Source organism: Equus caballus, chromosome 10, assembly GCF_041296265.1.
Source record: "Equus caballus isolate H_3958 breed thoroughbred chromosome 10, TB-T2T, whole genome shotgun sequence".
NCBI classification, from domain to species: domain Eukaryota; kingdom Metazoa; phylum Chordata; class Mammalia; order Perissodactyla; family Equidae; genus Equus; species Equus caballus.
In genome coordinates, this window is record NC_091693.1 from 29,142,711 (window position 1) to 29,282,507 (window position 139,797).

A 139,797-nucleotide genomic window follows, 5' to 3' on the forward strand; every position below is an offset into this window, starting at 1 on the left:
GAGCTGGAAGGCACAACGTGCAGGCCTCTTTCCAAAGAGCGAGTTGGACCCCAAAGCATCTTGCTTCCAGCTCTTTGGGAAGCTGGGAAACAACTCGCTCTGCACAGTGCTCTTACAGCCTACCGGGAACATCTCTTACAAAGGGCTGTGAACGCAGTTTCTTGGCAGGCCTGATCTGGCTGAAGTAGAACTTCTGCTCTGCGTGTGCTACATTGCCCTAGAGAAGAAAGGCCCAACGTGCAGGCTTCTTTCCAAAGGGCGAGTTGGGCCCCAAAGCATCTTGCTTCCAGCTCTTTGGGCAGCTAAGAAACAACTCCCTCTGCACAGTGCTCTTACAGCCTACTGGGAACATCTCTTACAAAGGCCTGTGAAACGCAGTTTCTTTGCAGGCCTGATCTGGCTTAAGCAGAACTTCTGCTCTGCGTGTGCTACATTGCCCTAGAGGTGAAAGGCCCAACGTGCAGGCTTCTTTCCAAAGGGCGAGTTGGGCCGCATAGCATCTTGCATCCAGCTCTTTGGGAAGCTAAGAAACAACTCGCTCTGCACAGTGCTCTTACAGCCTACCGGGAACATCTCTTACAAAGGCCTGTGAAACGCAGTTTCTTTGCAGGCCTGATCTGGCTGAAGTAGAACTTCTGCTCTGCCTGTGCTACATTGCCCTAGAGAAGAAAGGCACAATGTGCAGGCTTCTTTCCAAAGGGCGTGTTGGCCCCAAAGCATCTTGCTTCCAGCTCTTTGCGAAGCTAAGAAACAACTCGCTCTGCAGAGTGCTCTTACAGCCTACTGGGAACATGTCTTACAAGGGCCTGTGAAACGCAGTTTCTTTGCAGGTCTGATCTGGCTGAAGTAGAACTTCTGCTCTGCGTGTGTTACATTGCCCTAGAGCTGAAATGCAAAACGTGCAGGCTTCTTTCCAACGGGCGAGTTGGGCCCCAAAGCATCTTGCTTCCAGCTCTTTGGGAAGCTAAGAAACAACTCGCTCTGCACAGTGCTCTTACAGCCTACTGGGAACATCTCTTACAAAGGCCTGTGAAACGCAGTTTCTTTGAAGGCCCGATCTGGCTGAAGTTGAACTTCTGCTCTGCGTGTGCTACATTGCCCTAGAGCTGGAAGGCACAACGTGCAGGCTTCTTTCCTAAGGGCGAGTTGGTCCCCAAAGCATCTTGCTTCCAGCTCTTTGGGAAGCTAAGAAACAACTCGCTCTGCACAGTGCTCTTACAGCCTACCGGGAACATATCTTACAAAGGCCTGTGAAACGCAGTTACTTTTCATGCCTGATGTGGCTGAAGCAGAACTTCTGCTCTGCGTGTGCTACATTGCCCTAGAGCTGAAAGGCACAACGTGCAGGCTTCTTTCCAAAGGGCGAGTTGGGCCCCAAAGCATCTTGCTTCCAGCTCTTTGGGAAGCTAAGAAACAACTCGCTCTGCACAGTGCTCCTACAGCCCACCGGGAACATCTCTTACAAAGCCCTGTGAACCGCAGTTTCTTTGCAGGCCTGATCTGGCTAAAGTAGAACTTCTGCTCTGCGTGTGCTACATTGCCCTAGAGGTGAAAGGCCCAATGTGCAGGCTTCTTTCCTAAGGGCGAGTTGGCCCCAAAGCATCTTGCTTCCAGCTCTTTGAGAAGCTAAGAAACAACTCGCTCTGCACAGTGCTCTTACAGCCTACGGGGAACATCTCTTACAAGGGCCTGTGAAACGCAGTTTCTTTGCAGGCCAGATCTGGCTGAAGTAGAACTTCTGCTCTGCGTGTGCTACATTGCCCTAGAGCTGGAAGGCACAACGTGCAGGCTTCTTTCCAAAGAGCGAGTTGGACCCCAAAGCATCTTGCTTCCAGCTCTTTGGGAAGCTGGGAAACAACTCGCTCTGCACAGTGCTCTTACAGCCTACCGGGAACATCTCTTACAAAGGGCTGTGAACGCAGTTTCTTGGCAGGCCTGATCTGGCTGAAGTAGAACTTCTGCTCTGCGTGTGCTACATTGCCCTGGAGCTGAAAGGCACAACGTGCAGGCTTTTCTACAAAGGGCGAGTTGGGCCCCAAAGCATCTTGCTTCCAGCTCTTTGGGAAGCTAAGAAACAACTCGCTCTGCACAGTGCTCTTACAGCCTACCGGGAACATCTCTTACAAAGGCCTGTGAAACGCAGTTTCTTTGCAGGCCTGATCTGGCTGAAGTAGAACTTCTGCTCTGCGTGTGCTACATTGCCCTAGAGCTGAAAGGCCCAACGTGCAGGCTTCTTTCCAAAGGGCGAGTTGGTCCCCAAAGCATCTTGCTTCCAGCTCTTTGGTAAGCTAAGAAACAACTCGCTCTGCACAGTTCTCTTACAGCCTACCGGGAACATCTCTTACAAAGGCCTGTGAAATGCATTTTCTTTGCAGGCCTGATGTTGCTGAAGTAGAACTTCTGCTCTGGGTGTGCTACATTGCCCTAGAGCTGAAAGGCAAAACATGCAGGCTTCTTTCCAAAGGGCGAGTTGGGCCCCAAAGCATCTTGCTTCCAGCTCTTTGGGATGCTAAGAAACAACTCGCTCTGCACAGTGCTCTAACAGCCTACCGGGAACATCTCTTACAAAGGCCTGTGAAACGCAGTTTCTTTGCAGGCCTGATCTGGCTTAAGTAGAACTTATGCTCTGGGTGTGCTCCATTGCCATAGAGCTGAAAGGGACAACGTGCAGACTTCTTTCTAAAGGGTGAGTTGGGCCCCAAAGCATCTTGCTTCCAGCTCTTTGGGAAGCTAAGAAACAACTCGCTCTGCACAGTGCTCTTACAGCCTACCGGGAACATCTCTTACAAGGGCCTGTGAAACGCAGTTTCTTTGCAGGCCTGATCTGGCTGAAGTACAACTTCTGCTCTGCGTGTGTTACATTGCCCTAGAGCTGAAATGCAAAACGTGCAGGCTTCTTTCCAAAGGGCGAGTTGGGCCCCAAAGCATCTTGCTTCCAGCTCTTTGGGAAGCTAAGAAACAACTCGCTCTCCACAGTGCTCGTACAGCCTACCGGGAACATCTCTTACAAAGGCCTGTGAAACGCAGTTTCTTTGCAGGCCTGATCTGGCTGAAGTAGAACTTCTGCTCTGCCTGTGCTACATTGCCCTAGAGAAGAAAGGCACAATGTGCAGGCTTCTTTCCAAAGGGCGTGTTGGCCCCAAAGCATCTTGCTTCCAGCTCTTTGCGAAGCTAAGAAACAACTCGCTCTGCAGAGTGCTCTTACAGCCTACTGGGAACATGTCTTACAAGGGCCTGTGAAACGCAGTTTCTTTGCAGGTCTGATCTGGCTGAAGTAGAACTTCTGCTCTGCGTGTGTTACATTGCCCTAGAGCTGAAATGCAAAACGTGCAGGCTTCTTTCCAACGGGCGAGTTGGGCCCCAAAGCATCTTGCTTCCAGCTCTTTGGGAAGCTAAGAAACAACTCGCTCTGCACAGTGCTCTTACAGCCTACTGGGAACATCTCTTACAAAGGCCTGTGAAACGCAGTTTCTTTGCAGGCCCGATCTGGCTGAAGTTGAACTTCTGCTCTGCGTGTGCTACATTGCCCTAGAGCTGGAAGGCACAACGTGCAGGCTTCTTTCCTAAGGGCGAGTTGGTCCCCAAAGCATCTTGCTTCCAGCTCTTTGGGAAGCTAAGAAACAACTCGCTCTGCACAGTGCTCTTACAGCCTAACGGGAACATATCTTACAAAGGCCTGTGAAACGCAGTTACTTTTCATGCCTGATGTGGCTGAAGCAGAACTTCTGCTCTGCGTGTGCTACATTGCCCTAGAGCTGAAAGGCACAACGTGCAGGCTTCTTTCCAAAGGGCGAGTTGGGCCCCAAAGCATCTTGCTTCCAGCTCTTTGGGAAGCTAAGAAACAACTCGCTCTGCACAGTGCTCCTACAGCCCACCGGGAACATCTCTTACAAAGCCCTGTGAACCGCAGTTTCTTTGCAGGCCTGATCTGGCTAAAGTAGAACTTCTGCTCTGCGTGTGCTACATTGCCCTAGAGGTGAAAGGCCCAATGTGCAGGCTTCTTTCCTAAGGGCGAGTTGGCCCCAAAGCATCTTGCTTCCAGCTCTTTGAGAAGCTAAGAAACAACTCGCTCTGCACAGTGCTCTTACAGCCTACGGGGAACATCTCTTACAAGGGCCTGTGAAACGCAGTTTCTTTGCAGGCCAGATCTGGCTGAAGTAGAACTTCTGCTCTGCGTGTGCTACATTGCCCTAGAGCTGGAAGGCACAACGTGCAGGCTTCTTTCCAAAGAGCGAGTTGGACCCCAAAGCATCTTGCTTCCAGCTCTTTGGGAAGCTGGGAAACAACTCGCTCTGCACAGTGCTCTTACAGCCTACCGGGAACATCTCTTACAAAGGGCTGTGAACGCAGTTTCTTGGCAGGCCTGATCTGGCTGAAGTAGAACTTCTGCTCTGCGTGTGCTACATTGCCCTGGAGCTGAAAGGCACAACGTGCAGGCTTTTCTACAAAGGGCGAGTTGGGCCCCAAAGCATCTTGCTTCCAGCTCTTTGGGAAGCTAAGAAACAACTCGCTCTGCACAGTGCTCTTACAGCCTACCGGGAACATCTCTTACAAAGGCCTGTGAAACGCAGTTTCTTTGCAGGCCTGATCTGGCTGAAGTAGAACTTCTGCTCTGCGTGTGCTACATTGCCCTAGAGCTGAAAGGCCCAACGTGCAGGCTTCTTTCCAAAGGGCGAGTTGGTCCCCAAAGCATCTTGCTTCCAGCTCTTTGGTAAGCTAAGAAACAACTCTCTCTGCACAGTTCTCTTACAGCCTACCGGGAACATCTCTTACAAAGGCCTGTGAAATGCATTTTCTTTGCAGGCCTGATGTTGCTGAAGTAGAACTTCTGCTCTGGGTGTGCTACATTGCCCTAGAGCTGAAAGGCAAAACATGCAGGCTTCTTTCCAAAGGGCGAGTTGGGCCCCAAAGCATCTTGCTTCCAGCTCTTTGGGATGCTAAGAAACAACTCGCTCTGCACAGTGCTCTAACAGCCTACCGGGAACATCTCTTACAAAGGCCTGTGAAACGCAGTTTCTTTGCAGGCCTGATCTGGCTTAAGTAGAACTTATGCTCTGGGTGTGCTCCATTGCCATAGAGCTGAAAGGGACAACGTGCAGACTTCTTTCTAAAGGGTGAGTTGGGCCCCAAAGCATCTTGCTTCCAGCTCTTTGGGAAGCTAAGAAACAACTCGCTCTGCACAGTGCTCTTACAGCCTACCGGGAACATCTCTTACAAGGGCCTGTGAAACGCAGTTTCTTTGCAGGCCTGATCTGGCTGAAGTACAACTTCTGCTCTGCGTGTGTTACATTGCCCTAGAGCTGAAATGCAAAACGTGCAGGCTTCTTTCCAAAGGGCGAGTTGGGCCCCAAAGCATCTTGCTTCCAGCTCTTTGGGAAGCTAAGAAACAACTCGCTCTCCACAGTGCTCGTACAGCCTACCGGGAACATCTCTTACAAAGGCCTGTGAAACGCAGTTTCTTTGCAGGCCCGATCTGGCTGAAGTTGAACTTCTGCTCTGCGTGTCCTACATTGCCCTAGAGCTGGAAGGCACAACGTGCAGGCTTCTTTCCAAAGGGCGAGTTGGTCCCCAAAGCATCTTGCTTCCATCTCTTTGGGAAGCTAAGAAACAACTCGCTATGCACAGTGCTCTTACAGCCTACCGGGAACATCTCTTACAAAGGCCGGCGAAACGCAGTTTCTTTGCAGGCCTGATCTGGCTGAAGTAGAACTTCTGCTCTGCGTGTGCTACATTGCCCTAGAGCTGGAAGGGACAACGTGCAGGCTTCTATCCAGAGGGCGAGTTGGGCCCCAAAGCATCTTGCTTCCAGCTCTTTGGGAAGCTAAGAAACAACTCGCTCTGCACAGTGCTCTTACAGCCTACCGGGAACATATCTTACAAAGGGCTGTGAACGCAGTTTCTTTGCAGGCCTGATGTGGCTGAAGTAGAACTTCTGCTCTGCGTGTGCTACATTGCCCTAGAGAAGAAAGGCCCAACGTGCAGGCTTCTTTCCAAAGGGCGAGTTGGGCCCCAAAGCATCTTGCTTCCAGCTCTTTGGGAAGCTAAGAAACAACTCCCTCTGCACAGTGCTCTTACAGCCTACTGGGAACATCTCTTACAAAGGCCTGTGAAACGCAGTTTCTTTGCAGGCCTGATCTGGCTGAAGCAGAACTTCTGCTCTGCGTGTGCTACATTGCCCTAGAGGTGAAAGGCCCAACGTGCAGGCTTCTTTCCAAAGGGCGAGTTGGGCCCCAAAGCATCTTGCTTCCGGCTCTTTGGGAAGCTGGGAAACAACTCGCTCTGCACAGTGCTCCTACAGCCTACTGGGAACATCTCTTACAAAGGCATGTGAAACGCACTTTCTTTGCAGGCCTGATCTCGCTGAAGTAGAACTTCTGCTCTGGGTGTGCTACATTGCCCTAGAGCTGAAAGGCACAACGTGCTGGCTTCTTTCCAAAGGGTGAGTTGGGCCCCAAAGCTTCTTGCTTCCAGCTCTTTGGGAAGCTAAGAAACAACTCCCTCTGCACAGTGCTCTTACAGCCTACCGGGAACATCTCTTACAAAGGCCTGTGAAACGCATTTTCTTTGCAGGCCTGATGTTGCTGAAGTAGAACTTCTGCTCAGGGTGTGCTACATTGCCCTAGAGCTGAAAGGAACAACGTGCAGGCTTCTTTCCAAAGGGCGAGTTGGGCCCCAAAGCATCTTGCTTCCAGGTCTTTGGGAAGCTAAGAAACAACTGGCTCTGCACCGTGCTCTTACAGCCTACCAAGAACATATCTTGCAAAGGCCTGTGAAACGCAGTTTATTTGCAGGCCTGATCTGGCTGAAGTAGAACTTCTGCTCTGCGTGTGTTACATTGCCCTAGAGCTGAAATGCAAAACGTGCAGGCTTCTTTCGAAAGGGCGAGTTGGGCCCCAAAGCATCTTGCTTCCAGCTCTTTGGGAAGCTAAGAAACAACTCGCTCTGCACAGTGCTCTTAAAGCCTACCGGGAACATCTCTTACAAAGGCCTGTGAAACGCAGCTTCTTTGCAGGCCTGATCTGGCTGAAGTAGAACCTCTGCTCTGGGTGTGCTACATTGCCCTAGAGCTAAAAGGCACAACGTGCAGGCTTCTTTCCAAAGGGCGAGTTGGGCCCTAAAGCATCTTGCTTCAAGCTCATTGGGAAGCTAAGAAACAACTCGCTCTGCACAGTGCTCTTACAGCCTACCGGGAACATCTCTTACAAAGGCCTGTGAAACGCATTTTCTTTGCAGGCCTGATGTTGCTGAAGTAGAACTTCTGCTCTGGGTGTGCTACATTGCCCTAGTGCTGAAAGGCACAACGTGCAGGCTTCTTTCCAAAGGGTGAGTTGGGCCGCAAAGCATCTTGCTTCCAGCTCTTTGGGAAGCTAAGAAACAACTCGCTCTGCACAGTTCTCTTACAGCCTACCGGGAACATCTCTTACAAAGGCCTGTGAAACGCAGTTTCTTTGCAGGCCTGACGTGGCTGAAGTAGAACTTCTGCTCTGGGTTTGCTACATTGCCCTAGAGCTGAAAGGCCCAACGTGCAGGCTTCTTTCCAAAGGATGAGTTGGACCCCAAAGCATCTTGCTTCCAGCTCTTTGGGAAGCTAAGAAACAACTCGCTCTGCACAGTGCTCTTACAGCCTACCGGGAACATCTCTTGCAAAGGCCTGTGAAACGCAGTTTCTTTGCAGTCCTGATCTGGCTGAAGAAGAACTTCTGCTCTGCGTGTGCTACATTGCCCTAGAGCTGAAAGGCACAACGTGCAGGCTTCTTTCCAAAGGGCGAGTTGGGCCCCAAAGCATCTTGCTTCCAGCTCTTTGGGAAGCTAAGAAACAACTCGCTCTGCACAGTGCTCCTACAGCCTACCGGGAACATCTCTTACAAGGGCCTGTGAAACGCAGTTTCTTTGCAGGCCTGATCTGGCTGAAGTACAACTTCTGTTCTGCGTGTGTTACATTGCCCTAGAGCTGAAATGCAAAACGTGCAGGCTTCTTTCCAAAGGGCGAGTTGGGCCCCAAAGCATCTTGCTTCCAGCTCTTTGGGAAGCTAAGAAACAACTCGCTCTGCACAGTGCTCTTACAGCCTACCGGGAACATATCTTACAAAGGCCTGTGAAACGCAGTTTCTTTGCAGGCCTGATGTGGCTGAAGTAGAACTTCTGCTCTGCGTGTGCTACATTGCCCTAGAGCTGAAAGGCACATCGTGCAGGCTTCTTTCCAAAGGGCGAGTTGGGCCACAAAGCATCTTGCTTCCAGCTCTTTGGGAAGCTAAGAAATAACTCGCTCTGCACAGTGCTCTAACAGCCTACCGGGAACATCTCTTACAAAGGCCTGTGAAACGCAGTTTCTTTGCAGGCCTGATCTGGCTGAAGTAGAACTTCTGCTCTGCGTGTGCTACATTGCCCTAGAGCTGGAAGGCACAACGTGCAGGCCTCTTTCCAAAGAGCGAGTTGGACCCCAAAGCATCTTGCTTCCAGCTCTTTGGGAAGCTGGGAAACAACTCGCTCTGCACAGTGCTCTTACATCCTACCGGGAACATCTCTTACAAAGGGCTGTGAACCGCAGTTTCTTTGCAGGCCTGATCTGGCTGAAGCAGAACTTCTGCTCTGCGTGTGCTACATTGCCCTAGAGGTGAAAGGCCCAACGTGCAGGCTTCTTTCCAAAGGGCGAGTTGGGCCGCATAGCATCTTGCATCCAGCTCTTTGGGAAGCTAAGAAACAACTCGATCTGCACAGTGCTCTTACAGCCTACCGGGAACATCTCTTACAAAGGCCTGTGAAACGCAGTTTCTTTGCAGGCCTGATCTGGCTGACGTAGAACTTCTGCTCTGGGTGTGCTACATTGCCCTGGAGCTGAAAGGCACAACGTGCAGGCTTCTCTACAAAGGGCGAGTTGGGCCCCAAAGCATCTTGCTTCCAGCTCTTTGGGAAGCTAAGAAACAACTCGCTCTGCACAGTGCTCTTACAGCCTACCGGGAACATTTCTTACAAAGGCCTGTGAAGTGCAGTTTCTTTGCAGGCCTGATGTTGCTGAAGTAGAACTTCAGCTCTGAGTGTACTACATTGCCCTAGAGCTGAAAGGCACAACGTGCAGGCTTCTTTCCAAATGGCGAGTTGGGCCCCAAAGCATCTTGCTTCCAGCTCTTTGGGAAGCTAAGAAACAAATCGCTCTGCACAGTGCTCTTACAGCCTACCGAGAACATCTCTTACAAAGGCCGGCGAAACGCAGTTTCTTTGCAGGCCTGATCTGGCTGAAGTAGAACTTCTGCTCTGGGTGTGCTCCATTGCCATAGAGCTGAAAGGGACAACGTGCAGACTTCTTTCTAAAGGGCGAGTTGGGCCCCAAAGCATCTTGCTTCCAGCTCTTTGGGAAGCTAAGAAACAACTCGCTCTGCACAGTGCTCTTACAGCCTACCGGGAACATCTCTTACAAGGGCCTGTGAAATGCAGTTTCTTTGCAGGCCTGATGTGGCTGAAGTAGAACTTCTGCTCTGCGTGTGCTACATTGCCCTAGAGCTGAAAGGCACAACGTGCAGGCTTCTTTCCAAAGGGCGAGTTGGGCCCCAAAGCATCTTGCTTCCGGCTCTTTGGGAAGCTAAGAAACAACTCGCTCTGCACAGTGCTCCTACAGCCTACTGGGAACATCTCTTACAAAGGCATGTGAAACGCACTTTCTTTGCAGGCCTGATCTCGCTGAAGTAGAACTTCTGCTCTGGGTGTGCTACATTGCCCTAGAGCTGAAAGGCACAACGTGCAGGCTTCTTTCCAAAGGGTGAGTTGGGCCCCAAAGCTTCTTGCTTCCAGCTGTTTGGGAAGCTAAGAAACAACTCCCTCTGCACAGTGCTCTTACAGCCTACCGGGAACATCTCTTACAAAGGCCTGTGAAACGCATTTTCTTTGCAGGCCTGATGTTGCTGAAGTAGAACTTCTGCTCTGGGTGTGCTACATTGCCCTAGTGCTGAAAGGCACAACGTGCAGGCTTCTTTCCAAAGGGTGAGTTGGGCCGCAAAGCATCTTGCTTCCAGCTCTTTGGGAAGCTAAGAAACAACTCGCTCTGCACAGTTCTCTTACAGCCTACCGGGAACATCTCTTACAAAGGCCTGTGAAACGCAGTTTCTTTGCAGGCCTGACGTGGCTGAAGTAGAACTTCTGCTCTGGGTTTGCTACATTGCCCTAGAGCTGAAAGGCCCAACGTGCAGGCTTCTTTCCAAAGGATGAGTTGGACCCCAAAGCATCTTGCTTCCAGCTCTTTGGGAAGCTAAGAAACAACTCGCTCTGCACAGTGCTCTTACAGCCTACCGGGAACATCTCTTGCAAAGGCCTGTGAAACGCAGTTTCTTTGCAGTCCTGATCTGGCTGAAGAAGAACTTCTGCTCTGCGTGTGCTACATTGCCCTAGAGCTGAAAGGCACAACGTGCAGGCTTCTTTCCAAAGGGCGAGTTGGGCCCCAAAGCATCTTGCTTCCAGCTCTTTGGGAAGCTAAGAAACAACTCGCTCTGCACAGTGCTCCTACAGCCTACCGGGAACATCTCTTACAAGGGCCTGTGAAACGCAGTTTCTTTGCAGGCCTGATCTGGCTGAAGTACAACTTCTGTTCTGCGTGTGTTACATTGCCCTAGAGCTGAAATGCAAAACGTGCAGGCTTCTTTCCAAAGGGCGAGTTGGGCCCCAAAGCATCTTGCTTCCAGCTCTTTGGGAAGCTAAGAAACAACTCGCTCTGCACAGTGCTCTTACAGCCTACCGGGAACATATCTTACAAAGGCCTGTGAAACGCAGTTTCTTTGCAGGCCTGATGTGGCTGAAGTAGAACTTCTGCTCTGCGTGTGCTACATTGCCCTAGAGCTGAAAGGCACATCGTGCAGGCTTCTTTCCAAAGGGCGAGTTGGGCCACAAAGCATCTTGCTTCCAGCTCTTTGGGAAGCTAAGAAATAACTCGCTCTGCACAGTGCTCTAACAGCCTACCGGGAACATCTCTTACAAAGGCCTGTGAAACGCAGTTTCTTTGCAGGCCTGATCTGGCTGAAGTAGAACTTCTGCTCTGCGTGTGCTACATTGCCCTAGAGCTGGAAGGCACAACGTGCAGGCCTCTTTCCAAAGAGCGAGTTGGACCCCAAAGCATCTTGCTTCCAGCTCTTTGGGAAGCTGGGAAACAACTCGCTCTGCACAGTGCTCTTACATCCTACCGGGAACATCTCTTACAAAGGGCTGTGAACCGCAGTTTCTTTGCAGGCCTGATCTGGCTGAAGCAGAACTTCTGCTCTGCGTGTGCTACATTGCCCTAGAGGTGAAAGGCCCAACGTGCAGGCTTCTTTCCAAAGGGCGAGTTGGGCCGCATAGCATCTTGCATCCAGCTCTTTGGGAAGCTAAGAAACAACTCGATCTGCACAGTGCTCTTACAGCCTACCGGGAACATCTCTTACAAAGGCCTGTGAAACGCAGTTTCTTTGCAGGCCTGATCTGGCTGACGTAGAACTTCTGCTCTGGGTGTGCTACATTGCCCTGGAGCTGAAAGGCACAACGTGCAGGCTTCTCTACAAAGGGCGAGTTGGGCCCCAAAGCATCTTGCTTCCAGCTCTTTGGGAAGCTAAGAAACAACTCGCTCTGCACAGTGCTCTTACAGCCTACCGGGAACATTTCTTACAAAGGCCTGTGAAGTGCAGTTTCTTTGCAGGCCTGATGTTGCTGAAGTAGAACTTCAGCTCTGAGTGTACTACATTGCCCTAGAGCTGAAAGGCACAACGTGCAGGCTTCTTTCCAAATGGCGAGTTGGGCCCCAAACCATCTTGCTTCCAGCTCTTTGGGAAGCTAAGAAACAAATCGCTCTGCACAGTGCTCTTACAGCCTACCGAGAACATCTCTTACAAAGGCCGGCGAAACGCAGTTTCTTTGCAGGCCTGATCTGGCTGAAGTAGAACTTCTGCTCTGGGTGTGTTCCATTGCCATAGAGCTGAAAGGGACAACGTGCAGACTTCTTTCTAAAGGGCGAGTTGGGCCCCAAAGCATCTTGCTTCCAGCTCTTTGGGAAGCTAAGAAACAACTCGCTCTGCACAGTGCTCTTACAGCCTACCGGGAACATCTCTTACAAGGGCCTGTGAAATGCAGTTTCTTTGCAGGCCTGATGTGGCTGAAGTAGAACTTCTGCTCTGCGTGTGCTACATTGCCCTAGAGCTGAAAGGCACAACGTGCAGGCTTCTTTCCAAAGGGCGAGTTGGGCCCCAAAGCATCTTGCTTCCGGCTCTTTGGGAAGCTAAGAAACAACTCGCTCTGCACAGTGCTCCTACAGCCTACTGGGAACATCTCTTACAAAGGCATGTGAAACGCACTTTCTTTGCAGGCCTGATCTCGCTGAAGTAGAACTTCTGCTCTGGGTGTGCTACATTGCCCTAGAGCTGAAAGGCACAACGTGCAGGCTTCTTTCCAAAGGGTGAGTTGGGCCCCAAAGCTTCTTGCTTCCAGCTGTTTGGGAAGCTAAGAAACAACTCCCTCTGCACAGTGCTCTTACAGCCTACCGGGAACATCTCTTACAAGGGCCTGTGAAATGCAGTTTCTTTGCAGGCCTGATGTGGCTGAAGTAGAACTTCTGCTCTGCGTGTGCTACATTGCCCTAGAGCTGAAAGGCACAACGTGCAGGCTTCTTTCCAAAGGGCGAGTTGGGCCCCAAAGCATCTTGCTTCCGGCTCTTTGGGAAGCTAAGAAACAACTCGCTCTGCACAGTGCTCCTACAGCCTACTGGGAACATCTCTTACAAAGGCATGTGAAACGCACTTTCTTTGCAGGCCTGATCTCGCTGAAGTAGAACTTCTGCTCTGGGTGTGCTACATTGCCCTAGAGCTGAAAGGCACAACGTGCAGGCTTCTTTCCAAAGGGTGAGTTGGGCCCCAAAGCTTCTTGCTTCCAGCTGTTTGGGAAGCTAAGAAACAACTCCCTCTGCACAGTGCTCTTACAGCCTACCGGGAACATCTCTTACAAAGGCCTGTGAAACGCATTTTCTTTGCAGGCCTGATGTTGCTGAAGTAGAACTTCTGCTCAGGGTGTGCTACATTGCCCTAGAGCTGAAAGGAACAACGTGCAGGCTTCTTTCCAAAGGATGAGTTGGACCCCAAAGCATCTTGCTTCCAGCTCTTTGGGAAGCTAAGAAACAACTCGCTCTGCACAGTGCTCTTACAGCCTACCGGGAACATCTCTTGCAAAGGCCTGTGAAACGCAGTTTCTTTGCAGTCCTGATCTGGCTGAAGAAGAACTTCTGCTCTGCGTGTGCTACATTGCCCTAGAGCTGAAAGGCACAACGTGCAGGCTTCTTTCCAAAGGGCGAGTTGGGCCCCAAAGCATCTTGCTTCCAGCTCTTTGGCAAGCTAAGAAACAACTCGCTCTGCACAGTGCTCCTACAGCCTACCGGGAACATCTCTTACAAGGGCCTGTGAAACGCAGTTTCTTTGCAGGCCTGATCTGGCTGAAGTACAACTTCTGTTCTGCGTGTGTTACATTGCCCTAGAGCTGAAATGCAAAACGTGCAGGCTTCTTTCCAAAGGGCGAGTTGGGCCCCAAAGCATCTTGCTTCCAGCTCTTTGGGAAGCTAAGAAACAACTCGCTCTGCACAGTGCTCTTACAGCCTACCGGGAACATATCTTACAAAGGCCTGTGAAACGCAGTTTCTTTGCAGGCCTGATGTGGCTGAAGTAGAACTTCTGCTCTGCGTGTGCTACATTGCCCTAGAGCTGAAAGGCACATCGTGCAGGCTTCTTTCCAAAGGGCGAGTTGGGCCACAAAGCATCTTGCTTCCAGCTCTTTGGGAAGCTAAGAAATAACTCGCTCTGCACAGTGCTCTAACAGCCTACCGGGAACATCTCTTACAAAGGCCTGTGAAACGCAGTTTCTTTGCAGGCCTGATCTGGCTGAAGTAGAACTTCTGCTCTGCGTGTGCTACATTGCCCTAGAGCTGGAAGGCACAACGTGCAGGCCTCTTTCCAAAGAGCGAGTTGGACCCCAAAGCATCTTGCTTCCAGCTCTTTGGGAAGCTGGGAAACAACTCGCTCTGCACAGTGCTCTTACATCCTACCGGGAACATCTCTTACAAAGGGCTGTGAACCGCAGTTTCTTTGCAGGCCTGATCTGGCTGAAGCAGAACTTCTGCTCTGCGTGTGCTACATTGCCCTAGAGGTGAAAGGCCCAACGTGCAGGCTTCTTTCCAAAGGGCGAGTTGGGCCGCATAGCATCTTGCATCCAGCTCTTTGGGAAGCTAAGAAACAACTCGATCTGCACAGTGCTCTTACAGCCTACCGGGAACATCTCTTACAAAGGCCTGTGAAACGCAGTTTCTTTGCAGGCCTGATCTGGCTGACGTAGAACTTCTGCTCTGGGTGTGCTACATTGCCCTGGAGCTGAAAGGCACAACGTGCAGGCTTCTCTACAAAGGGCGAGTTGGGCCCCAAAGCATCTTGCTTCCAGCTCTTTGGGAAGCTAAGAAACAACTCGCTCTGCACAGTGCTCTTACAGCCTACCGGGAACATTTCTTACAAAGGCCTGTGAAGTGCAGTTTCTTTGCAGGCCTGATGTTGCTGAAGTAGAACTTCAGCTCTGAGTGTACTACATTGCCCTAGAGCTGAAAGGCACAACGTGCAGGCTTCTTTCCAAATGGCGAGTTGGGCCCCAAAGCATCTTGCTTCCAGCTCTTTGGGAAGCTAAGAAACAAATCGCTCTGCACAGTGCTCTTACAGCCTACCGAGAACATCTCTTACAAAGGCCGGCGAAACGCAGTTTCTTTGCAGGCCTGATCTGGCTGAAGTAGAACTTCTGCTCTGGGTGTGCTCCATTGCCATAGAGCTGAAAGGGACAACGTGCAGACTTCTTTCTAAAGGGCGAGTTGGGCCCCAAAGCATCTTGCTTCCAGCTCTTTGGGAAGCTAAGAAACAACTCGCTCTGCACAGTGCTCTTACAGCCTACCGGGAACATCTCTTACAAGGGCCTGTGAAATGCAGTTTCTTTGCAGGCCTGATGTGGCTGAAGTAGAACTTCTGCTCTGCGTGTGCTACATTGCCCTAGAGCTGAAAGGCACAACGTGCAGGCTTCTTTCCAAAGGGCGAGTTGGGCCCCAAAGCATCTTGCTTCCGGCTCTTTGGGAAGCTAAGAAACAACTCGCTCTGCACAGTGCTCCTACAGCCTACTGGGAACATCTCTTACAAAGGCATGTGAAACGCACTTTCTTTGCAGGCCTGATCTCGCTGAAGTAGAACTTCTGCTCTGGGTGTGCTACATTGCCCTAGAGCTGAAAGGCACAACGTGCAGGCTTCTTTCCAAAGGGTGAGTTGGGCCCCAAAGCTTCTTGCTTCCAGCTGTTTGGGAAGCTAAGAAACAACTCCCTCTGCACAGTGCTCTTACAGCCTACCGGGAACATCTCTTACAAAGGCCTGTGAAACGCATTTTCTTTGCAGGCCTGATGTTGCTGAAGTAGAACTTCTGCTCAGGGTGTGCTACATTGCCCTAGAGCTGAAAGGAACAACGTGCAGGCTTCTTTCCAAAGGGCGAGTTGGGCCCCAAAGCATCTTGCTTCCAGGTCTTTGGGAAGCTAAGAAACAACTCGCTCTGCACAGTGCTCTTACAGCCTACCAAGAACATATCTTGCAAAGGTCTGTGAAACGCAGTTTATTTGCAGGCCTGATCTGGCTGAAGTAGAACTTCTGCTCTGCGTGTGTTACATTGCCCTAGAGCTGAAATGCAAAACGTGCAGGCTTCTTTCCAAAGGGCGAGTTGGGCCCCAAAGCATCTTGCTTCCAGCTCTTTGGGAAGCTAAGAAACAACTCGCTCTGCACAGTGCTCTTACAGCCTACCGGGAACATCTCTTACAAAGGCCTGTGAAACGCAGCTTCTTTGCTGGCCTGATCTGGCTGAAGTAGAACCTCTGCTCTGGGTGTGCTACATTGCCCTAGAGCTAAAAGGCACAACGTGCAGGCTTCTTTCCAAAGGGCGACTTGGGCCCTAAAGCATCTTGCTTCCAGCTCGTTGGGAAGCTAAGAAACAACTCGCTCTGCACAGTGCTCATACAGCCTACCGGGAACATCTCTTACAAAGGCCTGTGCAACACATTTTCTTTGCAGGCCTGATGTTGCTGAAGTAGAACTTCTGCTCTGGGTGTGCTACATTGCCCTAGTGCTGAAAGGCACAACGTGCAGGCTTCTTTCCAAAGGGTGAGTTGGGCCGCAAAGCATCTTGCTTCCAGCTCTTTGGGAAGCTAAGAAACAACTCGCTCTGCACAGTTCTCTTACAGCCTACCGGGAACATCTCTTACAAAGGCCTGTGAAACGCAGTTTCTTTGCAGGCCTGACGTGGCTGAAGTAGAACTTCTGCTCTGGGTTTGCTACATTGCCCTAGAGGTGAAAGGCCCAACGTGCAGGCTTCTTTCCAAAGGGCGAGTTGGGCCGCATAGCATCTTGCATCCAGCTCTTTGGGAAGCTAAGAAACAACTCGCTCTGCACAGTGCTCTTACAGCCTACCGGGAACATCTCTTACAAAGGCCTGTGAAACGCAGTTTCTTTGCAGGCCTGATCTGGCTGAAGTAGAACTTCTGCTCTGCCTGTGCTACATTGCCCTAGAGAAGAAAGGCACAATGTGCAGGCTTCTTTCCAAAGGGCGTGTTGGCCCCAAAGCATCTTGCTTCCAGCTCTTTGCGAAGCTAAGAAACAACTCGCTCTGCAGAGTGCTCTTACAGCCTACCAGGAACATCTCTTACAAAGGCCTGTGCAACGCAGTTTCTTTGAAGGCATGACCTAGCTGAAGTAGAACTTCTGCTCTGGGTGTGCTACATTGCCCTAGAGCTGAAAGGCACAACGTGCAGGCTTCTTTCCAAAGGGCGAGTTGGGCCCCAAAGCATCTTGCTTCCAGCTCTTTGGGAAGCTAAGAAACAACTCGCTCTGCACAGTGCTCCTACAGCCTACTGGGAACATCTCTTACAAAGGCCTGTGAAACGCAGTTTCTTTGCAGGCCTGATCTGGCTGAAGTAGAACTTCTTCTCTGGGTTTGCTACATTGCCCTAGAGCTGAAAGGCACAACGTGCAGGCTTCTTTCCAAAGGGCGAGTTGGGCCCCAATCATCTTGCTTCCAGCTCTTTGGGAAGCTAAGAAACAACTCGCTCAGCACAGTGCTCTTACAGCCTAGCGGGAACATCTCTTACAAGGGCCTGTGAAACGCAGTTTCTTTGCAGGCCTGATGTGGCTGAAGTAGAAGTTCTGCTCTGGGTGTGCTGCATTGCCCTAGAGCTGAAAGGCCCAACGTGCAGGCTTCTTTCCAAAGGGCGAGTTGGGCCCCAAAGCATCTTGCTTCCAGGTCTTTGGGAAGCGAACAAACAACTCGCTCTGCACAGTGCTCTTACAGGATACCGGGAACAACTCTTACAAAGGCCTGTGAACCGCAGTTTCTTTGCAGGCCTGATCTGGCTGAAGTAGAACTTCTGCTCTGCGTGTGCTACATTGCCCTAGAGCTGAAAGGTACAAGGTGCAGGCTTCTTTCCAAAGGGCGAGTTGGGCCCCAAAGCATCTTGCTTCCAGCTCTTTGGGAAGCTAAGAAATAACTCGCTCTGCACAGTGCTCTAACAGCCTACCGGGAACATCTCTTACAAAGGCCTGTGAAACGCAGTTTCTTTGCAGGCCTGATCTGGCTGAAGTAGAACTTCTGCTCTGCGTGTGCTACATTGCCCTAGAGCTGGAAGGCACAACGTGCAGGCCTCTTTCCAAAGAGCGAGTTGGACCCCAAAGCATCTTGCTTCCAGCTCTTTGGGAAGCTGGGAAACAACTCGCTCTGCACAGTGCTCTTACAGCCTACCGGGAACATCTCATACAAAGGGCTGTGAACGCAGTTTCTTTGCAGGCCTGATCTGGCTGAAGTAGAACTTCTGCTCTGCGTGTGCTACATTGCCCTAGAGAAGAAAGGCCCAACGTGCAGGCTTCTTTCCAAAGGGCGAGTTGGGCCCCAAAGCATCTTGCTTCCAGCTCTTTGGGAAGCTAAGAAACAACTCCCTCTGCACAGTGCTCTTACAGCCTACTGGGAACATCTCTTACAAAGGCCTGTGAAACGCAGTTTCTTTGCAGGCCTGATCTGGCTTAAGCAGAACTTCTGCTCTGCGTGTGCTACATTGCCCTAGAGGTGAAAGGCCCAACGTGCAGGCTTCTTTCCAAAGGGCGAGTTGGGCCGCATAGCATCTTGCATCCAGCTCTTTGGGAAGCTAAGAAACAACTCGCTCTGCACAGTGCTCTTACAGCCTACCGGGAACATCTCTTACAAAGGCCTGTGAAACGCAGTTTCTTTGCAGGCCTGATCTGGCTGAAGTAGAACTTCTGCTCTGCCTGTGCTACATTGCCCTAGAGAAGAAAGGCACAATGTGCAGGCTTCTTTCCAAAGGGCGTGTTGGCCCCAAAGCATCTTGCTTCCAGCTCTTTGCGAAGCTAAGAAACAACTCGCTCTGCAGAGTGCTCTTACAGCCTACTGGGAACATGTCTTACAAGGGCCTGTGAAACGCAGTTTCTTTGCAGGTCTGATCTGGCTGAAGTAGAACTTCTGCTCTGCGTGTGTTACATTGCCCTAGAGCTGAAATGCAAAACGTGCAGGCTTCTTTCCAACGGGCGAGTTGGGCCCCAAAGCATCTTGCTTCCAGCTCTTTGGGAAGCTAAGAAACAACTCGCTCTGCACAGTGCTCTTACAGCCTACTGGGAACATCTCTTACAAAGGCCTGTGAAACGCAGTTTCTTTGCAGGCCCGATCTGGCTGAAGTTGAACTTCTGCTCTGCGTGTGCTACATTGCCCTAGAGCTGGAAGGCACAACGTGCAGGCTTCTTTCCTAAGGGCGAGTTGGTCCCCAAAGCATCTTGCTTCCAGCTCTTTGGAAAGCTAAGAAACAACTCGCTCTGCACAGTGCTCTTACAGCCTACCGGGAACATATCTTACAAAGGCCTGTGAAACGCAGTTACTTTTCATGCCTGATGTGGCTGAAGCAGAACTTCTGCTCTGCGTGTGCTACATTGCCCTAGAGCTGAAAGGCACAACGTGCAGGCTTCTTTCCAAAGGGCGAGTTGGGCCCCAAAGCATCTTGCTTCCAGCTCTTTGGGAAGCTAAGAAACAACTCGCTCTGCACAGTGCTCCTACAGCCCACCGGGAACATCTCTTACAAAGCCCTGTGAACCGCAGTTTCTTTGCAGGCCTGATCTGGCTAAAGTAGAACTTCTGCTCTGCGTGTGCTACATTGCCCTAGAGGTGAAAGGCCCAATGTGCAGGCTTCTTTCCTAAGGGCGAGTTGGCCCCAAAGCATCTTGCTTCCAGCTCTTTGAGAAGCTAAGAAACAACTCGCTCTGCACAGTGCTCTTACAGCCTACGGGGAACATCTCTTACAAGGGCCTGTGAAACGCAGTTTCTTTGCAGGCCAGATCTGGCTGAAGTAGAACTTCTGCTCTGCGTGTGCTACATTGCCCTAGAGCTGGAAGGCACAACGTGCAGGCTTCTTTCCAAAGAGCGAGTTGGACCCCAAAGCATCTTGCTTCCAGCTCTTTGGGAAGCTGGGAAACAACTCGCTCTGCACAGTGCTCTTACAGCCTACCGGGAACATCTCTTACAAAGGGCTGTGAACGCAGTTTCTTGGCAGGCCTGATCTGGCTGAAGTAGAACTTCTGCTCTGCGTGTGCTACATTGCCCTGGAGCTGAAAGGCACAACGTGCAGGCTTTTCTACAAAGGGCGAGTTGGGCCCCAAAGCATCTTGCTTCCAGCTCTTTGGGAAGCTAAGAAACAACTCGCTCTGCACAGTGCTCTTACAGCCTACCGGGAACATCTCTTACAAAGGCCTGTGAAACGCAGTTTCTTTGCAGGCCTGATCTGGCTGAAGTAGAACTTCTGCTCTGCGTGTGCTACATTGCCCTAGAGCTGAAAGGCCCAACGTGCAGGCTTCTTTCCAAAGGGCGAGTTGGTCCCCAAAGCATCTTGCTTCCAGCTCTTTGGTAAGCTAAGAAACAACTCGCTCTGCACAGTTCTCTTACAGCCTACCGGGAACATCTCTTACAAAGGCCTGTGAAATGCATTTTCTTTGCAGGCCTGATGTTGCTGAAGTAGAACTTCTGCTCTGGGTGTGCTACATTGCCCTAGAGCTGAAAGGCAAAACATGCAGGCTTCTTTCCAAAGGGCGAGTTGGGCCCCAAAGCATCTTGCTTCCAGCTCTTTGGGATGCTAAGAAACAACTCGCTCTGCACAGTGCTCTAACAGCCTACCGGGAACATCTCTTACAAAGGCCTGTGAAACGCAGTTTCTTTGCAGGCCTGATCTGGCTTAAGTAGAACTTATGCTCTGGGTGTGCTCCATTGCCATAGAGCTGAAAGGGACAACGTGCAGACTTCTTTCTAAAGGGTGAGTTGGGCCCCAAAGCATCTTGCTTCCAGCTCTTTGGGAAGCTAAGAAACAACTCGCTCTGCACAGTGCTCTTACAGCCTACCGGGAACATCTCTTACAAGGGCCTGTGAAACGCAGTTTCTTTGCAGGCCTGATCTGGCTGAAGTACAACTTCTGCTCTGCGTGTGTTACATTGCCCTAGAGCTGAAATGCAAAACGTGCAGGCTTCTTTCCAAAGGGCGAGTTGGGCCCCAAAGCATCTTGCTTCCAGCTCTTTGGGAAGCTAAGAAACAACTCGCTCTCCACAGTGCTCGTACAGCCTACCGGGAACATCTCTTACAAAGGCCTGTGAAACGCAGTTTCTTTGCAGGCCCGATCTGGCTGAAGTTGAACTTCTGCTCTGCGTGTCCTACATTGCCCTAGAGCTGGAAGGCACAACGTGCAGGCTTCTTTCCAAAGGGCGAGTTGGTCCCCAAAGCATCTTGCTTCCATCTCTTTGGGAAGCTAAGAAACAACTCGCTATGCACAGTGCTCTTACAGCCTACCGGGAACATCTCTTACAAAGGCCGGCGAAACGCAGTTTCTTTGCAGGCCTGATCTGGCTGAAGTAGAACTTCTGCTCTGCGTGTGCTACATTGCCCTAGAGCTGGAAGGGACAACGTGCAGGCTTCTATCCAGAGGGCGAGTTGGGCCCCAAAGCATCTTGCTTCCAGCTCTTTGGGAAGCTAAGAAACAACTCGCTCTGCACAGTGCTCTTACAGCCTACCGGGAACATATCTTACAAAGGGCTGTGAACGCAGTTTCTTTGCAGGCCTGATGTGGCTGAAGTAGAACTTCTGCTCTGCGTGTGCTACATTGCCCTAGAGAAGAAAGGCCCAACGTGCAGGCTTCTTTCCAAAGGGCGAGTTGGGCCCCAAAGCATCTTGCTTCCAGCTCTTTGGGAAGCTAAGAAACAACTCCCTCTGCACAGTGCTCTTACAGCCTACTGGGAACATCTCTTACAAAGGCCTGTGAAACGCAGTTTCTTTGCAGGCCTGATCTGGCTGAAGCAGAACTTCTGCTCTGCGTGTGCTACATTGCCCTAGAGGTGAAAGGCCCAACGTGCAGGCTTCTTTCCAAAGGGCGAGTTGGGCCCCAAAGCATCTTGCTTCCGGCTCTTTGGGAAGCTGGGAAACAACTCGCTCTGCACAGTGCTCCTACAGCCTACTGGGAACATCTCTTACAAAGGCATGTGAAACGCACTTTCTTTGCAGGCCTGATCTCGCTGAAGTAGAACTTCTGCTCTGGGTGTGCTACATTGCCCTAGAGCTGAAAGGCACAACGTGCAGGCTTCTTTCCAAAGGGTGAGTTGGGCCCCAAAGCTTCTTGCTTCCAGCTCTTTGGGAAGCTAAGAAACAACTCCCTCTGCACAGTGCTCTTACAGCCTACCGGGAACATCTCTTACAAAGGCCTGTGAAACGCATTTTCTTTGCAGGCCTGATGTTGCTGAAGTAGAACTTCTGCTCAGGGTGTGCTACATTGCCCTAGAGCTGAAAGGAACAACGTGCAGGCTTCTTTCCAAAGGGCGAGTTGGGCCCCAAAGCATCTTGCTTCCAGGTCTTTGGGAAGCTAAGAAACAACTGGCTCTGCACCGTGCTCTTACAGCCTACCAAGAACATATCTTGCAAAGGCCTGTGAAACGCAGTTTATTTGCAGGCCTGATCTGGCTGAAGTAGAACTTCTGCTCTGCGTGTGTTACATTGCCCTAGAGCTGAAATGCAAAACGTGCAGGCTTCTTTCGAAAGGGCGAGTTGGGCCCCAAAGCATCTTGCTTCCAGCTCTTTGGGAAGCTAAGAAACAACTCGCTCTGCACAGTGCTCTTAAAGCCTACCGGGAACATCTCTTACAAAGGCCTGTGAAACGCAGCTTCTTTGCAGGCCTGATCTGGCTGAAGTAGAACCTCTGCTCTGGGTGTGCTACATTGCCCTAGAGCTAAAAGGCACAACGTGCAGGCTTCTTTCCAAAGGGCGAGTTGGGCCCTAAAGCATCTTGCTTCAAGCTCTTTGGGAAGCTAAGAAACAACTCGCTCTGCACAGTGCTCTTACAGCCTACCGGGAACATCTCTTACAAAGGCCTGTGAAACGCATTTTCTTTGCAGGCCTGATGTTGCTGAAGTAGAACTTCTGCTCTGGGTGTGCTACATTGCCCTAGTGCTGAAAGGCACAACGTGCAGGCTTCTTTCCAAAGGGTGAGTTGGGCCGCAAAGCATCTTGCTTCCAGCTCTTTGGGAAGCTAAGAAACAACTCGCTCTGCACAGTTCTCTTACAGCCTACCGGGAACATCTCTTACAAAGGCCTGTGAAACGCAGTTTCTTTGCAGGCCTGACGTGGCTGAAGTAGAACTTCTGCTCTGGGTTTGCTACATTGCCCTAGAGCTGAAAGGCCCAACGTGCAGGCTTCTTTCCAAAGGATGAGTTGGACCCCAAAGCATCTTGCTTCCAGCTCTTTGGGAAGCTAAGAAACAACTCGCTCTGCACAGTGCTCTTACAGCCTACCGGGAACATCTCTTGCAAAGGCCTGTGAAACGCAGTTTCTTTGCAGTCCTGATCTGGCTGAAGAAGAACTTCTGCTCTGCGTGTGCTACATTGCCCTAGAGCTGAAAGGCACAACGTGCAGGCTTCTTTCCAAAGGGCGAGTTGGGCCCCAAAGCATCTTGCTTCCAGCTCTTTGGGAAGCTAAGAAACAACTCGCTCTGCACAGTGCTCCTACAGCCTACCGGGAACATCTCTTACAAGGGCCTGTGAAACGCAGTTTCTTTGCAGGCCTGATCTGGCTGAAGTACAACTTCTGTTCTGCGTGTGTTACATTGCCCTAGAGCTGAAATGCAAAACGTGCAGGCTTCTTTCCAAAGGGCGAGTTGGGCCCCAAAGCATCTTGCTTCCAGCTCTTTGGGAAGCTAAGAAACAACTCGCTCTGCACAGTGCTCTTACAGCCTACCGGGAACATATCTTACAAAGGCCTGTGAAACGCAGTTTCTTTGCAGGCCTGATGTGGCTGAAGTAGAACTTCTGCTCTGCGTGTGCTACATTGCCCTAGAGCTGAAAGGCACATCGTGCAGGCTTCTTTCCAAAGGGCGAGTTGGGCCACAAAGCATCTTGCTTCCAGCTCTTTGGGAAGCTAAGAAATAACTCGCTCTGCACAGTGCTCTAACAGCCTACCGGGAACATCTCTTACAAAGGCCTGTGAAACGCAGTTTCTTTGCAGGCCTGATCTGGCTGAAGTAGAACTTCTGCTCTGCGTGTGCTACATTGCCCTAGAGCTGGAAGGCACAACGTGCAGGCCTCTTTCCAAAGAGCGAGTTGGACCCCAAAGCATCTTGCTTCCAGCTCTTTGGGAAGCTGGGAAACAACTCGCTCTGCACAGTGCTCTTACATCCTACCGGGAACATCTCTTACAAAGGGCTGTGAACCGCAGTTTCTTTGCAGGCCTGATCTGGCTGAAGCAGAACTTCTGCTCTGCGTGTGCTACATTGCCCTAGAGGTGAAAGGCCCAACGTGCAGGCTTCTTTCCAAAGGGCGAGTTGGGCCGCATAGCATCTTGCATCCAGCTCTTTGGGAAGCTAAGAAACAACTCGATCTGCACAGTGCTCTTACAGCCTACCGGGAACATCTCTTACAAAGGCCTGTGAAACGCAGTTTCTTTGCAGGCCTGATCTGGCTGACGTAGAACTTCTGCTCTGGGTGTGCTACATTGCCCTGGAGCTGAAAGGCACAACGTGCAGGCTTCTCTACAAAGGGCGAGTTGGGCCCCAAAGCATCTTGCTTCCAGCTCTTTGGGAAGCTAAGAAACAACTCGCTCTGCACAGTGCTCTTACAGCCTACCGGGAACATTTCTTACAAAGGCCTGTGAAGTGCAGTTTCTTTGCAGGCCTGATGTTGCTGAAGTAGAACTTCAGCTCTGAGTGTACTACATTGCCCTAGAGCTGAAAGGCACAACGTGCAGGCTTCTTTCCAAATGGCGAGTTGGGCCCCAAAGCATCTTGCTTCCAGCTCTTTGGGAATCTAAGAAACAAATCGCTCTGCACAGTGCTCTTACAGCCTACCGAGAACATCTCTTACAAAGGCCGGCGAAACGCAGTTTCTTTGCAGGCCTGATCTGGCTGAAGTAGAACTTCTGCTCTGGGTGTGCTCCATTGCCATAGAGCTGAAAGGGACAACGTGCAGACTTCTTTCTAAAGGGCGAGTTGGGCCCCAAAGCATCTTGCTTCCAGCTCTTTGGGAAGCTAAGAAACAACTCGCTCTGCACAGTGCTCTTACAGCCTACCGGGAACATCTCTTACAAGGGCCTGTGAAATGCAGTTTCTTTGCAGGCCTGATGTGGCTGAAGTAGAACTTCTGCTCTGCGTGTGCTACATTGCCCTAGAGCTGAAAGGCACAACGTGCAGGCTTCTTTCCAAAGGGCGAGTTGGGCCCCAAAGCATCTTGCTTCCGGCTCTTTGGGAAGCTAAGAAACAACTCGCTCTGCACAGTGCTCCTACAGCCTACTGGGAACATCTCTTACAAAGGCATGTGAAACGCACTTTCTTTGCAGGCCTGATCTCGCTGAAGTAGAACTTCTGCTCTGGGTGTGCTACATTGCCCTAGAGCTGAAAGGCACAACGTGCAGGCTTCTTTCCAAAGGGTGAGTTGGGCCCCAAAGCTTCTTGCTTCCAGCTGTTTGGGAAGCTAAGAAACAACTCCCTCTGCACAGTGCTCTTACAGCCTACCGGGAACATCTCTTACAAAGGCCTGTGAAACGCATTTTCTTTGCAGGCCTGATGTTGCTGAAGTAGAACTTCTGCTCAGGGTGTGCTACATTGCCCTAGAGCTGAAAGGAACAACGTGCAGGCTTCTTTCCAAAGGGCGAGTTGGGCCCCAAAGCATCTTGCTTCCAGGTCTTTGGGAAGCTAAGAAACAACTCGCTCTGCACAGTGCTCTTACAGCCTACCAAGAACATATCTTGCAAAGGTCTGTGAAACGCAGTTTATTTGCAGGCCTGATCTGGATGAAGTAGAACTTCTGCTCTGCGTGTGTTACATTGCCCTAGAGCTGAAATGCAAAACGTGCAGGCTTCTTTCCAAAGGGCGAGTTGGGCCCCAAAGCATCTTGCTTCCAGCTCTTTGGGAAGCTAAGAAACAACTCGCTCTGCACAGTGCTCTTACAGCCTACCGGGAACATCTCTTACAAAGGCCTGTGAAACGCAGCTTCTTTGCAGGCCTGATCTGGCTGAAGTAGAACCTCTGCTCTGGGTGTGCTACATTGCCCTAGAGCTAAAAGGCACAACGTGCAGGCTTCTTTCCAAAGGGCGACTTGGGCCCTAAAGCATCTTGCTTCCAGCTCGTTGGGAAGCTAAGAAACAACTCGCTCTGCACAGTGCTCATACAGCCTACCGGGAACATCTCTTACAAAGGCCTGTGCAACACATTTTCTTTGCAGGCCTGATGTTGCTGAAGTAGAACTTCTGCTCTGGGTGTGCTACATTGCCCTAGTGCTGAAAGGCACAACGTGCAGGCTTCTTTCCAAAGGGTGAGTTGGGCCGCAAAGCATCTTGCTTCCAGCTCTTTGGGAAGCTAAGAAACAACTCGCTCTGCACAGTTCTCTTACAGCCTACCGGGAACATCTCTTACAAAGGCCTGTGAAACGCAGTTTCTTTGCAGGCCTGACGTGGCTGAAGTAGAACTTCTGCTCTGGGTTTGCTACATTGCCCTAGAGCTGAAAGGCCCAACGTGCAGGCTTCTTTCCAAAGGATGAGTTGGACCCCAAAGCATCTTGCTTCCAGCTCTTTGGGAAGCTAAGAAACAACTCGCTCTGCACAGTGCTCTTACAGCCTACCGGGAACATCTCTTGCAAAGGCCTGTGAAACGCAGTTTCTTTGCAGGCCTGATCTGGCTGAAGAAGAACTTCTGCTCTGCGTGTGCTACATTGCCCTAGAGCTGAAAGGCACAACGTGCAGGCTTCTTTCCAAAGGGCGAGTTGGGCCCCAAAGCATCTTGCTTCCAGCTCTTTGGGAAGCTAAGAAACAACTCGCTCTGCACAGTGCTCTTACGGCCTACCGGGAGCATCTCTTACAAAGGCCTGTGAAACGCAGTTTCTTTGCAGGCCTCATCTGGCTGAAGTAGAACTTCTGCTCTGCGTGTGTTACATTGCCCTAGAGCTGAAATGCAAAACGTGCAGGCTTCTTTCCAAAGGGCGAGTTGGGCCCCAAAGCATCTTGCTTCCAGCTCTTTGGGAAGCTAAGAAACAACTCGCTCTGCACAGTGCTCTTACAGCCTACCGGGAACATCTCTTACAAAGGCCTGTGAAACGCAGCTTCTTTGCAGGCCTGATCTGGCTGAAGTAGAACTTCTGCTCTGGGTGAGCTCCATTGCCCTAGAGCTGAAAGGCACAACGTACAGGCTTCTTTGGAAAGGGCGAGTTGGGCCCCAAAGCATCTTGCTTCCAGCTCTTTGGTACGCTAAGAAACAACTCGCTCTGCACAGTTCTCTTACAGCCTACCGGGAACATCTCTTACAAAGGCCTGTGAAATGCATTTTCTTTGCAGGCCTGATGTTGCCGAAGTAGAACTTCTGCTCTGGGTGTGCTACATTGCCCTAGAGCTGAAAGGCAAAACATGAAGGCTTCTTTCCAAAGGGCGAGTTGGGCCCCAAAGCATCTTGCTTCCAGCTCTTTGGGAAGCTAAGAAACAACTCGCTCTGCACAGTGCTCTTACAGCCTACCGGGAACATCTCTTACAAAGGCCGGCGAAACGCAGTTTCTTTGCAGGCCTGATCTGGCTGAAGTAGAACTTCTGCTCTGCGTGTGCTCCATTGCCATAGAGCTGAAAGGGACAACGTGCAGACTTCTTTCCAAAGGGTGAGTTGGGCCCAAAGCATCTTGCTTCCAGCTCTTTGGGAAGCTAAGAAACAACTCGCTCTGCACAGTGCTCTTACAGCCTACCGGGAACATCTCTTACAAGGGCCTGTGAAACGCAGTTTCTTTGCAGGCCTGATCTGGCTGAAGTAGAACTTCTGCTCTGCGTGTGTTACATTGCCCTAGAGCTGAAATGCAAAAGGTGCAGGCTTCTTTCCAAAGGGCGAGTTGGGCCCCAAAGCATCTTGCTTCCAGCTCTTTGGGAAGCTAAGAAACAACTCGCTCTGCACAGTGCTCTTACAGCCTACCGGGAACATATCTTACAAAGGCCTGTGAAACGCAGTTTCTTTGCAGGCCTGATCTGGCTAAAGTAGAACTTCTGCTCTGCGTGTGCTACATTGCCCTAGAGAAGAAAGGTACAACGTGCAGGCTTCTTTCCAAAGGGCGAGTTGGGCCGCAAAGCATCTTGCTTCCAGCTCTTTGGGAAGCTAAGAAACAACTCGCTCTGCACAGTGCTCCTACAGCCTACTGGGAACATCTCTTACAAAGGCCTGTGAAATGCACTTTCTTTGCAGGCCTGATCTGGCTGAAGTAGAACTTCTGCTCTGGGTGTGCTACATTGCCCTAGAGGTGAAAGGCCCAACGTGCAGGCTTCTTTCCAAAGGGCGAGTTGGGCCCCAAAGCAACTTGCTTCCAGCTCTTTGGGAAGCTAAGAAACAACTCCCTCTGCACAGTGCTCTTACATCCTACTGGGAACATCTCTTACAAAGGCCTGTGAAACGCAGTTTCTTTGCAGGCCTGATCTGGCTGAAGCAGAACTTCTAATCTGCGTGTGCTACATTGCCCTAGAGGTTAAAGGCCCAACGTGCAGGCTTCTTTCCAAAGGGCGAGTTGGGCCGCATAGCATCTTGCATCCAGCTCTTTGGGAAGCTAAGAAACAACTCGCTCTGCACAGTGCTCTTACAGCCTACCGGGAACATCTCTTACAAAGGCCTGTGAAACGCAGTTTCTTTGCAGGCCTGATCTGGCTGAAGTAGAACTTCTGCTCTGGGTGTGCTACATTGCCCTGGAGCTGAAAGGCACAACGTGCAGGCTTCTCTACAAAGGGCGAGTTGGGCCCCAAAGCATCTTGCTTCCAGCTCTTTGGGAAGCTAAGAAACAACTCGCTCTGCACAGTGCTATTACAGCCTACCGGGAGCATTTCTTACAAAGGCCTGTGAAATGCAGTTTCTTTGCAGGCCTGATGTTGCTGAAGTAGAACTTCAGCTCTGGGTGTGCTACATTGCCCTAGAGCTGAAAGGCACAACGTGCAGGCTTCTTTCCAAAGGGCGACTTGGGCCCCAAATCATCTTGCTTCCAGCTCTTTGGGAAGCTAAGAAACAAATCGCTCTGCACAGTGCTCTTACAGCCTACCGGGAACATCTCTTACAAAGGCCGGCGAAACGCAGTTTCTTTGCAGGCCTGATCTGGCTGAAGTAGAACTTCTGCTCTGGGTGTGCTCCATTGCCATAGAGCTGAAAGGGACAACGTGCAGACTTCTTTCTAAAGGGCGAGTTGGGCCCCAAAGCATCTTGCTTCCAGCTCTTTGGGAAGCTAAGAAACAACTCGCTCTGCACAGTGCTCTTACAGCCTACCGGGAACATCTCTTACAAGGGCCTGTGAAACGCAGTTTCTTTGCAGGCCTGATGTGGCTGAAGTAGAACTTCTGCTCTGCGTGTGCTACATTGCCCTAGAGCTGAAAGGCACAACGTGCAGGCTTCTTTCCAAAGGGCGAGTTGGGCCCCAAAGCATCTTGCTTCCGGCTCTTTGGGAAGCTAAGAAACAACTCGCTCTGCACAGTGCTCCTACAGCCTACTGGGAACATCTCTTACAAAGGCATGTGAAACGCACTTTCTTTGCAGGCCTGATCTCGCTGAAGTAGAACTTCTGCTCTGGGTGTGCTACATTGCCCTAGAGCTGAAAGGCACAACGTGCAGGCTTCTTTCCAAAGGGTGAGTTGGGCCCCAAAGCTTCTTGCTTCCAGCTCTTTGGGAAGCTAAGAAACAACTCCCTCTGCACAGTGCTCTTACAGCCTACCGGGAACATCTCTTACAAAGGCCTGTGAAACGCATTTTCTTTGCAGGCCTGATGTTGCTGAAGTAGAACTTCTGCTCAGGGTGTGCTACATTGCCCTAGAGCTGAAAGGAACAACGTGCAGGCTTCTTTCCAAAGGGCGAGTTGGGCCCCAAAGCATCTTGCTTCCAGGTCTTTGGGAAGCTAAGAAACAACTCGCTCTGCACAGTGCTCTTACAGCCTACCAAGAACATATCTTGCAAAGGCCTGTGAAACGCAGTTTATTTGCAGGCCTGATCTGGCTGAAGTAGAACTTCTGCTCTGCGTGTGTTACATTGCCCTAGAGCTGAAATGCAAAACGTGCAGGCTTCTTTCCAAAGGGCGAGTTGGGCCCCAAAGCATCTTGCTTCCAGCTCTTTGGGAAGCTAAGAAACAACTCGCTCTGCACAGTGCTCTTACAGCCTACCGGGAACATCTCTTACAAAGGCCTGTGAAACGCAGCTTCTTTGCAGGCCTGATCTGGCTGAAGTAGAACCTCTGCTCTGGGTGTGCTACATTGCCCTAGAGCTAAAAGGCACAACGTGCAGGCTTCTTTCCAAAGGGCGACTTGGGCCCTAAAGCATCTTGCTTCCTGCTCGTTGGGAAGCTAAGAAACAACTCGCTCTGCACAGTGCTCATACAGCCTACCGGGAACATCTCTTACAAAGGCCTGTGCAACACATTTTCTTTGCAGGCCTGATGTTGCTGAAGTAGAACTTCTGCTCTGGGTGTGCTGCATTGCCCTAGTGCTGAAAGGCACAACGTGCAGGCTTCTTTCCAAAGGGTGAGTTGGGCCGCAAAGCATCTTGCTTCCAGCTCTTTGGGAAGCTAAGAAACAACTCGCTCTGCACAGTTCTCTTACAGCCTACCGGGAACATCTCTTACAAAGGCCTGTGAAACGCAGTTTCTTTGCAGGCCTGACGTGGCTGAAGTAGAACTTCTGCTCTGGGTTTGCTACATTGCCCTAGAGCTGAAAGGCCCAACGTGCAGGCTTCTTTCCAAAGGATGAGTTGGACCCCAAAGCATCTTGCTTCCAGCTCTTTGGGAAGCTAAGAAACAACTCGCTCTGCACAGTGCTCTTACAGCCTACCGGGAACATCTCTTGCAAAGGCCTGTGAAACGCAGTTTCTTTGCAGGCCTGATCTGGCTGAAGAAGAACTTCTGCTCTGCGTGTGCTACATTGCCCTAGAGCTGAAAGGCACAACGTGCAGGCTTCTTTCCAAAGGGCGAGTTGGGCCCCAAAGCATCTTGCTTCCAGCTCTTTGGGAAGCTAAGAAACAACTCGCTCTGCACAGTGCTCTTACGGCCTACCGGGAGCATCTCTTACCAAGGCCTGTGAAACGCAGTTTCTTTGCAGGCCTCATCTGGCTGAAGTAGAACTTCTGCTCTGCGTGTGTTACACTGCCCTAGAGCTGAAATGCAAAACGTGCAGGCTTCTTTCCAAAGGGCGAGTTGGTCCCCAAAGCATCTTGCTTCCAGCTCTTTGGGAAGCTAAGAAACAAATCGCTCTGCACAGTGCTCTTACAGCCTACCGGGAACATCTCTTACAAAGGCCGGCGAAACGCAGTTTCTTTGCAGGCCTGATCTGGCTGAAGTAGAACTTCTGCTCTGGGTGTGCTCCATTGCCATAGAGCTGAAAGGGACAACGTGCAGACTTCTTTCTAAAGGGCGAGTTGGGCCCCAAAGCATCTTGCTTCCAGCTCTTTGGGAAGCTAAGAAACAACTCGCTCTGCACAGTGCTCTTACAGCCTACCGGGAACATCTCTTACAAGGGCCTGTGAAACGCAGTTTCTTTGCAGGCCTGATGTGGCTGAAGTAGAACTTCTGCTCTGCGTGTGCTACATTGCCCTAGAGCTGAAAGGCACAACGTGCAGGCTTCTTTCCAAAGGGCGAGTTGGGCCCCAAAGCATCTTGCTTCCAGCTCTTTGGGAAGCTAAGAAACAACTCGCTCTGCACAGTGCTCCTACAGCCTACTGGGAACATCTCTTACAAAGGCATGTGAAACGCACTTTCTTTGCAGGCCTGATCTGGCTGAAGTAGAACTTCTGCTCTGGGTGTGCTACATTGCCCTAGAGCTGAAAGGCACAACGTACAGGCTTCTTTGCAAAGGGCGAGTTGGGCCCCAAAGCATCTTGCTTCCAGCTCTTTGGGAAGCTAAGAAACAACTCGCTCTGCACAGTGCTCTTACACCCTACCGGGAACATCTCTTACAAAGGCCTGTGAAACGCAGTTTCTTTGCAGGCCTCATCTGGATGAAGTAGAAAATGTGCTCTGCGTGTGCTACATTACCCTAGAGCTGAAAGGCACAACGTGCAGGCTTCTTTCCAAAGGGCGAGTTGGGCCCCAAAGCATCTTGCTTCCAGCTCTTTGGGAAGCTAAGAAACTACTCGCTCTGCACAGTGCTCTTGCAGCCTACCGGGAACATCTCTTACAAAGCCCTGTGAAACGCAGTTTCTTTGCAGGCCTGATCTGGCTAAAGTAGAACTTCTGCTCTGCGTGTGCTACATTGCCCTAGAGAAGAAAGGCACAACGTGCAGGCTTCTTTCCAAAGGGCGAGTTGGCCCCAAAGCATCTTGCTTCCAGCTCTTTGGGAAGCTAAGAAACAACTCGCTCTGCACAGTGCTCTTACAGCCTACTGGGAACATCTCTTACAAAGGCCTGTGAAACGCAGTTTCTTTGCAGGCCAGATCTGGCTGAAGTAGAACTTCTGCTCTGGGTGTGCTACATTGCCCTAGAGCTGAAAGGCACAACGTGCAGGCTTCTTTCCAAAGGGCGAGTTGGGCCCCAAAGCATCTTGCTTCCAGCTCTTTGGGAATCTAAGAAACAACTCGCTCTGTACAGTGCTCTTACAGCCTACTGGGAACATGTCTTACAAGGGCCTGTGAAACGCAGTTTCTTTGCAGGTCTGATCTGGCTGAAGTAGAACTTCTGCTCTGGGTGTGTTACATTGCCCTAGAGCTGAAATGCAAAAAGTGCAGGCTTCTTTCCTAAGGGCGAGTTGGTCCCCAAAGCATCTTGCTTCCATCTCTTTGGGAAGCTAAGAAACAACTCGCTCTGCACAGTGCTCATACAGCCTACCGGGAACATCTCTTACAAAGGCCTGTGAAACGCAGTTTCTTTGCAGGCCTGATCTGGCTGAAGTAGAACTTCTGCTCTGCGTGTGCTACATTGCCCTAGAGCTGGAAGGCACAACGTGCAGGCTTCTATCCAGAGGGCGAGTTGGGCCCCAAAGCATCTTGCTTCCAGCTCTTTGGGAAGCTAAGAAACAACTCGCTCTGCACAGTGCTCTTACAGCCTACCGGGAACATATCTTACAAAGGCCTGTGAAACGCAGTTACTTTGCAGGCCTGATGTGGCTGAAGCAGAACTTCTGCTCTGCGTGTGCTACATTGCCCTAGAGCTGAAAGGCACAACGTGCAGGCTTCTTTCCAAAGGGCGAGTTGGGCCCCAAAGCATCTTGCTTCCAGCTCTTTGGGAAGCTAAGAAACAACTCGCTCTGCACAGTGCTCCTACAGCCTACCGGGAACATCTCTTACAAAGCCCTGTGAACCGCAGTTTCTTTGCAGGCCTGATCTGGCTAAAGTAGAACTTCTGCTCTGCGTGTGCTACATTGCCCTAGAGAAGAAAGGCACAACGTGCAGGCTTCTTTCCAAAGGGCGAGTTGGCCCCAAAGCATCTTGCTTCCAGCTCTTTGGGAAGCTAAGAAACAACTCGCTCTGCACAGTGCTCTTACAGCCTACGGGGAACATCTCTTACAAGGGCCTGTGAAACGCAGTTTCTTTGCAGGCCTGATCTGGCTGAAGTAGAACTTCTGCTCTGCGTGTGCTACATTGCCCTAGAGCTGGAAGGCACAACGTGCAGGCTTCTATCCAAAGGGCGACTTGGGCCCCAAAGCATCTTGCTTCCAGCTCTTTGGGAAGCTAAGAAACAACTCGCTCTGCACAGTGCTCTTACAGCCTACCGGGAACATATCTTACAAAGGCCTGTGAAACGCAGTTTCTTGGCAGGCCTGATGTGCCTGAAGTAGAACTTCTGCTCTGGGTGTGCTACATTGCCCTAGAGGTGAAAGGCCCAACGTGCAGGCTTCTTTCCAAAGGGCCAGTTGGGCCCCAAGGCATCTTGCTTCCAGGTCTTTGGGAAGCTAACAAACAACTCGCTCTGCACAGTGCTCTTACAGCCTACCGGGAACATCTCTTACAAAGGGCTGTGAACGCAGTTTCTTGGCAGGCCTGATCTGGCTGAAGTAGAACTTCTGCTCTGCGTGTGCTACATTGCCCTGGAGCTGAAAGGCACAACGTGCAGGCTTTTCTACAAAGGGCGAGTTGGGCCCCAAAGCATCTTGCTTCCAGCTCTTTGGGAAGCTAAGAAACAACTCGCTCTGCACAGTGCTCTTACAGCCTACCGGGAACATCTCTTACAAAGGCCGGCGAAACGCAGTTTCTTTGCAGGCCTGATCTGGCTGAAGTAGAACTTCTGCTCTGCGTGTGCTACATTGCCCTAGAGCTGGAAGGCACAACGTGCAGGCTTCTATCCAGAGGGCGAGTTGGGCCCCAAAGCATCTTGCTTCCAGCTCTTTGGGAAGCTAAGAAACAACTCGCTCTGCACAGTGCTCTTACAGCCTACCGGGAACATCTCTTACAAAGGCCTGTGAAACGCAGTTTCTTTGCAGGCCTGATGTGGCTGAAGTAGAACTTCTGCTCTGCGTGTGCTACATTGCCCTAGAGCTGAAAGGCACATCGTGCAGGCTTCTTTCCAAAGGGCGAGTGGGGCCCCAAAGCATGTTGCTTCCAGCTCTTTGGGAAGCTAAGAAACAACTCGCTCTGCACAGTGCTCCTACAGCCTACTGGGAACATCTCTTACAAAGGCCTGTGAAACGCACTTTCTTTGCAGTCCTGTTCTGGCTGAAGTAGAACTTCTGCTCTGGGTGTGCTACATTGCCCTAGAGGTTAAAGGCCCAACGTGCAGGCTTCTTTCCAAAGGGCGAGTTGGGCCCCAAAGCATCTTGCTTCCAGCTCTTGGGAAGCTAAGAAACAACTCCCTCTGCACATTGCTCTTACAGCCTACTGGGAACATCTCTTACAAAGGCCTGTGAAACGCAGTTTCTTTGCAGGCCTGATCTGGCTGAAGCAGAACTTCTGCTCTGCGTGTGCTACATTGCCCTAGAGGTGAAAGGCCCAACGTGCAGGCTTCTTTCCAAAGGGCGAGTTGGGCCGCATAGCATCTTGCATCCAGCTATTTGGGAAGCTAAGAAACAACTCGCTCTGCACAGTGCTCTTACAGCCTACCGGGGACATATCTTGCAAAGGCCTGTGGAACGAAGTTTCTTTGCAGGCCTGATCTGGCTGAAGTAGAACTTCTGCTCTGCGTGTGTTACATTGCCCTAGAGCTGAAATGCAAAACGTGCAGGCTTCTTTCCAAAGGGCGAGTTGGGCCCCAAAGCATCTTGCTTCCAGGTCTTTGGGAAGCTAAGAAACAACTCGCTCTCCACAGTGCTCTTACAGCCTACCGGGAACATATCTTACAAAGGCCTGTGAAACGCAGTTTCTTTGCAGGCCTGATCTGGCTGAAGTAGAACTTCTGCTCTGCGTGTGCTACATTGCCCTAGAGCTGGAAGGCACAACGTGCAGGCTTCTATCCAGAGGGCGAGTTGGGCCCCAAAGCATCTTGCTTCCAGCTCTTTGGGAAGCTAAGAAACAACTCGCTCTGCACAGTGCTCTTACAGCCTACCGGGAACATCTCTTACAAAGGCCTGTGAAACGCAGTTTCTTTGCAGGCCTGATCTGGCTGAAGTAGAACTTCTGCTCTGCGTGTGCTACATTGCCCTAGAGCTGAAAGGCACAACGTGCAGGCTTCTATCCAGAGGGCGAGTTGGGCCCCAAAGCATCTTGCTTCCAGCTCTTTGGGAAGCTAAGAAACAACTCGCTCTGCACAGTGCTCTTACAGCCTACCGGGAACATCTCTTACAAAGGCCTGTGAAACGCAGTTTCTTTGCAGGCCTGATGTGGCTGAAGTAGAACTTCTGCTCTGCGTGTGCTACATTGCCCTAGAACTGAAAGGCCCAACGTGCAGGCTTCTTTCCAAAGGACGAGTTGGACCCCAAAGCATCTTGGTTCCAGCTATTTGGGAAGCTAAGAAACAACTCGCTCTGCACAGTGCTCTTACAGCCTATCGGGGACATCTCTTGCAAAGGCCTGTGAAACGCAGTTTCTTTGCAGGCCTGATCTGGCTGAAGTAGAACTTCTGCTCTGCGTGTGCTACATTGCCCTAGAGCTGAAAGGCACAACGTGCAGGCTTCTTTCCAAAGGGCGAGTTGGGCCCCAAAGCATCTTGCTTCCAGCTCTTTGGGAAGCTAAGAAACAACTCGCTCTGCACAGTGCTCTTACGGCCTACCGGGAGCATCTCTTACAAAGGCCTGTGAAACGCAGTTTCTTTGCAGGCCTGATCTGGCTGAAGTAGAACTTCTGCTCCGGGTGAGCTACATTGCCCTAGAGCTGAAAGGCACAACGTGCAGGCTTCTTTCCAAAGGGCGAGTTGGGCCCCAAACCATATTGCTTCCAGCTCTTTGGGAAGCTAAGAAACAACTCGCTCTGCACAGTGCTCCTACAGCCTACTGGGAACATCTCTTACAAAGGCCTGTGAAACGCAGTTTCTTTGCAGGCCTGATGTGGCTGAAGTAGAACTTCTGCTCTGGGTGTGCTACATTGCCCCAGAGCTGAAAGGCCCAACGTGCAGGCTTCTTTCCAAAGGGCGAGTTGGGCCCCAAAGCATCTTGCTTCCAGGTCTTTGGGAAGCTAACAAACAACTCGCTCTGCACAGTGCTCTTAAAGCCTACCGGGAACATCTCTTACAAAGGCCTGTGAAACGCAGCTTCTTTGCAGGCCTGATCTGGCTGAAGTAGAACCTCTGCTCTGGGTGTGCTACATTGCCCTAGAGCTAAAAGGCACAACGTGCAGGCTTCTTTCCAAAGGGCGAGTTGGGCCCTAAAGCATCTTGCTTCAAGCTCTTTGGGAAGCTAAGAAACAACTCGCTCTGCACAGTGCTCTTACAGCCTACCGGGAACATCTCTTACAAAGGCCTGTGAAACGCATTTTCTTTGCAGGCCTGATGTTGCTGAAGTAGAACTTCTGCTCTGGGTGTGCTACATTGCCCTAGTGCTGAAAGGCACAACGTGCAGGCTTCTTTCCAAAGGGTGAGTTGGGCCGCAAAGCATCTTGCTTCCAGCTCTTTGGGAAGCTAAGAAACAACTCGCTCTGCACAGTTCTCTTAAAGCCTACCGGGAACATCTCTTACAAAGGCCTGTGAAACGCAGTTTCTTTGCAGGCCTGACGTGGCTGAAGTAGAACTTCTGCTCTGGGTTTGCTACATTGCCCTAGAGCTGAAAGGCCCAACGTGCAGGCTTCTTTCCAAAGGATGAGTTGGACCCCAAAGCATCTTGCTTCCAGCTCTTTGGGAAGCTAAGAAACAACTCGCTCTGCACAGTGCTCTTACAGCCTACCGGGAACATCTCTTGCAAAGGCCTGTGAAACGCAGTTTCTTTGCAGTCCTGATCTGGCTGAAGAAGAACTTCTGCTCTGCGTGTGCTACATTGCCCTAGAGCTGAAAGGCACAACGTGCAGGCTTCTTTCCAAAGGGCGAGTTGGGCCCCAAAGCATCTTGCTTCCAGCTCTTTGGGAAGCTAAGAAACAACTCGCTCTGCACAGTGCTCCTACAGCCTACCGGGAACATCTCTTACAAGGGCCTGTGAAACGCAGTTTCTTTGCAGGCCTGATCTGGCTGAAGTACAACTTCTGTTCTGCGTGTGTTACATTGCCCTAGAGCTGAAATGCAAAACGTGCAGGCTTCTTTCCAAAGGGCGAGTTGGGCCCCAAAGCATCTTGCTTCCAGCTCTTTGGGAAGCTAAGAAACAACTCGCTCTGCACAGTGCTCTTACAGCCTACCGGGAACATATCTTACAAAGGCCTGTGAAACGCAGTTTCTTTGCAGGCCTGATGTGGCTGAAGTAGAACTTCTGCTCTGCGTGTGCTACATTGCCCTAGAGCTGAAAGGCACATCGTGCAGGCTTCTTTCCAAAGGGCGAGTTGGGCCACAAAGCATCTTGCTTCCAGCTCTTTGGGAAGCTAAGAAATAACTCGCTCTGCACAGTGCTCTAACAGCCTACCGGGAACATCTCTTACAAAGGCCTGTGAAACGCAGTTTCTTTGCAGGCCTGATCTGGCTGAAGTAGAACTTCTGCTCTGCGTGTGCTACATTGCCCTAGAGCTGGAAGGCACAACGTGCAGGCCTCTTTCCAAAGAGCGAGTTGGACCCCAAAGCATCTTGCTTCCAGCTCTTTGGGAAGCTGGGAAACAACTCGCTCTGCACAGTGCTCTTACATCCTACCGGGAACATCTCTTACAAAGGGCTGTGAACCGCAGTTTCTTTGCAGGCCTGATCTGGCTGAAGCAGAACTTCTGCTCTGCGTGTGCTACATTGCCCTAGAGGTGAAAGGCCCAACGTGCAGGCTTCTTTCCAAAGGGCGAGTTGGGCCGCATAGCATCTTGCATCCAGCTCTTTGGGAAGCTAAGAAACAACTCGATCTGCACAGTGCTCTTACAGCCTACCGGGAACATCTCTTACAAAGGCCTGTGAAACGCAGTTTCTTTGCAGGCCTGATCTGGCTGACGTAGAACTTCTGCTCTGGGTGTGCTACATTGCCCTGGAGCTGAAAGGCACAACGTGCAGGCTTCTCTACAAAGGGCGAGTTGGGCCCCAAAGCATCTTGCTTCCAGCTCTTTGGGAAGCTAAGAAACAACTCGCTCTGCACAGTGCTCTTACAGCCTACCGGGAACATTTCTTACAAAGGCCTGTGAAGTGCAGTTTCTTTGCAGGCCTGATGTTGCTGAAGTAGAACTTCAGCTCTGAGTGTACTACATTGCCCTAGAGCTGAAAGGCACAACGTGCAGGCTTCTTTCCAAATGGCGAGTTGGGCCCCAAAGCATCTTGCTTCCAGCTCTTTGGGAAGCTAAGAAACAAATCGCTCTGCACAGTGCTCTTACAGCCTACCGAGAACATCTCTTACAAAGGCCGGCGAAACGCAGTTTCTTTGCAGGCCTGATCTGGCTGAAGTAGAACTTCTGCTCTGGGTGTGCTCCATTGCCATAGAGCTGAAAGGGACAACGTGCAGACTTCTTTCTAAAGGGCGAGTTGGGCCCCAAAGCATCTTGCTTCCAGCTCTTTGGGAAGCTAAGAAACAACTCGCTCTGCACAGTGCTCTTACAGCCTACTGGGAACATCTCTTACAAGGGCCTGTGAAATGCAGTTTCTTTGCAGGCCTGATCTGGCTGAAGTAGAACTTCTGCTCTGGGTGTGCTACATTGCCCTAGAGCTGAAAGGCACAACGTGCAGGCTTCTTTCCAAAGGGCGAGTTGGGCCCCAAAGCATCTTGCTTCCAGCTCTTTGGGAATCTAAGAAACAACTCGCTCTGTACAGTGCTCTTACAGCCTACTGGGAACATGTCTTACAAGGGCCTGTGAAACGCAGTTTCTTTGCAGGTCTGATCTGGCTGAAGTAGAACTTCTGCTCTGGGTGTGTTACATTGCCCTAGAGCTGAAATGCAAAACGTGCAGGCTTCTTTCCTAAGGGCGAGTTGGTCCCCAAAGCATCTTGCTTCCATCTCTTTGGGAAGCTAAGAAACAACTCGCTCTGCACAGTGCTCATACAGCCTACCGGGAACATCTCTTACAAAGGCCTGTGAAACGCAGTTTCTTTGCAGGCCTGATCTGGCTGAAGTAGAACTTCTGCTCTGCGTGTGCTACATTGCCCTAGAGCTGGAAGGCACAACGTGCAGGCTTCTATCCAGAGGGCGAGTTGGGCCCCAAAGCATCTTGCTTCCAGCTCTTTGGGAAGCTAAGAAACAACTCGCTCTGCACAGTGCTCTTACAGCCTACCGGGAACATATCTTACAAAGGCCTGTGAAACGCAGTTACTTTGCAGGCCTGATGTGGCTGAAGCAGAACTTCTGCTCTGCGTGTGCTACATTGCCCTAGAGCTGAAAGGCACAACGTGCAGGCTTCTTTCCAAAGGGCGAGTTGGGCCCCAAAGCATCTTGCTTCCAGCTCTTTGGGAAGCTAAGAAACAACTCGCTCTGCACAGTGCTCCTACAGCCTACCGGGAACATCTCTTACAAAGCCCTGTGAACCGCAGTTTCTTTGCAGGCCTGATCTGGCTAAAGTAGAACTTCTGCTCTGCGTGTGCTACATTGCCCTAGAGAAGAAAGGCACAACGTGCAGGCTTCTTTCCAAAGGGCGAGTTGGCCCCAAAGCATCTTGCTTCCAGCTCTTTGGGAAGCTAAGAAACAACTCGCTCTGCACAGTGCTCTTACAGCCTACGGGGAACATCTCTTACAAGGGCCTGTGAAACGCAGTTTCTTTGCAGGCCTGATCTGGCTGAAGTAGAACTTCTGCTCTGCGTGTGCTACATTGCCCTAGAGCTGGAAGGCACAACGTGCAGGCTTCTATCCAAAGGGCGACTTGGGCCCCAAAGCATCTTGCTTCCAGCTCTTTGGGAAGCTAAGAAACAACTCGCTCTGCACAGTGCTCTTACAGCCTACCGGGAACATATCTTACAAAGGCCTGTGAAACGCAGTTTCTTGGCAGGCCTGATGTGCCTGAAGTAGAACTTCTGCTCTGGGTGTGCTACATTGCCCTAGAGGTGAAAGGCCCAACGTGCAGGCTTCTTTCCAAAGGGCGAGTTGGGCCCCAAGGCATCTTGCTTCCAGGTCTTTGGGAAGCTAACAAACAACTCGCTCTGCTCAGTGCTCTTACAGCCTACCGGGAACATCTCTTACAAAGGGCTGTGAACGCAGTTTCTTGGCAGGCCTGATCTGGCTGAAGTAGAACTTCTGCTCTGCGTGTGCTACATTGCCCTGGAGCTGAAAGGCACAACGTGCAGGCTTTTCTACAAAGGGCGAGTTGGGCCCCAAAGCATCTTGCTTCCAGCTCTTTGGGAAGCTAAGAAACAACTCGCTCTGCACAGTGCTCTTACAGCCTACCGGGAACATCTCTTACAAAGGCCGGCGAAACGCAGTTTCTTTGCAGGCCTGATCTGGCTGAAGTAGAACTTCTGCTCTGCGTGTGCTACATTGCCCTAGAGCTGGAAGGCACAACGTGCAGGCTTCTATCCAGAGGGCGAGTTGGGCCCCAAAGCATCTTGCTTCCAGCTCTTTGGGAAGCTAAGAAACAACTCGCTCTGCACAGTGCTCTTACAGCCTACCGGGAACATCTCTTACAAAGGCCTGTGAAACGCAGTTTCTTTGCAGGCCTGATGTGGCTGAAGTAGAACTTCTGCTCTGCGTGTGCTACATTGCCCTAGAGCTGAAAGGCACATCGTGCAGGCTTCTTTCCAAAGGGCGAGTGGGGCCCCAAAGCATGTTGCTTCCAGCTCTTTGGGAAGCTAAGAAACAACTCGCTCTGCACAGTGCTCCTACAGCCTACTGGGAACATCTCTTACAAAGGCCTGTGAAACGCACTTTCTTTGCAGTCCTGTTCTGGCTGAAGTAGAACTTCTGCTCTGGGTGTGCTACATTGCCCTAGAGGTTAAAGGCCCAACGTGCAGGCTTCTTTCCAAAGGGCGAGTTGGGCCCCAAAGCATCTTGCTTCCAGCTCTTGGGAAGCTAAGAAACAACTCCCTCTGCACATTGCTCTTACAGCCTACTGGGAACATCTCTTACAAAGGCCTGTGAAACGCAGTTTCTTTGCAGGCCTGATCTGGCTGAAGCAGAACTTCTGCTCTGCGTGTGCTACATTGCCCTAGAGGTGAAAGGCCCAACGTGCAGGCTTCTTTCCAAAGGGCGAGTTGGGCCGCATAGCATCTTGCATCCAGCTATTTGGGAAGCTAAGAAACAACTCGCTCTGCACAGTGCTCTTACAGCCTACCGGGGACATATCTTGCAAAGGCTTGTGGAACGAAGTTTCTTTGCAGGCCTGATCTGGCTGAAGTAGAACTTCTGCTCTGCGTGTGTTACATTGCCCTAGAGCTGAAATGCAAAACGTGCAGGCTTCTTTCCAAAGGGCGAGTTGGGCCCCAAAGCATCTTGCTTCCAGGTCTTTGGGAAGCTAAGAAACAACTCGCTCTCCACAGTGCTCTTACAGCCTACCGGGAACATATCTTACAAAGGCCTGTGAAACGCAGTTTCTTTGCAGGCCTGATCTGGCTGAAGTAGAACTTCTGCTCTGCGTGTGCTACATTGCCCTAGAGCTGGAAGGCACAACGTGCAGGCTTCTATCCAGAGGGCGAGTTGGGCCCCAAAGCATCTTGCTTCCAGCTCTTTGGGAAGCTAAGAAACAACTCGCTCTGCACAGTGCTCTTACAGCCTACCGGGAACATCTCTTACAAAGGCCTGTGAAACGCAGTTTCTTTGCAGGCCTGATCTGGCTGAAGTAGAACTTCTGCTCTGCGTGTGCTACATTGCCCTAGAGCTGAAAGGCACAACGTGCAGGCTTCTATCCAGAGGGCGAGTTGGGCCCCAAAGCATCTTGCTTCCAGCTCTTTGGGAAGCTAAGAAACAACTCGCTCTGCACAGTGCTCTTACAGCCTACCGGGAACATCTCTTACAAAGGCCTGTGAAACGCAGTTTCTTTGCAGGCCTGATGTGGCTGAAGTAGAACTTCTGCTCTGCGTGTGCTAAATTGCCCTAGAACTGAAAGGCCCAACGTGCAGGCTTCTTTCCAAAGGACGAGTTGGACCCCAAAGCATCTTGGTTCCAGCTATTTGGGAAGCTAAGAAACAACTCGCTCTGCACAGTGCTCTTACAGCCTATCGGGGACATCTCTTGCAAAGGCCTGTGAAACGCAGTTTCTTTGCAGGCCTGATCTGGCTGAAGTAGAACTTCTGCTCTGCGTGTGCTACATTGCCCTAGAGCTGAAAGGCACAACGTGCAGGCTTCTTTCCAAAGGGCGAGTTGGGCCCCAAAGCATCTTGCTTCCAGCTCTTTGGGAAGCTAAGAAACAACTCGCTCTGCACAGTGCTCTTACGGCCTACCGGGAGCATCTCTTACAAAGGCCTGTGAAACGCAGTTTCTTTGCAGGCCTGATCTGGCTGAAGTAGAACTTCTGCTCCGGGTGAGCTACATTGCCCTAGAGCTGAAAGGCACAACGTGCAGGCTTCTTTCCAAAGGGCGAGTTGGGCCCCAAACCATATTGCTTCCAGCTCTTTGGGAAGCTAAGAAACAACTCGCTCTGCACAGTGCTCCTACAGCCTACTGGGAACATCTCTTACAAAGGCCTGTGAAACGCAGTTTCTTTGCAGGCCTGATGTGGCTGAAGTAGAACTTCTGCTCTGGGTGTGCTACATTGCCCCAGAGCTGAAAGGCCCAACGTGCAGGCTTCTTTCCAAAGGGCGAGTTGGGCCCCAAAGCATCTTGCTTCCAGGTCTTTGGGAAGCTAACAAACAACTCGCTCTGCACAGTGCTCTTAAAGCCTACCGGGAACATCTCTTACAAAGGCCTGTGAAACGCAGCTTCTTTGCAGGCCTGATCTGGCTGAAGTAGAACCTCTGCTCTGGGTGTGCTACATTGCCCTAGAGCTAAAAGGCACAACGTGCAGGCTTCTTTCCAAAGGGCGAGTTGGGCCCTAAAGCATCTTGCTTCAAGCTCTTTGGGAAGCTAAGAAACAACTCGCTCTGCACAGTGCTCTTACAGCCTACCGGGAACATCTCTTACAAAGGCCTGTGAAACGCATTTTCTTTGCAGGCCTGATGTTGCTGAAGTAGAACTTCTGCTCTGGGTGTGCTACATTGCCCTAGTGCTGAAAGGCACAACGTGCAGGCTTCTTTCCAAAGGGTGAGTTGGGCCGCAAAGCATCTTGCTTCCAGCTCTTTGGGAAGCTAAGAAACAACTCGCTCTGCACAGTTCTCTTAAAGCCTACCGGGAACATCTCTTACAAAGGCCTGTGAAACGCAGTTTCTTTGCAGGCCTGACGTGGCTGAAGTAGAACTTCTGCTCTGGGTTTGCTACATTGCCCTAGAGCTGAAAGGCCCAACGTGCAGGCTTCTTTCCAAAGGATGAGTTGGACCCCAAAGCATCTTGCTTCCAGCTCTTTGGGAAGCTAAGAAACAACTCGCTCTGCACAGTGCTCTTACAGCCTACCGGGAACATCTCTTGCAAAGGCCTGTGAAACGCAGTTTCTTTGCAGTCCTGATCTGGCTGAAGAAGAACTTCTGCTCTGCGTGTGCTACATTGCCCTAGAGCTGAAAGGCACAACGTGCAGGCTTCTTTCCAAAGGGCGAGTTGGGCCCCAAAGCATCTTGCTTCCAGCTCTTTGGGAAGCTAAGAAACAACTCGCTCTGCACAGTGCTCCTACAGCCTACCGGGAACATCTCTTACAAGGGCCTGTGAAACGCAGTTTCTTTGCAGGCCTGATCTGGCTGAAGTACAACTTCTGTTCTGCGTGTGTTACATTGCCCTAGAGCTGAAATGCAAAACGTGCAGGCTTCTTTCCAAAGGGCGAGTTGGGCCCCAAAGCATCTTGCTTCCAGCTCTTTGGGAAGCTAAGAAACAACTCGCTCTGCACAGTGCTCTTACAGCCTACCGGGAACATATCTTACAAAGGCCTGTGAAACGCAGTTTCTTTGCAGGCCTGATGTGGCTGAAGTAGAACTTCTGCTCTGCGTGTGCTACATTGCCCTAGAGCTGAAAGGCACATCGTGCAGGCTTCTTTCCAAAGGGCGAGTTGGGCCACAAAGCATCTTGCTTCCAGCTCTTTGGGAAGCTAAGAAATAACTCGCTCTGCACAGTGCTCTAACAGCCTACCGGGAACATCTCTTACAAAGGCCTGTGAAACGCAGTTTCTTTGCAGGCCTGATCTGGCTGAAGTAGAACTTCTGCTCTGCGTGTGCTACATTGCCCTAGAGCTGGAAGGCACAACGTGCAGGCCTCTTTCCAAAGAGCGAGTTGGACCCCAAAGCATCTTGCTTCCAGCTCTTTGGGAAGCTGGGAAACAACTCGCTCTGCACACTGCTCTTACATCCTACCGGGAACATCTCTTACAAAGGGCTGTGAACCGCAGTTTCTTTGCAGGCCTGATCTGGCTGAAGCAGAACTTCTGCTCTGCGTGTGCTACATTGCCCTAGAGGTGAAAGGCCCAACGTGCAGGCTTCTTTCCAAAGGGCGAGTTGGGCCGCATAGCATCTTGCATCCAGCTCTTTGGGAAGCTAAGAAACAACTCGATCTGCACAGTGCTCTTACAGCCTACCGGGAACATCTCTTACAAAGGCCTGTGAAACGCAGTTTCTTTGCAGGCCTGATCTGGCTGACGTAGAACTTCTGCTGTGGGTGTGCTACATTGCCCTGGAGCTGAAAGGCACAACGTGCAGGCTTCTCTACAAAGGGCGAGTTGGGCCCCAAAGCATCTTGCTTCCAGCTCTTTGGGAAGCTAAGAAACAACTCGCTCTGCACAGTGCTCTTACAGCCTACCGGGAGCATTTCTTACAAAGGCCTGTGAAATGCAGTTTCTTTGCAGGCCTGATGTTGCTGAAGTAGAACTTCAGCTCTGGGTGTGCTACATTGCCCTAGAGCTGAAAGGCACAACGTGCAGGCTTCTTTCCAAAGGGCGACTTGGGCCCCAAATCATCTTGCTTCCAGCTCTTTGGGAAGCTAAGAAACAAATCGCTCTGCACAGTGCTCTTACAGCCTACCGGGAACATCTCTTACAAAGGCCGGCGAAACGCAGTTTCTTTGCAGGCCTGATCTGGCTGAAGTAGAACTTCTGCTCTGGGTGTGCTCCATTGCCATAGAGCTGAAAGGGACAACGTGCAGACTTCTTTCTAAAGGGCGAGTTGGGCCCCAAAGCATCTTGCTTCCAGCTCTTTGGGAAGCTAAGAAACAACTCGCTCTGCACAGTGCTCTTACAGCCTACCGGGAACATCTCTTACAAGGGCCTGTGAAACGCAGTTTCTTTGCAGGCCTGATGTGGCTGAAGTAGAACTTCTGCTCTGCGTGTGCTACATTGCCCTAGAGCTGAAAGGCACAACGTGCAGGCTTCTTTCCAAAGGGCGAGTTTGGCCCCAAAGCATCTTGCTTCCAGCTCTTTGGGAAGCTAAGAAACAACTCGCTCTGCACAGTGCTCCTACAGCCTACTGGGAACATCTCTTACAAAGGCATGTGAAACGCACTTTCTTTGCAGGCCTGATCTGGCTGAAGTAGAACTTCTGCTCTGGGTGTGCTACATTGCCCTAGAGCTGAAAGGCACAACGTACAGGCTTCTTTGCAAAGGGCGAGTTGGGCCCCAAAGCATCTTGCTTCCAGCTCTTTGGGAAGCTAAGAAACAACTCGCTCTGCACAGTGCTCTTACACCCTACCGGGAACATCTCTTACAAAGGCCTGTGAAACGCAGTTTCTTTGCAGGCCTCATCTGGATGAAGTAGAAAATGTGCTCTGCGTGTGCTACATTACCCTAGAGCTGAAAGGCACAACGTGCAGGCTTCTTTCCAAAGGGCGAGTTGGGCCCCAAAGCATCTTGCTTCCAGCTCTTTGGGAAGCTAAGAAACTACTCGCTCTGCACAGTGCTCTTGCAGCCTACCGGGAACATCTCTTACAAAGCCCTGTGAAACGCAGTTTCTTTGCAGGCCTGATCTGGCTAAAGTAGAACTTCTGCTCTGCGTGTGCTACATTGCCCTAGAGAAGAAAGGCACAACGTGCAGGCTTCTTTCCAAAGGGCGAGTTGGCCCCAAAGCATCTTGCTTCCAGCTCTTTGGGAAGCTAAGAAACAACTCGCTCTGCACAGTGCTCTTACAGCCTACTGGGAACATCTCTTACAAAGGCCTGTGAAACGCAGTTTCTTTGCAGGCCAGATCTGGCTGAAGTAGAACTTCTGCTCTGGGTGTGCTACATTGCCCTAGAGCTGAAAGGCACAACGTGCAGGCTTCTTTCCAAAGGGCGAGTTGGGCCCCAAAGCATCTTGCTTCCAGCTCTTTGGGAATCTAAGAAACAACTCGCTCTGTACAGTGCTCTTACAGCCTACTGGGAACATGTCTTACAAGGGCCTGTGAAACGCAGTTTCTTTGCAGGTCTGATCTGGCTGAAGTAGAACTTCTGCTCTGGGTGTGTTACATTGCCCTAGAGCTGAAATGCAAAACGTGCAGGCTTCTTTCCTAAGGGCGAGTTGGTCCCCAAAGCATCTTGCTTCCATCTCTTTGGGAAGCTAAGAAACAACTCGCTCTGCACAGTGCTCATACAGCCTACCGGGAACATCTCTTACAAAGGCCTGTGAAACGCAGTTTCTTTGCAGGCCTGATCTGGCTGAAGTAGAACTTCTGCTCTGCGTGTGCTACATTGCCCTAGAGCTGGAAGGCACAACGTGCAGGCTTCTATCCAGAGGGCGAGTTGGGCCCCAAAGCATCTTGCTTCCAGCTCTTTGGGAAGCTAAGAAACAACTCGCTCTGCACAGTGCTCTTACAGCCTACCGGGAACATATCTTACAAAGGCCTGTGAAACGCAGTTTCTTTGCAGGCCTGATGTGGCTGAAGCAGAACTTCTGCTCTGCGTGTGCTACATTGCCCTAGAGCTGAAAGGCACAACGTGCAGGCTTCTTTCCAAAGGGCGAGTTGGGCCCCAAAGCATCTTGCTTCCAGCTCTTTGGGAAGCTAAGAAACAACTCGCTCTGCACAGTGCTCCTACAGCCTACCGGGAACATCTCTTACAAAGCCCTGTGAACCGCAGTTTCTTTGCAGGCCTGATCTGGCTAAAGTAGAACTTCTGCTCTGCGTGTGCTACATTGCCCTAGAGAAGAAAGGCACAACGTGCAGGCTTCTTTCCAAAGGGCGAGTTGGCCCCAAAGCATCTTGCTTCCAGCTCTTTGGGAAGCTAAGAAACAACTCGCTCTGCACAGTGCTCTTACAGCCTACGGGGAACATCTCTTACAAGGGCCTGTGAAACGCAGTTTCTTTGCAGGCCTGATCTGGCTGAAGTAGAACTTCTGCTCTGCGTGTGCTACATTGCCCTAGAGCTGGAAGGCACAACGTGCAGGCTTCTATCCAAAGGGCGACTTGGGCCCCAAAGCATCTTGCTTCCAGCTCTTTGGGAAGCTAAGAAACAACTCGCTCTGCACAGTGCTCTTACAGCCTACCGGGAACATATCTTACAAAGGCCTGTGAAACGCAGTTTCTTGGCAGGCCTGATGTGCCTGAAGTAGAACTTCTGCTCTGGGTGTGCTACACTGCCCTAGAGGTGAAAGGCCCAACGTGCAGGCTTCTTTCCAAAGGGCGAGTTGGGCCCCAAGGCATCTTGCTTCCAGGTCTTTGGGAAGCTAACAAACAACTCGCTCTGCACAGTGCTCTTACAGCCTACCGGGAACATCTCTTACAAAGGGCTGTGAACGCAGTTTCTTGGCAGGCCTGATCTGGCTGAAGTAGAACTTCTGCTCTGCGTGTGCTACATTGCCCTGGAGCTGAAAGGCACAACGTGCAGGCTTTTCTACAAAGGGCGAGTTGGGCCCCAAAGCATCTTGCTTCCAGCTCTTTGGGAAGCTAAGAAACAACTCGCTCTGCACAGTGCTCTTACAGCCTACCGGGAACATCTCTTACAAAGGCCGGCGAAACGCAGTTTCTTTGCAGGCCTGATCTGGCTGAAGTAGAACTTCTGCTCTGCGTGTGCTACATTGCCCTAGAGCTGGAAGGCACAACGTGCAGGCTTCTATCCAGAGGGCGAGTTGGGCCCCAAAGCATCTTGCTTCCAGCTCTTTGGGAAGCTAAGAAACAACTCGCTCTGCACAGTGCTCTTACAGCCTACCGGGAACATCTCTTACAAAGGCCTGTGAAACGCAGTTTCTTTGCAGGCCTGATGTGGCTGAAGTAGAACTTCTGCTCTGCGTGTGCTACATTGCCCTAGAGCTGAAAGGCACATCGTGCAGGCTTCTTTCCAAAGGGCGAGTGGGGCCCCAAGCATGTTGCTTCCAGCTCTTTGGGAAGCTAAGAAACAACTCGCTCTGCACAGTGCTCCTACAGCCTACTGGGAACATCTCTTACAAAGGCCTGTGAAACGCACTTTCTTTGCAGTCCTGTTCTGGCTGAAGTAGAACTTCTGCTCTGGGTGTGCTACATTGCCCTAGAGGTTAAAGGCCCAACGTGCAGGCTTCTTTCCAAAGGGCGAGTTGGGCCCCAAAGCATCTTGCTTCCAGCTCTTGGGAAGCTAAGAAACAACTCCCTCTGCACATTGCTCTTACAGCCTACTGGGAACATCTCTTACAAAGGCCTGTGAAACGCTGTTTCTTTGCAGGCCTGATCTGGCTGAAGCAGAACTTCTGCTCTGCGTGTGCTACATTGCCCTAGAGGTGAAAGGCCCAAAGTGCAGGCTTCTTTCCAAAGGGCGAGTTGGGCCGCATAGCATCTTGCATCCAGCTATTTGGGAAGCTAAGAAACAACTCGCTCTGCACAGTGCTCTTACAGCCTACCGGGGACATATCTTGCAAAGGCCTGTGGAACGAAGTTTCTTTGCAGGCCTGATCTGGCTGAAGTAGAACTTCTGCTCTGCGTGTGTTACATTGCCCTAGAGCTGAAATGCAAAACGTGCAGGCTTCTTTCCAAAGGGCGAGTTGGGCCCCAAAGCATCTTGCTTCCAGGTCTTTGGGAAGCTAAGAAACAACTCGCTCTCCACAGTGCTCTTACAGCCTACCGGGAACATATCTTACAAAGGCCTGTGAAACGCAGTTTCTTTGCAGGCCTGATCTGGCTGAAGTAGAACTTCTGCTCTGCGTGTGCTACATTGCCCTAGAGCTGGAAGGCACAACGTGCAGGCTTCTATCCAGAGGGCGAGTTGGGCCCCAAAGCATCTTGCTTCCAGCTCTTTGGGAAGCTAAGAAACAACTCGCTCTGCACAGTGCTCTTACAGCCTACCGGGAACATCTCTTACAAAGGCCTGTGAAACGCAGTTTCTTTGCAGGCCTGATCTGGCTGAAGTAGAACTTCTGCTCTGCGTGTGCTACATTGCCCTAGAGCTGAAAGGCACAACGTGCAGGCTTCTATCCAGAGGGCGAGTTGGGCCCCAAAGCATCTTGCTTCCAGCTCTTTGGGAAGCTAAGAAACAACTCGCTCTGCACAGTGCTCTTACAGCCTACCGGGAACATCTCTTACAAAGGCCTGTGAAACGCAGTTTCTTTGCAGGCCTGATGTGGCTGAAGTAGAACTTCTGCTCTGCGTGTGCTACATTGCCCTAGAGCTGAAAGGCCCAACGTGCAGGCTTCTTTCCAAAGGACGAGTTGGACCCCAAAGCATCTTGGTTCCAGCTCTTTGGGAAGCTAAGAAACAACTCGCTCTGCACAGTGCTCTTACAGCCTATCGGGGACATCTCTTGCAAAGGCCTGTGAAACGCAGTTTCTTTGCAGGCCTGATCTGGCTGAAGTAGAACTTCTGCTCTGCGTGTGCTACATTGCCCTAGAGCTGAAAGGCACAACGTGCAGGCTTCTTTCCAAAGGGCGAGTTGGGCCCCAAAGCATCTTGCTTCCAGCTCTTTGGGAAGCTAAGAAACAACTCGCTCTGCACAGTGCTCTTACGGCCTACCGGGAGCATCTCTTACAAAGGCCTGTGAAACGCAGTTTCTTTGCAGGCCTGATCTGGCTGAAGTAGAACTTCTGCTCCGGGTGAGCTACATTGCCCTAGAGCTGAAAGGCACAACGTGCAGGCTTCTTTCCAAAGGGCGAGTTGGGCCCCAAACCATATTGCTTCCAGCTCTTTGGGAAGCTAAGAAACAACTCGCTCTGCACAGTGCTCCTACAGCCTACTGGGAACATCTCTTACAAAGGCCTGTGAAACGCAGTTTCTTTGCAGGCCTGATGTGGCTGAAGTAGAACTTCTGCTCTGGGTGTGCTACATTGCCCCAGAGCTGAAAGGCCCAACGTGCAGGCTTCTTTCCAAAGGGCGAGTTGGGCCCCAAAGCATCTTGCTTCCAGGTCTTTGGGAAGCTAACAAACAACTCGCTCTGCACAGTGCTCTTACAGGATACCGGGAACAACTCTTTCAAAAGCCTGTGAACCGCAGTTTCTTTGCAGGCCTGATCTGGCGGAAGTAGAACTTCTGCTCTGCGTGTGCTACATTGTCCTAGAGCTGAAAGGCACAACGTGCAGGCTTCTTTCCAAAGGGCGAGTTGGGCCCCAAAGCATCTTGCTTCCAGCTCTTTGGGAAGCTAAGAAACAACTCGCTCTGCACAGTGCTCCTACAGACTACTGGGAACATCTCTTACAAAGGCCTGTGAAACGCATATTCTTTGCAGGCCTGATGTTGCTGAAGTAGAACTTCTGCTCTGGGTGTGCTACATTGCCCTAGAGCTGGAAGGCACAACGTGCAGGCTTCTTTCCAAAGAGCGAGTTGGACCCCAAAGCATCTTGCTTCCAGCTCTTTGGGAAGCTGGGAAACAACTCGCTCTGCAGAGTGCTCTTACAGCCTACCGGGAACATCTCTTACAAAGGGCTGTGAACGCAGTTTCTTGGCAGGCCTGATCTGGCTGAAGTAGAACTTCTGCTCTGCGTGTGCTGCATTGCCCTAGAGGTGAAAGGCCCAACGTGCAGGCTTCTTTCCAAAGGGCGAGTTGGGCTCCAAAGCATCTTGCTTCCAGCTCTTTGGGAAGCTAAGAAACAACTCGCTCTGCACAGTGCTCTTACAGCCTACCGGGAACATCTCTTACAAAGGCCTGTGAAACGCAGTTTCTTTGCAGGCCTGATCTGGCTGAAGTAGAACTTCTGCTCTGCGTGTGCTACATTGCCCTAGAGCTGGAAGGCACAACGTGCTGGCTTCTATCCAGAGGGCGAGTTGGGCCCCAAAGCATCTTGCTTCCAGCTCTTTGGGAAGCTAAGAAACAACTCGCTCTGCACAGTGCTCTTACAGCCTACCGGGAACATATCTTACAAAGGCCTGTGAAACGCAGTTTCTTTGCAGGCCTGATGTGGCTGAAGTAGAACTTCTGCTCTGCGTGTGCTACATTGCCCTAGAGCTGAAAGGCACAACGTGCAGGCTTCTTTCCAAAGTGCGAGTTGGGCCCCAAAGCATCTTGCTTCCAGCTCTTTGGGAAGCTAAGAAACAACTCGCTCTGCACAGTGCTCCTACAGCCTACCGGGAACATCTCTTACAAAGGCCTGTGAAACGCAGTTTCTTTGCAGGCCTGATCTGGCTGAAGTAGAACTTCTGCTCTGGGTTTGCTACATTGCCCTAGAGCTGAAAGGCACAACGTGCAGGCTTCTTTCCAAAGGGCGAGTTGGGCCCCAAAGCATCTTGCTTCCAGCTCTTTGGGAAGCTAAGAAACAACTCGCTCTGCACAGTGCTCCTACAGACTACTGGGAACATCTCTTACAAAAGGCCTGTGAAACGCACTTTCTTTGCAGGCCTGATCTGGCTGAAGTAGAACTTCTGCTCTGGGTGTGCTACATTGCCCTAGAGCTGAAAGGCACAACGTGCAGGCTTCTTTCCAAAGGGTGAGTTGGGCCCCAAAGCATCTTTCTTCCAGCTCTTTGGGAAGCTAAGAAACAACTCGCTCTGCACAGTGCTCTTACAGCCTACTGGGAACATATCTTACAAAGGTCTGTGAAACGCAGTTTCTTGGCAGGCCTGAAGTGGCTGAAGTAGAACTTCTGCTCTGGGTGTGCTACATTGCCCTAGAGCTGAAAGGCCCAACGTGCAGGCTTCTTTCCAAAGGGCGAGTTGGGCCCCAAGGCATCTTGCTTCCAGGTCTTTGGGAAGCGAACAAACAACTCGCTCTGCACAGTGCTCTTACAGGATACCGGGAACAACTCTTACAAAGGCCTGTGAACCGCAGTTTCTTTGCAGGCCTGATCTGGCTGAAGTAGAACTTCTGCTCTGCGTGTGCTACATTGCCCTAGAGGTGAAAGGCCCAACGTGCAGGCTTCTTTCCAAAGGGCGAGTTGGGCCCCAAAGCATCTTGCTTCCAGCTCTTTGGGAAGCTAAGAAACAACTCGCTCTGCACAGTGCTCTTACGGCCTACCGGGAGCATCTCTTACAAAGGCCTGTGAAACGCAGTTTCTTTGCAGGCCTGATCTGGCTGAAGTAGAACTTCTGCTCCGGGTGAGCTACATTGCCCTAGAGCTGAAAGGCACAACGTGCAGGCTTCTTTCCAAAGGGCGAGTTGGGCCCCAAACCATATTGCTTCCAGCTCTTTGGGAAGCTAAGAAACAACTCGCTATGCACAGTGCTCCTACAGCCTACTGGGAACATCTCTTACAAAGGCCTGTGAAACGCAGTTTCTTTGCAGGCCTGATGTGGCTGAAGTAGAACTTCTGCTCTGGGTGTGCTACATTGCCCCAGAGCTGAAAGGCCCAACGTGCAGGCTTCTTTCCAAAGGGCGAGTTGGGCCCCAAAGCATCTTGCTTCCAGGTCTTTGGGAAGCTAACAAACAACTCGCTCTGCACAGTGCTCTTACAGGATACCGGGAACAACTCTTTCAAAGGCCTGTGAACCGCAGTTTCTTTGCAGGCCTGATCTGGCGGAAGTAGAACTTCTGCTCTGCGTGTGCTACATTGTCCTAGAGCTGAAAGGTACAAGGTGCAGGCTTCTTTCCAAAGGGCGAGTTGGGCCCCAAAGCATCTTGCTTCCAGCTCTTTGGGTAGCTAAGAAATAACTCGCTCTGCACAGTGCTCTAACAGCCTACCAGGAACATCTCTTACAAAGGCCTGTGAAACGCAGTTTCTTTGCAGGCCAGATCTGGCTGAAGTAGAACTTCGGCTCTGCGTGTGCTACATTGCCCTAGAGCTGGAAGGCACAACGTGCAGGCTTCTTTCCAAAGAGCGAGTTGGACCCCAAAGCATCTTGCTTCCAGCTCTTTGGGAAGCTGGGAAACAACTCGCTCTGCAGAGTGCTCTTACAGCCTACCGGGAACATCTCTTACAAAGGGCTGTGAACGCAGTTTCTTGGCAGGCCTGATCTGGCTGAAGTAGAACTTCTGCTCTGCGTGTGCTGCATTGCCCTAGAGGTGAAAGGCCCAACGTGCAGGCTTCTTTCCAAAGGGCGAGTTGGGCTCCAAAGCATCTTGCTTCCAGCTCTTTGGGAAGCTAAGAAACAACTCGCTCTGCACAGTGCTCTTACAGCCTACTGGGAACATCTCTTACAAAGGCCTGTGAAACGCAGTTTCTTTGCAGGCCTGATCTGGCTGAAGCAGAACTTCAGCTCTGCGTGTGCTACATTGCCCTAGAGGTGAAAGGCCCAACGTGCAGGCTTCTTTCCAAAGGGCGAGTTGGGCCGCATAGCATCTTGCTTCCAGCTCTTTGGGAAGCTAAGAAACAACTCGCTCTACACAGTTCTCTTACAGCCTACTGGGAACATCTCTTACAAAGGCCTGTGAAACGCATATTCTTTGCAGGCCTGATGTTGCTGAAGTAGAACTTCTGCTCTGGGTGTGCTACATTGCCCTAGAGCTGAAAGGCACAACATGCAGGCTTCTTTCCAAAGGGCGAGTTGGGCCCCACTGCATCTTGCTTCCAGCTCTTTGGGAAGCTAAGAAACAACTCGCTCTGCACAGTGCTCTTACAGCCTACCGGGAACATCTCTTACAAAGGCTTGTGAAACGCAGTTTCTTTGCAGGCCTGATCTGGCTGAAGTAGAACTTCTGCTCTGCGTGTGTTACATTGCCGTAGAGCTGAAAGGCACAACGTGCAGGCTTCTTTCAAAAGGGCGAGTTGGGCCCGAAAGCATCTTGCTTCCAGCTCTTTGGGAAGCTAAGAAACAACTCGCTCTGCACAGTGCTCTTACAGCCTACCGGGAACATCTCTTACAAAGGCCTGTGAAACGCAGTTTCTTTGCAGGCCTTATCTGGCTGAAGTAGAACTTCTGCTCTGCGTGTGCTACATTGCCCTAGAGCTGGAAGGCACAACGTGCTGGCTTCTATCCAGAGGGCGAGTTGGGCCCCAAAGCATCTTGCTTCCAGCTCTTTGGGAAGCTAAGAAACAACTCGCTCTGCACAGTGCTCTTACACCCTACCGGGAACATATCTTACAAAGGCCTGTGAAACGCAGTTTCTTTGCAGGCCTGATGTGGCTGAAGTAGAACTTCTGCTCTGCGTGTGCTACATTGCCCTAGAGCTGAAAGGCACAACGTGCAGGCTTCTTTCCAAAGTGCGAGTTGGGCCCCAAAGCATCTTGCTTCCAGCTCTTTGGGAAGCTAAGAAACAAATCGCTCTGCACAGTGCTCCTACAGCCTACCGGGAACATCTCTTACAAAGGCCTGTGAAATGCAGTTTCTTTGCAGGCCTGATCTGGCTGAAGTAGAACTTCTGCTCTGGGTTTGCTACATTGCCCTAGAGCTGAAAGGCACAACGTGCAGGCTTCTTTCCAAAGGGCGAGTTGGGCCCCAAAGCATCTTGCTTCCAGCTCTTTGGGAAGCTAAGAAACAACTCGCTCTGCACAGTGCTCTTACAGCCTACTGGGAACATATCTTACAAAGGCCTGTGAAACGCAGTTTCTTGGCAGGCCTGAAGTGGCTGAAGTAGAACTTCTGCTCTGGGTGTGCTACATTGCCCTAGAGCTGAAAGGCCCAACGTGCAGGCTTCTTTCCAAAGGGCGAGTTGGGCCCCAAGGCATCTTGCTTCCAGGTCTTTGGGAAGCGAACAAACAACTCGCTCTGCACAGTGCTCTTACAGGATACCGGGAACAACTCTTACAAAGGCCTGTGAAACGCAGTTTCTTTGCAGGCCTGATCTGGCTGAAGTAGAACTTCTGCTCTGCGTGTGCTACATTGCCCTAGAGGTGAAAGGCCCAACGTGCAGGCTTCTTTCCAAAGGGCGAGTTGGGCCGCATAGCATCTTGCTTCCAGCTCTTTGGGAGGCTAAGAAACAACTCGCTCTGAACAGTGCTCTTACAGCCTACCGGGAACATCTCTTACAAAGGCCTGTGAAACGCAGTTTCTTTGCAGGCCTGATCTGGCTGCAGTAGAACTTCTGCTCTGGGTGTGCTACATTGCCCTGGAGCTGAAAGGCACAACGTGCAGGCTTTTCTACAAACGGCGAGTTGGTCCCCAAAGCATCTTGCTTCCAGCTCTTTGGGAAGCTAAGAAACAACTCGCTCTGCACAGTGCTCTTACAGCCTACCGGGAACATCTCTTACAAAGGCCTGTGAAACGCAGTTTCTTTGCAGGCCTGATCTGGCTGAAGTAGAACTTCTGCTCTGCGTGTGCTACATTGCCCTAGAGCTGAAAGGCACAACGTGCAGGCTTCTTTCCAAAGGGCGAGTTGGGCCCCAAAGCATCTTGCTTCCAGCTCTTTGGGAAGCTAAGAAACAACTCGCTCTGCACAGTGCTCTTACAGCCTACTGGGAACATCTCTTACAAAGGCCTGTGAAATGCATTTTCTTTGCAGGCCTGATGTTGCTGAAGTAGAACTTCTGCTCTGGGTGTGCTACATTGCCCTAGAGCTGAAAGGCAAAACATGCAGGCTTCTATCCAGAGGGCGAGATGGGCCCCAAAGCATCTTGCTTCCAGCTCTTTGGGAAGCTGGGAAAGAGCTCGCTCTGCACAGTGCTCTTACAGCCTACCGGGAACATCTCTTACAAAGGCCTGTGAAACGCAGTTTCTTTGCAGGCCTGATCTGGCAGAAGTAGAACTTCTGCTCTGCGTGTGTTACATTGCCCTAGAGCTGAAAGGCAAAACGTGCAGGCTTCTTTCCAAAGGGCGAGTTGGGCCCCAAAGCATCTTACTTCCAGCTGTTTGGGAAGCTAAGAAACAACTCGCTCTGCACAGTGCTCTTGCAGCCTACCGGAAACATCTCTTACAAAGGCCGGCGAAACGCAGTTTCTTTGCAGGCCTGATCTGGCTGAAGTAAAACTTCTGCTCTGCGTGTGCTGCATTGCCCTAGAGGTGAAAGGCCCAACGTGCAGGCTTCTTTGCAATGGGCGAGTTGGGCCCCAAAGCATCTTGCTTCCAGCTCTTTGGGAAGCTAAGAAACAACTCGCTCTGCACAGTGCTCTTACAGCCTACTGGGAACATCTCTTACAAAGGCCTGTGAAACGCACTTTCTTTGCAGGCCTGATCTGGCTGAAGCAGAACTTCAGCTCTGCGTGTGCTACATTGCCCTATAGGTGAAAGGCCCAACGTGCAGGCTTCTTTCCAAAGGGCGAGTTGGGCCGCATAGCATCTTCCTTCCAGCTCTTTGGGAAGCTAAGAAACAACTCGCTCTGCACAGTTCTCTTACAGCCTACCGGGAACATGTCTTACAAAGGCCTGTGAAACGCAGTTTCTTTGCAGGCCTGATGTGGTGAAGTAGAACTTCTGCTCTGGGTGTGCTACATTGCCCTCGAGCTGAAAGGCACAACGTGCAGTCTCCTTTCCAAGGGCGACTTCGGCCCCAAAGCATCTTGCTTCCAGCTCTTTGGGAAGCTAAGAAACAAGTCGCTCTGCACAGTGCTCTTACAGCCTACCGGGAACATCTGTTACAATGGCCTGTGAAACGCAGTTTCTTTGCAGGCCTGATGTGGCTGAAGTAGAAGTTCTGCTCTGCGCGTGCTACATTGCCCTCGAGTTGATAGGCACAACGTGCAGGCTTCTTTCAAAAGGGCAGGAGGGCCCCAAAGCTTCTTACCTCCAGCTCTTTGGGAAGCTGAGAAACAACTCGCTCTGCACAGTGCTCTTACAGCCTACCAGGAACATCTCTTACAAAGGCCTGTGAAACGCAGTTTCTTTGCAGGCCTGATCTGGCTGAAGTAGAACTTCTGCTCTGGGTGTGCTACATTGCACTAGAGCTGAAAGGCACAACATGCAGGATTCTTTCCAAAGGGCGAGTTGGGCCCCAAAGCATCTTGCTTCCAGCTCTTTGGGAAGCTAAGAAACAACTCGCTCTGCACAGTGCTCTTACAGCCTACCGGGAACATCTCTTACAAAGGCCTGTGAAACGCAGTTTCTTTGCAGGCCTGATGTGGCTGAAGTAGAACTTCTGCTTTGCGTGTGCTACATTGCCCTAGAGCTGGAAGGCACAACGTGCAGGCTTCTATCCAGAGGGCGAGTTGGGCCCAAAAGCATCTTGCTTCCAGCTCTTTGGGAAGCTAAGAAACAACTCGCTCTGCACAGTGCTCTTACAGCCTACCGGGAACATCTCTTACAAAGGCCTGTGAAACGCAGTTTCTTTGCAGGCCTGATGTGGCTGAAGTAGAACATCTGCTCTGGGTGAGCTCCTTTGCCCTAGAGCTGAAAGGCACAACGTGCAGGCTTCTTTCCAAAGGGCGAGTTGGGCCCCAAAGCATCTTGCTTCCAGCTCTTTGGGAAGCTAAGAAACAACTCGCTCTGCACAGTGCTCTTACAGCCTACCGGGAACATCTCTTACAAAGGCCTGTGAAATGCAGTTTCTTTGCAGGCCTGATCTGGCTGAAGTAGAACTTCTGCTCTGGGTGAGCTACATTGCCCTAGAGCTGAAAGGCACAAGGTGCAGTCTTCTTTCCAAAGGGCGAGTTGGGTCCGAAAGCATCTTCCTTCCAGCTCTTTCGGAAGCTAAGAAACAACTCGCTCTGCACAGTGCTCTTACAGCCTACCGGGAACATCTCTTACAAAGCCCTGTGAAATGCAGTTTCTTTGCAGGCCTCATCTGGCTGAAGTAGAACATGTGCTCTGCGTGTGATACATTACCCTAGAGTTGAAAGGCACAACGTGCAGGCTTCTTTCCAAAGGGCGAGTTGGGCCCCAAAGCATCTTTCTTCCAGGTCTTTGGGAAGCTAAGAAACAACTCGCTCTGCACACTGCTCTTACATCCTACCGGGAACATCTCTTACAAAGGCCTGTGAAACGCAGTTTCTTTGCAGGCCTGATCTGGCTGAAGTAGAACTTCTGATATGCGTGTGCTGCATTGCCCTAGAGAAGAAAGGCACAACGTGCAGGCTTCTTTCCCAATTGTGAGTTGGCCCCAAAGCATCTTGCTTCCAGCTCTTTGCGAAGCTAAGAAACAACTCGCTCTGCACAGTGCTCTTACAGCCTACCAGGAACATCTCTTACAAAGGCCTGTGAAACGCAGTTTCTTTACAGGCCTGACCTAGCTGTAGTAGAACTTCTGCTGTGGGTGTGCTACATTGCCCTAGAGCTGAAAGGCACACCGTGCAGGCTTCTTCAAAAGGGCGAGTTGGGCCCCAATTCATCTTGCTTCCAGCTCTTTGGGAAGCTAAGAAACAACTCGCTCTGCACAGTGCTCTTACAGCCTACCGGGAACATCTCTTACAAAGGCCTGTGAAACGCAGTTTCTTTACAGGCCTGAACTAGCTGAAGTAGAACTTCTGCTCTGGGTGTGCTACATTGCCCTCGAGCTGGAAGGCACAACGTGCAGCCTTCTCTCCAAAGGGCGAGTTGGGCCCCAAAGCATCTTGCTTCCAGCTCTTTGGGAAGCTAAGAAACAACTCGCTCTGCACAGTGCTCTTACAGCCTACCGGCAACATCTCTTACAAAGGCCTGTGAAACGCAGTTTCTTTGCAGGCCTGATCTGGCTGAAGTAGAACATCTGCTCTGGGTGAGCTCCATTGCCCTAGAGCTGAAAGGCACAACGTGCAGGCTTCTTTCCAAAGGGCGAGTTGGGCCCCAAAGCATCTTGCTTCCAGCTCTTAGGGAAGCTAAGAAACAACTCGCTCTGCACAGTGCTCTTACAGCCTACCGGGAACATCTCTTACAAACGCCTGTGAAACGCACTTTCTTTGCAGGCCTGACGTGTCTGAAGTAGAACATCTGCTCTGGGTGTGCTACATTGCCCTAGAGCTGAAAGGCACAACGTGCAGGCTTCTTCCAAAGGGCCAGTTGGGCCCCAATGCATCTTGCTTCCAGCTCTTTGGGAAGCTAAGAAACAACTCGCTCTGCACAGTGCTCTTACAGCCCACCGGGAACATCTCTTACAAAGGCCTGTGAACCGCAGTTTCTTTGCAGGCCTGATCTGGCGGAAGTAGAACTTCTGCTCTGGGTGTGCTACATTGCCCTAGAGGTGGAAGGCACAACGTGCAGGCTTCTTTCCAAAGAGCGAGTTGGACCCCAAAGCATCTTGCTTCCAGCTCTTTGGGAAGCTGGGAAACAACTCGCTCTGCAGAGTGCTCTTACAGCCTACCGGGAACATCTCTTACAAAGGGCTGTGAACGCAGTTTCTTGGCAGGCCTGATCTGGCTGAAGTAGAACTTCTGCTCTGCGTGTGCTGCATTGCCCTAGAGGTGAAAGGCCCAACGTGCAGGCTTCTTTGCAATGGGCGAGTTGGGCCCCAAAGCATCTTGCTTCCAGCTCTTTGGGAAGCTAAGAAACAACTCGCTCTGCACAGTGCTCTTGCAGCCTACCGGGAACATCTCTTACAAAGGCCGGCGAAACGCAGTTTCTTTGCAGGCCTGATCTGGCTGAAGTAGAACTTCTGCTCTGGGTGTGCTACATTGCCCTCGAGCTGAAAGGCACAACGTGCAGGCTTCTCTACAAAGGGCGAGTTGGGCCCCAAAGCATCTTGCTTCCAGCTCTTTGGGAAGCTAAGAAACAACTCGCTCTGCACAGTGCTCTTACAGCCTACCGGGAACATCTCTTACAAAGGCCTGTGAAACGCAGTTTCTTTGCAGGCCTGATCTGGCTGAAGTAGAACTTCTGCTCTGCGTGTGCTACATTGCCCTAGAGCTGGAAGACACAACGTGCAGGCTTCTTTCCAAAGGGTGAGTTGGGCCCCAAAGCATCTTGCTTCCAGCTCTTTGGGAAGCTTAGAAACAACTCGCTCGGCACAGTGCTCTTACAGCCTACCGGGAACATCTCTTACAGAGGCCGGCGAAACGCAGTTTCTTTGCAGGCCTGATCTGGCTGAAGTAGAACTTCTGCTCTTGGTGTGCTCCATTGCCATAGAGCTGAAAGGCACAACGTGCAGGCTTCTTTCCAAAGGGCGAGTTGGGCCCCAAAGCATCTTGCTTCCAGCTCTTTGGGAAGCTAAGAAACAACTCGCTCTGCACAGTGCTCTTACAGCCTACCGGGAACATCTCTTACAAAGGCCTGTGAAACGCAGTTTCTTTGCAGGCCTGATCTGGCTGAAGTAGAACTTCTGCTCTGCGTGTGTTACATTGCCCTAGCGCTGAAACTCAAAACGTGCAGGCTTCTTTCCAAAGGGCGAGTTGGGACCCAAAGCATCTTGCTTCCAGCTCTTTGGGAAGCTAAGAAACAACTCGCTCTGCACAGTGCTCTTGCTGCCTACCGGGAACATCTCTTACAAAGGCCGGCGAAACGCAGTTTCTTTGCAGGCCTGATCTGGCTGAAGTAGAACTTCTGCTCTGCCTGTGCTCCATTGCCCTCGAGCTGAAAGGGACAACGTGCAGACTTCTTTCTAAAGGGCGAGTTGGGCCCCAAAGCATCTTGCTTCCAGCTCTTTGGGAAGCTAAGAAACAACTCGCTGTGCACAGTGCTCTTACAGCCTACCGGGAACATCTCTTACAAAGGCCTGTGAAACGCAGTTTCTTTGCAGGCCTGATCTTCCTGAAGTAGAACTTCTGCTCTGCGTGTGCTACATTGCCCTAGAGCTGGAAGGCACAACGTGCAGGCTTCTATCCAGAGGGCGAGTTGGGCCCCAAAGCATCTTGCTTCCAGCTCTTTGGGAAGCTAAGAAACAACTCGCTCTGCACAGTGCTCTTACAGCCTACCGGGAACATCTCTTACAAAGGCCTGTGAAACGCAGTTTCTTTGCAGGCCTGATGTGGTGAAGTAGAACTTCTGCTCTGGGTGTGCTACATTGCCCTCGAGCTGAAAGGCACAACGTGCAGTCTCCTTTCCAAGGGCGACTTCGGCCCCAAAGCATCTTGCTTCCAGCTCTTTGGGAAGCTAAGAAACAACTCGCTCTGCACAGTGCTCTTACAGCCTACCGGGAACATCTGTTACAATGGCCTGTGAAACGCAGTTTCTTTGCAGGCCTGATGTGGCTGAAGTAGAAGTTCTGCTCTGCGCGTGCTACATTGCCCTCGAGTTGATAGGCACAACGTGCAGGCTTCTTTCAAAAGGGCAGGAGGGCCCCAAAGCTTCTTACCTCCAGCTCTTTGGGAAGCTGAGAAACAACTCGCTCTGCACAGTGCTCTTACAGCCTACCAGGAACATCTCTTACAAAGGCCTGTGAAACGCAGTTTCTTTGCAGGCCTGATCTGGCTGAAGTAGAACATCTGCTCTGGGTGTGCTACATTGCACTAGAGCTGAAAGGCACAACATGCAGGATTCTTTCCAAAGGGCGAGTTGGGCCCCAAAGCATCTTGCTTCCAGCTCTTTGGGAAGCTAAGAAACAACTCGCTCTGCACAGTGCTCTTACAGCCTACCGGGAACATCTCTTACAAAGGCCTGTGAAACGCAGTTTCTTTGCAGGCCTGATGTGGCTGAAGTAGAACTTCTGCTTTGCGTGTGCTACATTGCCCTAGAGCTGGAAGGCACAACGTGCAGGCTTCTATCCAGAGGGCGAGTTGGGCCCAAAAGCATCTTGCTTCCAGCTCTTTGGGAAGCTAAGAAACAACTCGCTCTGCACAGTGCTCTTACAGCCTACCGGGAACATCTCTTACAAAGGCCTGTGAAACGCAGTTTCTTTGCAGGCCTGATGTGGCTGAAGTAGAACATCTGCTCTGGGTGAGCTCCTTTGCCCTAGAGCTGAAAGGCACAACGTGCAGGCTTCTTTCCAAAGGGCGAGTTGGGCCCCAAAGCATCTTGCTTCCAGCTCTTTGGGAAGCTAAGAAACAACTCGCTCTGCACAGTGCTCTTACAGCCTACCGGGAACATCTCTTACAAAGGCCTGTGAAATGCAGTTTCTTTGCAGGCCTGATCTGGCTGAAGTAGAACTTCTGCTCTGGGTGAGCTACATTGCCCTAGAGCTGAAAGGCACAAGGTGAAGTCTTCTTTCCAAAGGGCGAGTTGGGTCCGAAAGCATCTTCCTTCCAGCTCTTTCGGAAGCTAAGAAACAACTCGCTCTGCACAGTGCTCTTACAGCCTACCGGGAACATCTCTTACAAAGCCCTGTGAAATGCAGTTTCTTTGCAGGCCTCATCTGGCTGAAGTAGAACATGTGCTCTGCGTGTGATACATTACCCTAGAGTTGAAAGGCACAACGTGCAGGCTTCTTTACAAAGGGCGAGTTGGGCCCCAAAGCATCTTTCTTCCAGGTCTTTGGGAAGCTAAGAAACAACTCGCTCTGCACACTGCTCTTACATCCTACCGGGAACATCTCTTACAAAGGCCTGTGAAACGCAGTTTCTTTGCAGGCCTTATCTGGCTGAAGTAGAACTTCTGATATGCGTGTGCTGCATTGCCCTAGAGAAGAAAGGCACAACGTGCAGGCTTCTTTCCCAATTGCGAGTTGGCCCCAAAGCATCTTGCTTCCAGCTCTTTGCGAAGCTAAGAAACAACTCGCTCTGCACAGTGCTCTTACAGCCTACCAGGAACATCTCTTACAAAGGCCTGTGAAACGCAGTTTCTTTACAGGCCTGACCTAGCTGTAGTAGAACTTCTGCTGTGGGTGTGCTACATTGCCCTAGAGCTGAAAGGCACACCGTGCAGGCTTCTTCAAAAGGGCGAGTTGGGCCCCAATTCATCTTGCTTCCAGCTCTTTGGGAAGCTAAGAAACAACTCGCTCTGCACAGTGCTCTTACAGCCTACCGGGAACATCTCTTACAAAGGCCTGTGAAACGCAGTTTCTTTACAGGCCTGAACTAGCTGAAGTAGAACTTCTGCTCTGGGTGTGCTACATTGCCCTCGAGCTGGAAGGCACAACGTGCAGCCTTCTCTCCAAAGGGCGAGTTGGGCCCCAAAGCATCTTGCTTCCAGCTCTTTGGGAAGCTAAGAAACAACTCGCTCTGCACAGTGCTCTTACAGCCTACCGGCAACATCTCTTACAAAGGCCTGTGAAACGCAGTTTCTTTGCAGGCCTGATCTGGCTGAAGTAGAACATCTGCTCTGGGTGAGCTCCATTGCCCTAGAGCTGAAAGGCACAACGTGCAGGCTTCTTTCCAAAGGGCGAGTTGGGCCCCAAAGCATCTTGCTTCCAGCTCTTAGGGAAGCTAAGAAACAACTCGCTCTGCACAGTGCTCTTACAGCCTACCGGGAACATCTCTTACAAACGCCTGTGAAACGCACTTTCTTTGCAGGCCTGACGTGTCTGAAGTAGAACATCTGCTCTGGGTGTGCTACATTGCCCTAGAGCTGAAAGGCACAACGTGCAGGCTTCTTCCAAAGGGCCAGTTGGGCCCCAATGCATCTTGCTTCCAGCTCTTTGGGAAGCTAAGAAACAACTCGCTCTGCACAGTGCTCTAACAGCCCACCGGGAACATCTCTTACAAAGGCCTGTGAACCGCAGTTTCTTTGCAGGCCTGATCTGGCGGAAGTAGAACTTCTGCTCTGGGTGTGCTACATTGCCCTAGAGCTGGAAGGCACAACGTGCAGGCTTCTTTCCAAAGAGCGAGTTGGACCCCAAAGCATCTTGCTTCCAGCTCTTTGGGAAGCTGGGAAACAACTCGCTCTGCAGAGTGCTCTTACAGCCTACCGGGAACATCTCTTACAAAGGGCTGTGAACGCAGTTTCTTGGCAGGCCTGATCTGGCTGAAGTAGAACTTCTGCTCTGCGTGTGCTGCATTGCCCTAGAGGTGAAAGGCCCAACGTGCAGGCTTCTTTGCAATGGGCGAGTTGGGCCCCAAAGCATCTTGCTTCCAGCTCTTTGGGAAGCTAAGAAACAACTCGCTCTGCACAGTGCTCTTGCAGCCTACCGGGAACATCTCTTACAAAGGCCGGCGAAACGCAGTTTCTTTGCAGGCCTGATCTGGCTGAAGTAGAACTTCTGCTCTGCGTGTGCTCCATTGCCCTCGAGCTGAAAGGGACAACGTGCAGACTTCTTTCTAAAGGGCGAGTTGGGCCCCAAAGCATCTTGCTTCCAGCTCTTTGGGAAGCTAAGAAACAACTCGCTCGGCACAGTGCTCTTACAGCCTACCGGGAACATATCTTACAAAGGCCTGAGAAACGCAGTTTATTTGCAGGCCTGATCTGGCTGAAGTAGAACTTCTGCTCTGCGTGTGCTACATTGCCATAGAGCTGAAAGGCAAAACGTGCAGGCTTCTTTCCAAAGGGCGAGTTGGGCCCCAAAGCATCTTGCTTCCAGCTGTTTGGGAAGCTAAGAAACAACTCGCTCTGCACAGTGCTCTTGCAGCCTACCGGAAACATCTCTTACAAAGGCCTGTGAAACGCAGTTTCTTTGCAGGCCTGATCTGGCTGAAGTAGAACTTCTGCTCTGCGTGTGCTGCATTGCCCTCGAGCTGAAAGGGACAACGTGCAGACTTCTTTCTAAAGGGTGAGTTGGGCCCCAAAGCATCTTGCTTCCAGCTCTTTGGGAAGCTAAGAAACAACTCGCTCTGCACAGTGCTCTTACAGCCTACTGGGAACATCTCTTACAAGGGCCTGTGAAAGGCAGTTTCTTTGCAGGCCTGATGTGGCTGAAGTAGAACTTCTGCTCTGCGTGTGTTACATTGCCCTAGAGCTGAAATGCAAAACGTGCAGGCTTCTTTCCAAAGGGCGAGTTGGGCCCCAAAGCATCTTGCTTCCAGCTCTTTGGGAAGCTAAGAAACAACTCGTTCTGCACAATGCTCCTACAGCCTACTGGGAACATCTCTTACAAAGGCCTGTGAAACGCAGTTTCTTGGCAGGCCTGATCTGGCTGAAGTAGAACTTCTGCTCTGGGTGTGCTACATTGCCCTAGAGCTGAAAGTCACAATGTGCAGGCTTCTTTCCAAAGGGCGAGTTGGGCCCCAAAGCATCTTGCTTCCAGCTCTTTGAGAAGCTAAGAAACAACTCGCTCTGCACAGTGCTCTTACAGCCTACCGGGAACATCTCTTACAAGGGCCTGTGAAACGCAGTTTCTTTGCAGGCCTGATGTGGCTGAAGTAGAACTTCTGCTCTGCGTGTGCTACATTGCCATAGAGCTGGAAGGTACAACGTGCAGGCTTCTATCCAAATGGCGAGTTGGGTCCCAAAGCATCTTGCTTCCAGCTCTTTGGGAAGCTAAGAAACAACTCGCTCTGCACAGTGCTCTTACAGCCTACCGGGAACATCTCTTACAAAGGCCTGTGAAACGCAGTTTCTTTGCAGGCCTGATGTGGCTGAAGTAGAACTTCTGCTCTGCGTGTGCTACATTGCCCTAGAGCTGGAAGACACAACGTGCAGGCTTCTTTCCAAAGGGCGAGTTGGGCCCCAAAGCATCTTGCTTCCAGCTCTTTGGGAAGCTAAGAAACAACTCGCTCGGCACAGTGCTCTTACAGCCTACCGGGAACATCTCCTAAAGAGGCCTGTGAAACGCAGTTTCTTTGCAGGCCTGATGTGGCTGAACTAGAACTTCTGCTTTGCGTGTGCTACATTGCCCTAGAGCTGGAAGGCACAACGTGCAGGCTTCTATCCAGAGGGCGAGTTGGGCCCCAAAGCATCTTGCTTCCAGCACTTTGGGAAGCTAAGAAACAACTCGCTGTGCACAGTGCTCTTACAGCCTACCGGGAACATCTCTTACAAAGGCCTGTGAAACGCAGTTTCTTTGCAGGCCTGATCTGGCTGAAGTAGAACATCTGCTCTGGGTGAGCTCCATTGCCCTAGAGCTGAAAGGCACAACGTGCAGGCTTCTTTCCAAAGGGAGAGTTGGGCCCCAAAGATTCTTGCTTCCAGCTATTTGGGAAGCTAAGAAACAACTCGCTCTGCACAGTGCTCTTACAGCCTACCGGGAACATCTCTTACAAAGGCCTGTGAAATGCAGTTTCTTTGCAGGCATGATCTGGCTGAAGTAGAACTTCTGCTCTGGGTAAGCTACATTGCCCTAGAGCTGAAAGGCACAACGTGCAGTCTCCTTTCCAAGGGCGACTTCGGCCCCAAAGCATCTTGCTTCCAGCTCTTTGGGAAGCTAAGAAACAACTCGCTCTGCACAGTGCTCTTACAGCCTACCGGGAACATCTCTTACAATGGCCTGTGAAACGCAGTTTCTTTGCAGGCCTGATGTGGCTGAAGTAGAAGTTCTGCTCTGCGCGTGCTACATTGCCCTTGAGTTGATAGGCACAACGTGCAGGCTTCTTTCAAAAGGGCGAGAGGGCCCCAAAGCATCTTGCTTCCAGCTCTTTGGGAAGCTAAGAAACAACTCGCTCTGCACAGTGCTCTTACAGCCTACCGGGAACATCTCTTACAAAGGCCTGTGAAACGCAGTTTCTTTGCAGGCCTGATCTGGCTGAAGTAGAACTTCTGCTCTGCGTGTGTTACATTGCCCTAGAGCTGAAAGGCACAACGTGCAGGCTTCTTTCCAAAGGGCGAGTTGGGCCCCAAAGCATCTTGCTTCCAGCTCTTTGGGAAGCTAAGAAACAACTCGCTCTGCACAGTGCTCTTACAGCCTACCGGGAACATATCTTACAAAGGCCTGTGAAACGCAGTTTCTTTGCAGGCCAGATGTGGCTGAAGTAGAACTTCTGCTCTGGGTGTGCTACATTGCCCTAGAGCTGAAAGGCACAACGTGCAGGCTTCTTTCCAAAGGGCGAGTTGGGCCCCAAAGCATCTTGCTTCCAGCTCATTGGGAAGCTAAGAAACAACTCGCTCTGCACAGTGCTCTTACAGCCTACCGGGAACATCTCTTACAAAGGCCTGTGAAACGCAGTTTCTTTGCAGGCCTGATATGGCTGAAGTAGAACTTCTGCTCTGCCTGTGCTACATTGCCCTAGAGAAGAAAGGCACAACGTGCAGGCTTCTTTCCAAAGGGCGTGTTGGCCCCAAAGCATCTTGCTTCCAGCTCTTTGGGAAGCTAAGAAACAACTCGCTCTCCAGAGTGCTCTTACAGCCTACCGGGAACATCTCTTACAAAGGCCTGTGCAACGCAGTTTCTTTGAAGGCATGACCTAGCTGAAGTAGAACTTCTGCTCTGGGTGTGCTACATTGCCCTCGAGCTGAAAGGCACAACGTGCAGTCTCCTTTCCAAGGGCGACTTCGGCCCCAAAGCATCTTGCTTCCAGCTCTTTGGGAAGCTAAGAAACAACTCGCTCTGCACAGTGCTCTTACAGCCTACCGGGAACATCTCTTACAATGGCCTGTGAAACGCAGTTTCTTTGCAGGCCTGATGTGGCTGAAGTAGAAGTTCTGCTCTGCGCGTGCTACATTGCCCTCGAGTTGATAGGCACAACGTGCAGGCTTCTTTCAAAAGGGCGAGAGGGCCCCAAAGCATCTTCCCTCCAGCTCTTTGGGAAGCTAAGAAACAACTCGCTCTGCACAGTGCTCTTACAGCCTACAAGGAACATCTCTTACAAAGGCCTGTGAAACGCAGTTTCTTTGCAGGCCTGATCTGGCTGAAGTAGAACTTCTGCTCTGCGTGTGCTCCATTGCCCTCGAGCTGAAAGGGACAACGTGCAGACTTCTTTCTAAAGGGCGAGTTGGGCCCCAAAGCATCTTGCTTCCAGCTCTTTGGGAAGCTAAGAAACAACTCGCTCGGCACAGTGCTCTTACAGCCTACCGGGAACATATCTTACAAAGGCCTGAGAAACGCAGTTTATTTGCAGGCCTGATCTGGCTGAAGTAGAACTTCTGCTCTGCGTGTGCTACATTGCCATAGAGCTGAAAGGCAAAACGTGCAGGCTTCTTTCCAAAGGGCGAGTTGGGCCCCAAAGCATCTTGCTTCCAGCTGTTTGGGAAGCTAAGAAACAACTCGCTCTGCACAGTGCTCTTGCAGCCTACCGGAAACATCTCTTACAAAGGCCTGTGAAACGCAGTTTCTTTGCAGGCCTGATCTGGCTGAAGTAGAACTTCTGCTCTGCGTGTGCTGCATTGCCCTCGAGCTGAAAGGGACAACGTGCAGACTTCTTTCTAAAGGGCGAGTTGGGCCCCAAAGCATCTTGCTTCCAGCTCTTTGGGAAGCTAAGAAACAACTCGCTCTGCACAGTGCTCTTACAGCCTACTGGGAACATCTCTTACAAGGGCCTGTGAAAGGCAGTTTCTTTGCAGGCCTGATGTGGCTGAAGTAGAACTTCTGCTCTGCGTGTGTTACATTGCCCTAGAGCTGAAATGCAAAACGTGCAGGCTTCTTTCCAAAGGGCGAGTTGGGCCCCAAAGCATCTTGCTTCCAGCTCTTTGGGAAGCTAAGAAACAACTCGTTCTGCACAATGCTCCTACAGCCTACTGGGAACATCTCTTACAAAGGCCTGTGAAACGCAGTTTCTTGGCAGGCCTGATCTGGCTGAAGTAGAACTTCTGCTCTGGGTGTGCTACATTGCCCTAGAGCTGAAAGTCACAATGTGCAGGCTTCTTTCCAAAGGGCGAGTTGGGCCCCAAAGCATCTTGCTTCCAGCTCTTTGAGAAGCTAAGAAACAACTCGCTCTGCACAGTGCTCTTACAGCCTACCGGGAACATCTCTTACAAGGGCCTGTGAAACGCAGTTTCTTTGCAGGCCTGATGTGGCTGAAGTAGAACTTCTGCTCTGCGTGTGCTACATTGCCCTAGAGCTGGAAGGCACAACGTGCAGGCTTCTATCCAAATGGCGAGTTGGGTCCCAAAGCATCTTGCTTCCAGCTCTTTGGGAAGCTAAGAAACAACTCGCTCTGCACAGTGCTCTTACAGCCTACCGGGAACATCTCTTACAATGGCCTGTGAAACGCAGTTTCTTTGCAGGCCTGATGTGGCTGAAGTAGAAGTTCTGCTCTGCGCGTGCTACATTGCCCTTGAGTTGATAGGCACAACGTGCAGGCTTCTTTCAAAAGGGCGAGAGGGCCCCAAAGCATCTTGCTTCCAGCTCTTTGGGAAGCTAAGAAACAACTCGCTCTGCACAGTGCTCTTACAGCCTACCGGGAACATCTCTTACAAAGGCCTGTGAAACGCAGTTTCTTTGCAGGCCTGATCTGGCTGAAGTAGAACTTCTGCTCTGCGTGTGTTACATTGCCCTAGAGCTGAAAGGCACAACGTGCAGGCTTCTTTCCAAAGGGCGAGTTGGGCCCCAAAGCATCTTGCTTCCAGCTCTTTGGGAAGCTAAGAAACAACTCGCTCTGCACAGTGCTCTTACAGCCTACCGGGAACATATCTTACAAAGGCCTGTGAAACGCAGTTTCTTTGCAGGCCAGATGTGGCTGAAGTAGAACTTCTGCTCTGGGTGTGCTACATTGCCCTAGAGCTGAAAGGCACAACGTGCAGGCTTCTTTCCAAAGGGCGAGTTGGGCCCCAAAGCATCTTGCTTCCAGCTCATTGGGAAGCTAAGAAACAACTCGCTCTGCACAGTGCTCTTACAGCCTACCGGGAACATCTCTTACAAAGGCCTGTGAAACGCAGTTTCTTTGCAGGCCTGATATGGCTGAAGTAGAACTTCTGCTCTGCCTGTGCTACATTGCCCTAGAGAAGAAAGGCACAACGTGCAGGCTTCTTTCCAAAGGGCGTGTTGGCCCCAAAGCATCTTGCTTCCAGCTCTTTGGGAAGCTAAGAAACAACTCGCTCTCCAGAGTGCTCTTACAGCCTACCGGGAACATCTCTTACAAAGGCCTGTGCAACGCAGTTTCTTTGAAGGCATGACCTAGCTGAAGTAGAACTTCTGCTCTGGGTGTGCTACATTGCCCTCGAGCTGAAAGGCACAACGTGCAGTCTCCTTTCCAAGGGCGACTTCGGCCCCAAAGCATCTTGCTTCCAGCTCTTTGGGAAGCTAAGAAACAACTCGCTCTGCACAGTGCTCTTACAGCCTACCGGGAACATCTCTTACAATGGCCTGTGAAACGCAGTTTCTTTGCAGGCCTGATGTGGCTGAAGTAGAAGTTCTGCTCTGCGCGTGCTACATTGCCCTCGAGTTGATAGGCACAACGTGCAGGCTTCTTTCAAAAGGGCGAGAGGGCCCCAAAGCATCTTCCCTCCAGCTCTTTGGGAAGCTAAGAAACAACTCGCTCTGCACAGTGCTCTTACAGCCTACAAGGAACATCTCTTACAAAGGCCTGTGAAACGCAGTTTCTTTGCAGGCCTGATCTGGCTGAAGTAGAACATCTGCTCTGGGTGAGCTCCTTTGCCCTAGAGCTGAAAGGCACAACGTGCAGGCTTCTTTCCAAAGGGCGAGTTGGGCCCCAAAGCATCTTGCTTCCAGCTCTTTGGTAAGCTAAGAAACAACTCGCTCTGCACAGTGCTCTTACAGCCTACCGGGAACATCTCTTACAAAGGCCTGTGAAACGCAGTTATTTTGCAGGCCCGATCTGCCTGAAGTTGAACTTCTGCTCTGCGTGTGCTACATTGCCCTAGAGCTGGAAGGCCCAACGTGCAGGCTTCTTTCCAAAGGGCGAGTTGGGCCCCAAAGCATCTTCCTTCCAGCTCTTTGGGAAGCTAAGAAACAACTCGCTCTGCACAGTGCTCTTACAGCCTACCGGGAACATCTCTTACAAAGGCCTGTGAAACGCAGTTTCTTTGCAGGCCTGATCTGGCTGAAGTAGAACTTCTGCTCTGCGTGTGCTACATTGCCCTAGAGCTGGAAGGCACAACGTGCAGGCTTCTATCCAGAGGGCGAGTTGGGCCCCAAAGCATCTTGCTTCCAGCTCTTTGGGAAGCTAAGAAACAACTCGCTCTGCACAGTGCTCTTACAGCCTACCGGGAACATATCTTACAAAGGCCTGTGAAACGCAGTTTCTTTGCAGGCCTGATGTGGCTGAAGTAGAACTTCTGCTCTGCGTGTGCTACATTGCCCTCGAGCTGAAAGGCACAACGTGCAGGCTTCTTTCCAAAGAGCGAGTTGGGCCCCAAAGCATCTTGCGTCCAGCTCTTTGGGAAGCTAAGAAACAACTCGCTCTGCACAGTGCTCCTACAGCCTACTGGGAACATCTCTTACAAAGGCCTGTGAAACGCAGTTTCCTTGAAGGCCTGATCTGGCTGAAGGAGAACTTCTGCTCTGCGTGTGCTACATTGCCATAGAGCTGAAAGGCACAACGTGCAGGCTTCTTTCCAAAGGGCGAGTTGGGCCCCAAAGCATCTTGCTTCCAGCTCTTTGGGAAGCTAAGAAACAACTCGTTCTGCACAATGCTCCTACAGCCTACTGGGAACATCTCTTACAAAGGCCTGTGAAACGCAGTTTCTTGGCAGGCCTGATCTGGCTGAAGTAGAACTTCTGCTCTGGGTGTGCTACATTGCCCTAGAGCTGAAAGTCACAATGTGCAGGCTTCTTTCCAAAGGGCGAGTTGGGCCCCAAAGCATCTTGCTTCCAGCTCTTTGAGAAGCTAAGAAACAACTCGCTCTGCACAGTGCTCTTACAGCCTACCGGGAACATCTCTTACAAGGGCCTGTGAAACGCAGTTTCTTTGCAGGCCTGATGTGGCTGAAGTAGAACTTCTGCTCTGCGTGTGCTACATTGCCCTAGAGCTGGAAGGCACAACGTGCAGGCTTCTATCCAAATGGCGAGTTGGGTCCCAAAGAATCTTGCTTCCAGCTCTTTGGGAAGCTAAGAAACAACTCGCTCTGCACAGTGCTCTTACAGCCTACCGGGAACATCTCTTACAAAGGCCTGTGAAACGCAGTTTCTTTGCAGGCCTGATGTGGCTGAAGTAGAACTTCTGCTCTGCGTGTGCTACATTGCCCTAGAGCTGGAAGACACAACGTGCAGGTTTCTTTCCAAAGGGCGAGTTGGGCCCCAAAGCATCTTGCTTCCAGCTCTTTGGGAAGCTAAGAAACAACTCGCTCGGCACAGTGCTCTTACAGCCTACCGGGAACATCTCTTAAAGAGGCCTGTGAAACGCAGTTTCTTTGCAGGCCTGATGTGGCTGAACTAGAACTTCTGCTTTGCGTGTGCTACATTGCCCTAGAGCTGGAAGACACAACGTGCAGGCTTCTTTCCAAAGGGCGAGTTGGGCCCCAAAGCATCTTGCTTCCAGCTCTTTGGGAAGCTAAGAAACAACTCGCTCTGCACAGTGCTCTTACAGCCTACCGGGAACATCTCTTACAAAGGCCTGTGAAACGCAGTTTCTTTGCAGGCCTGATCTGGCTGAAGTAGAACATCTGCTCTGGGTGAGGTCCATTGCCCTAGAGCTGAAAGGCACAACGTGCAGGCTTCTTTCCAAAGGGAGAGTTGGGCCCCAAAGATTCTTGCTTCCAGCTCTTTGGGAAGCTAAGAAACAACTCGCTCTGCACAGTGCTCTTACAGCCTACCGGGAACATCTCTTACAAAGGCCTGTGAAATGCAGTTTCTTTGCAGGCATGATCTGGCTGAAGTAGAACTTCTGCTCTGGGTAAGCTACATTGCCCTAGAGCTGAAAGGCACAACGTGCAGTCTCCTTTCCAAGGGCGACTTCGGCCCCAAAGCATCTTGCTTCCAGCTCTTTGGGAAGCTAAGAAACAACTCGCTCTGCACAGTGCTCTTACAGCCTACCGGGAACATCTCTTACAATGGCCTGTGAAACGCAGTTTCTTTGCAGGCCAGATGTGGCTGAAGTAGAACTTCTGCTCTGGGTGTGCTACATTGCCCTAGAGCTGAAAGGCACAACGTGCAGGCTTCTTTCCAAAGGGCGAGTTGGGCCCCAAAGCATCTTGCTTCCAGCTCATTGGGAAGCTAAGAAACAACTCGCTCTGCACAGTGCTCTTACAGCCTACCGGGAACATCTCTTACAAAGGCCTGTGAAACGCAGTTTCTTTGCAGGCCTGATATGGCTGAAGTAGAACTTCTGCTCTGCCTGTGCTACATTGCCCTAGAGAAGAAAGGCACAACGTGCAGGCTTCTTTCCAAAGGGCGTGTTGGCCCCAAAGCATCTTGCTTCCAGCTCTTTGCGAAGCTAAGAAACAACTCGCTCTGCAGAGTGCTCTTACAGCCTACCAGGAACATCTCTTACAAAGGCCTGTGCAACGCAGTTTCTTTGAAGGCATGACCTAGCTGAAGTAGAACTTCTGCTCTGGGTGTGCTACATTGCCCTCGAGCTGAAAGGCACAACGTGCAGTCTCCTTTCCAAGGGCGACTTCGGCCCCAAAGCATCTTGCTTCCAGCTCTTTGGGAAGCTAAGAAACAACTCGCTCTGCACAGTGCTCTTACAGCCTACCGGGAACATCTCTTACAATGGCCTGTGAAACGCAGTTTCTTTGCAGGCCTGATGTGGCTGAAGTAGAAGTTCTGCTCTGCGCGTGCTACATTGCCCTCGAGTTGATAGGCACAACGTGCAGGCTTCTTTCAAAAGGGCGAGAGGGCCCCAAAGCATCTTCCCTCCAGCTCTTTGGGAAGCTAAGAAACAACTCGCTCTGCACAGTGCTCTTACAGCCTACAAGGAACATCTCTTACAAAGGCCTGTGAAACGCAGTTTCTTTGCAGGCCTGATCTGGCTGAAGTAGAACATCTGCTCTGGGTGAGCTCCTTTGCCCTAGAGCTGAAAGGCACAACGTGCAGGCTTCTTTCCAAAGGGCGAGTTGGGCCCCAAAGCATCTTGCTTCCAGCTCTTTGGGAAGCTAAGAAACAACTCGCTCTGCACAGTGCTCTTACAGCCTACCGGGAACATCTCTTACAAAGGCCTGTGAAATGCAGTTTCTTTGCAGGCATGATCTGGCTGAAGTAGAACTTCTGCTCTGGGTGAGCTACATTGCCCTAGAGCTGAAAGGCACAACGTGCAGGCTTCTTTCCAAAGGGCGAGTTGGGTCCCAAAGCATCTTCCTTCCAGCTCTTTCGGAAGCTAAGAAACAACTCGCTCTGCACAGTGCTCTTACAGCCTACCGGGAACATCTCTTACAAAGGCCTGTGAAATGCAGTTTCTTTGCAGGCCTCATCTGGCTGAAGTAGAACATGTGCTCTGCTTGTGATACATTACCCTAGAGTTGAAAGGCACAACGTGCAGGCTTCTTTCCAAAGGGCGAGTTGGGCCCCAAAGCATCTTTCTTCCAGGTCTTTGGGAAGCTAAGAAACAACTCGCTCTGCACACTGCTCTTACATCCTACCGGGAACATCTCTTACAAAGGCCTGTGAAACGCAGTTTCTTTGCAGGCCTGATCTGGCTGAAGTAGAACTTCTGATATGCGTGTGCTGCATTGCCCTAGAGAAGAAAGGCACAACGTGCAGGCTTCTTTCCCAATTGCGAGTTGGCCCCAAAGCATCTTGCTTCCAGCTCTTTGCGAAGCTAAGAAACAACTCGCTCTGCACAGTGCTCTTACAGCCTACCGGGAACATCTCTTACAAAGGCCTGTGAAACGCAGTTTCTTTACAGGCCTGACCTAGCTGAAGTAGAACTTCTGCTCTGGGTGTGCTACATTGCCCTCGAGCTGGAAGGGACAAGGTGCAGACTACTTTCTAAAGGGCGATTTGGGCCCCAAAGCATCTTGCTTCCAGCTCTTTGGGAAGCTAAGAAACAACGCGCTCTGCACAGTGCTCTTACTGCCTACCGGGAACATCTCTTACAAAGGCCTGTGAAACGCAGTTTCTTTGCAGGCCTGATCTGGCTGAAGTAGAACTTCTGCTCTGCGTGTGCTACATTGCCCTAGAGCTGAAAGGTACAAGGTGCAGGCTTCTTTCCAAAGGGCGAGTTGGGCCCCAAAGCATCTTGCTTCCAGCTCTTTGGGAAGCTAAGAAATAACTCGCTCTGCACAGTGCTCTAACAGCCTACCGGGAACATCTCTTACAAAGGCCTGTGAAACGCAGTTTCTTTGCAGGCCTGATCTGGCTGAAGTAGAACTTCTGCTCTGCGTGTGCTACATTGCCCTAGAGCTGGAAGGCACAACGTGCAGGCCTCTTTCCAAAGAGCGAGTTGGACCCCAAAGCATCTTGCTTCCAGCTCTTTGGGAAGCTGGGAAACAACTCGCTCTGCACAGTGCTCTTACAGCCTACCGGGAACATCTCTTACAAAGGGCTGTGAACGCAGTTTCTTTGCAGGCCTGATCTGGCTGAAGTAGAACTTCTGCTCTGCGTGTGCTACATTGCCCGAGAGCTGAAAGGCCCAACGTGCAGGCTTCTTTCCAAAGGGCGAGTTGGGCCCCAAAGCATCTTGCTTCCAGCTCTTTGGGAAGCTAAGAAACAACTCGCTCTGCACAGTGCTCTTACAGCCTACCGGGAACATCTCTTGCAAAGGCCTGTGAAACGCAGTTTCTTTGCAGGCCTGATGTGGCTGAAGTAGAACTTCTGCTCTGCGTGTGCTACATTGCCCTAAGCTGAAAGGCACAACGTGCAGGCTTCACTCCACAGGGCGAGTTGGGCCCCAAAGCATCTTCTTCCAGCTCTTTGGGAAGCTAAGAAACAACTCGCTCTGCACAGTGCTCTTACAGCCTACCGGGAACATCTCTTACAAGGGCCTGTGAAACGCAGTTTCTTTGCAGGCCTGATATGGCTGAAGTAGAACTTCTGCTCTGCGTGTGTTACATTGCCCTAGAGCTGAAATGCAAAACGTGCATGCTTTTTCCAAAGGGCGAGTTGGGCCCCAAAGCATCTTGCTTCCAGCTCTTTGGGAAGCTAAGAAAGAACTCGCTCTCCACAGTGCTCTTACAGCCTACTGGGAACATCTCTTACAAAGGCCTGTGAAACGCAGTTTCTTTGCAGGCCCGATCTGGCTGAAGTTGAACTTCTGCTCTGCGTGTGCTACATTGCCCTCGAGCTGGAAGGCACAACGTGCAGGCTTCTTTCCAAAGGGCGAGTTGGGCCCCAAAGCATCTTGCTTCCATCTCTTTGGGAAGCTAAGAAACAACTCGCTCTGCACAGTGCTCTTACTGCCTACCGGGAACATCTCTTACAAAGGCCTGTGAAACGCAGTTTCTTTGCAGGCCTGATCTGGCTGAAGTAGAACTTCTGCTCTGCGTGTGCTACATTGCCCTAGAGCTGAAAGGTACAAGGTGCAGGCTTCTTTCCAAAGGGCGAGTTGGGCCCCAAAGCATCTTGCTTCCAGCTCTTTGGGAAGCTAAGAAATAACTCGCTCTGCACAGTGCTCTAACAGCCTACCGGGAACATCTCTTACAAAGGCCTGTGAAACGCAGTTTCTTTGCAGGCCTGATCTGGCTGAAGTAGAACTTCTGCTCTGCGTGTGCTACATTGCCCTGGAGCTGAAAGTCACAACGTGCAGGCTACTCTACAAAGGGCGAGTTGGGCCCCAAAGCATCTTGCTTAAAGCTCTTTGGGAAGCTAAGAAACAACTCGCTCAGCACAGTGCTCTTACAGCCTAGCGGGAACATCTCTTACAAGGGCCTGTGAAACACAGTTTCTTTGCAGGCCTGATGTGGCTGAAGTAGAAGTTCTGCTCTGGGTGTGCTACATTGCCCTAGAGCTGAAAGGCCCAACGTGCAGGCTTCTTTCCAAAGGGCGAGTTGGGCCGCAAAGCATCTTGCTTCCAGGTCTTTGGGAAGCGAACAAACAACTCGCTCTGCACAGTGCTCTTACAGGATACCGGGAACAACTCTTACAAAGGCCTGTGAACCGCAGTTTCTTTGCAGGCCTGATCTGGCTGAAGTAGAACTTCTGCTCTGCGTGTGCTACATTGCCCTAGAGCTGAAAGGTACAAGGTGCAGGCTTCTTTCCAAAGGGCGAGTTGGGCCCCAAAGCATCTTGCTTCCAGCTCTTTGGGAAGCTAAGAAACAACTCGCTCTGCACAGTGCTCTTACAGCCTACCGGGAACATCTCTTACAAAGGCCTGTGAAACGCAGCTTCTTTGCAGGCCTGATCTGGCTGAAGTAGAACCTCTGTTCTGGGTGTGCTACATTGCCCTAGAGCTAAAAGGCACAACGTGCAGGCTTCTTTCCAAAGGGCGAGTTGGGCCCCAAAGCATCTTGCTTCCAGCTCTTTGGGAAGCTAAGAAACAACTCACTCTGCACAGTGCTCATACAGCCTACCGGGAACATCTCTTACAAAGGCCTGTGAAACGCATTTTCTTTGCAGGCCTGATGTTGCTGAAGTAGAACTTCTGCTCTGGGTGTGCTACATTGCCCTAGTGCTGAAAGGCACAACGTGCAGGCTTCTTTCCAAAGGGTGAGTTGGGCCGCAAAGCATCTTGCTTCCAGCTCTTTGGGAAGCTAAGAAACAACTCGCTCTGCACAGTGCTCTTACAGCCTACCGGGAACATCTCTTACAAAGGCCTGTGAAACGCAGTTTCTTTGCAGGCCTGATCTGGCTGAAGAAGAACTTCTGCTCTGCGTGTGCTACATTGCCCTAGAGAAGAAAGGCACAACGTGCAGGCTTCTTTCCAAAGGGCGAGTTGGGCCCCAAAGCATCTTGCTTCCAGCTCTTTGGGAAGCTAAGAAACAACTCGCTCTGCACAGTGCTCTTACAGCCTACCGGGAACATATCTTACAAAGGCCTGTGAAACGCAGTTACTTTGCAGGCCTGATGTGGCTGAAGTAGAACTTATGCTCTGCGTGTGCTACATTGCCCCAGAGCTGGAAGGCACAACGTGCAGGCTTCTATCCAAAGGGCGACTTGGGCCCCAAAGCATCTTGCTTCCAGCTCTTTGGGAAGCTAAGAAACAACTCGCTCTGCACAGTGCTCTTACAGCCTACCGGGAACATATCTTACAAAGGCCTGCGAAACGCAGTTTCTTGGCAAACCTGATGTGGCTGAAGTAGAACTTCTGCTCTGGGTGTGCTACATTGCCCTAGAGATGAAAGGCCCAACGTGCAGGCTTCTTTCCAAAGGGCGAGTTGGGCCCCAAGGCATCTTGCTTCCCGGTCTTTGGGAAGCTAACAAACAACTCGCTCTGCACAGTGCTCTTACAGGATACCGGGAACAACTCTTACAAAGGCCTGTGAAACGCAGTTTCTTTGCAGGCCTGATCTGGCTGAAGTAGAACTTCTGATCTGCGTGTGCTACATTGTCCTATAGCTGAAAGGTACAAGGTGCAGGCTTCTTTCCAAAGGGCGAGTTGGGCCCCAAAGCATCTTGCTTCCAGCTCTTTGGGAAGCTAAGAAATAACTCGCTCTGCACAGTGCTCTAACAGCCTACCAGGAACATCTCTTACAAAGGCCTGTGAAACGCAGTTTCCATGCAGGCCTGATCTGGCTGAAGTAGAACTTCTGCTCTGCGTGTGCTACATTGCCCTAGAGCTGGAAGGCACAACGTGCAGGCTTCTTTCCAAAGAGCGAGTTGGACCCCAAAGCATCTTGCTTCCAGCTCTTTGGGAAGCTGGGAAACAACTCGCTCTGCACAGTGCTCTTACAGCCTACCGGGAACATCTCTTACAAAGGGCTGTGAACGCAGTTTCTTGGCAGGCCTGATCTGGCTGAAGTAGAACTTCTGCTCTGCGTGTGCTACATTGCCCTAGAGGTGAAAGTCCCAACGTGCAGGCTTCTTTCCAAAGGGCGAGTTGGGCCCCAAAGCATCTTCCTTCCAGCTCTTTGGGAAGCTAAGAAACAACTCGCTCTGCACAGTGCTCTTACAGCCTACTGGGAACATCTCTTACAAAGGCCTGTGAAACGCAGTTTCTTTGCAGGCCTGATCTGGCTGAAGCAGAACTTCTGCTCTGCGTGTGCTACATTGCCCTAGAGGTGAAAGGCCCAACGTGCAGGCTTCTTTCCAAAGGGCGGGTTGGGCCGCATAGCATCTTGCTTCCAGCTCTTTGGGAAGCTAAGAAACAACTCGCTCTGCACAGTGCTCTTACAGCCTACCGGGAACATCTCTTACAAAGGCCTGTGAAACGCAGTTTCTTTGCAGGCCTGATCTGGCTGAAGTAGAACTTCTGCTCTGGGTGTGCTACATTGCCCTGGAGCTGAAAGGCACAACGTGCAGGCTTTTCTACAAAGGGCGAGTTGGGCCCCAAAGCATCTTGCTTCCAGCTCTTTGGGAAGCTAAGAAACAACTCGCTCTGCACAGTGCTCTTACAGCCTACCGGGAACATCTCTTACAAAGGCCTGTGAAACGCAGTTTCTTTGCAGGCCTGATCTGGCTGAAGTAGAACTTCTGCTCTGCGTGTGCTACATTGCCCTAGAGCTGAAAGGCACAACGTGCAGGCTTCTTTCCAAAGGGCGAGTTGGGCCCCAAAGCATCTTGCTTCCAGCTCTTTGGTAAGCTAAGAAACAACTCGCTCTGCACAGTTCTCTTACAGCCTACCGGGAACATCTCTTACAAAGGCCTGTGAAATGCATTTTCTTTGCAGTCCTGATGTTGCTGAAGTAGAACTTCTGCTCTGGGTGTGCTCCATTGCCATAGAGCTGAAAGGGACAACGTGCAGACTTCTTTCTAAAGGGCGAGTTGGGCCCCAAAGCATCTTGCTTCCAGCTCTTTGGGAAGCTAAGAAACAACTCGCTCTGCACAGTGCTGTTACAGCCTACCGGGAACATCTCTTACAAGGGCTTGTGAAACGCAGTTTCTTTGCAGGCCTGATGTGGCTGAAGTAGAACTTCTGCTCTGCGTGTGCTACATTGCCCTAGAGCTGAAAGGTACAACGTGCAGGCTTCTTTCCAAAGGGCGAGTTGGGCCCCAAAGCATCTTGCTTCCAGCTCTTTGGGAAGCTAAGAAACAACTCGCTCTGCACAGTTCTCCTACAGCCTACTGGGAACATCTCTTACAAAGGCATGTGAAACGCACTTTCTTTGCAGGCCTGATCTGGCTGAAGTAGAACTTCTGCTCTGGGTGTGCTACATTGCCCTAGAGCTGAAAGGCACAACGTGCAGGCTTCTTTCCAAAGGGTGAGTTGGGCCCCAAAGCTTCTTGCTTCCAGCTCTTTGGGAAGCTAACAAACAACTCGCTCTGCACAGTGCTCTTACAGCCTACCGGGGACATCTCTTACAAAGGCCTGTGAAACGCATTTTCTTTGCAGGCCTGATGTTGCCGAAGTAGAACTTCTGCTCAGGGTGTGCTACATTGCCCTAGAGCTGAAAGGAACAACGTGCAGTCTTCTTTCCAAAGGGCGAGTTGGGCCCCAAAGCATCTTGCTTCCAGGTCTTTGGGAAGCTAAGAAACAACTGGCTTTGCACAGTGCTCTTACAGCCTACCGGGAACATCTCTTACAAAGGGCTGTGAACGCAGTTTCTAGGCAGGCCTGATCTGGCTGAAGTAGAACTTCTGCTCTGCGTGTGCTACATTGCAATGGAGCTGAAAGGCACAACGTGCAGGCTTTTCTACAAAGGGCGAGTTGGGCCCCAAAGCATCTTGCTTCCAGCTCTTTGGGAAGCTAAGAAACAACTCGCTCTGCACAGTGCTCTTACAGCCTACCGGGAACATCTCTTACAAAGGCCTGTGAAACGCAGTTTCTTTGCAGGCCTGATCTGGCTGAAGTAGAACTTCTGCTCTGCGTGTGCTACATTGCCCTAGAGCTGAAAGGCACAACGTGCAGGCTTCTTTCCAAAGGGCGAGTTGGGCCCCAAAGCATCTTGCTTCCAGCTCTTTGGGAAGCTAAGAAACAACTCGCTCTGCACAGTGCTCTTACAGCCTACCGGGAACATCTCTTACAAAGGCCTGTGAAACGCAGCTTCTTTGCAGGCCTCATCTGGCTGAAGTAGAACTTCTGCTCTGGGTGAGCTCCATTGCCCTAGAGCTGAAAGGGACAACGTACAGGCTTCTTTGCAAAGGGCGAGTTGGGCACAAAAGCATCTTGCTTACAGCTCTTTCGGAAGCTAAGAAACAACTCGCTCTGCACAGTGCTCTTACACCCTACCGGGAACATCTCTTACAAAGGCCTGTGAAACGCAGTTTCTTTGCAGGCCTGATCTGGCTGAAGCAGAACTTCTGCTCTGCGTGTGCTACATGGCCCTAGAGGTGAAAGGCCCAACGTACAGGCTTCTTTCCAAAGGGCGAGTTGGGCCCCAAAGCATCTTGCTTCCAGCTCTTTGGGAAGCTGGGAAAGAACTCGCTCTGCACAGTGCTCTTACAGCCTACCGGGAACATCTCTTACAAAGGCCTGTGAAACGCAGTTTCTTTGCAGGCCAGATCTGGCTGAAGTAGAACTTCTGCTCTGGGTGTGCTACATTGCCCTAGAGCTGAAAGGCACAACGTGCAGGCTTCTTTCCAAAGGGCGAGTTGGGCCCCAAAGCATCTTGCTTCCAGCTTTTGGGAATCTAAGAAACAACTCGCTCTGCACAGTGCTCTTACAGCCTACCGGGAACATGTCTTACAAGGGCCTGTGAAACGCAGTTTCTTTGCAGGGCTGATCTGTCTGAAGTAGAACTTCTGCTCTGCGTGTGTTACATTGCCCTAGAGCTGAAATGCAAAACGTGCAGGCTCTTTTCCAACGGGCGAGTTGGTCACCAAAGCATCTTGCTTCCAGCTCTTTGGGAAGCCAAGAAACAACTCGCTCTGCACAGTGCTCTTACAGCCTACCGGGAACATCTCTTACAAAGGCCTGTGAAACGCAGTTTCTTTGCAGGCCCGATCTGGTTGAAGTTGAACTTCTGCTCTGCGTGTGCTACATTGCCCTAGAGCTGGAAGGCACAACGTGCAGGCTTCTTTCCTAAGGGCGAGTTGGTCCCCAAAGCATCTTGCTTCCATCTCTTTGGGAAGCTAAGAAACAACTCGCTCTGCACAGTGCTCATACAGCCTACCGGGAACATCTCTTACAAAGGCCTGTGAAACGCAGTTTCTTTGCAGGCCTGATCTGGCTGAAGTAGAACTTCTGCTCTGCGTGTGCTACATTGCCCTAGAGCTGGAAGGCACAACGTGCAGGCTTCTATCCAGAGGGCGAGTTGGGCCCCAAAGCATCTTGCTTCCAGCTCTTTGGGAAGCTAAGAAACAACTCGCTCTGCACAGTGCTCTTACAGCCTACCGGGAACATATCTTACAAAGGCCTGTGAAACGCAGTTACTTTGCAGGCCTGATGTGGCTGAAGCAGAACTTCTGCTCTGCGTGTGCTACATTGCCCTAGAGCTGAAAGGCACAACGTGCAGGCTTCTTTCCAAAGGGCGAGTTGGGCGCCAAAGCATCTTGCTTCCAGCTCTTTGGGAAGCTAAGAAACAACTCGCTCTGCACAGTGCTCTTACAGCCTACCGGGAACATCTCTTACAAAGCCCTGTGAACCGCAGTTTCTTTGCAGGCCTGATCTGGCTAAAGTAGAACTTCTGCTCTGCGTGTGCTACATTGCCCTAGAGAAGAAAGGCACAACGTGCAGGCTTCTTTCCAAAGGGCGAGTTGGCCCCAAAGCATCTTGCTTCCAGCTCTTTGAGAAGCTAAGAAACAACTCGCTCTGCACAGTGCTCTTACAGCCTACGGGGAACATCTCTTACAAGGGCCTGTGAAACGCAGTTTCTTTGCAGGCCTGATCTGGCTGAAGTAGAACTTCTGCTCTGCGTGTGATACATTGCCCTAGAGCTGGAAGGCACAACGTGCAGGCTTCTATCCAAAGGGCGACTTGGGCCCCAAAGCATCTTGCTTCCAGCTCTTTGGGAAGCTAAGAAACAACTCGCTCTGCACAGTGCTCTTACAGCCTACCGGGAACATATCTTACAAAGGCCTGTGAAACGCAGTTTCTTGGCAGGCCAGATGTGGCTGAAGTAGAACTTCTGCTCTGGGTGTGCTACATTGCCCTAGAGGTGAAAGGCCCAACGTGCAGGCTTCTTTCCAAAGGGCGAGTTGGGCCCCAAGGCATCTTGCTTCCAGGTCTTTGGGAAGCTAACAAACAACTCGCTCTGCACAGTGCTCTTACAGGATACCGGGAACAACTCTTACAAAGGCCTGTGAACCGCAGTTTCTTTGCAGGCCTGATCTGGCTGAAGTAGAACTTCTGCTCTGCGTGTGCTACATTGCCCTATAGCTGAAAGGTACAAGGTGCAGGCTTCTTTCCAAAGGGCGAGTTGGGCCCCAAAGCATCTTGCTTCCAGCTCTTTTGGAAGCTAAGAAATAACTCGCTCTGCAAAGTGCTCTAACAGCCTACCAGGAACATCTCTTACAAAGGCCTGTGAAACGCAGTTTCTTTGCAGGCCAGATCTGGCTGAAGTAGAACTTCTGCTCTGCGTGTGCTACATTGCCCTAGAGCTGGAAGGCACAACGTGCAGGCTTCTTTCCAAAGAGCGAGTTGGACCCCAAAGCATCTTGCTTCCAGCTCTTTGGGAAGCTGGGAAACAACTCGCTCTGCACAGTGCTCTAACAGCCTACCGGGAACATCTCTTACAAAGGGCTGTGAACGCAGTTTCTTGGCAGGCCTGATCTGGCTGAAGTAGAACTTCTGCTCTGCGTGTGCTAAATTGCCCTGGAGCTGAAAGGCACAACGTGCAGGCTTTTCTACAAAGGGCGAGTTGGGCCCCAAAGCATCTTGCTTCCAGCTCTTTGGGAAGCTAAGAAACAACTCGCTCTGCACAGTGCTCTTACAGCCTACCGGGAGCATCTCTTACAAAGGCCTGTGAAACGCAGTTTCTTTGCAGGCCTGATCTGGCTGAAGTACAACTTCTGCTCTGCGTGTGCTACATTGCCCTAGAGCTGAAAGGCACAACGTGCAGGCTTCTTTCCAAAGGGCGAGTTGGGCCCCAAAGCATCTTGCTTCCAGCTCTTTGGTAAGCTAAGAAACAACTCGCTCTGCACAGTTCTCTTACAGCCTACCGGGAACATCTCTTACAAAGGCCTGTGAAATGCATTTTCTTTGCAGGCCTGATGTTGCTGAAGTAGAACTTCTGCTCTGGGTGTGCTACATTGCCCTAGAGCTGAAAGGCAAAACATGCAGGCTTCTTTCCAAAGGGCGAGTTGGGCCCCAAAGCATCTTGCTTCCAGCTCTTTGGGAAGCTAAGAAACAACTCGCTCTGCACAGTGCTCTTACAGCCTACCGGGAACATCTCTTACAAAGGCCTGTGAAACGCAGTTTCTTTGCAGGCCTGATCTGGCTGAAGTAGAACTTATGCTCTGGGTGTGCTCCATTGCCATAGAGCTGAAAGGGACAACGTGCAGACTTCTTTCTAAAGGGTGAGTCGGGCCCCAAAGCATCTTGCTTCCAGCTCTTTGGGAAGCTAAGAAACAACTCGCTCTGCACAGTGCTCTTACAGCCTACCGGGAACATCTCTTACAAGGGCCTGTGAAACGCAGTTTCTTTGCAGGACTGATCTGGCTGAAGTAGAACTTCTGCTCTGCGTGTGTGACATTGCCCTAGAGCTGAAATGCAAAAGGTGCAGGCTTCTTTCCAAAGGGCGAGTTGGGCCCCAAAGCATCTTGCTTCCAGCTCTTTGGGAAGCTAAGAAACAACTCGCTCTGCACAGTGCTCTTACAGCCTACCGGGAACATCTCTTACAAAGGCCTGTGAAACGCAGTTTCTTTGCAGGCCTGATGTGGCTTAAGTAGAACTTCTGCTCTGCGTGTGCTACATTGCCCTCGAGCTGAAAGGCACCACGTGCAGGCTTCTTTCCAAAGGGCGAGTTGGGCCCCAAAGCATCTTGCTTCCAGCTCTTTGGGAAGCTAAGAAACAACTCGCTCTGCACAGTGCTCCTACAGCCTACTGGGAACATCTCTTACAAAGGCCTGTGAAACGCAGTTTCCTTGCAGGCCTGATCTGGCTGAAGTAGAACTTCTGCTCTGCGTGTGCTACATTGCCATAGAGCTGAAAGGCACAACGTGCAGGCTTCTTTCCAAAGGGCGAGTTGGGCCCCAAAGCATCTTGCTTCCAGCTCTTTGGGAAGCTAAGAAACAACTCGCTCTGCACAGTGCTCTTACAGCCTACGGGGAACATCCCTTACAAGGGCCTGTGAAACGCAGTTTCTTTGCAGGCCTGATCTGGCTGAAGTAGAACTTCTGCTCTGCGTGTGCTACATTGCCCTAGAGCTGGAAGGCACAACGTGCAGGCTTCTATCCAAAGGGCGAGTTGGGCCCCAAAGCATCTTGCTTCCAGCTCTTTGGGAAGCTAAGAAACAACTCGCTCTGCACAGTGCTCTTACAGCCTACCGGGAACATATCTTACAAAGGCCTGTGAAACGCAGTTTCTTGGCAGGCCTGATGTGGCTGAAGTAGAACTTCTGCTCTGGGTGTGCTACATTGCCCTAGAGCTGAAAGGCCCAACGTGCAGGCTTCTTTCCAAAGGGCGAGTTGGGCCCCAAAGCATCTTGCTTCCAGCTCTTTGGGAAGCTAGGAAACAACTCGCTCTGCACAGTGCTCTTACAGCCTACCGGGAACATCTCTTACAAAGGCCGGCGAAACGCAGTTTCTTTGCAGGCCTGATCTGGCTGAAGTAGAACTTCTGCTCTGGCTGTGCTCCATTGCCATAGAGCTGAAAGGGACAACGTGCAGACTTCTTTCTAAAGGGCGAGTTGGGCCCCAAAGCATCTTGCTTCCAGCTCTTTGGGAAGCTAAGAAACAACTCGCTCTGCACAGTGCTCTTACAGCCTACAGGGAACATCTCTTACAAGGGCCTGTGAAACGCAGTTTCTTTGCAGGCCTGATCTGGCTGAAGTAGAACTTCTGCTCTGCGTGTGTTACATTGCCCTAGAGCTGAAATGCAAAACGTGCAGGCTTCTTTCCAAAGGGCGAGTTGGGCCCCAAAGCATCTTGCTTCCAGCTCTTTGGGAAGCTAAGAAACAACTCGCTCTCCACAGTGCTCTTACAGCCTACCGGGAACATCTCTTACAAAGGCCTGTGAAACGCAGTTTCTTTGCAGGCCCGATCTGGCTGAAGTTGAACTTCTGCTCTGCGTGTGCTACATTGCCCTCGAGCTGGAAGGCACAACGTGCAGGCTTCTTTCCAAAGGGCGAGTTGGTCCCCAAAGCATCTTGCTTCCATCTCTTTGGGAAGCTAAGAAACAACGCGCTCTGCACAGTGCTCTTACTGCCTACCGGGAACATCTCTTACAAAGGCCTGTGAAACGCAGTTTCTTTGCAGGCCTGATCTGGCTGAAGTAGAACTTCTGCTCTGCGTGTGCTACATTGCCCTAGAGCTGAAAGGTACAAGGTGCAGGCTTCTTTCCAAAGGGCGAGTTGGGCCCCAAAGCATCTTGCTTCCAGCTCTTTGGGAAGCTAAGAAATAACTCGCTCTGCACAGTGCTCTAACAGCCTACCGGGAACATCTCTTACAAAGGCCTGTGAAACGCAGTTTCTTTGCAGGCCTGATCTGGCTGAAGTAGAACTTCTGCTCTGCGTGTGCTACATTGCCCTAGAGCTGGAAGGCACAACGTGCAGGCCTCTTTCCAAAGAGCGAGTTGGACCCCAAAGCATCTTGCTTCCAGCTCTTTGGGAAGCTGGGAAACAACTCGCTCTGCACAGTGCTCTTACAGCCTACCGGGAACATCTCTTTCAAAGGGCTGTGAACGCAGTTTATTGGCAGGCCTGATCTGGCTGAAGTAGAACTTCTGCTCTGCGTGTGCTACATTGCCCTAGACGTGAAAGGCCCAAGGTGCAGGCTTCTTTCCAAAGGGCGAGTTGGGCCCCAAAGCATCTTGCTTCCAGCTCTTTGGGAAGCTAAGAAACAACTCCCTCTGCACAGTGCTCTTACAGCCTACTGGGAACATCTCTTACAAAGGCCTGTGAAATACAGTTTCTTTGCAGGCCTGATCTGGCTGAAGCAGAACTTCTGCTCTGCGTGTGCTACATTGCCCTAGAGGTGAAAGGCCCAACGTGCAGGCTTCTTTCCAAAGGGCGAGTTGCGCCGCATAGCATCTTGCATCCAGCTCTTTGGGAAGCTAAGAAACAACTCGCTCTGCACAGTGCTCTTACAGCCTACCGGGAACATCTCTTACAAAGGCCTGTGAAACGCAGTTTCTTTGCAGGCCTGATCTGGCTGAAGTAGAACTTCTGCTCTGGGTGTGCTAAATTGCCCTGGAGCTGAAAGGCACAACGTGCAGGCTTCTCTACAAAGGGCGAGTTGGGCCCCAAAGCATCTTGCTTCCAGCTCTTTGGGAAGCTAAGAAACAACTCGCTCTGCACAGTGCTCTTACAGCCTACCGGGAACATCTCTTACAAAGGCCTGTGAAACGCAGCTTCTTTGCAGGCCTGATATGGCTGAAGTAGAACCTCTGCTCTGGGTGTGCTACATTGCCCTAGAGCTAAAAGGCACAACGTGCAGGCTTCTTTCCAAAGGGCGAGTTGGGCCCCAAAGCATCTTGCTTCCAGCTCTTTGGGAAGCTAAGAAACAACTCGCTCTGCACAGTGCTCATACAGCCTACCGGGAACATCTCTTACAAAGGCCTGTGAAACGCATTTTCTTTGCAGGCCTGATGTTGCTGAAGTAGAACTTCTGCTCTGGGTGTGCATACATTGCCCTAGTGCTGAAAGGCACAACGTGCAGGCTTCTTTCCAAAGGGTGAGTTGGGCCGCAAAGCATCTTGCTTCCAGCTCTTTGGGAAGCTAAGAAACAACTCGCTCTGCACAGTGCTCTTACAGCCTACCGGGAACATCTCTTACAAAGGCCTGTGAAACGCAGTTTCTTTGCAGGCCTGACGTGGCTGAAGTAGAACTTCTGCTCTGGGTTTGCTACATTGCCCTAGAGCTGAAAGGCCCAACGTGCAGGCTTCTTTCCAAAGGATGAGTTGGACCCCAAAGCATCTTGCTTCCAGCTCTTTGGGAAGCTAAGAAACAACTCGCTCTGCACAGTGCTCTTACAGCCTACCGGGAACATCTCTTACAAGGGCCTGTGAAACGCAGTTTCTTTGCAGGCCTGATCTGGCTGAAGAAGAACTTCTGCTCTGCGTGTGCTACATTGCCCTAGAGAAGAAAGGCACAACGTGCAGGCTTCTTTCCAAAGGGCGAGTTGGGCCCCAAAGCATCTTGCTTCCAGCTCTTTGGGAAGCTAAGAAACAACTCGCTCTGCACAGTGCTCTTACAGCCTACCGGGAACATATCTTACAAAGGCCTGTGAAACGGAGTTACTTTGCAGGCCTGATGTGGCTGAAGTAGAACTTATGCTCTGCGTGTGCTACATTGCCCCAGAGCTGGAAGGCACAACGTGCAGGCTTCTATCCAAAGGGCGACTTGGGCCCCAAAGCATCTTGCTTCCAGCTCTTTGGGAAGCTAAGAAACAACTCGCTCTGCACAGTGCTCTTACAGCCTACGGGGAACATCCCTTACAAGGGCCTGTGAAACGCAGTTTCTTTGCAGGCCTGATCTGGCTGAAGTAGAACTTCTGCTCTGCGTGTGCTACATTGCCCTAGAGCTGGAAGGCACAACGTGCAGGCTTCTATCCAAAGGGCGAGTTGGGCCCCAAAGCATCTTGCTTCCAGCTCTTTGGGAAGCTAGGAAACAACTCGCTCTGCACAGTGCTCTTACAGCCTACCGGGAACATCTCTTACAAAGGCCGGCGAAACGCAGTTTCTTTGCAGGCCTGATCTGGCTGAAGTAGAACTTCTGCTCTGGGTGTGCTCCATTGCCATAGAGCTGAAAGGGACAACGTGCAGACTTCTTTCTAAAGGGCGAGTTGGGCCCCAAAGCATCTTGCTTCCAGCTCTTTGGGAAGCTAAGAAACAACTCGCTCTGCACAGTGCTCTTACAGCCTACAGGGAACATCTCTTACAAGGGCCTGTGAAACGCAGTTTCTTTGCAGGCCTGATCTGGCTGAAGTAGAACCTCTGCTCTGCGTGTGTTACATTGCCCTAGAGCTGAAATGCAAAACGTGCAGGCTTCTTTCCAAAGGGCGAGTTGGGCCCCAAAGCATCTTGCTTCCAGCTCTTTGGGAAGCTAAGAAACAACTCGCTCTCCACAGTGCTCTTACAGCCTACCGGGAACATCTCTTACAAAGGCCTGTGAAACGCAGTTTCTTTGCAGGCCCGATCTGGCTGAACTTGAACTTCTGCTCTGCGTGTGCTACATTGCCCTCGAGCTGGAAGGCACAACGTGCAGGCTTCTTTCCAAAGGGCGAGTTGGTCCCCAAAGCATCTTGCTTCCATCTCTTTGGGAAGCTAAGAAACAACGCGCTCTGCACAGTGCTCTTACTGCCTACCGGGAACATCTCTTACAAAGGCCTGTGAAACGCAGTTTCTTTGCAGGCCTGATCTGGCTGAAGTAGAACTTCTGCTCTGCGTGTGCTACATTGCCCTAGAGCTGAAAGGTACAAGGTGCAGGCTTCTTTCCAAAGGGCGAGTTGGGCCCCAAAGCATCTTGCTTCCAGCTCTTTGGGAAGCTAAGAAATAACTCGCTCTGCACAGTGCTCTAACAGCCTACCGGGAACATCTCTTACAAAGGCCTGTGAAACGCAGTTTCTTTGCAGGCCTGATCTGGCTGAAGTAGAACTTCTGCTCTGCGTGTGCTACATTGCCCTAGAGCTGGAAGGCACAACGTGCAGGCCTCTTTCCAAAGAGCGAGTTGGACCCCAAAGCATCTTGCTTCCAGCTCTTTGGGAAGCTGGGAAACAACTCGCTCTGCACAGTGCTCTTACAGCCTACCGGGAACATCTCTTACAAAGGGCTGTGAACGCAGTTTCTTGGCAGGCCTGATCTGGCTGAAGTAGAACTTCTGCTCTGCGTGTGCTACATTGCCCGAGAGCTGAAAGGCCCAACGTGCAGGCTTCTTTCCAAAGGGCGAGTTGGGCCCCAAAGCATCTTGCTTGCAGCTCTTTGGGAAGCTAAGAAACAACTCGCTCTGCACAGTGCTCTTACAGCCTACCGGGAACATCTCTTGCAAAGGCCTGTGAAACGCAGTTTCTTTGCAGGCCTGATGTGGCTGAAGTAGAACTTCTGCTCTGCGTGTGCTACATTGCCCTAAGCTGAAAGGCACAACGTGCAGGCTTCACTCCAAAGGGCGAGTTGGGCCCCAAAGCATCTTCTTCCAGCTCTTTGGGAAGCTAAGAAACAACTCGCTCAGCACAGTGCTCTTACAGCCTACCGGGAACATCTCTTACAAAGGCCTGTGAAACGCAGTTTCTTTGCAGGCCCGATCTGGCTGAAGTTGAACTTCTGCTCTGCGTGTGCTACATTGCCCTCGAGCTGGAAGGCACAACGTGCAGGCTTCTTTCCAAAGGGCGAGTTGGGCCCCAAAGCATCTTGCTTCCATCTCTTTGGGAAGCTAAGAAACAACTCGCTCTGCACAGTGCTCTTACTGCCTACCGGGAACATCTCTTACAAAGGCCTGTGAAACGCAGTTTCTTTGCAGGCCTGATCTGGCTGAAGTAGAACTTCTGCTCTTCGTGTGCTACATTGATCTAGAGCTGAAAGGTACAAGGTGCAGGCTTCTTTCCAAAGGGCGAGTTGGGCCCCAAAGCATCTTGCTTCCAGCTCTTTGGGAAGCTAAGAAACAACTCGCTCTGCACAGTGCTCTTACAGCCTACCGGGAACATATCTTACAAAGGCCTGTGAAACGCAGTTTCTTTGCAGGCCTGATCTGGCTAAAGTAGAACTTCTGCTCTGCGTGTGCTACATTGCCCTAGAGCTGGAAGGCACAACGTGCAGGCCTCTTTCCAAAGAGCGAGTTGGACCCCAAAGCATCTTGCTTCCAGCTCTTTGGGAAGCTGGGAAACAACTCGCTCTGCACAGTGCTCTTACAGCCTACCGGGAACATCTCTTTCAAAGGGCTGTGAACGCAGTTTCTTGGCAGGCCTGATCTGGCTGAAGTAGAACTTCTGCTCTGCGTGTGCTACATTGCCCTAGACGTGAAAGGCCCAAGGTGCAGGCTTCTTTCCAAAGGGCGAGTTGGGCCCCAAAGCATCTTGCTTCCAGCTCTTTGGGAAGCTAAGAAACAACTCCCTCTGCACAGTGCTCTTACAGCCTACTGGGAACATCTCTTACAAAGGCCTGTGAAATGCAGTTTCTTTGCAGGCCTGATCTGGCTGAAGCAGAACTTCTGCTCTGCGTGTGCTACATTGCCCTAGAGGTGAAAGGCCCAACGTGCAGGCTTCTTTCCAAAGGGCGAGTTGCGCCGCATAGCATCTTGCATCCAGCTCTTTGGGAAGCTAAGGAACAACTCGCTCTGCACAGTGCTCTTACAGCCTACCGGGAACATCTCTTACAAAGGCCTGTGAAACGCAGTTTCTTTGCAGGCCTGATCTGGCTGAAGTAGAACTTCTGCTCTGGGTGTGCTAAATTGCCCTGGAGCTGAAAGGCACAACGTGCAGGCTTCTCTACAAAGGGCGAGTTGGGCCCCAAAGCATCTTGCTTCCAGCTCTTTGGGAAGCTAAGAAACAACTCGCTCTGCACAGTGCTCTTACAGCCTACCGGGAACATCTCTTACAAAGGCCTGTGAAACGCAGCTTCTTTGCAGGCCTGATCTGGCTGAAGTAGAACCTCTGCTCTGGGTGTGCTACATTGCCCTAGAGCTAAAAGGCACAACGTGCAGGCTTCTTTCCAAAGGGCGAGTTGGGCCCCAAAGCATCTTGCTTCCAGCTCTTTGGGAAGCTAAGAAACAACTCGCTCTGCACAGTGCTCATACAGCCTACCGGGAACATCTCTTACAAAGGCCTGTGAAACGCATTTTCTTTGCAGGCCTGATGTTGCTGAAGTAGAACTTCTGCTCTGGGTGTGCATTCATTGCCCTAGTGGTGAAAGGCACAACGTGCAGGCTTCTTTCCAAAGGGTGAGTTGGGCCGCAAAGCATCTTGCTTCCAGCTCTTTGGGAAGCTAAGAAACAACTCGCTCTGCACAGTGCTCTTACAGCCTACCGGGAACATCTCTTACAAAGGCCTGTGAAACGCAGTTTCTTTGCAGGCCTGACGTGGCTGAAGTAGAACTTCTGCTCTGGGTTTGCTACATTGCCCTAGAGCTGAAAGGCCCAACGTGCAGGCTTCTTTCCAAAGGATGAGTTGGACCCCAAAGCATCTTGCTTCCAGCTCTTTGGGAAGCTAAGAAACAACTCGCTCAGCACAGTGCTCTTACAGCCTACCGGGAACATCTCTTACAAGGGCCTGTGAAACGCAGTTTCTTTGCAGGCCTGATCTGGCTGAAGAACTTCTGCTCTGCGTGTGCTACATTGCCCTAGAGAAGAAAGGCACAACGTGCAGGCTTCTTTCCAAAGGGCGAGTTGGGCCCCAAAGCATCTTGCTTCCAGCTCTTTGGGAAGCTAAGAAACAACTCGCTCTGCACAGTGCTCTTACAGCCTACCGGGAACATATCTTACAAAGGCCTGTGAAACGCAGTTACTTTGCAGGCCTGATGTGGCTGAAGTAGAACTTATGCTCTGCGTGTGCTACATTGCCCCAGAGCTGGAAGGCACAACGTGCAGGCTTCTATCCAAAGGGCGACATGGGCCCCAAAGCATCTTGCTTCCAGCTCTTTGGGAAGCTAAGAAACAACTCGCTCTGCACAGTGCTCTTACAGCCTACCGGGAACATCTCTTACAAAGGCCTGTGAAACGCAGTTTCTTTGCAGGCCTGATCTGGCTGAAGTAGAACTTCTGCTCTGCGTGTGCTACATTGCCCTAGAGCTGGAAGGCACAACGTGCAGGCCTCTTTCCAAAGAGCGAGTTGGACCCCAAAGCATCTTGCTTCCAGCTCTTTGGGAAGCTGGGAAACAACTCGCTCTGCACAGTGCTCTTACAGCCTACCGGGAACATCTCTTACAAAGGGCTGTGAACGCAGTTTCTTGGCAGGCCTGATCTGGCTGAAGTAGAACTTCTGCTCTGCGTGTGCTACATTGCCCTAGAGGTGAAAGGCCCAACGTGCAGGCTTCTTTCCAAAGGGCGAGTTGGGCTGCATAGAATCTTGCATCCAGCTCTTTGGGAAGCTAAGAAACAACTCGCTCTGCACAGTGCTCTTACAGCCTACCGGGAACATCTCTTATAAACGCCTGTGAAATGCAGTTTCTTTGCAGGCCTGATCTGGCTGAAGTAGAACTTCTGCTCTGGGTGTGCTATATTGCCCTGGAGCTGAAAGTCACAACGTGCAGGCTACTCTACAAAGGGCGAGTTGGGCCCCAAAGAATCTTGCTTCCAGCTCTTTGGGAAGCTAAGAAACAACTCGCTCAGCACAGTGCTCTTACAGCCTAGCGGGAACATCTCTTACAAGGGCCTGTGAAACACAGTTTCTTTGCAGGCATGATGTGGCTGAAGTAGAAGTTCTGCTCTGGGTGTGCTACATTGCCCTAGAGCTGAAAGGCCCAACGTGCAGGCTTCTTTCCAAAGGGCGAGTTGGGCCGCAAAGCATCTTGCTTCCAGGTCTTTGGGAAGCGAACAAACAACTCGCTCTGCACAGTGCTCTTACAGGATACCGGGAACAACTCTTACAAAGGCCTGTGAACCGCAGTTTCTTTGCAGGCCTGATCTGGCTGAAGTAGAACTTCTGCTCTGCGTGTGCTACATTGCCCTAGAGCTGAAAGGTACAAGGTGCAGGCTTCTTTCCAAAGGGCGAGTTGGGCCCCAAAGCATCTTGCTTCCAGATCTTTGGGAAGCTAAGAAACAACTCGCTCTGCACAGTGCTCTTACAGCCTACCGGGAACATATCTTACAAAGGCCTGTGAAACGCAGTTTCTTTGCAGGCCTGATCTGGCTAAAGTAGAACTTCTGCTCTGCGTGTGCTACATTGCCCTAGAGCTGGAAGGCACAACGTGCAGGCCTCTTTCCAAAGAGCGAGTTGGACCCCAAAGCATCTTGCTTCCAGCTCTTTGGGAAGCTGGGAAACAACTCGCTCTGCACAGTGCTCTTACAGCCTACCGGGAACATCTCTTTCAAAGGGCTGTGAACGCAGTTTCTTGGCAGGCCTGATCTGGCTGAAGTAGAACTTCTGCTCTGCGTGTGCTACATTGCCCTAGACGTGAAAGGCCCAAGGTGCAGGCTTCTTTCCAAAGGGCGAGTTGGGCCCCAAAGCATCTTGCTTCCAGCTCTTTGGGAAGCTAAGAAACAACTCCCTCTGCACAGTGCTCTTACAGCCTACTGGGAACATCTCTTACAAAGGCCTGTGAAATGCAGTTTCTTTGCAGGCCTGATCTGGCTGAAGCAGAACTTCTGCTCTGCGTGTGCTACATTGCCCTAGAGGTGAAAGGCCCAACGTGCAGGCTTCTTTCCAAAGGGCGAGTTGCGCCGCATTGCATCTTGCATCCAGCTCTTTGGGAAGCTAAGGAACAACTCGCTCTGCACAGTGCTCTTACAGCCTACCGGGAACATCTCTTACAAAGGCCTGTGAAACGCAGTTTCTTTGCAGGCCTGATCTGGCTGAAGTAGAACTTCTGCTCTGGGTGTGCTAAATTGCCCTGGAGCTGAAAGGCACAACGTGCAGGCTTCTCTACAAAGGGCGAGTTGGGCCCCAAAGCATCTTGCTTCCAGCTCTTTGGGAAGCTAAGAAACAACTCGCTCTGCACAGTGCTCTTACAGCCTACCGGGAACATCTCTTACAAAGGCCTGTGAAACGCAGCTTCTTTGCAGGCCTGATCTGGCTGAAGTAGAACCTCTGCTCTGGGTGTGCTACATTGCCCTAGAGCTAAAAGGCACAACGTGCAGGCTTCTTTCCAAAGGGCGAGTTGGGCCCCAAAGCATCTTGCTTCCAGCTCTTTGGGAAGCTAAGAAACAACTCGCTCTGCACAGTGCTCATACAGCCTACCGGGAACATCTCTTACAAAGGCCTGTGAAACGCATTTTCTTTGCAGGCCTGATGTTGCTGAAGTAGAACTTCTGCTCTGGGTGTGCATACATTGCCCTAGTGCTGAAAGGCACAACGTGCAGGCTTCTTTCCAAAGGGTGAGTTGGGCCGCAAAGCATCTTGCTTCCAGCTCTTTGGGAAGCTAAGAAACAACTCGCTCTGCACAGTGCTCTTACAGCCTACCGGGAACATCTCTTACAAAGGCCTGTGAAACGCAGTTTCTTTGCAGGCCTGACGTGGCTGAAGTAGAACTTCTGCTCTGGGTTTGCTACATTGCCCTAGAGCTGAAAGGCCCAACGTGCAGGCTTCTTTCCAAAGGATGAGTTGGACCCCAAAGCATCTTGCTTCCAGCTCTTTGGGAAGCTAAGAAACAACTCGCTCAGCACAGTGCTCTTACAGCCTACCGGGAACATCTCTTACAAGGGCCTGTGAAACGCAGTTTCTTTGCAGGCCTGATCTGGCTGAAGAAGAACTTCTGCTCTGCGTGTGCTACATTGCCCTAGAGAAGAAAGGCACAACGTGCAGGCTTCTTTCCAAAGGGCGAGTTGGGCCCCAAAGCATCTTGCTTCCAGCTCTTTGGGAAGCTAAGAAACAACTCGCTCTGCACAGTGCTCTTACAGCCTACCGGGAACATATCTTACAAAGGCCTGTGAAACGCAGTTACTTTGCAGGCCTGATGTGGCTGAAGTAGAACTTATGCTCTGCGTGTGCTACATTGCCCCAGAGCTGGAAGGCACAACGTGCAGGCTTCTATCCAAAGGGCGACATGGGCCCCAAAGCATCTTGCTTCCAGCTCTTTGGGAAGCTAAGAAACAACTCGCTCTGCACAGTGCTCTTACAGCCTACCGGGAACATATCTTACAAAGGCCTGCGAAACGCAGTTTCTTGGCAGGCCTGAGGTGGCTGAAGTAGAACTTCTGCTCTGGGTGTGCTACATTGCCCTAGAGATGAAAGGCCCAACGTGCAGGCTTCTTTCCAAAGGGCGAGTTGGGCCCCAAGGCATCTTGCTTCCCGGTCTTTGGGAAGCTAACAAACAACTCGCTCTGCACAGTGCTCTTACAGGATACCGGGAACAACTCTTACAAAGGCCTGTGAACCGCAGTTTCTTTGCAGGCCTGATCTGGCTGAAGTAGAACTTCTGCTCTGCGTGTGCTACATTGTCCTATAGCTGAAAGGTACAAGGTGCAGGCTTCTTTCCAAAGGGCGAGTTGGGCCCCAAAGCATCTTGCTTCCAGCTCTTTGGGAAGCTAAGAAATAACTCGCTCTGCACAGTGCTCTAACAGCCTACCAGGAACATCTCTTACAAAGGCCTGTGAAACGCAGTTTCTTTGCAGGCCTGATCTGGCTGAAGTAGAACTTCTGCTCTGCGTGTGCTACATTGCCCTAGAGCTGGAAGGCACAACGTGCAGGCTTCTTTCCAAAGAGCGAGTTGGACCCCAAAGCATCTTGCTTCCAGCTCTTTGGGAAGCTGGGAAACAACTCGCTCTGCACAGTGCTCTTACAGCCTACCGGGAACATCTCTTACAAAGGGCTGTGAAACGCAGTTTCTTTGCAGGGCTGATCTGGCTGAAGCAGAACTTCTGCTCTGCGTGTGCTACATTGCCCTAGAGGTGAAAGGCCCAACGTGCAGGCTTCTTTCCAAAGGGCGGGTTGGGCCGCATAGCATCTTGCTTCCAGCTCTTTGGGAAGCTAAGAAACAACTCGCTCTGCACAGTGCTCTTACAGCCTACCGGGAACATCTCTTACAAAGGCCTGTGAAACGCAGTTTCTTTGCAGGCCTGATCTGGCTGAAGTAGAACTTCTGCTCTGGGTGTGCTACATTGCCCTGGAGCTGAAAGGCACAACGTGCAGGCTTTTCTACAAAGGGCGAGTTGGGCCCCAAAGCATCTTGCTTCCAGCTCTTTGGGAAGCTAAGAAACAACTCCCTCTGCACAGTGCTCTTACAGCCTACCGGGAACATCTCTTACAAAGGCCTGTGAAACGCAGTTTCTTTGCAGGCCTGATCTGGCTGAAGTAGAACTTCTGCTCTGCGTGTGCTACATTGCCCTAGAGCTGGAAGGCACAACGTGCAGGCTTCTATCCAGAGGGCGAGTTGGGCCCCAAAGCATCTTGCTTCCAGCTCTTTGGGAAGCTAAGAAACAACTCGCTCTGCACAGTTCTCTTACAGCCTACCGGGAATATATCTTACAAAGGCCTGTGAAACGCAGTTACTTTGCAGGCCTGATGTGGCTGAAGCAGAACTTCTGCTCTGCGTGTGCTACATTGCCCTAGAGCTGAAAGGCACAACGTGCAGGCTTCTTTCCAAAGGGCGAGTTGGGCGCCAAAGCATCTTGCTTCCAGCTCTTTGGGAAGCTAAGAAACAACTCGCTCTGCACAGTGCTCTTACAGCCTACCGGGAACATCTCTTACAAAGCCCTGTGAACCGCAGTTTCTTTGCAGGCCTGATCTGGCTAAAGTAGAACTTCTGCTCTGCGTGTGCTACATTGCCCTAGAGAAGAAAGGCACAACGTGCAGGCTTCTTTCCAAAGGGCGAGTTGGCCCCAAAGCATCTTGCTTCCAGCTCTTTGAGAAGCTAAGAAACAACTCGCTCTGCACAGTGCTCTTACAGCCTACGGGGAACATCTCTTACAAGGGCCTGTGAAACGCAGTTTCTTTGCAGGCCTGATCTGGCTGAAGTAGAACTTCTGCTCTGCGTGTGATACATTGCCCTAGAGCTGGAAGGCACAACGTGCAGGCTTCTATCCAAAGGGCGACTTGGGCCCCAAAGCATCTTGCTTCCAGCTCTTTCGGAAGCTAAGAAACAACTCGCTCTGCACAGTGCTCTTACAGCCTACCGGGAACATATCTTACAAAGGCCTGTGAAACGCAGTTTCTTGGCAGGCCAGATGTGGCTGAAGTAGAACTTCTGCTCTGGTCGTGCTACATTGCCCTAGAGGTGAAAGGCCCAACGTGCAGGCTTCTTTCCAAAGGGCGAGTTGGGCCCCAAGGCATCTTGCTTCCAGGTCTTTGGGAAGCTAACAAACAACTCGCTCTGCACAGTGCTCTTACAGGATACCGGGAACAACTCTTACAAAGGCCTGTGAACCGCAGTTTCTTTGCAGGCCTGATCTGGCTGAAGTAGAACTTCTGCTCTGCGTGTGCTACATTGCCCTATAGCTGAAAGGTACAAGGTGCAGGCTTCTTTCCAAAGGGCGAGTTGGGCCCCAAAGCATCTTGCTTCCAGCTCTTTGGGAAGCTAAGAAATAACTCGCTCTGCTAAGTGCTCTAACAGCCTACCAGGAACATCTCTTACAAAGGCCTGTGAAACGCAGTTTCTTTGCAGGCGAGATCTGGCTGAAGTAGAACTTCTGCTCTGCGTGTGCTACATTGCCCTAGAGCTGGAAGGCACAACGTGCAGGCTTCTTTCCAAAGAGCGAGTTGGACCCCAAAGCATCTTGCTTCCAGCTCTTTGGGAAGCTGGGAAACAACTCGCTCTGCACAGTGCTCTAACAGCCTACCGGGAACATCTCTTACAAAGGGTTGTGAACGCAGTTTCTTGGCAGGCCTGATCTGGCTGAAGTAGAACTTCTCCTCTGCGTGTGCTACATTGCCCTGGAGCTGAAAGGCACAACGTGCAGGCTTTTCTACAAAGGGCGAGTTGGGCCCCAAAGCATCTTGCTTCCAGCTCTTTGGGAAGCTAAGAAACAACTCGCTCTGCACAGTGCTCTTACAGCCTACCGGGAACATCTCTTACAAAGGCCTGTGAAACGCAGTTTCTTTGCAGGCCTGATCTGGCTGAAGTACAACTTCTGCTCTGCGTGTGCTACATTGCCCTAGAGCTGAAAGGCACAACGTGCAGGCTTCTTTCCAAAGGGCGAGTTGGGCCCCAAAGCATCTTGCTTCCAGCTCTTTGGTAAGCTAAGAAACAACTCGCTCTGCACAGTTCTCTTACAGCCTACCGGGAACATCTCTTACAAAGGCCTGTGAAATGCATTTTCTTTGCAGGCCTGATGTTGCTGAAGTAGAACTTCTGCTCTGGGTGTGCTACATTGCCCTAGAGCTGAAAGGCAAAACATGCAGGCTTCTTTCCAAAGGGTGAGTTTCGCCCCAAAGCATCTTGCTTCCAGCTCTTTGGGAAGCTAAGAAACAACTCGCTCTGCACAGTGCTCTTACAGCCTACCGGGAACATCTCTTACAAAGGCCGGCGAAACGCAGTTTCTTTGCAGGCCTGATCTGGCTGAAGTAGAACTTCTGCTCTGCGTGTGCTCCATTGCCATAGAGCTGAAAGGGACAACGTGCAGACTTCTTTCTAAAGGGTGAGTCGGGCCCCAAAGCATCTTGCTTCCAGCTCTTTGGGAAGCTAAGAAACAACTCGCTCTGCACAGTGCTCTTACAGCCTACCGGGAACATCTCTTACAAGGGCCTGTGAAACGCAGTTTCTTTGCAGGACTGATCTGGCTGAAGTAGAACTTCTGCTCTGCGTGTGTGACATTGCCCTAGAGCTGAAATGCAAAAGGTGCAGGCTTCTTTCCAAAGGGCGAGTTGGGCCCCAAAGCATCTTGCTTCCAGCTCTTTGGAAAGCTAAGAAACAACTCGCTCTGCACAGTGCTCTTACAGCCTACCGGGAACATCTCTTACAAGGGCCTGTGAAACGCAGTTTCTTTGCAGGCCTGATCTGGCTGAAGTAGAACTTCTGCTCTGCGTGTGCTACATTGCCCTAGAGAAGAAAGGCACAACGTGCAGGCTTCTTTCCAAAGGGCGAGTTGGGCCCCAAAGCATCTTGCTTCCAGCTCTTTGGGAAGCTAAGAAACAACTCGCTCTGCACAGTGCTCTTACAGCCTACCGGGAACATATCTTACAAAGGCCTGTGAAACGCAGTTACTTTGCAGGCCTGATGTGGCTGAAGTAGAACTTATGCTCTGCGTGTGCTACATTGCCTCAGAGCTGGAAGGCACAACGTGCAGGCTTCTATCCAAAGGGCGAGTTGGGCCCCAAAGCATCTTGCTTCCAGCTCTTTGGGAAGCTAAGAAACAACTCGCTCTGCACAGTGCTCTTACAGCCTACCGGGAACATATCTTACAAAGGCCTGCGAAACGCAGTTTCTTGGCAGGCCTGATGTGGCTGAAGTAGAACTTCTGCTCTGGGTGTGCTACATTGCCCTAGAGATGAAAGGCCCAACGTGCAGGCTTCTTTCCAAAGGGCGAGTTGGGCCCCAAGGCATCTTGCTTCCCGGTCTTTGGGAAGCTAACAAACAACTCGCTCTGCACAGTGCTCTTACAGGATACCGGGAACAACTCTTACAAAGGCCTGTGAACCGCAGTTTCTTTGCAGGCCTGATCTGGCTGAAGTAGAACTTCTGCTCTGCGTGTGCTACATTGTCCTATAGCTGAAAGGTACAAGGTGCAGGCTTCTTTCCAAAGGGCGAGTTGGGCCCCAAAGCATCTTGCTTCCAGCTCTTTGGGAAGCTAAGAAATAACTCGCTCTGCACAGTGCTCTAACAGCCTACCAGGAACATCTCTTACAAAGGAATGTGAAACGCAGTTTCTTTGCAGGCCTGATCTGGCTGAAGTAGAACTTCTGCTCTGCGTGTGCTACATTGCCCTAGAGCTGGAAGGCACAACGTGCAGGCTTCTTTCCAAAGAGCGAGTTGGACCCCAACGCATCTTGCTTCCAGCTCTTTGGGAAGCTGGGAAACAACTCGCTCTGCACAGTGCTCTTACAGCCTACCGGGAACATCTCTTACAAAGGGCTGTGAACGCAGTTTCTTGGCAGGCCTGATCTGGCTGAAGTAGAACTTCTGCTCTGCGTGTGCTACATTGCCCTAGAGGTGAAAGGCCCAACGTGCAGGCTTCTTTCCAAAGGGCGAGTTGGGCCCCAAAGCATCTTCCTTCCAGCTCTTTGGGAAGCTAAGAAACAACTCGCTCTGCACAGTGCTCTTACAGCCTACTGGGAACATCTCTTACAAAGGCCTGTGAAACGCAGTTTCTTTGCAGGCCTGATCTGGCTGAAGCAGAACTTCTGCTCTGCGTGTGCTACATTGCCCTAGAGGTGAAAGGCCCAACGTGCAGGCTTCTTTCCAAAGGGCGGGTTGGGCCGCATAGCATCTTGCTTCCAGCTCTTTGGGAAGCTAAGAAACAACTCGCTCTGCACAGTGCTCTTACAGCCTACCGGGAACATCTCTTACAAAGGCCTGTGAAACGCAGTTTCTTTGCAGGCCTGATCTGGCTGAAGTAGAACTTCTGCTCTGGGTGTGCTACATTGCCCTGGAGCTGAAAGGCACAACGTGCAGGCTTTTCTACAAAGGGCGAGTTGGGCCCCAAAGCATCTTGCTTCCAGCTCTTTGGGAAGCTAAGAAACAACTCGCTCTGCACAGTGCTCTTACAGCCTACCGGGAACATCTCTTACAAAGGCCTGTGAAACGCAGTTTCTTTGCAGGCCTGATCTGGCTGAAGTAGAACTTCTGCTCTGCGTGTGCTACATTGCCCTAGAGCTGAAAGGCACAACGTGCAGGCTTCTTTCCAAAGGGCGAGTTGGGCCCCAAAGCATCTTGCTTCCAGCTCTTTGGTAAGCTAAGAAACAACTCGCTCTGCACAGTTCTCTTACAGCCTACCGGGAACATCTCTTACAAAGGGCTGTGAAATGCATTTTCTTTGCAGTCCTGATGTTGCTGAAGTAGAGCTTCTGCTCTGGGTGTGCTCCATTGCCATAGAGCTGAAAGGGACAACGTGCAGACTTCTTTCTAAAGGGCGAGTTGGGCCCCAAAGCATCTTGCTTCCAGCTCTTTGGGAAGCTAAGAAACAACTCGCTCTGCACAGTGCTGTTACAGCCTACCGGGAACATCTCTTACAAGGGCCTGTGAAACGCAGTTTCTTTGCAGGCCTGATGTGGCTGAAGTAGAACTTCTGCTCTGCGTGTGCTACATTGCCCTAGAGCTGAAAGGTACAACGTGCAGGCTTCTTTCCAAAGGGCGAGTTGGGCCCCAAAGCATCTTGCTTCCAGCTCTTTGGGAAGCTAAGAAACAACTCGCTCTGCACAGTTCTCCTACAGCCTACTGGGAACATCTCTTACAAAGGCATGTGAAACGCACTTTCTTTGCAGGCCTGATCTGGCTGAAGTAGAACTTCTGCTCTGGGTGTGCTACATTGCCCTAGAGCTGAAAGGCACAACGTGCAGGCTTCTTTCCAAAGGGTGAGTTGGGCCCCAAAGCTTCTTGCTTCCAGCTCTTTGGGAAGCTAAGAAACAACTCGCTCTGCACAGTGCTCTTACAGCCTACCGGGGACATCTCTTACAAAGGCCTGTGAAACGCATTTTCTTTGCAGGCCTGATGTTGCTGAAGTAGAACTTCTGCTCAGGGTGTGCTACATTGCCCTAGAGCTGAAAGGAACAACGTGCAGGCTTCTTTCCAAAGGGCGAGTTGGGCCCCAAAGCATCTTGCTTCCAGGTCTTTGGGAAGCCAAGAAACAACTGGCTTTGCAAAGTGCTCTTACAGCCTACCGGGAACATCTCTTACAAAGGGCTGTGAACGCAGTTTCTAGGCAGGCCTGATCTGGCTGAAGTAGAACTTCTGCTCTGCGTGTGCTACATTGCCCTGGAGCTGAAAGGCACAACGTGCAGGCTTTTCTACAAAGGGCGAGTTGGGCCCCAAAGCATCTTGCTTCCAGCTCTTTGGGAAGCTAAGAAACAACTCGCTCTGCACAGTGCTCTTACAGCCTACCGGGAACATCTCTTACAAAGGCCTGTGAAACGCAGTTTCTTTGCAGGCCTGATCTGGCTGAAGTAGAACTTCTGCTCTGCGTGTGCTACATTGCCCTAGAGCTGAAAGGCACAACGTGCAGGCTTCTTTCCAAAGGGCGAGTTGGGCCCCAAAGCATCTTGCTTCCAGCTCTTTGGGAAGCTAAGAAACAACTCGCTCTGCACAGTGCTCTTACAGCCTACCGGGAACATCTCTTACAAAGGCCGGCGAAACGCAGTTTCTTTGCAGGCCTGATCTGGCTGAAGTAGAACTTATGCTCTGGGTGTGCTCCATTGCCATAGAGCTGAAAGGGACAACGTGCAGACTTCTTTCTAAAGGGTGAGTCGGGCCCCAAAGCATCTTGCTTCCAGCTCTTTGGGAAGCTAAGAAACAACTCGCTCTGCACAGTGCTCTTACAGCCTACCGGGAACATCTCTTACAAGGGCCTGTGAAACGCAGTTTCTTTGCAGGACTGATCTGGCTGAAGTAGAACTTCTGCTCTGCGTGTGTGACATTGCCCTAGAGCTGAAATGCAAAAGGTGCAGGCTTCTTTCCAAAGGGCGAGTTGGGCCCCAAAGCATCTTGCTTCCAGCTCTTTGGGAAGCTAAGAAACAACTTGCTCTGCACAGTGCTCTTACAGCCTACCGGGAACATCTCTTACAAAGGCCTGTGAAACGCAGTTTCTTTGCAGACCTGATGTGGCTGAAGTAGAACTTCTGCTCTGCGTGTGCTACATTGCCCTAGAGGTGAAAGGCACAACGTGCAGTCTTCTCTACAAAGGGCGAGTTGGGCCCCAAAGCATCTTGCTTCCAGCTCTTTGGGAAGCTAAGAAACAACTCGCTCTGCACAGTGCTCTTACAGCCTACCGGGAACATCTCTTACAAAGGCCTGTGAAACGCAGCTTCTTTGCAGGCCTCATCTGGCTGAAGTAGAACTTCTGCTCTGGGTGAGCTCCATTGCCCTAGAGCTGAAAGGGACAACGTACAGGCTTCTTTGCAAAGGGCGAGTTGGGCACCAAAGCATCTTGCTTCCAGCTCTTTCGGAAGCTAAGAAACAACTCGCTCTGCACAGTGCTCTTACACCCTACCGGGAACATCTCTTACAAAGGCCTGTGAAACGCAGTTTCTTTGCAGGCCTGATCTGGCTGAAGCAGAACTTCTGCACTGCGTGTGCTACATGGCCCTAGAGGTGAAAGGCCCAACGTACAGGCTTCTTTCCAAAGGGCGAGTTGGACCCCAAAGCATCTTGCTTCCAGCTCTTTGGGAAGCTGGGAAACAACTCGCTCTGCACAGTGCTCTTACAGCCTACCGGGAACATCTCTTACAAAGGCCTGTGAAACGCAGTTTCTTTGCAGGCCAGATCTGGCTGAAGTAGAACTTCTGCTCTGGGTGTGCTACATTGCCCTAGAGCTGAAAGGCACAACGTGCAGGCTTCTTTCCAAAGGGCGAGTTGGGCCCCAAAGCATCTTGCTTCCAGCTTTTGGGAATCTAAGAAACAACTTGCTCTGCACAGTGCTCTTACAGCCTACCGGGAACATGTCTTACAAGGGCCTGTGAAACGCAGTTTCTTTGCAGGTCTGATCTGTCTGAAGTAGAACTTCTGCTCTGCGTGTGTTACATTGCCCTAGAGCTGAAATGCAAAACGTGCAGGCTTCTTTCCAACAGGCGAGTTGGGCCCCAAAGCATCTTGCTTCCAGCTCTTTGGGAAGCCAAGAAACAACTCGCTCTGCACAGTGCTCTTACAGCCTACCGGGAACATCTCTTACAAAGGCCTGTGAAACGCAGTTTCTTTGCAGGCCCGATCTGGTTGAAGTTGAACTTCTGCTCTGCATGTGCTACATTGCCCTAGAGCTGGAAGGCACAACGTGCAGGCTTCTTTCCTAAGGGCGAGTTGGTCCCCAAAGCATCTTGCTTCCAGCTCTTTGGGAAGCTAAGAAACAACTCGCTCTGCACAGTGCTCATACAGCCTACCGGGAACATCTCTTACAAAGGCCTGTGAAACGCAGTTTCTTTGCAGGCCTGATCTGGCTGAAGTAGAACTTCTGCTCTGCGTGTGCTACATTGCCCTAGAGCTGGAAGGCACAACGTGCAGGCTTCTATCCAGAGGGCGAGTTGGGCCCCAAAGCATCTTGCTTCCAGCTCTTTGGGAAGCTAAGAAACAACTCGCTCTGCACAGTGCTCTTACAGCCTACCGGGAACATATCTTACAAAGGCCTGTGAAACGCAGTTACTTTGCAGGCCTGATGTGGCTGAAGCAGAACTTCTGCTCTGCGTGTGCTACATTGCCCTAGAGCTGAAAGGCACAACGTGCAGGCTTCTTTCCAAAGGGCGAGTTGGGCGCCAAAGCATCTTGCTTCCAGCTCTTTGGGAAGCTAAGAAACAACTCGCTCTGCACAGTGCTCTTACAGCCTACCGGGAACATCTCTTACAAAGGCCGGCGAAACGCAGTTTCTTTGCAGGCCTGATCTGGCTGAAGTAGAACTTCTGCTCTGCGTGTGATACATTGCCCTAGAGCTGGAAGGCACAACGTGCAGGCTTCTATCCAAAGGGCGACTTGGGCCCCAAAGCATCTTGCTTCCAGCTCTTTGGGAAGCTAAGAAACAACTCGCTCTGCACAGTGCTCTTACAGCCTACCGGGAACATATCTTACAAAGGCCTGTGAAACGCAGTTTCTTGGCAGGCCAGATGTGGCTGAAGTAGAACTTCTGCTCTGGGTGTGCTACATTGCCCTAGAGGTGAAAGGCCCAACGTGCAGGCTTCTTTCCAAAGGGCGAGTTGGGCCCCAAGGCATCTTGCTTCCAGGTCTTTGGGAAGCTAACAAACAACTCGCTCTGCACAGTGCTCTTACAGGATACCGGGAACAACTCTTACAAAGGCCTGTGAACCGCAGTTTCTTTGCAGGCCTGATCTGGCTGAAGTAGAACTTCTGCTCTGCGTGTGCTACATTGCCCTATAGCTGAAAGGTACAAGGTGCAGGCTTCTTTCCAAAGGGCGAGTTGGGCCCCAAAGCATCTTGCTTCCAGCTCTTTGGGAAGCTAAGAAATAACTCGCTCTGCAAAGTGCTCTAACAGCCTACCAGGAACATCTCTTACAAAGGCCTGTGAAACGCAGTTTCTTTGCAGGCCAGATCTGGCTGAAGTAGAACTTCTGCTCTGCGTGTGCTACATTGCCCTAGAGCTGGAAGGCACAACGTGCAGGCTTCTTTCCAAAGAGCGAGTTGGACCCCAAAGCATCTTGCTTCCAGCTCTTTGGGAAGCTGGGAAACAACTCGCTCTGCACAGTGCTCTAACAGCCTACCGGGAACATCTCTTACAAAGGGCTGTGAACGCAGTTTCTTGGCAGGGCTGATCTGGCTGAAGTAGAACTTCTGCTCTGCGTGTGCTACATTGCCCTGGAGCTGAAAGGCACAACGTGCAGGCTTTTCTACAAAGGGCGAGTTGGGCCCCAAAGCATCTTGCTTCCAGCTCTTTGGTAAGCTAAGAAACAACTCGCTCTGCACAGTTCTCTTACAGCCTACCGGGAACATCTCTTACAAAGGCCTGTGAAATGCATTTTCTTTGCAGGCCTGATGTTGCTGAAGTAGAACTTCTGCTCTGGGTGTGCTACATTGCCCTAGAGCTGAAAGGCAAAACATGCAGGCTTCTTTCCAAAGGGCGAGTTGGGCCCCAAAGCATCTTGCTTCCAGCTCTTTGGGAAGCTAAGAAACAACTCGCTCTGCACAGTGCTCTTACAGCCTACCGGGAACATCTCTTACAAAGGCCGGCGAAACGCAGTTTCTTTGCAGGCCTGATCTGGCTGAAGTAGAACTTCTGCTCTGGGTGTGCTCCATTGCCATAGAGCTGAAAGGGACAACGTGCAGACTTCTTTCTAAAGGGTGAGTCGGGCCCCAAAGCATCTTGCTTCCAGCTCTTTGGGAAGCTAAGAAACAACTCGCTCTGCACAGTGCTCTTACAGCCTACCGGGAACATCTCTTACAAGGGCCTGTGAAACGCAGTTTCTTTGCAGGACTGATCTGGCTGAAGTAGAACTTCTGCTCTGCGTGTGTGACATTGCCCTAGAGCTGAAATGCAAAAGGTGCAGGCTTCTTTCCAAAGGGCGAGTTGGGCCCCAAAGCATCTTGCTTCCAGCTCTTTGGGAAGCTAAGAAACAACTCGCTCTGCACAGTGCTCTTACAGCCTACCGGGAACATCTCTTACAAAGGCCTGTGAAACGCAGTTTCTTTGCAGGCCTGATGTGGCTGAAGTAGAACTTCTGCTCTGCGTGTGCTACATTGCCCTAGAGGTGAAAGGCACAACGTGCAGTCTTCTCTACAAAGGGCGAGTTGGGCCCCAAAGCATCTTGCTTCCAGCTCTTTGGGAAGCTAAGAAACAACTCGCTCTCCACAGTGCTCTTACAGCCTACCGGGAGCATCTCTTACAAAGGCCTGTTAAATGCAGTTTCTTTGCAGGCCTGATGTTGCTGAAGTAGAACTTCTGCTCTGGGTGTGCTACATTGCCCTAGAGCTGAAAGGCACAACGTGCAGGCTTCTTTCCAAAGAGCGAGTTGGACCCCAAAGCATCTTGCTTCCAGCTCTTTGGGAAGCTGGGAAACAACTCGCTCTGCACAGTGCTCTTACAGCCTACCGGGAACATATCTTACAAAGGCCTGTGAAACGCAGTTTCTTGGCAGGCCTGATGTGGCTGAAGTAGAACTTCTGCTCTGGGTGTGCTACATTGCCCTAGAGCTGAAAGGCCCAACGTGCAGGCTTCTTTCCAAAGGGCGAGTTGGGCCCCAAGGCATCTTTCTTCCAGGTCTTTGGGAAGCTAACAAACAACTCGCTCTGCACAGTGCTCTTACAGGATACCGGGAACAACTCTTACAAAGGCCTGTGAACCGCAGTTTCTTTGCAGGCCTGATCTGGCTGAAGTAGAACTTCTGCTCTGCGTGTGCTACATTGCCCTAGAGGTGAAAGGCCCAACGTGCAGGCTTCTTTCCAAAGGGCGAGTTGGGCCGCATAGCATCTTGCTTCCAGCTCTTTGGGAGGCTAAGAAACAACTCGCTCTGCACAGTGCTCTTACAGCCTACCGGGAACATCTCTTACAAAGGCCTGTGAAACGCAGTTTCTTTGCAGGCCTGATCTGGCTGAAGTAGAACTTCTGCTCTGGGTGTGCTACATTGCCCTGGAGCTGAAAGGCACAACGTGCAGGCTTTTCTACAAAGGGCGAGTTGGGCCCCAAAGCATCTTGCTTCCAGCTCTTTGGGAAGCTAAGAAACAACTCGCTCTGCACAGTGCTCTTACAGCCTACCGGGAACATCTCTTACAAAGGCCTGAGAAACGCAGTTTGTTTGCAGGCCTGATCTGGCTGAAGTAGAACTTCTGCTCTGCGTGTGCTACATTGCCCTAGAGCTGAAAGGCACAACGTGCAGGCTTCTTTCCAAAGGGCGAGTTGGTCCCCAAAGCATCTTGCTTCCAGCTCTTTGGTAAGCTAAGAAACAACTCGCTCTGCACAGTTCTCTTACAGCCTACCGGGAACATCTCTTACAAAGGCCTGTGAAATGCATTTTCTTTGCAGGCCTGATGTTGCTGAAGTAGAACTTCTGCTCTGGGTGTGCTACATTGCCCTAGAGCTGAAAGGCAAAACATGCAGGCTTCTTTCCAAAGGGCGAGTTGGGCCCCAAAGCATCTTGCTTCCAGCTCTTTGGGAAGCTAAGAAACAACTCGCTCTGCACAGTGCTCTTACAGCCTACCGGGAACATCTCTTACAAAGGCCTGAGAAACGCAGTTTCTTTGCACGCCTGATCAGGCTGAAGTAGAACTTATGCTCTGGGTGTGCTCCATTGCCATAGAGCTGAAAGGGACAACGTGCAGACTTCTTTCTAAAGGGTGAGTTGGGCCCCAAAGCATCTTGCTTCCAGCTCTTTGGGAAGCTAAGAAACAACTCGCTCTGCACAGTGCTCTTACAGCCTACCGGGAACATCTCTTACAAGGGCCTGTGAAACGCAGTTTCTTTGCAGGCCTGATCTGGCTGAAGTACAACTTCTGCTCTGCGTGTGTTACATTGCCCTAGAGCTGAAATGCAAAACGTGCAGGCTTCTTTCCAAAGGGCGAGTTGGGCCCCAAAGCATCTTGCTTCCAGCTCTTTGGGAAGCTAAGAAACAACTCGCTCTCCACAGTGCTCTTACAGCCTACCGGGTACATCTCTTACAAAGGCCTGTGAAACGCAGTTTCTTTGCAGGCCCGATCTGGCTGAAGTTGAACTTCTGCTCTGCGTGTGCTACATTGCCCTAGAGCTGGAAGGCACAACGTGCAGGCTTCTTTCCAAAGGGCGAGTTGGTCCCCAAAGCATCTTGCTTCCATCTCTTTAGGAAGCTAAGAAACAACTCGCTGTGCACAGTGCTCTTACAGCCTACCGGGAACATCTCTTACAAAGGCCGGCGAAACGCAGTTTCTTTGCAGGCCTGATGTGGCTGAAGTAGAACTTCTGCTCTGCGTGTGCTACATTGCCCTAGAGCTGAAAGGCACATCGTGCAGGCTTCTTTCCAAAGGGCGAGTTGGGCCAAAAAGCATGTTGCTTCCAGCTCTTTGGGAAGCTAAGAAACAACTCGCTCTGCACAGTGCTCCTACAGCCTACTGGGAACATCTCTTACAAAGGCCTGTGAAACGCACTTTCTTTGCAGGCCTGTTCTGGCTGAAGTAGAACTTCTGCTCTGGGTGTGCTACATTGCCCTAGAGGTGAAAGGCCCAACGTGCAGGCTTCTTTCCAAAGGGCGAGTTGGGCCCCAAAGCATCTTGCTTCCAGCTCTTGGGAAGCTAAGAAACAACTCCCTCTGCACATTGCTCTTACAGCCTACTGGGAACATCTCTTACAAAGGCCTGTGAAACGCAGTTTCTTTGCAGGCCTGATCTGGCTGAAGCAGAACTTCTGCTCTGCGTGTGCTACATTGCCCTAGAGGTGAAAGGCCCAACGTGCAGGCTTCTTTCCAAAGGGCGAGTTGGGCCGCATAGCATCTTGCATCCAGCTCTTTGGGAAGCTAAGAAACAACTCGCTCTGCACAGTGCTCTTACAGCCTACCGGGGACATATCTTGAAAAGGCCTGTGGAACGAAGTTTCTTTGCAGGCCTGATCTGGCTGAAGTAGAACTTCTGCTCTGCGTGTGCTACATTGCCCTAGAGCTGAAAGGCACAACGTGCAGGCTTCTTTCCAAAGGGCGAGTTGGGCCCCAAAGCATCTTGCTTCCAGATCTTTGGGAAGCTAAGAAACAACTCGCTCTACACAGTTCTCTTACAGCCTACCGGGAACATCTCTTACAAAGGCCTGTGAAACGCATTTTCTTTGCAGGCCTGATGTTGCTGAAGTAGAACTTCTGCTCTGGGTGTGCTACATTGCCCTAGAGCTGAAAGGCACAACATGCAGGCTTCTTTCCAAAGGGCGAGTTGGGCCCCAAAGCATCTTGCTTCCAGCTCTTTGGGAAGCTAGGAAACAACTCGCTCTGCACAGTGCTCTTACAGCCTACCGGGAACATCTCTTACAAAGGCTTGTGAAACGCAGTTTCTTTGCAGGCCTGATCTGGCTGAAGTAGAACTTCTGCTCTGCGTGTGTTACATTGCCGTAGAGCTGAAAGGCACAACGTGCAGGCTTCTTTCAAAAGGGCGAGTTGGGAACGAAAGCATCTTGCTTCCAGCTCTTTGGGAAGCTAAGAAACAACTCGCTCTGCACAGTGCTCTTACAGCCTACCGGGAACATATCTTACAAAGCCTGTGAAATGCAGTTTCTTGGCAGGCCTGATGTGGCTGAAGTAGAACTTCTGCTCTGGGTGTGCTACACGCCCCAGAGCTGAAAGGCCCAACGTGCAGGCTTCTTTCCAAAGGGCGAGTTGGGCCCCAAAGCATCTTGCTTCCAGCTCTTTGGGAAGCTAAGAAACAACTCGCTCTGCACAGTGCTCTTACAGCCTACTGGGAACATCTCTTACAAAGGGCTGTGAAACGCAGTTTCTTTGCAGGCCTGATCTGGCTGAAGCAGAACTTCAGCTCTGCGTGTGCTACATTGCCCTAGAGGTGAAAGGCCCAACGTGCAGGCTTCTTTCCAAACGGCGAGTTGGGCCGCATAGCATCTTGCTTCCAGCTCTTTGGGAAGCTAAGAAACAACTCGCTCTGCACAGTGCTCTTACAGCCTACCGGGAACATCTCTTAAAAAGGCCTGTGAAACGCAGTTTCTTTGCAGGCCTGATCTGGCTGAAGTAGAACTTCTGCTCTGCGTGTGTTACATTGCCCTAGAGCTGAAAGGCAAAACGTGCAGGCTTCTTTCCAAAGGGCGAATTGGGCCCCAAAGCATCTTGCTTCCAGCACTTTGGGAAGCTAAGAAACAACTCGCTCTGCACAGTGCTCTTGCAGCCTACTGGGAACATCTCTTACAAAGGCCGGCGAAACGCAGTTTCTTTGCAGGCCTGATCTGGCTGAAGTAGAACTTCTGCTCTGCGTGTGCTCCATTGCCCTAGAGCTGAAATGCAAAACGTGCAGACTTCTTTCTAAAGGGTGAGTTGGGCCCCAAAGCATCTTGCTTCCAGCTTTTTGGGAAGCTAAGAAACAACTCGCTCTGCACAGTGCGCTTACAGCCTACTGGGAACATCTCTTACAAGGGCCTGTGAAACGCAGTTTCTTTGCAGGCCTGATCTGGCTGAAGTAGAACTTCTGCTCTGCGTGTGTTACATTGCCCTAGAGCTGAAATGCAAAACGTGCAGGCTTCTTTCTAAAGGGCGAGTTGGGCCCCAAAGCATCTTGCTTCCAGCTCTTTGGGAAGCTAAGAAACAACTCGCTCTGCACAGTGCTCTTACAGCCTACCGGGAACATCTCTTAGAAAGGCCTGTGAAACGCAGTTATTTTGCAGGCCCGATCTGCCTGAAGTTGAACTTCTGCTCTGCGTGTGCTACATTGCCCTAGAGCTGGAAGGCCCAACGTGCAGGCTTCTTTCCAAAGGGCGAGTTGGGCCCCAAAGCATCTTGCTTCCATCTCTTTGGGAAGCTAAGAAACTACTCGCTGTGCACAGTGCTCTTACAGCCTACCGGGAACATCTCTTACAAAGGCCTGTGAAACGCAGTTTCTTTGCAGGCCTGATGTGGCTGAAGTAGAACTTCTGCTCTGCGTGTGTTACATTGCCCTAGAGCTGGAAGGCACAACGTTCAGGCTTCTATCCAGAGGGCGAATTGGGCCCCAAAGCATCTTGCTTCCAGCTCTTTGGGAAGCTAAGAAACAACTCGCTCTGCACAGTGCTCCTACAGCCTACTGGGAACATTTCTTACAAAGGCCTGTGAAACGCAGTTTCCTTGCAGGCCTGATCTGGTTGAAGTAGAACTTCTGCTCTGCGTGTGCTACATTGCCATAGAGCTGAAAGGCACAACGTGCAGGCTTCTTTCCAAAGGGCGAGTTGGGCCCCAAAGCATCTTGCTTCCAGCTCTTTGGGAAGCTAAGAAACAACTCGCTCTGCACAGTGCTCTTACAGCCTACCGGCAACATCTCTTACAAAGGCCTGTGAAACGCAGTTTCTTGGAAGGCCTGATCTGGCTGAAGTAGAACTTGTGCTCTGGGTGTGCTACATTGCCCTAGAGCTGAAAGGCACAATGTGCAGGCTTCTTTCCAAAGGGCGAGTTGGGCCCCAAAGCATCTTGCTTCCAGCTCTTTGAGAAGCTAAGAAACAACTCGCTCTGCACAGTGCTCTTACAGCCTACCGGGAACATCTCTTACAAGGGCCTGTGAAACGCAGTTTCTTTGCAGGCCTGATCTGGCTGAAGTAGAACTTCTGCTCTGCGTGTGCTACATTGCCCTAGAGCTGGAAGGCACAACGTGCAGGCTTCTTTCCAAAGGTCGAGTTGGGCCCCAAAGCATCTTGCTTCCAGCTCTTTGGGAAGCTAAGAAACAACTCGCTCTGCACAGTGCTCTTACAGCCTTCCTGGGAACATATCTTACAAAGGCCTGTGAAACGCAGTTTCTTGGCAGGCCTGATGTGGCTGAAGTAGAACTTCTGCTCTGGGTGTGCTACATTGCCCCAGAGCTGAAAGGCCCAACGTGCAGGCTTCTTTCCAAAGGGCGAGTTGGGCCCCAAAGCATCTTGCTTCCAGGTCTTTGGGAAGCTAACAAACAACTCGCTCTGCACAGTGCTCTTACAGGATACCGGGAACAACTCTTTCAAAGGCCTGTGAACCGCAGTTTCTTTGCAGGCCTGATCTGGCTGAAGTAGAACTTCTGCTCTGTGTGTGCTACATTGTCCTAGAGCTGAAAGGTACAAGGTGCAGGCTTCCTTCCAAAGGGCGAGTTGGGCCCCAAAGCATCTTGCTTCCAGCTCTTTGGGTAGCTAAGAAATAACTCGCTCTGCACAGTGCTCTAACAGCCTACCAGGAACATCTCTTACAAAGGCCTGTGAAACGCAGTTTCTTTGCAGGCCAGATCTGGCTGAAGTAGAACTTCTGCTCAGCGTGTGCTACATTGCCCTAGAGCTGGAAGGCACAACGTGCAGGCTTCTTTCCAAAGAGCGAGTTGGACCCCAAAACATCTTGCTTCCAGCTCTTTGGGAAGCTGGGAAACAACTCGCTCTGCAGAGTGCTCTTACAGCCTACCGGGAACATGTCTTACAAAGGGCTGTGAACGCAGTTTCTTGGCAGGCCTGATCTGGCTGAAGTAGAACTTCTGCTCTGCGTGTGCTGCATTGCCCTAGAGGTGAAAGGCCCAACGTGCAGGCTTCTTTCCAAAGGGCGAGTTGGGCTCCAAAGCATCTTGCTTCCAGCTCTTTGGGAAGCTAAGAAACAACTCGCTCTGCACAGTGCTCTTACAGCCTACTGGGAACATCTCTTACAAAGGCCTGTGAAACGCAGTTTCTTTGCAGGCCTGATCTGGCTGAAGCAGAACTTCAGCTCTGCGTGTGCTACATTGCCATAGAGGTGAAAGGCCCAACGTGCAGGCTTCTTTCCAAAGGGCGAGTTGGGCCGCATAGCATCTTGCTTCCAGCTCTTTGGGAAGCTAAGAAACAACTCGCTCTGCATAGTGCTCTTACATCCTACCGGGAACATCTCTTACATAGGCCTGTGAAACGCAGTTTCTTTGCAGGCCTGATCTGGCTGAAGTAGATCTTCTGCTCTGGGTGTGCTACATTGCCCTGGAGCTGAAAGGCACAACGTGCAGGCTTCTCTACAAAGGGCGAGTTGGGCCCCAAAGCATCTTGCTTCCAGCTCTTTGGGAAGCTAAGAAACAACTCGCTCTGCACAGTGCTCTTACAGCCTACCGGGAACATCTCTTACAAAGGCCTGTGAAACGCAGTTTCTTTGCAGGCCTGATCTGGCTGAAGTAGAACTTCTGCTCTGCGTGTGCTACATTGCCCTAGAGCTGAAAGGCACAACTTGCAGGCTTCTTTCCAAAGGGCGAGTTGGGCCCCAAAGCATCTTGCTTCCAGATCTTTGGGAAGCTAAGAAACAACTCGCTCTACACAGTTCTCTTACAGCCTACCGGGAACATCTCTTACAAAGGCCTGTGAAACGCATTTTCTTTGCAGGCCTGATGTTGCTGAAGTAGAACTTCTGCTCTGGGTGTGCTACATTGCCCTAGAGCTGAAAGGCACAACATGCAGGCTTCTTTCCAAAGGGCGAGTTGGGCCCCAAAGCATCTTGCTTCCAGCTCTTTGGGAAGCTAGGAAACAACTCGCTCTGCACAGTGCTCTTACAGCCTACCGGGAACATCTCTTACAAAGGCTTGTGAAACGCAGTTTCTTTGCAGGCCTGATCTGGCTGAAGTAGAACTTCTGCTCTGCGTGTGTTACATTGCCGTAGAGCTGAAAGGCACAACGTGCAGGCTTCTTTCAAAAGGGCGAGTTGGGCCCGAAAGCATCTTGCTTCCAGCTCTTTGGGAAGCTAAGAAACAACTCGCTCTGCACAGTGCTCTTACAGCCTACCGGGAACATCTCTTACAAAGGCCTGTGAAACGCAGTTTCTTTGCAGGCCTGATCTGGCTGAAGTAGAACTTCTGCTCTGCGTGTGCTACATTGCCCTAGAGCTGGAAGGCACAACGTGCTGGCTTCTATCCACAGGGCGAGTTGGGCCCCAAAGCATCTTGCTTCCAGCTCTTTGGGAAGCTAAGAAACAACTCGCTCTGCACAGTGCTCTTACAGCCTACCGGGAACATATCTTACAAAGGCCTGTGAAACGCAGTTTCTTTGCAGGCCTGATGTGGCTGAAGTAGAACTTCTGCTCTGCGTGTGCTACATTGCCCTAGAGCTGAAAGGCACAACGTGCAGGCTTCTTTCCAAAGTGCGAGTTGGGCCCCAAAGCATCTTGCTTCCAGCTCTTTGGGAAGCTAAGAAACAACTCGCTCTGCACAGTGCTCCTACAGCCTACCGGGAACATCTCTTACAAAGGCCTGTGAAACGCAGTTTCTTTGCAGGCCTGATCTGGCTGAAGTAGAACTTCTGCTCTGGGTTTGCTACATTGCCCTAGAGCTGAAAGGCACAACGTGCAGGCTTCTTTCCATAGGGCGAGTTGGGCCCCAATCATCTTGTTTCCAGCTCTTTGGGAAGCTAAGAAACAACTCGCTCTGCACAGTGCTCTTACAGCCTACCGTGAACATATCTTACAAAGGCCTGTGAAACGCAGTTTCTTGGCAGGCCTGATGTGGCTGAAGTAGAACTTCTGCTCTGGGTGTGCTACATTGCCCCAGAGCTGAAAGGCCCAACGTGCATGCTTCTTTCCAAAGGGCGAGTTGGGCCCCAAAGCATCTTGCTTCCAGCTCTTTGGGAAGCTAAGAAAAAACTCGCTCTGCACAGTGCTCTTACAGCCTACTGGGAACATCTCTTACAAAGGGCTGTGAAACGCAGTTTCTTTGCAGGCCTGATCTGGCTGAAGCAGAACTTCAGCTCTCCGTGTGCTACATTGCCCTAGAGGTGAAAGGCCCAACGTGCAGGCTTCTTTCCAAACGGCGAGTTGGGCCGCATAGCATCTTGCTTCCAGCTCTTTGGGAAGCTAAGAAACAACTCGCTCTGCACAGTGCTCTTACAGCCTACCGGGAACATCTCTTACAAAGGCCTGTGAAACGCAGTTTCTTTGCAGGCCTGATCTGGCTGAAGTAGAACTTCTGCTCTGGGTGTGCTACATTGCCCTAGAGCTGAAAGGCAAAACATGCAGGCTTCTTTCCAAAGGGCGAGTTGGGCCCCAAAGCATCTTGCTTCCAGCTCTTTGGGAAGCTAAGAAACAACTGGCTCTGCACAGTGCTCTTACAGCCTACCGGGAACATCTCTTACAAAGGCCGGCGAAACGCAGTTTCTTTGCAGGCCTGATCTGGCTGAAGTAGAACTTATGCTCTGGGTGTGCTCCATTGCCATAGAGCTGAAAGGGACAACGTGCAGACTTCTTTCTAAAGGGTGAGTTGGGCCCCAAAGCATCTTGCTTCCAGCTCTTTGGGAAGCTAAGAAACAACTCGCTCTGCACAGTGCTCTTACAGCCTACCGGGAACATCTCTTACAAAGGCCGGCGAAACGCAGTTTCATTGCAGGCCTGATCCGGCTGAAGTAGAACTTCTGCTCTGCGTGTGCTACATTGCCCTAGAGCTGGAAGGCACAACGTGCAGGCTTCTATCCAGAGGGCGAGTTGGGCCCCAAAGCATCTTGCTTCCAGCTCTTTGGGAAGCTAAGAAACAACTCGCTCTGCACAGTGCTCTTACAGCCTACCGGGAACATATCTTACAAAGGCCTGTGAAACGCAGTTTCTTTGCAAGCCTGATGTGGCTGAAGTAGAACTTCTGCTCTGCGTGTGCTACATTGCCCTAGAGCTGAAAGGCACAACGTGCAGGCTTCTTTCTAAAGGGCGAGTTGGGCCCCAAAGCATCTTGCTTCCAGCTCTTTGGGAAGCTAAGAAACAACTCGCTCTGCACAGTGCTCCTACAGCCTACTGGGAACATCTCTTACAAAGGCCGGTGAAACGCACTTTCTTTGCAGGCCTGATCTGGCTGAAGTAGAACTTCTGCTCTGGGTGTGCTACATTGCCCTAGAGGTGAAAGGCGCAACGTGCAGGCTTCTTTCCAAAGGGCGAGTTGGGCCCCTAAGCATCTTGCTTCCAGCTCTTTGGGAAGCTAAGAAACAACTCCCTCTGCACAGTGCTCTTACATCCTACTGGGAACATCTCTTACAAAGGCCTGTGAAACGCAGTTTCTTTGTTGGCCTGAACTGGCTGAAGCAGAACTTCTGCTCTGCGTGTGCTACATTGCCCTAGAGGTGAAAGGCCCAACGTGCAGGCTTCTTTCCAAAGGGCGAGTTGGGCCGCATAGCATCTTGCTTCCAGCTCTTTGGGAAGCTAAGAAACAACTCGCTCTGCACAGTGCTCTTACAGCCTACCGGGAACATCTCTTACAAAGGCCTGTGAAACGCAGTTTCTTGGCAGGCCTGATCTGGCTGAAGTAGAACTTCTGCTCTGCGTGTGCTACATTGCCCTGGATCTGAAAGGCACAACGTGCAGTCTTCTCTACAAAGGGCGAGTTGGGCCCCAAAGCATCTTGCTTCCAGCTCTTTGGGAAGCTAAGAAAAAACTCGCTCTGCACAGTGCTCTTACAGCCTACCGGGAACATCTCTTACAAAGGCCTGTTAAATGCAGTTTCTTTGCAGGCCTGATGTTGCTGAAGTAGAACTTCTGCTCTGGGTGTGCTACATTGCCCTAGAGCTGAAAGGCACAACGTGCAGGCTTCTTTCCAAAGGGCGAGTTGGTCCCCAAAGCATCTTGCTTCCAGCTCTTTGGGAAGCTAAGAAACAACTCGCTCTGCACAGTGCTCTTACAGCCTACCGGGAACATCTCTTACAAAGGCCTGTGAACCGCAGTTTCTTTGCAGGCCTGATCTGGCTGAAGTAGAACTTCTGCTCTGCGTGTGCTACATTGCCCTAGAGCTGGAAGGCACAACGTGCAGGCTTCTATCCAGAGGGCGAGTTGGGCCCCAAAGCATCTTGCTTCCAGCTCTTTGGGAAGCTAAGAAACAACTCGCTCGGCACAGTGCTCTTACAGCCTACCGGGAACATATCTTACAAAGGCCTGTGAAACGCAGTTTCTTTGCAGGCCCGATGTGGCTGAAGTAGAACTTCTGCTCTGCGTGTGCTACATTGCCCTAGAGGTGAAAGGCACAACGTGCAGGCTTCTTTCCAAAGGGCGAGTTGGGCCCCAAAGCATCTTGCTTCCAGCTCCTTGGGAAGCTAAGAAACAACTCGCTCTGCACAGTGCTCCTACAGCCTACTGGGAACATCTCTTACAAAAGGCCTGTGAAACGCACTTTCTTTGCAGGGCTGATCTGGCTGAAGTAGAACTTCTGCTCTGGGTGTGCTACATTGCCCTAGAGCTGAAAGGCACAACGTGCAGGCTTCTTTCCAAAGGGTGAGTTGGGCCCCAAAGCATCTTGCTTCCAGCTCTTTGGGAAGCTAAGAAACAACTCGCTCTGCACAGTGCTCTTACAGCCTACTGGGAACATATCTTACAAAGGCCTGTGAAACGCAGTTTCTTGGCAGGCCTGATCTGGCTGAAGTAGAACTTCTGCTCTGGGTGTGCTACATTGCCCTAGAGCTGAAAGGCCCAACGTGCAGGCTTCTTTCCAAAGGGCGAGTTGGGCCCCAAGGCATCTTGCTTCCAGGTCTTTGGGAAGCGAACAAACAACTCGCTCTGCACAGTGCTCTTACAGGATACCGGGAACAACTCTTACAGAGGCCTGTCAACCGCAGTTTCTTTGCAGGCCTGATCTGGCTGAAGTAGAACTTCTGCTCTGCGTGTGCTACATTGCCCTAGAGGTGAAAGGCCCAACGTGCAGGCTTCTTTCCAAAGGGCGAGTTGGGCCGCATAGCATCTTGCTTCCAGCTCTTTGGGAGGCTAAGAAACAACTCGCTCTGCACAGTGCTCTTACAGCCTACAGGGAACATCTCTTACAAAGGCCTGTGAAACGCAGTTTCTTTGCAGGCCTGATCTGGCTGAAGTAGAACTTCTGCTCTGGGTGTGCTACATTGCCCTGGAGCTGAAAGGCACAACGTGCAGGCTTTTCTACAAAGGGCGAGTTGGGCCCCAAAGCATCTTGCTTCCAGCTCTTTGGGAAGCTAAGAAACAACTCGCTCTGCACAGTGCTCTTACAGCCTACCGGGAACATCTCTTACAAAGGCCTGTGAAACGCAGTTTCTTTGCAGGCCTGATCTGGCTGAAGTAGAACTTCTGCTCTGCGTGTGCTACATTGCCCTAGAGCTGAAAGGCACATCGTGCAGGCTTCTTTCCAAAGGGCGAGTTGGGCCAAAAAGCATGTTGCTTCCAGCTCTTTGGGAAGCTAAGAAACAACTCGCTCTGCACAGTGCTCCTACAGCCTACTGGGAACATCTCTTACAAAGGCCTGTGAAACGCACTTTCTTTGCAGGCCTGTTCTGGCTGAAGTAGAACTTCTGCTCTGGGTGTGCTACATTGCCCTAGAGGTGAAAGGCCCAACGTGCAGGCTTCTTTCCAAAGGGCGAGTTGGGCCCCAAAGCATCTTGCTTCCAGCTCTTGGGAAGCTAAGAAACAACTCCCTCTGCACATTGCTCTTACAGCCTACTGGGAACATCTCTTACAAAGGCCTGTGAAACGCAGTTTCTTTGCAGGCCTGATCTGGCTGAAGCAGAACTTCTGCTCTGCGTGTGCTACATTGCCCTAGAGGTGAAAGGCCCAACGTGCAGGCTTCTTTCCAAAGGGCGAGTTGGGCCGCATAGCATCTTGCATCCAGCTCTTTGGGAAGCTAAGAAACAACTCGCTCTGCACAGTGCTCTTACAGCCTACCGGGGACATATCTTGAAAAGGCCTGTGGAACGAAGTTTCTTTGCAGGCCTGATCTGGCTGAAGTAGAACTTCTGCTCTGCGTGTGCTACATTGCCCTAGAGCTGAAAGGCACAACGTGCAGGCTTCTTTCCAAAGGGCGAGTTGGGCCCCAAAGCATCTTGCTTCCAGATCTTTGGGAAGCTAAGAAACAACTCGCTCTACACAGTTCTCTTACAGCCTACCGGGAACATCTCTTACAAAGGCCTGTGAAACGCATTTTCTTTGCAGGCCTGATGTTGCTGAAGTAGAACTTCTGCTCTGGGTGTGCTACATTGCCCTAGAGCTGAAAGGCACAACATGCAGGCTTCTTTCCAAAGGGCGAGTTGGGCCCCAAAGCATCTTGCTTCCAGCTCTTTGGGAAGCTAGGAAACAACTCGCTCTGCACAGTGCTCTTACAGCCTACCGGGAACATCTCTTACAAAGGCTTGTGAAACGCAGTTTCTTTGCAGGCCTGATCTGGCTGAAGTAGAACTTCTGCTCTGCGTGTGTTACATTGCCGTAGAGCTGAAAGGCACAACGTGCAGGCTTCTTTCAAAAGGGCGAGTTGGGAACGAAAGCATCTTGCTTCCAGCTCTTTGGGAAGCTAAGAAACAACTCGCTCTGCACAGTGCTCTTACAGCCTACCGGGAACATATCTTACAAAGGCCTGTGAAATGCAGTTTCTTGGCAGGCCTGATGTGGCTGAAGTAGAACTTCTGCTCTGGGTGTGCTACACGCCCCAGAGCTGAAAGGCCCAACGTGCAGGCTTCTTTCCAAAGGGCGAGTTGGGCCCCAAAGCATCTTGCTTCCAGCTCTTTGGGAAGCTAAGAAACAACTCGCTCTGCACAGTGCTCTTACAGCCTACTGGGAACATCTCTTACAAAGGGCTGTGAAACGCAGTTTCTTTGCAGGCCTGATCTGGCTGAAGCAGAACTTCAGCTCTGCGTGTGCTACATTGCCCTAGAGGTGAAAGGCCCAACGTGCAGGCTTCTTTCCAAACGGCGAGTTGGGCCGCATAGCATCTTGCTTCCAGCTCTTTGGGAAGCTAAGAAACAACTCGCTCTGCACAGTGCTCTTACAGCCTACCGGGAACATCTCTTAAAAAGGCCTGTGAAACGCAGTTTCTTTGCAGGCCTGATCTGGCTGAAGTAGAACTTCTGCTCTGCGTGTGTTACATTGCCCTAGAGCTGAAAGGCAAAACGTGCAGGCTTCTTTCCAAAGGGCGAATTGGGCCCCAAAGCATCTTGCTTCCAGCACTTTGGGAAGCTAAGAAACAACTCGCTCTGCACAGTGCTCTTGCAGCCTACTGGGAACATCTCTTACAAAGGCCGGCGAAACGCAGTTTCTTTGCAGGCCTGATCTGGCTGAAGTAGAACTTCTGCTCTGCGTGTGCTCCATTGCCCTAGAGCTGAAATGCAAAACGTGCAGACTTCTTTCTAATGGGTGAGTTGGGCCCCAAAGCATCTTGCTTCCAGCTTTTTGGGAAGCTAAGAAACAACTCGCTCTGCACAGTGCGCTTACAGCCTACTGGGAACATCTCTTACAAGGGCCTGTGAAACGCAGTTTCTTTGCAGGCCTGATCTGGCTGAAGTAGAACTTCTGCTCTGCGTGTGTTACATTGCCCTAGAGCTGAAATGCAAAACGTGCAGGCTTCTTTCTAAAGGGCGAGTTGGGCCCCAAAGCATCTTGCTTCCAGCTCTTTGGGAAGCTAAGAAACAACTCGCTCTGCACAGTGCTCTTACAGCCTACCGGGAACATCTCTTAGAAAGGCCTGTGAAACGCAGTTATTTTGCAGGCCCGATCTGCCTGAAGTTGAACTTCTGCTCTGCGTGTGCTACATTGCCCTAGAGCTGGAAGGCCCAACGTGCAGGCTTCTTTCCAAAGGGCGAGTTGGGCCCCAAAGCATCTTGCTTCCATCTCTTTGGGAAGCTAAGAAACTACTCGCTGTGCACAGTGCTCTTACAGCCTACCGGGAACATCTCTTACAAAGGCCTGTGAAACGCAGTTTCTTTGCAGGCCTGATGTGGCTGAAGTAGAACTTCTGCTCTGCGTGTGTTACATTGCCCTAGAGCTGGAAGGCACAACGTTCAGGCTTCTATCCAGAGGGCGAATTGGGCCCCAAAGCATCTTGCTTCCAGCTCTTTGGGAAGCTAAGAAACAACTCGCTCTGCACAGTGCTCCTACAGCCTACTGGGAACATTTCTTACAAAGGCCTGTGAAACGCAGTTTCCTTGCAGGCCTGATCTGGTTGAAGTAGAACTTCTGCTCTGCGTGTGCTACATTGCCATAGAGCTGAAAGGCACAACGTGCAGGCTTCTTTCCAAAGGGCGAGTTGGGCCCCAAAGCATCTTGCTTCCAGCTCTTTGGGAAGCTAAGAAACAACTCGCTCTGCACAGTGCTCTTACAGCCTACCGGCAACATCTCTTACAAAGGCCTGTGAAACGCAGTTTCTTGGAAGGCCTGATCTGGCTGAAGTAGAACTTGTGCTCTGGGTGTGCTACATTGCCCTAGAGCTGAAAGGCACAATGTGCAGGCTTCTTTCCAAAGGGCGAGTTGGGCCCCAAAGCATCTTGCTTCCAGCTCTTTGAGAAGCTAAGAAACAACTCGCTCTGCACAGTGCTCTTACAGCCTACCGGGAACATCTCTTACAAGGGCCTGTGAAACGCAGTTTCTTTGCAGGCCTGATCTGGCTGAAGTAGAACTTCTGCTCTGCGTGTGCTACATTGCCCTAGAGCTGGAAGGCACAACGTGCAGGCTTCTTTCCAAAGGTCGAGTTGGGCCCCAAAGCATCTTGCTTCCAGCTCTTTGGGAAGCTAAGAAACAACTCGCTCTGCACAGTGCTCTTACAGCCTTCCTGGGAACATATCTTACAAAGGCCTGTGAAACGCAGTTTCTTGGCAGGCCTGATGTGGCTGAAGTAGAACTTCTGCTCTGGGTGTGCTACATTGCCCCAGAGCTGAAAGGCCCAACGTGCAGGCTTCTTTCCAAAGGGCGAGTTGGGACCCAAAGCATCTTGCTTCCAGGTCTTTGGGAAGCTAACAAACAACTCGCTCTGCACAGTGCTCTTACAGGATACCGGGAACAACTCTTTCAAAGGCCTGTGAACCGCAGTTTCTTTGCAGGCCTGATCTGGCTGAAGTAGAACTTCTGCTCTGTGTGTGCTACATTGTCCTAGAGCTGAAAGGTACAAGGTGCAGGCTTCCTTCCAAAGGGCGAGTTGGGCCCCAAAGCATCTTGCTTCCAGCTCTTTGGGTAGCTAAGAAATAACTCGCTCTGCACAGTGCTCTAACAGCCTACCAGGAACATCTCTTACAAAGGCCTGTGAAACGCAGTTTCTTTGCAGGCCAGATCTGGCTGAAGTAGAACTTCTGCTCAGCGTGTGCTACATTGCCCTAGAGCTGGAAGGCACAACGTGCAGGCTTCTTTCCAAAGAGCGAGTTGGACCCCAAAACATCTTGCTTCCAGCTCTTTGGGAAGCTGGGAAACAACTCGCTCTGCAGAGTGCTCTTACAGCCTACCGGGAACATGTCTTACAAAGGGCTGTGAACGCAGTTTCTTGGCAGGCCTGATCTGGCTGAAGTAGAACTTCTGCTCTGCGTGTGCTGCATTGCCCTAGAGGTGAAAGGCCCAACGTGCAGGCTTCTTTCCAAAGGGCGAGTTGGGCTCCAAAGCATCTTGCTTCCAGCTCTTTGGGAAGCTAAGAAACAACTCGCTCTGCACAGTGCTCTTACAGCCTACTGGGAACATCTCTTACAAAGGCCTGTGAAACGCAGTTTCTTTGCAGGCCTGATCTGGCTGAAGCAGAACTTCAGCTCTGCGTGTGCTACATTGCCATAGAGGTGAAAGGCCCAACGTGCAGGCTTCTTTCCAAAGGGCGAGTTGGGCCGCATAGCATCTTGCTTCCAGCTCTTTGGGAAGCTAAGAAACAACTCGCTCTGCATAGTGCTCTTACATCCTACCGGGAACATCTCTTACATAGGCCTGTGAAACGCAGTTTCTTTGCAGGCCTGATCTGGCTGAAGTAGATCTTCTGCTCTGGGTGTGCTACATTGCCCTGGAGCTGAAAGGCACAACGTGCAGGCTTCTCTACAAAGGGCGAGTTGGGCCCCAAAGCATCTTGCTTCCAGCTCTTTGGGAAGCTAAGAAACAACTCGCTCTGCACAGTGCTCTTACAGCCTACCGGGAACATCTCTTACAAAGGCCTGTGAAACGCAGTTTCTTTGCAGGCCTGATCTGGCTGAAGTAGAACTTCTGCTCTGCGTGTGCTACATTGCCCTAGAGCTGAAAGGCACAACTTGCAGGCTTCTTTCCAAAGGGCGAGTTGGGCCCCAAAGCATCTTGCTTCCAGATCTTTGGGAAGCTAAGAAACAACTCGCTCTACACAGTTCTCTTACAGCCTACCGGGAACATCTCTTACAAAGGCCTGTGAAACGCATTTTCTTTGCAGGCCTGATGTTGCTGAAGTAGAACTTCTGCTCTGGGTGTGCTACATTGCCCTAGAGCTGAAAGGCACAACATGCAGGCTTCTTTCCAAAGGGCGAGTTGGGCCCCAAAGCATCTTGCTTCCAGCTCTTTGGGAAGCTAGGAAACAACTCGCTCTGCACAGTGCTCTTACAGCCTACCGGGAACATCTCTTACAAAGGCTTGTGAAACGCAGTTTCTTTGCAGGCCTGATCTGGCTGAAGTAGAACTTCTGCTCTGCGTGTGTTACATTGCCGTAGAGCTGAAAGGCACAACGTGCAGGCTTCTTTCAAAAGGGCGAGTTGGGCCCGAAAGCATCTTGCTTCCAGCTCTTTGGGAAGCTAAGAAACAACTCGCTCTGCACAGTGCTCTTACAGCCTACCGGGAACATATCTTACAAAGGCCTGTGAAACGCAGTTTCTTTGCAGGCCTGATCTGGCTGAAGTAGAACTTCTGCTCTGCGTGTGCTACATTGCCCTAGAGCTGGAAGGCACAACGTGCTGGCTTCTATCCACAGGGCGAGTTGGGCCCCAAAGCATCTTGCTTCCAGCTCTTTGGGAAGCTAAGAAACAACTCGCTCTGCACAGTGCTCTTACAGCCTACCGGGAACATATCTTACAAAGGCCTGTGAAACGCAGTTTCTTTGCAGGCCTGATGTGGCTGAAGTAGAACTTCTGCTCTGCGTGTGCTACATTGCCCTAGAGCTGAAAGGCACAACGTGCAGGCTTCTTTCCAAAGTGCGAGTTGGGCCCCAAAGCATCTTGCTTCCAGCTCTTTGGGAAGCTAAGAAACAACTCGCTCTGCACAGTGCTCCTACAGCCTACCGGGAACATCTCTTACAAAGGCCTGTGAAACGCAGTTTCTTTGCAGGCCTGATCTGGCTGAAGTAGAACTTCTGCTCTGGGTTTGCTACATTGCCCTAGAGCTGAAAGGCACAACGTGCAGGCTTCTTTCCATAGGGCGAGTTGGGCCCCAATCATCTTGTTTCCAGCTCTTTGGGAAGCTAAGAAACAACTCGCTCTGCACAGTGCTCTTACAGCCTACCGTGAACATATCTTACAAAGGCCTGTGAAACGCAGTTTCTTGGCAGGCCTGATGTGGCTGAAGTAGAACTTCTGCTCTGGGTGTGCTACATTGCCCCAGAGCTGAAAGGCCCAACGTGCATGCTTCTTTCCAAAGGGCGAGTTGGGCCCCAAAGCATCTTGCTTCCAGCTCTTTGGGAAGCTAAGAAAAAACTCGCTCTGCACAGTGCTCTTACAGCCTACTGGGAACATCTCTTACAAAGGGCTGTGAAACGCAGTTTCTTTGCAGGCCTGATCTGGCTGAAGCAGAACTTCAGCTCTCCGTGTGCTACATTGCCCTAGAGGTGAAAGGCCCAACGTGCAGGCTTCTTTCCAAACGGCGAGTTGGGCCGCATAGCATCTTGCTTCCAGCTCTTTGGGAAGCTAAGAAACAACTCGCTCTGCACAGTGCTCTTACAGCCTACCGGGAACATCTCTTACAAAGGCCTGTGAAACGCAGTTTCTTTGCAGGCCTGATCTGGCTGAAGTAGAACTTCTGCTCTGGGTGTGCTACATTGCCCTAGAGCTGAAAGGCAAAACATGCAGGCTTCTTTCCAAAGGGCGAGTTGGGCCCCAAAGCATCTTGCTTCCAGCTCTTTGGGAAGCTAAGAAACAACTGGCTCTGCACAGTGCTCTTACAGCCTACCGGGAACATCTCTTACAAAGGCCGGCGAAACGCAGTTTCTTTGCAGGCCTGATCTGGCTGAAGTAGAACTTATGCTCTGGGTGTGCTCCATTGCCATAGAGCTGAAAGGGACAACGTGCAGACTTCTTTCTAAAGGGTGAGTTGGGCCCCAAAGCATCTTGCTTCCAGCTCTTTGGGAAGCTAAGAAACAACTCGCTCTGCACAGTGCTCTTACAGCCTACCGGGAACATCTCTTACAAAGGCCGGCGAAACGCAGTTTCATTGCAGGCCTGATCCGGCTGAAGTAGAACTTCTGCTCTGCGTGTGCTACATTGCCCTAGAGCTGGAAGGCACAACGTGCAGGCTTCTATCCAGAGGGCGAGTTGGGCCCCAAAGCATCTTGCTTCCAGCTCTTTGGGAAGCTAAGAAACAACTCGCTCTGCACAGTGCTCTTACAGCCTACCGGGAACATATCTTACAAAGGCCTGTGAAACGCAGTTTCTTTGCAAGCCTGATGTGGCTGAAGTAGAACTTCTGCTCTGCGTGTGCTACATTGCCCTAGAGCTGAAAGGCACAACGTGCAGGCTTCTTTCTAAAGGGCGAGTTGGGCCCCAAAGCATCTTGCTTCCAGCTCTTTGGGAAGCTAAGAAACAACTCGCTCTGCACAGTGCTCCTACAGCCTACTGGGAACATCTCTTACAAAGGCCGGTGAAACGCACTTTCTTTGCAGGCCTGATCTGGCTGAAGTAGAACTTCTGCTCTGGGTGTGCTACATTGCCCTAGAGGTGAAAGGCGCAACGTGCAGGCTTCTTTCCAAAGGGCGAGTTGGGCCCCTAAGCATCTTGCTTCCAGCTCTTTGGGAAGCTAAGAAACAACTCCCTCTGCACAGTGCTCTTACATCCTACTGGGAACATCTCTTACAAAGGCCTGTGAAACGCAGTTTCTTTGTTGGCCTGAACTGGCTGAAGCAGAACTTCTGCTCTGCGTGTGCTACATTGCCCTAGAGGTGAAAGGCCCAACGTGCAGGCTTCTTTCCAAAGGGCGAGTTGGGCCGCATAGCATCTTGCTTCCAGCTCTTTGGGAAGCTAAGAAACAACTCGCTCTGCACAGTGCTCTTACAGCCTACCGGGAACATCTCTTACAAAGGCCTGTGAAACGCAGTTTCTTGGCAGGCCTGATCTGGCTGAAGTAGAACTTCTGCTCTGCGTGTGCTACATTGCCCTGGATCTGAAAGGCACAACGTGCAGTCTTCTCTACAAAGGGCGAGTTGGGCCCCAAAGCATCTTGCTTCCAGCTCTTTGGGAAGCTAAGAAAAAACTCGCTCTGCACAGTGCTCTTACAGCCTACCGGGAACATCTCTTACAAAGGCCTGTTAAATGCAGTTTCTTTGCAGGCCTGATGTTGCTGAAGTAGAACTTCTGCTCTGGGTGTGCTACATTGCCCTAGAGCTGAAAGGCACAACGTGCAGGCTTCTTTCCAAAGGGCGAGTTGGTCCCCAAAGCATCTTGCTTCCAGCTCTTTGGGAAGCTAAGAAACAACTCGCTCTGCACAGTGCTCTTACAGCCTACCGGGAACATCTCTTACAAAGGCCTGTGAACCGCAGTTTCTTTGCAGGCCTGATCTGGCTGAAGTAGAACTTCTGCTCTGCGTGTGCTACATTGCCCTAGAGCTGGAAGGCACAACGTGCAGGCTTCTATCCAGAGGGCGAGTTGGGCCCCAAAGCATCTTGCTTCCAGCTCTTTGGGAAGCTAAGAAACAACTCGCTCGGCACAGTGCTCTTACAGCCTACCGGGAACATATCTTACAAAGGCCTGTGAAACGCAGTTTCTTTGCAGGCCCGATGTGGCTGAAGTAGAACTTCTGCTCTGCGTGTGCTACATTGCCCTAGAGGTGAAAGGCACAACGTGCAGGCTTCTTTCCAAAGGGCGAGTTGGGCCCCAAAGCATCTTGCTTCCAGCTCCTTGGGAAGCTAAGAAACAACTCGCTCTGCACAGTGCTCCTACAGCCTACTGGGAACATCTCTTACAAAAGGCCTGTGAAACGCACTTTCTTTGCAGGGCTGATCTGGCTGAAGTAGAACTTCTGCTCTGGGTGTGCTACATTGCCCTAGAGCTGAAAGGCACAACGTGCAGGCTTCTTTCCAAAGGGTGAGTTGGGCCCCAAAGCATCTTGCTTCCAGCTCTTTGGGAAGCTAAGAAACAACTCGCTCTGCACAGTGCTCTTACAGCCTACTGGGAACATATCTTACAAAGGCCTGTGAAACGCAGTTTCTTGGCAGGCCTGATCTGGCTGAAGTAGAACTTCTGCTCTGGGTGTGCTACATTGCCCTAGAGCTGAAAGGCCCAACGTGCAGGCTTCTTTCCAAAGGGCGAGTTGGGCCCCAAGGCATCTTGCTTCCAGGTCTTTGGGAAGCGAACAAACAACTCGCTCTGCACAGTGCTCTTACAGGATACCGGGAACAACTCTTACAGAGGCCTGTCAACCGCAGTTTCTTTGCAGGCCTGATCTGGCTGAAGTAGAACTTCTGCTCTGCGTGTGCTACATTGCCCTAGAGGTGAAAGGCCCAACGTGCAGGCTTCTTTCCAAAGGGCGAGTTGGGCCGCATAGCATCTTGCTTCCAGCTCTTTGGGAGGCTAAGAAACAACTCGCTCTGCACAGTGCTCTTACAGCCTACAGGGAACATCTCTTACAAAGGCCTGTGAAACGCAGTCTCTTTGCAGGCCTGATCTGGCTGAAGTAGAACTTCTGCTCTGGGTGTGCTACATTGCCCTGGAGCTGAAAGGCACAACGTGCAGGCTTTTCTACAAAGGGCGAGTTGGGCCCCAAAGCATCTTGCTTCCAGCTCTTTGGGAAGCTAAGAAACAACTCGCTCTGCACAGTGCTCTTACAGCCTACCGGGAACATCTCTTACAAAGGCCTGTGAAACGCAGTTTCTTTGCAGGCCTGATCTGGCTGAAGTAGAACTTCTGCTCTGCGTGTGCTACATTGCCGTAGAGCTGAAAGTCAAAACGTGCAGGCTTCTTTCCAAAGGGCGAGTTGGTCCCCAAAGCATCTTGCTTCCAGCTCTTTGGGAAGCTAAGAAACAACTCGCTCTGCACAGTTCTCTTACTGCCTACCGGGAACATCTCTTACAAAGGCCTGTGAAATGAATTTTCTTTGCAGGCCTGATTTTGCTGAAGTAGAACTTCTGCTCTGGGTGTGCTACATTGCCCTAGAGCTGAAAGGCAAAACATGCAGGCTTCTTTCCAAAGGGCGAGTTGGGCCCCAAAGCATCTTGCTTGCAGCTCTTTGGGAAGCTAAGAAACAACTCGCTCTGCACAGTGCTCTCACAGCCTACCGGGAACATCTCTTACATAGGCCTGTGAAACGCAGTTATTTTGCAGGCCCGATCTGCCTGAAGTTGAACTTCTGCTCTGCGTGTGCTACATTGTCCTAGAGCTGGAAGGCCCAAAGTGCAGGCTTCTTTCCAAAGGGCGAGTTGGGCCGCATAGCATCTTGCTTCCAGCTCTTTGGGAAGCTAAGAAACAACTCGCTCTGCACAGTGCTCTTACAGCCTACCGGGAACATCTCTTACAAAGGCCTGTGAAACGCAGTTTCTTTGCAGGCCTGATCTGGCTGAAGTAGAACTTCTGCTCTGGGTGTGCTACATTGCCCTGGAGCTGAAAGGCACAACGTGCAGGCTTCTCTACAAAGGGCGAGTTGGGCCCCAAAGCATCTTGCTTCCAGCTCTTTGGGAAGCTAAGAAACAACTCGCTCTGCAGAGTGCTCTTACAGCCTACCGGGAACATCTCTTACAAAGGCCTGTGAAACGCAGTTTCTTTGCAGGCCTGACCTGGCTGAAGTAGAACTTCTGATCTGCGTGTGCTACATTGCCCTAGAGCTGGAAGACACAACGTGCAGGCTTGTTTCCAAAGGGCGAGTTGGGCCCCAAAGCATCTTGCTTCCAGCTCTTTGGGAAGCTAAGAAACAACTCGCTCGGCACAGTGCTCTTACAGCCTACCGGGAACATCTCTTACAGAGGCCGGCGAAACGCAGTTTCTTTGCAGGCCTGATCTGGCTGAAGTAGAACTTCTGCTCTGGGTGTTCTCCATTGCCATAGAGCTGAAAGGCACAACGTGCAGGCTTCTTTCCAAAGGGCGAGTTGGGCCCCAAAGCATCTTGCTTCCAGCTCTTTGGGAAGCTAAGAAACAACTCGCTCTGCACAGTGCTCTTACAGCCTACCGGGAACATCTCTTACAAAGGCCTGTGAAACGCCGTTTCTTTGCAGGCCTGATCTGGCTGAAGTAGAACTTCTGCTCTGCGTGTGCTACATTGCCCTAGAGCTGGAAGGCACAACGTGCAGGCTTCTATCCAGAGGGCGAGTTGGGCCCCAAAGCATCTTGCTTCCAGCTCTTTGGGAAGCTAAGAAACAACTCGCTCTGCACAGTGCTCTTACAGCCTACCGGGAACATATCTTACAAAGGCCTGTGAAACGCAGTTTCTTTGCAGGCCTGATGTGGCTGAAGTAGAACTTCTGCTCTGCGTGTGCTACATTGCCCTCGAGCTGAAAGGCACAACGTGCAGGCTTCTTTCCAAAGAGCGAGTTGGGCCCCAAAGCATCTTGCGTCCAGCTCTTTGGGAAGCTAAGAAACAACTCGCTCTGCACAGTGCTCCTACAGCCTACTGGGAACATCTCTTACAAAGGCCTGTGAAACGCAGTTTCTTGGCAGGCCTGATCTGGCTGAAGTAGAACTTCTGCTCTGGGTGTGCTACATTGCCCTAGAGCTGAAAGGCACAATGTGCAGGCTTCTTTCCAAAGGGCGAGTTGGGCCCCAAAGCATCTTGCTTCCAGCTCTTTGAGAAGCCAGGAAACAACTCGCTCTGCACAGTGCTCTTACAGCCTACCGGGAACATCTCTTACAAGGGCCTGTGAAACGCAGTTTCTTTGCAGGCCTGATGTGGCTGAAGTAGAACTTCTGCTCTGCGTGTGCTACATTTCCCTAGAGCTGGAAGGCACAACGTGCAGGCTTCTATCCAAAGGGCGAGTTGGGTCCCAAAGCATCTTGCTTCCAGCTCTTTGGGAAGCTAAGAAACAACTCGCTCTGCACAGTGCTCTTACAGCCTACCGGGAACATATCTTACAAAGGCCTGCGAAACGCAGTTTCTTGGCAGGCCTGATGTGGCTGAAGTAGAACTTCTGCTCTGGGTGTGCTACATTGCCCTAGAGCTGAAAGGCCCAACGTGCAGGCTTCTTTCCAAAGAGCGAGTTGGACCCCAAAGCATCTTGCTTCCAGCTCTTTGGGAAGCTGGGAAACAACTCGCTCTGCGGAGTGCTCTTACAGCCTACCGGGAACATCTCTTACAAAGGGCTGTGAACGCAGTTTCTTGGCAGGCCTGATCTGGCTGAAGTACAGCTTCTGCTCTGCGTGTGCTGCATTGCCCTAGAGGTGAAAGGCCCAACGTGCAGGCTTCTTTGCAATGGGCGAGTTGGGCCCCAAAGCATCTTGCTTCCAGCTCTTTGGGAAGCTAAGAAACAACTCGCTCTGCACAGTGCTCTTACAGCCTACCGGGAACAGATCTTACAAAGGCCTGTGAAACGCAGTTTCTTGGCAGGCCTGATGTGGCTGAAGTAGAACTTCTGCTCTGGGTGTGCTACATTGCCCTAGAGCTGAAAGGCCCAACGTGCAGGCTTCTTTCCAAAGGGCGAGTTGGGCCCCAAAGCATCTTGCTTCCAGGTCTTTGGGAAGCTAACAAACAACTCGCTCTGCACAGTGCTCTTACAGGATACCGGGAACAACTCTTACAAGGGCTGTGAACCGCAGTTTCTTTGCAGGCCTGATCTGGCTGAAGTAGAACTTCTGCTCTGCGTGTGCTACATTGCCCTAGAGCTGAAAGGTACAAGCTGCAGGCTTCTTTCCAAAGGGCGAGTTTGGCCCCAAAGCATCTTGCTTCCAGCTCGTTGGGAAGCTAAGAAACAACTCGCTCTAAACAGTGCTCTAACAGCCTACCAGGAACATCTCTTACAAAGGCCTGTGAAACGCAGTTTCTTTGCAGGCCAGATCTGGCTGAAGTAGAACTTCTGCGCTGCGTGTGCTACATTGCCCTAGAGCTGGAAGGCACAAAGTGCAGGCTTCTTTCCAAAGAGCGAGTTGGACCCCAAAGCATCTTGCTTCCATCTCTTTGGGAAGCTGGGAAACAACTCGCTCTGCAGAGTGCTCTTACAGCCTACCGGGAAAATCTCTTACAAAGGGCTGTGAACGCAGTTTCTTGGCAGGCCTGATCTGGCTGAGGTAGAACTTCTGCTCTGCGTGTGCTGCATTGCCCTAGAGGTGAAAGGCCCAACGTGCAGGCTTCTTTCCAAAGGGCGAGTTGGGCCCCAAAGCATCTTGCTTCCAGCTCTTGGGAAGCTAAGAAACAACTCGCTCTGCACAGTGCTCTTACAGCCTACTGGGAACATCTCTTACAAAGGCCTGGGAAACGCAGTTTCTTTGCAGGCCTGATCTGGCTGAAGCAGAACTTCAGCTCTGCGTGTGCTACATTGCCCTAGAGGTGAAAGGCCCAACGTGCAGGCTTCTTTCCAAAGGGCGAGTTGGGCCGCATAGCATCTTGCTTCCAGCTCTTTGGGAAGCTAAGAAACAACTCGCTCTGCACAGTGCTCTTACAGCCTACCGGGAACATCTCTTACAAAGGCCTGTGAAACGCAGTTTCTTTGCAGGCCTGATCTGGCTGAAGTAGAACTTCTGCTCTGGGTGTGCTACATTGCCCTGGAGCTGAAAGGCACAACGTTCAGGCTTCTCTACAAAGGGCGAGTTGGGCCCCAAAGCATCTTGCTTCCAGCTCTTTGGGAAGCTAAGAAACAACTCGCTCTGCACAGTGCTCTTACAGCCTACCGGGAACATCTCTTGCAAAGGCCTGTGAAACGCAGTTTCTTTGCAGGCCTCATCTGGGTGAAGTAGAACTTCTGCTCTGCGTGTGCTACATTGCCCTAGAGCTGAAAGGCACAACGTGCAGGCTTCTTTCCAAAGGGCGAGTTGGGCCCCAAAGCATCTTGCTTCTAGCTCTTTGGGAAGCTAAGAAACAACTCGCTCTGCACAGTTCTCTTACAGCCTACCGGGAACAGCTCTTACAAAGGCCTGTGAAACGCATTTTCTTTGCAGGCCTGATGTTGCTGAAGTAGAACTTCTGCTCTGGGTGTGCTACATTGCCCTAGAGCTGAAAGGCACAACGTGCAGGCTTCTTTCCAAAGGGCGAGTTGGGCCCCAAAGCATCTTGCTTCCAGCTCTTTGTGAAGCTAAGAAACAACTCGCTCTGCACAGTGCTCTTACAGCCTACCGGGAACATCTCTTACAAAGGCCGGCGAAACGCAGTTTCTTTGCAGGCCTGATCTGGCTGAAGTAGAACTTCTGCTCTGGGTGTGCTCCATTGCCATAGAGCTGAAAGGGACAACGTGCAGACTTCTTTCTAAAGGGCGAGTTGGGCCCCAAAGCATCTTGCTTCCAGCTCTTTGGGAAGCTAAGAAACAACTCGCTCTGCACAGTGCTCTTACAGCCTACTGGGAATATCTCTTACAAGGGCCTGTGAAACGCAGTTTCTTTGCAGGCCTGATCTGGCTGAAGTAGAACTTCTGCTCTGCGTGTGTTACATTGCCCTAGAGCTGAAATGCAAAACGTGCAGGCTTCTTTCCAAAGGGCGAGTTGGGCCCCAAAGCATCTTGCTTCCAGCTCTTTGGGAAGCTAAGAAACAACTCGCTCTGCACAGTGCTCTTACAGCCTACCGGGAACATCTCTTACAAAGGCCTGTGAAATGCAGTTTCTTTGCAGGCCCGATCTGGCTGAAGTTGAACTTCTGCTCTGCGTGTGCTACATTGCCCTAGAGCTGGAAGGCACAACGTGCAGGCTTCTTTCCAAAGGGCGAGTTGGGCCCCAAAGCATCTTGCTTCCAGGTCTTTGGGAAGCTAACAAACAACTCGCTCTGCACAGTGCTCTTACAGGATACCGGGAACAACTCTTACAAGGGCTGTGAACCGCAGTTTCTTTGCAGGCCTGATCTGGCTGAAGTAGAACTTCTGCTCTGCGTGTGCTACATTGCCCTAGAGCTGAAAGGTACAAGCTGCAGGCTTCTTTCCAAAGGGCGAGTTTGGCCCCAAAGCATCTTGCTTCCAGCTCGTTGGGAAGCTAAGAAACAACTCGCTCTAAACAGTGCTCTAACAGCCTACCAGGAACATCTCTTACAAAGGCCTGTGAAACGCAGTTTCTTTGCAGGCCAGATCTGGCTGAAGTAGAACTTCTGCGCTGCGTGTGCTACATTGCCCTAGAGCTGGAAGGCACAAAGTGCAGGCTTCTTTCCAAAGAGCGAGTTGGACCCCAAAGCATCTTGCTTCCATCTCTTTGGGAAGCTGGGAAACAACTCGCTCTGCAGAGTGCTCTTACAGCCCTCCGGGAAAATCTCTTACAAAGGGCTGTGAACGCAGTTTCTTGGCAGGCCTGATCTGGCTGAGGTAGAACTTCTGCTCTGCGTGTGCTGCATTGCCCTAGAGGTGAAAGGCCCAACGTGCAGGCTTCTTTCCAAAGGGCGAGTTGGGCCCCAAAGCATCTTGCTTCCAGCTCTTGGGAAGCTAAGAAACAACTCGCTCTGCACAGTGCTCTTACAGCCTACTGGGAACATCTCTTACAAAGGCCTGGGAAACGCAGTTTCTTTGCAGGCCTGATCTGGCTGAAGCAGAACTTCAGCTCTGCGTGTGCTACATTGCCCTAGAGGTGAAAGGCCCAACGTGCAGGCTTCTTTCCAAAGGGCGAGTTGGGCCGCATAGCATCTTGCTTCCAGCTCTTTGGGAAGCTAAGAAACAACTCGCTCTGCACAGTGCTCTTACAGCCTACCGGGAACATCTCTTACAAAGGCCTGTGAAACGCAGTTTCTTTGCAGGCCTGATCTGGCTGAAGTAGAACTTCTGCTCTGGGTGTGCTACATTGCCCTGGAGCTGAAAGGCACAACGTTCAGGCTTCTCTACAAAGGGCGAGTTGGGCCCCAAAGCATCTTGCTTCCAGCTCTTTGGGAAGCTAAGAAACAACTCGCTCTGCACAGTGCTCTTACAGCCTACCGGGAACATCTCTTGCAAAGGCCTGTGAAACGCAGTTTCTTTGCAGGCCTCATCTGGGTGAAGTAGAACTTCTGCTCTGCGTGTGCTACATTGCCCTAGAGCTGAAAGGCACAACGTGCAGGCTTCTTTCCAAAGGGCGAGTTGGGCCCCAAAGCATCTTGCTTCTAGCTCTTTGGGAAGCTAAGAAACAACTCGCTCTGCACAGTTCTCTTACAGCCTACCGGGAACAGCTCTTACAAAGGCCTGTGAAACGCATTTTCTTTGCAGGCCTGATGTTGCTGAAGTAGAACTTCTGCTCTGGGTGTGCTACATTGCCCTAGAGCTGGAAGGCACAACGTGCAGGCTTCTTTCCTAAGGGCGAGTTGGTCCCCAAAGCATCTTTCTTCCAGCTCTTTGGGAAGCTGGGAAACAACTCGCTCTGCAGAGTGCTCTTACAGCCTACCGGGAACATCTCTTACAAAGGGCTGTGAACGCAGTTTCTTGGCAGGCCTGATCTGGCTGAAGTAGAACTTCTGCTCTGCGTGTGCTGCATTGCCCTAGAGCTGAAAGGCCCAACGTGCAGGCTTCTTGGCAATGGGCGAGTTGGGCCCCAAAGCATCTTGCTTCCAGCTCTTTGGGAAGCTAAGAAACAACTCGCTCTGCACAGTGCTCTTACAGCCTACTGGGAACATCTCTTACAAAGGCCTGTGAACCGCAGTTTCTTTGCAGGCCTGATCTGGCTGAAGCAGAACTTCAGCTCTGCGTGTGCTACATTGCCCTAGAGGTGAAAGGCCCAACGTGCAGGCTTCTTTCCAAAGGGCGAGTTGGGCCGCATAGCATCTTGCTTCCAGCTCTTTGGGAAGCTAAGAAACAACTCGCTCTGCACAGTGCTCTTACAGCCTACCGGGAACATCTCTTACAAAGGCCTGTGAAACGCAGTTTCTTTGCAGGCCTGATCTGGCTGAAGTAGAACTTCTGCTCTGGGTGTGCTACATTGCCCTGGAGCTGAAAGGCACAACGTGCAGGCTTCTCTACAAAGGGCGAGTTGGGCCCCAAAGCATCTTGCTTCCAGCTCTTTGGGAAGCTAAGAAACAACTCGCTCTGCACAGTGCTCTTACAGCCTACCGGGAACATCTCTTACAAAGGCCTGTGAAACGCAGTTTCTTTGCAGGCCTGATCTGGCTGAAGTAGAACTTCTGCTCTGCGTGTGCTACATTGCCCTAGAGCTGGAAGACACAACGTGCAGGCTTCTTTCCAAAGGGCGAGTTGGGCCCCAAAGCATCTTGCTTCCAGCTCTTTGGGAAGCTAAGAAACAACTCGCTCGGCACAGTGCTCTTACAGCCTACCGGGAACATCTCTTACAGAGGCCGGCGAAACGCAGTTTCTTTGCAGGCCTGCTCTGGCTGAAGTAGAACTTCTGCTCTGGGTGTGCTCCATTGCCATAGAGCTGAAAGGCACAACGTGCAGGCTTCTTTCCAAAGGGCGAGTTGGGCCCCAAAGCATCTTGCTTCCAGCTCTTTGGGAAGCTAAGAAACAACTCGCTCTGCACAGTGCTCTTACAGCCTACCGGGAACATCTCTTACAAAGCCCTGTGAAACGTAGTTTCTTTGCAGGCCTGATCTGGCTGAAGTAGAACTTCTGCTCTGCATGTGTTACATTGCCCTAGCGCTGAAACTCAAAACGTGCAGGCTTCTTTCCAAAGGGCGAGTTGGGCCCCAAAGCATCTTGCTTCCAGCTCTTTGGGAAGCTAAGAAACAACTCGCTCTGCACAGTGCTCTTGCAGCCTACCGGGAACATCTCTTACAAGGGCCTGTGAAACGCAGTTTCTTTGCAGGCCTGATGTGGCTGAAGTAGAACTTCTGCTCTGCGTGTGCTACATTTCCCTAGAGCTGGAAGGCACAACGTGCAGGCTTCTATCCAAAGGGCGAGTTGGGTCCCAAAGCATCTTGCTTCCAGCTCTTTGGGAAGCTAAGAAACAACTCGCTCTGCACAGTGCTCTTACAGCCTACCGGGAACATATCTTACAAAGGCCTGCGAAACGCAGTTTCTTGGCAGGCCTGATGTGGCTGAAGTAGAACTTCTGCTCTGGGTGTGCTACATTGCCCTAGAGCTGAAAGGCCCAACGTGCAGGCTTCTTTCCAAAGAGCGAGTTGGACCCCAAAGCATCTTGCTTCCAGGTCTTTGGGAAGCTGGGAAACAACTCGCTCTGCGGAGTGCTCTTACAGCCTACCGGGAACATCTCTTACAAAGGGCTGTGAACGCAGTTTCTTGGCAGGCCTGATCTGGCTGAAGTACAGCTTCTGCTCTGCGTGTGCTGCATTGCCCTAGAGGTGAAAGGCCCAACGTGCAGGCTTCTTTGCAATGGGCGAGTTGGGCCCCAAAGCATCTTGCTTCCAGCTCTTTGGGAAGCTAAGAAACAACTCGCTCTGCACAGTGCTCTTACAGCCTACCGGGAACAGATCTTACAAAGGCCTGTGAAACGCAGTTTCTTGGCAGGCCTGATGTGGCTGAAGTAGAACTTCTGCTCTGGGTGTGCTACATTGCCCTAGAGCTGAAAGGCCCAACGTGCAGGCTTCTTTCCAAAGGGCGAGTTGGGCCCCAAAGCATCTTGCTTCCAGGTCTTTGGGAAGCTAACAAACAACTCGCTCTGCACAGTGCTCTTACAGGATACCGGGAACAACTCTTACAAGGGCTGTGAACCGCAGTTTCTTTGCAGGCCTGATCTGGCTGAAGTAGAACTTCTGCTCTGCGTGTGCTACATTGCCCTAGAGCTGAAAGGTACAAGCTGCAGGCTTCTTTCCAAAGGGCGAGTTTGGCCCCAAAGCATCTTGCTTCCAGCTCGTTGGGAAGCTAAGAAACAACTCGCTCTAAACAGTGCTCTAACAGCCTACCAGGAACATCTCTTACAAAGGCCTGTGAAACGCAGTTTCTTTGCAGGCCAGATCTGGCTGAAGTAGAACTTCTGCGCTGCGTGTGCTACATTGCCCTAGAGCTGGAAGGCACAAAGTGCAGGCTTCTTTCCAAAGAGCGAGTTGGACCCCAAAGCATCTTGCTTCCATCTCTTTGGGAAGCTGGGAAACAACTCGCTCTGCAGAGTGCTCTTACAGCCTACCGGGAAAATCTCTTACAAAGGGCTGTGAACGCAGTTTCTTGGCAGGCCTGATCTGGCTGAGGTAGAACTTCTGCTCTGCGTGTGCTGCATTGCCCTAGAGGTGAAAGGCCCAACGTGCAGGCTTCTTTCCAAAGGGCGAGTTGGGCCCCAAAGCATCTTGCTTCCAGCTCTTGGGAAGCTAAGAAACAACTCGCTCTGCACAGTGCTCTTACAGCCTACTGGGAACATCTCTTACAAAGGCCTGGGAAACGCAGTTTCTTTGCAGGCCTGATCTGGCTGAAGCAGAACTTCAGCTCTGCGTGTGCTACATTGCCCTAGAGGTGAAAGGCCCAACGTGCAGGCTTCTTTCCAAAGGGCGAGTTGGGCCGCATAGCATCTTGCTTCCAGCTCTTTGGGAAGCTAAGAAACAACTCGCTCTGCACAGTGCTCTTACAGCCTACCGGGAACATCTCTTACAAAGGCCTGTGAAACGCAGTTTCTTTGCAGGCCTGATCTGGCTGAAGTAGAACTTCTGCTCTGGGTGTGCTACATTGCCCTGGAGCTGAAAGGCACAACGTTCAGGCTTCTCTACAAAGGGCGAGTTGGGCCCCAAAGCATCTTGCTTCCAGCTCTTTGGGAAGCTAAGAAACAACTCACTCTGCACAGTGCTCTTACAGCCTACCGGGAACATCTCTTGCAAAGGCCTGTGAAACGCAGTTTCTTTGCAGGCCTCATCTGGGTGAAGTAGAACTTCTGCTCTGCGTGTGCTACATTGCCCTAGAGCTGAAAGGCACAACGTGCAGGCTTCTTTCCAAAGGGCGAGTTGGGCCCCAAAGCATCTTGCTTCTAGCTCTTTGGGAAGCTAAGAAACAACTCGCTCTGCACAGTTCTCTTACAGCCTACCGGGAACAGCTCTTACAAAGGCCTGTGAAACGCATTTTCTTTGCAGGCCTGATGTTGCTGAAGTAGAACTTCTGCTCTGGGTGTGCTACATTGCCCTAGAGCTGAAAGGCACAACGTGCAGGCTTCTTTCCAAAGGGCGAGTTGGGCCCCAAAGCATCTTGCTTCCAGCTCTTTGTGAAGCTAAGAAACAACTCGCTCTGCACAGTGCTCTTACAGCCTACCGGGAACATCTCTTACAAAGGCCGGCGAAACGCAGTTTCTTTGCAGGCCTGATCTGGCTGAAGTAGAACTTCTGCTCTGGGTGTGCTCCATTGCCATAGAGCTGAAAGGGACAACGTGCAGACTTCTTTCTAAAGGGCGAGTTGGGCCCCAAAGCATCTTGCTTCCAGCTCTTTGGGAAGCTAAGAAACAACTCGCTCTGCACAGTGCTCTTACAGCCTACTGGGAATATCTCTTACAAGGGCCTGTGAAACGCAGTTTCTTTGCAGGCCTGATCTGGGTGAAGTAGAACTTCTGCTCTGCGTGTGTTACATTGCCCTAGAGCTGAAATGCAAAACGTGCAGGCTTCTTTCCAAAGGGCGAGTTGGGCCCTAAAGCATCTTGCTTCCAGCTCTTTGGGAAGCTAAGAAACAACTCGCTCTGCACAGTGCTCTTACAGCCTACCGGGAACATCTCTTACAAAGGCCTGTGAAACGCAGTTTCTTTGCAGGCCCGATCTGGCTGAAGTTGAACTTCTGCTCTGCGTGTGCTACATTGCCCTAGAGCTGGAAGGCACAACGTGCAGGCTTCTTTCCTAAGGGCGAGTTGGTCCCCAAAGCATCTTTCTTCCAGCTCTTTGGGAAGCTGGGAAACAACTCGCTCTGCAGAGTGCTCTTACAGCCTACCGGGAACATCTCTTACAAAGGGCTGTGAACGCAGTTTCTTGGCAGGCCTGATCTGGCTGAAGTAGAACTTCTGCTCTGCGTGTGCTGCATTGCCCTAGAGCTGAAAGGCCCAACGTGCAGGCTTCTTGGCAATGGGCGAGTTGGGCCCCAAAGCATCTTGCTTCCAGCTCTTTGGGAAGCTAAGAAACAACTCGCTCTGCACAGTGCTCTTACAGCCTACTGGGAACATCTCTTACAAAGGCCTGTGAACCGCAGTTTCTTTGCAGGCCTGATCTGGCTGAAGCAGAACTTCAGCTCTGCGTGTGCTACATTGCCCTAGAGGTGAAAGGCCCAACGTGCAGGCTTCTTTCCAAAGGGCGAGTTGGGCCGCATAGCATCTTGCTTCCAGCTCTTTGGGAAGCTAAGAAACAACTCGCTCTGCACAGTGCTCTTACAGCCTACCGGGAACATCTCTTACAAAGGCCTGTGAAACGCAGTTTCTTTGCAGGCCTGATCTGGCTGAAGTAGAACTTCTGCTCTGGGTGTGCTACATTGCCCTGGAGCTGAAAGGCACAACGTGCAGGCTTCTCTACAAAGGGCGAGTTGGGCCCCAAAGCATCTTGCTTCCAGCTCTTTGGGAAGCTAAGAAACAACTCGCTCTGCACAGTGCTCTTACAGCCTACCGGGAACATCTCTTACAAAGGCCTGTGAAACGCAGTTTCTTTGCAGGCCTGATCTGGCTGAAGTAGAACTTCTGCTCTGCGTGTGCTACATTGCCCTAG